The following is a 137979-nucleotide window of genomic DNA, read 5'->3' on the forward strand; positions in this document are numbered from 1 at the left end:
ATATAGTAATGGGAAATGGTTGTTGTGATTTTAACACAATGTGTGTATGGCAAAACATTTCCTCACATTAAAAAAAAAGATCAATTATATATTAGTAAAATAATTGGTATGGACTTGTCAAAAATTACATTGTATCTTGGATTATGCTGCTGTGTTTTTGTATAATAAATAATAAAACCAGAGAGAGCGAGAGAGAAAAAGAGAGAGAGAGAGAGAGAGAGAGAGAGAGAGGCTAGAGGAAGTAGGCCTAGTGTTCAACTGTTTCTTGTACATTGCATACAATGATTAGAACATTGCGTGACTTCCTTCACATTTTTTCCGAGATTCGAACTCGAGACGTTTGGGACAACAGTCTACCACACACCCACGCGACGAGTAACGAGATCAATAGAGGAGGCGTGGTTTTCTGTACGTTGGGGTTCTGTAGTATATGACAGTAATCATATGCCATGAATATTGAAAATACTGGGGTAATGTGGTTTGCATTGATTGTTAATATGTGTGGAGGAATAAATAACACAGGTCTAGGTTATGGGAGCGAATGTTCGAAGCTGATGTAGATTTTCTGCAGCTTAATTAAGTTAAGCTATGCATAATGAAATGTTACTTTACTCCTACTTCAGCCTTCAGATTTACTTACACATTCTTTGTCAAAAAAAAGTCAATATACAAGGCAGAATTTGTTTTATTTGGATTTTTCTCTTCTAGATGGTTCCATGCACCAGGCTATTAAGCCAACTCTGCCCAGGACTTATGGATTTGCATTCACTCGCTATCACTTGGGACCACGCAGCACACAAACAAACATGACAATCTGCCTAATACGTTATGCAATATGCTGACGTTTAAACACAATCCAGTTGACAATACAACACACAAATGTATTCATTTAAATTTTGTTTTTAATAAAAAAAATCAAACACAAAAAACACGAACAGTGGTTTGATAGTTCGGTTCTCTCTAACATACTTTACTTGTTATTTTGACGATAGCATTGTGAAAGTGCTGAATCTCTAGAAAAGAAAAAAAATTAAAACGATTAATTAACCTGATTAAAAATTCGCACTTTTCCCATTTCTCGACATTTTGTCGGTCAAGCCGCAGTGGTATTATGCGAAAGTGTGAAAACTTTCGGTCAAGCCGCAATGGTATTATGCAAATGTATAAACAAATTCTGGTTCATTTGTCGTCGATTCTATGGGGACCTATAATTAATGTGAGTCATTTGAAGTCATTTGAAGGTTTGTCAAACTGCTATGAACTTTTATATACTATCGCAAAAACGTACAACAGTTATTTTTTAACAAAGGTTGTCGAGCAAAACAGCTATAATATAGTTTTGCAGCAACCCTATTAATGCCAAGTTACCCCCGAACGATGTTATTAAATAAACTGTCTACACACCAATACTTTTATTAACCAAGAAAAACGTGTTTCTATTTTCTGTGAATTCAAAAGCTTAACTCTATAGTAATATTTATAATTCTTTTTTATAAAGAATATATGTATAAATTATTTTAAAAAATAAAAAAAATGTATTACTGATGTATTAAGCAAAACGTGTGTTCGCAACATTGCCAGTTTGCATAACATTTTTCACCACTTTCTTTACAACAGCTGTTTGATAGAGAAGACAAAAAAAACCATTAATATAGTTTATTTATATAATAAGATAGCAAATTGTTACTTACAAAAGCAACTTACTTTACTAGTTATAACAACTTCTGAATTTTGTTTACTATGATAAATAATTTCACTATCTTGAAAATTTCAAAAACTCAAGAAAACCCAACAATTTTTGTTAGTAAACCGTTCATTATATATATATATATATATATATATATATATATATATATATATATATATATATATATATATATATATATATATATATATATATATTATGATTTTATATATATATATATATATATATATATATATAATATTTAAATTAAATTTAACATATTACATAATTATATTATTTCAGCATTATTTGTTAGACTTTATTTACCTACCTTTCTGTTAGAACAATAAAATTGGAGAGACATACTAAAAGTAGCAGAACAACGACCTTCATTTTAAAAAGCTGCAATAAAACAATAATAAACAATAATTACTATTGCATAGAAAAATATATACGTAGTAATAAATTCAATATCACCCATACAAAAATGTATTATAAAGATTACTTACTGCGTACTATTGCTAACAAAACAAGGTGTTTAACTGATAAAAATTCCGTTGTATAGATACCGTTTATGCACATTTTATTAAAGGTGGGGGGATTTATATTGGCTGTTGATGTTAAAGAAACGGTCAGATATATTCAGCAACTAAATAAACGTAATATTGACAGGTCACACTTATGAGTATAGGCAGTATTTCTAGGTCGTGGGTTGAGGTGATTCTTCAAGGTCACCGAGTGTATGTGGTACTTCGAGGTCGGTGAGTGTAGGTAATCCTATAAGATAAGGGAGTGAATGTGGTACTTCTATGTCAATGCGTGTGTGAGATTCTTCAAGGTCAAATAGTGTAAGGGGCACTTGTAGTTAGGGATTGTATGTGACAGTACAATTACCGATTCGATTGATTTATCGATTATAGAAGCCAATCGTTCACATAGTGTATTGTACTTTGTGAAACGATGTGGACACCACGTTGCATTCTGAGATCATTTTTCTATGATATTATTTGTCCTAAGATATGTCGTCTGAAATCATCTGCCATGGAACAATTATACCGCACAATTATAGAGGATAATAAACTTAAACTAAAGGTTTTTATACATCAAGCCCTGTAGCGCCTGGGTTGTAATGTTAACAGAGCTGCAAAAACTTTTATTTAAGAAATATTGCATCAGTTTTAGAAAACAAAGTACAGGTTCGAAAATCGCATTGCTAAAATCATCTTATAATATAGCGTCACCTTACAGCAACGTACTAGTGCTTTAAACCAAACAAATGCAGTTCCAATTATCACGCGAGATAGCTAAATCAACGATTATGTCTGGGTTATCAAACCAGGCTGATTTCTATTAGCTGGTTCAAAAAAGCTCAGCCATAGATCCTGCTTAAAAAAATGCACTTGTAATGTCTATATTGTGTTGTTGATATGTAGCGTCAGGTTGTGTAAATGAGGTCTGTCAGGTAGTGTATATGGTACTCTCAGAGAGGGGGTGGTTTACTTCCAGCTTAGAGTGAGCTCATACCATGAGTGAGTGGAGGTCACACTACCAGTTAAGAGTGTAGGTGCTACATTGTGTGGGTGGTTGAGTTTATCTCAGTTAGTGTTTAAATGCTATGATGTTTCAGTGTAGGTAATACAGTTAAAAGTTGAACTGACTTTGCTGTTTGAGATGTGGGTGATATTCCCAATGTAAACTACTAGTTTATCTGCATCGTTTTGTAATAATTGATTTTTTAACAACCGATCTCCCATCAGCGGTCATAAATCAACTAGAAATAAATAAAACGGTTACAGGTATTTAGCGTCAACCTTGGTGATACCTGATATTAAGTAGGTCTTTGTCCCATAAAGAGATTAGGCGATTTTAATTATCTAAAGCTATTACATATTGCATTCATCACTAAATCCATTAAATTATGGCTAATCGCTAAAGCTATCTGATCAGGCGCTAATACATATGTATGCTAATTTGTCCACGACTTATGCAGATAATCAATCGTGCTAAAAATATGGGCTCGTCCAATGCAATGACCTAATATTGAATACGAGGAAATGCGTATTAACAGAGTATTAGTATGTTTCATTTATATATTGTTCTCAATAGTATTGCAGTGTACACCTAATGATGAGTTAAAATTCAGCTCTAATTTCGATCCAGTGTAAAGATGTCTATATCAGTACTCACTTGCTACACGTCACCCAATGTAAATTTACATTGAAAATGAAATGACTATGCCGATATTTTAACTGATTGTACAGATTTACAACTGAGATTTCACACATTCGCATAACACCATTGCGGTTCGACCGAAAGTTTTCACACATTCGCATAAAACCATTGCGGCTTGACCGAAAGTTTTAACACATTCGCATAATATCATTGCGGCTTGACCGAAAGTCTTCACACATTCGCATAATACCATTGTGGCTTGACCGAATGTCTTCACACATTCGCATAATACCATTGCGTCTTGACCGACACAACGTCGTGAAATGGGAAAAGTGCGAATTTTTAATCACCTTTATTAATCGTTTTAATTTTTTTTCTTATCTAGAGATTCCGCACGTTCACAATGCTATCGTCAAACTAACAAGTAAAGTATGTTAGAGAGAACCGAACTATCAAACCACTGTTTGTGTTTTTTGTGTTTGATTTTTTGATTAAAAACACAATTTAAATGAATACGTTTGTGTGTTGTATTGTCAACTGGACTGTGTTTAAACGTCAGCATATTGTATAACGTATTAGGCATATTGTTATGTTTGTTTGGGTGCTGCGCGGTCCCAAGTGATAGCAAATCATAAGTCCAGGGCAGTTTCGGCTTGCTAGGCTGGTGCATGGAACCATCTAGAAGAGAAAAATCCAAATAAAACAAATTCTGCCTAGCATATTGACTTTGATGGACAAAGAATGTGTAAGTAAATCTAAAGGCTGAAGTAGGAGTAACGGGTCGTAGAACAGTAACATTTCATTATGCATTTCTTAACTTAATTAAGCTGAAGAAAATCTACATCAGCTCCACACATTCCCTCCCATAACCTCGACATGTGTTATTTATTCCTCTACACATATGAAAAATCAAAGCAAACCACATCATCCCAGTATTTTCAATATTCATGGCATATACTACAGAAATATAGCGAGCCCAACGTACAGAAAACCACGCCTCCTGTATTGATCTCATTACTCCTCGCGTGGCTGGTTAGTAGACTGCTATCCCAAACGTCTTGAGTTCGAATCTCATAAAAAATGTGAAGGAAGTCACGCAATGCTCTAATCATTGTATGCAATGAACAAGAAACAGTTGAACACTACTTCCTCTAACCTCTGCATCTCTCTCTCTCTCTCTCTCTCTCTCTCTCTCTCTCTCTGATTTCATTGTTTATTATACAAAAACACAACAGCAAAATCCAAGATACAATGTAATTTTTGACAAGTCCATACCAATTATTTTACTAATATACAATTGATTATTTTTTTTTTAAATGTGAGGAAATGTATTGCCATACCCACATTGTGTTAAAATCACAACAACCATTTCCCATTACTATATACAAGCTCTATGTATTTCATTAAAAAATTAAATTAATTACACTCCCTATAACAACCACTTGCAAAAACAAACTATTTTATTCCCTACCATCTCATTTTATCTAAATCCTAATTACCTCATACAATTACTTAAAGGTGATTACACTCCCTCACACATGTGTATCACCAAACTATTTATATTCCTTACCATCATTAAAAATGTATATATAATCCCATGGGCATCTTATACACTACTGATTAGTATCACGAACACTCCAGATTTATAAGTATCACTTAACCACATTTTTATCACGTATCACAAACTACATGTTATAAATGTGCGTCACAATGCAGTAAGGTATACATTTAAGTTTAATTTAATACAGCATGTCATTTATTTTAAATTAGTTTAAAATAAATCAATAAAACTCATTAATATAGCTTTCCATTATTACACTATCATCTACTCTTTGTTTGATGATATCTCTAATAAAGTATTGAAGATTTCAGCTCCAATAATTTCCGAAGTTTTAACCTATGTCTATAACCTCTGTATTGCCAAGCATTATTACCCGACACATTTTAAGCATGCTAAGGTTATACCACTACACATAAAAGGTAACATCCAAGATGCTAATAACTACAGGCCAATTTCTATACTTTCTTCCCTCTCCAAGCCACTAGAAATACATATAAACAAATGCATGTCAAACTACCTAGAAAAGCTCAAGCTTTTCCATAGTAATCAGTCTGGGTTTAGAAAGTTTCATTCTTGTCACACTGCTCTGATTAAGATGAATGAAAACTGGCTTAAAAATATTAACAAAAATCTACTCTGTGGCTCGCTGTTCGTCGATTTTAGAAAAGCCTTTGATTCTATCGATCACACCATACTTCTTAAAAAAACTAATTCCATACAAATTCCACGACTCTACAGTTAGGTTACTTCACTCTTTTTATCTAACCGATCTCAACGCGTGTTTCACCTTAATACCATCTCTTCACAGAAATATGTCAATATAGGGGTTCCACAGGGCTCAATCTTAGGTCCTTTACTTTTTTCTTTATACATTAATGATCTTCCATTACACATTGACGCTGGTCAGTGCGAGATGTTCGCTGACCATACTTCTTTACATGTCTTTGCAGACAGTGCTGTGTCACTCAGTTACAAACTTCAAACGTGTGCCAATCAGCTTGCTACTTGGACATAATTTACCAAAATGAAACTTCAACCCGATAAAACCAAGTCAATGTTTATTACAACTCATCAGAAACGCCTTCGTCTTCCATCCAACGCATTACGCATTACTATAGACCAGTGGTTCCCAACCTTTTTCGAGTGGCGACCCCCTTTTATAAAAAGTAAGTGACCCGCGACCCCCATAAAATTAAAAGCCAAAATTAGTATGGACATTAATAAGGACTAAAATAAGATTTCCTATAAGACATTCAATATGAACTACTCTTGATAACTGTTTCAATACGATGAGTAAAATTGCATGCTATTTACTAAACATTCGCGGTTAAGTTATTGTTAACGCCAACCTATGTCATTATCAACATTAAATGTATTTCTTAATTTTGTTTTTGAAAATTGTTTTTGTGTTGAAAGTCGATTCTCGAAAATACGTTTGGGTATGAATGGTGAATACTACACCAAAATTATGTGTGTAGTTTTTCATCTTACGCGGAATCATTCTGCAAATCAAATAATTCATCTTGTAATTCATCGGGAATGCTGGCAACATCAAGGGAAGAAGGGAATGTGTCATTCTTCTTCTTTCTACTCAGATAAATGGGCCGCAGTTCGTTTTCAAGAGATTCAAGATGCCCAGAAATCGCTTCTTTCACAATTTTAATTATCTCACAATCAGTTTCATCTACCACACTGCAGAGTTTCTCAAATTTACATTTCCAAGATTTATTTTCTTCGCCAATTCTGCAGCTTTGATAAAAATGCCCCGAGACTATCATGGAAAGTGATAATATTCGTTCATTTTCCCTGAAGCTTCAAGTTAAGCTTATGTTCAGAGTTTCTTCCAGGCATCTCTTCGGGCCACCCCGAATTTTTTTTACCGCCCCCCCCCCCCCCCGAACGAAATGAAATTTATATAATTTATATAGAAAATCTATACTTTTAACAGTGTCCGCCCCCCCCCCCCCCGAAGAAAGTCTACCGCCCCCCCCCCCCCAAAAAAATTTCAAGTGCCCTCCCCCCCGGAGAAAAAGTCTGGAAGAAACACTGCTTATGTTGATGTTCGATTGTATCTCTCCAACCACTCTGGGTCGTTTTAAGTATACCAAAAGGTCTTGTTTCCTTTGCACTCCCAAGAACAATTTGATTTCAAATTTCTATTCAAAAACACGATTCACAACAATTCGTTTGACAGCCAGCGTACTGTAGTGTAGAAGATCAGAACCTCGTGATCTATATTGTCTTTGTTCAGTTTTTTAAAGGTTCCAGATTTAATATAATGTACGACTTTTACTAGAAATGGAGTCTTGATGGAGAGGGCATACTGGTGAATCATGCAGTGGTTAGGGAGCTTTATCTTTTATGTTTTCAGAAAGTCCAATTTTGACCTAAACATAGATAGTGCACCATCCGTACAAACCCGCACAGCCGTTTTTAACCCATTTTAGTCATCAAATTTAAAAAAAAAAACGTATTTATTTTCTCCACGCTATCTTCACAAAATAGCAACTCTTCTTTGCTATCATCTGAACACGAAGTCACGTCTGTCGATTTATCAAATTGAAAAGCAAACAATGGTGAACGCTTGATTTCATAAAAAATTTGTTGTTTAACATCTACGGACATGTCTGCTATAAGCTGCTGAATAGTATTATTAGACAGAGATATTTGTTGCACCTTTACTGCACTGGAATCCCCAAGAGTTAATTTAACCATCTTCAACATGCAGAGGTTGATGAGATTTTCTCCTACGGTGTTTTTTTTGTTTGGCACTTTCTATCGGGACTTCATTTGATGCTTGCCCTAATGCTGTGTTTCCTTGGTGAAAACTTCCTGTTCGATCAAGTCTCTGGCGTTTGCAACTATCTTCATGCCGACGAAAGAACTCCATATCTTTTTTGGTGTGTTCAGAATAACTTGTCTCAAATGACGTTTTAGTTTTGAAGATTTCATAAACTCGTGACTGAGAACAACTTTATATAGTACTCTTTGCTTCTTCTCTATTCCATTTCCAGTGATGTTGGTAAAGCCGAATTTTAGATATTCTTCTAAATATTTATGTTTTGTTTCTCATTAATAAGGTTTAATATACTAGTTGGCGACCCCCCAGAAAGCCCTTCGCGACCCCCAGGGGGGTCGCGACCCCCAGGTTGGGAACCCGTGCTATAGACAATACAAACACTGAACAGGTTGATAGTTACAAATGCCTAGGATTGTTTATAGATCACAACCTCACTTGGTCCGATCATATTCATTTTCTAAGAATGTCTTTATTAAAGACGACGTTTCAATTAGCAAGGATAAAGAACTTTCTCGACTATAGGAGCAGGCACGTTTTTTATGAAGCTTTTATTCAATCTAGGTTGGATTATGCTTCTATAGTGTGGAGCGGCAGCTTTATAACTAAGCAGCGTCCTCTTCTATCTGTACACAAAAGTGCTATAAAACTAAACGTTACATATCAGCAAATACTGCCTTTATTAGATTGTGGAATATCTGAATGTTTTTTTTTTAGCAAATACAACAAAATACAACAAATACAAATCTCATACATTTAATAAAATGTGTATAAACGTTGTTTATACCATGGCATGCGATCAGAACAATTTAGCTGGTTTTTTTAAAGCAATAATACATTTTATTTCTAAAATACTTATCACTGTCATATGTATATCAGTTTTTTTTTGTATACATTAGTTAAAAGTCAATGAATATTGTATTATATAGAAACCCAAATGTAATTAAAAAAATCATAATCATTCTCTATTTGTTTATTAATATTTTACATGTGTAATGCGAAATTTTAATTGACACAAAAATCGTTCGCGCCTGTTTGAAATGAAGACCGGATATTTGTTTGTTAAATTTAATTTAGCACATACGGAACAATTTAGCACACTGATAAATTCAAATAAATTAGAAAATCAAAACAAATGTCTGTTACACATTTTTATTTTGTACTGGATCTGCCTTTTTAAACTGGATATGTATTCTTTTAATTCATTTCCTGTAATAAAAACAGAGACATAATTATTATGATGAACATAATGATAGTACCAAGCAAACGCATTCATTTTTTATTATTAATAAATAAAATAAAAAAAAATAATAATAAAGAAGAGACGTATTTAAGACTTTTTTTAATAAAAAAAAAACAACAAGCAACACAACAAATGTATACATAAAAAAAGGTTAAACTTAAAAAAAACACATAAAAGCAATCTTAAAAAAATATTTTCTTGATCATACTTTTTTGTTCCCGGTACTGGCTTGCATAATAATGCGTGTTGTCGTTTTTCATCGCTGAAATTTATAGATAAATGGTTATTAGTCATATAGATTTAAATTTAAACACGTTTTTATGATAAGTTTATAATATATATCACGTTGCCTGTTTAGTCAGGGCACGTTTAGCTTTACTAGTCTAGCTGTCTATACTTAAGTCTTGTTAATGGAATATTTTAAGAGAGCCTAAGCGATAGACGGACAATGCGTCAATGATGACTTTTTGTTGTTATACAGATGATATCTCATATACTGTTTGAATAGGCTGAACTATTTAAATTAATTTCTCGACGGTTTAGATTTCTTTAATGTGCTGCCATTTTTTTTTCTTTTAGTAAATTGCCACTTTAAAATATAAACGATGTTTTAAGCAGATAATTTTATTTTCCTTTTGTGCAAGGATTGTTTTATTTTTGTAATAGTTTAGTTGCACTGTTGACACATAACAGAAAAATACAATCTCCAAAATAAAAAATGGCAGTTAAGTATTTTAATTTAATATATCATTTTAGTTTAAGTACATTTAATAATGAAAAAAAAATGTTATTTTAGTTTACGTAAATTTGTTAATAATAAAATAACCAACATTTCGCAAGTATAATCTTTGCAGCAATCGCTATCATGATCGCATGCGCCATTCCACGTTCTACAACAACTATTTTGAGAGAAGAAAAAATGAAGCGTGAATTATTTTAGTTGTATAATCTGTGTACAATTGGTCTTTGGATATATTGATTTTTGATTATACGTGATCCGTCAAGATGATAAAATCAAACTATATTTACATGTAAACATTTGATATTTTCTCACAATTATTACATCACGAGAATTTAGTATTTTTATATAAACGAATAGTATCAAAGTAAGGTACTTAAGGATTAAACTTTAAAAATTCTTTTTTTATGATTGTGTTAAAAATCATATTTCAAGAAGAAACTTAAAGATAACTTACCCTTCTGAAACAGCTACGAGACTCGCGAGACATACCAGAAGAACTAGTACTACAGGCTTCATTTTTATGAGCTGCAAGAAATATCATTTACTTTTTATACTTCTTACACAAAAACTAATAGTTCTATGCTTCTAAACGTGATATTTTTAATTCATAAAAACAATAATAATATACCATATACTCAAATAATTCTGTAAATACATGTAAATCTGTAAATACATGTATTACACATTTTAGTTTTCAATTATTTTCACATTGGTTATAAAAATTATATGAAAAAATATTAATTATCCAAAAGTAAAAACTAAAATGAAATCCAACTATACATTTCAAAGTTAAATTACTGCTTTCAAGAAAATGGTTTAAGACATATAGTTGTGATGTTTCTGTCCAGACACGCTTAATATTTATGTTAATCAAAACGTGGGGGATTCCTATTGGTTGGTGTAAAAAAGCTTAGTCATCAATAAAATTCAAATAAAGTACGTTTACATGTATGTATTTTCTATTTTGTATACGTGGCAACAAGCAATTTAGATGGTAATGACATTTAGGAGTGTAGAAACTACTTCGATTTAAAACTAGATGATAATACTTCTAATCAGTAGTGTAAGGAGCAAACCATATATCGGAAATGTTATACCGAAATGTACTTAACATGAATTTAAAAAAAAAATAGTTATTAGCTTAGCGCCCACGATGCGAAGGAGTGGTGGCAGCACGTGCTATGGATTAGGTTTAGGGTGGTCTTGATATTCTTTCATCACTTACCTTGTGTATGAGTCGCTTTGATGTGGATTTTAATATCCCTCTAGTGCAACGCGAGCGTGTCGAAGCATAAGAGAAACCTAAACCAGTGTCACAATGATTATCCGACGAAAGCTGAAAACTAACAAAAATGCAATGATTTAGAGACATTTACGAGCATTTAGATTTCCCTCTGTGCATTTTCTTAGTGAGATCAATCCTTATTAAACATATTCCAATTTTAAGAAACAAATAAAAAAATAAAATATTTAAGGCCTGGCATAATACAGTAAAAACTAAATTAGATATATTGATTGTGTAACCTAAAATCGAGTTACTCCAATCGACCTAACACACATTTAACAAATGATGTAAGTCTATGTATCGAATGTATTATCGAAGATGGTCTTGGAACCTAATAGAAACAAACAACAAATATCATTAAAGCTAAGGCTAAAAGCTTTTTATTATTATTGTATTATTATAGCCTAGATATTAAACCTATAATCAAGCTTGTCCGACTGACCAGCCATCTAATTTTAGGTTAAGCCTTGACCCGTGAACGACATATACATATATTTTAATAAGCGTCGCTGTACCTGCAGTTAAAATTCATCTTAAATGAATTTACATGCCATATTACATAAACTGCTGCTGAGGTTAAAGGTGTAGGCTAATAAAAATCAAGCTGTCACACTACTGTAATGTCTGATTTCTGCGCGCGCGTACATTTAGAATGTAGGTATTACGAGAATGTAAGTGTAACTTAAAGTATATCTCACTTTAATACATCCAGGGAGTAAAATAGATTTGTCCAGGAAATGATGTCTATTCGTAAGTGGGTGTAGGAGAGAGAAAAAGTGGGGCGGATTAAGCTTGGGCGGAGCCCCCGGGCTGAAACTTTTTCGGGGGCCCCTGATATATATATACACGTGCTCTGCCACGGTAAATCTTTCTTTAAATGTAGGCTACCAACTTGGGAGCTGAACAAAACAAACAAAAACACAAATTAAACACAACCACAATACAACCACAACCACAACACAACCACAACACAACCACAACACAACCACAACACAACCCCAACACAACCCCAACAGAACGACAACACAACCACATCACACCACAACACAACCACAACACAACCACAACACAACCATAACACACCCAAAAAACAACCACAACACATCCATAATCATAACACACCCACCACACAGCCAAAACACAACCACAACGCAACCACACACTACCACAACACAACCAGAACACAACCACAATACAACCACAACCACAACACAACCCCAACACAACCACAACACAACCACAACACAATCACATTACAACCACAACCACAAAGCAACCACAACACAACTACAACACAACCAGAACACAACCACAACACAACCACAACACAATCACAACACAACTACAACACAACCACAACACAATCACATTACAACCACAACCACAAAGCAACCACAAAGCAACCACAACACAACCACAACACAATCACAACACAACCACAACGGGAACAGGGCATTTCCCCCCTGTCAATTACCCCCGGATATTTCCCCCCCCGACATTAACCCCCAGAGTAATTACCCCCCTGTTAATTACCCCCCTGTCGATTACCCCCCGCCCAGTAGGACATTACCCCCCCCCCCCGGGACAGGGTTAGAGTTAGGGTTAGGGCTAGGGCTAGGTTTAGGGTTAGGTTTAGGGTTAGGTTTAGGGCTAGGGCTAGGGCTAGGGCTAGGGCTAGGGCTAGGGTAAGGGTTAGGGTTAGGGTTAGGGTTAGGTTTTAGGGTTAGGGTTAGGGCTAAGGTTAGGGGTATGGCTAGGGCTAGGGCTAGGGCTAGGGTTAGGGTTAGGGTTAGGGTTAGGGTTAGGGTTAGGGTTAGGGTTAGGGTTAGGGTTAGGGTTAGGGTTAGGTTTAGGGTTAAGGTTAAGGTTAAGGTTAAGGTTAGGGTTAGGGTTAGGGTTAGGTTTAGGGTTAGGGTTAGGGTTAGGGATAGGGTTAGGGTTAGGGTTAGGGTTAGGGTTAGCGTTAGGGTTAGTTTTAGGTTTTAGGGTTAGGGTTAGGGTTAGGGTTAGGGTTAGGGTTAGGGTTAGGGCTAGGTTTAGGGTTAGGGTTAGGGTTGTGTCTAGCTTTGGTTTTTGATTTTGTGTGAAGTTTTAGGCTAAGGTGGATGCTTAGGTTTTGGCCTTTTTCTTAAGGTTTGGATTAAAGTAGTATATATGTATAAAATTCTAGTTAGAGTTAGGATTTTAACTTGAGAGGGGGGGGGGGGGTAATTCTCCGGGGGGTAATTGACAGGGTGGAAATGGACAGGGGGGTAATTGCTCCGGGGGTAAATACGGGGGGGGGAATGTCCGGGGGGGGAAATATCCAGGGGGGTAATGTCCTGTAGCCACCACAACACACCACAACACAACAAAGAAGTCTATTTGCGCACTTATCTCACTCTCTCTGCCCTCAAAATATTTTCACGGTGTATGAAATCAATTTCTTCAGCGATATATGAAGAACTCGATGCGGCCTTTTGTTGAAAGAATATCTTGTGTGCTTTAAATGAATAAACTAAATTTTATTTGAACAAAGAAAATAAAAATAAAAGCATATTCTATCGTAGAAACACACTTTTAATTATGCAACCAGTAAAGTGTGTTTATGGTTGTGACAAGAACACATTAAAAATTGTGTCATCTTTCTTTTTACTTTCTCGTATATACGAAGTATAGAGCAAGTATTGTAATCGTGCAAAAAAAAAATCGAGATTTTTTACAAATCTCGACGTTTTACACCTCACTGATACGGAAAAACATAATTTTGCAATTGTCCGTATGTCTGTGTGTCTGTGTGTGTGTGTGTCTGTCTGTCTGTCTGTGTGTAAACACGATAACTTGAGTACCGTTACAGCTAGGTTGATGAAATTTCATATATAAGTATTTTATCAAAATCGTAGATACTGATCAACTTTTTAGCGATTTCCGATAACCGGAAGTGGTACTTTTCCTACTTTGAATTTTTCAAAAGCCTTTAACTTGAGTACTATTTCAGATAGATAAATGAAATTTCACATGTAAGTAAAAGATCTAATTCTCTACCTTCTGTTAAATTTTGAGTAATTTCCGTTGACCGGAAGTAGTAATTTACGCTACTTCCGATTTCTCTAAAAACTAATGTACATTTTTAAAGTACTAATAATATTGCGCACTATTATGCGCTTTTTTATTTGGCGTTCACTTGGTGTGCAATTAATTTGTCTACGAGATTTTATTCTATTTTTAAAACTTTAAGAATTTAAAATGGATTAAAAATCATGTCTATAGCCCGAGTTCCCATCCCCTGTTATTTTATATAAGAATATTCGAGAAAGTTTAGGGGAGATCACTCCCGGTTTATTTAGAATAAATAAACTTCCTGCATCCTGATTAAAAACTCCATCACACTTACTTCTAGATTAAGAAAACGACACGAAATAAAGGTAACTAAAGACTATAATGAAGTGTATGGGACGGCGTGGCCTAGGGGTAGAATGTTGAAAAAACACTTTTAATTATGTCACCGGAAAAGTGTTTATAGTTGTGGCAAGAACGCAATAAACAATGGCGTCATCTTCCTCTTTGAGAATATAAAAAAATGAACTATTACATTCAAATATGATTAGGATCTCTAGATTGGGACGTACGCTATGAAATGTATGCAATTTCTCGGCCAAAAGTAATACAAATTCTTTTGAAAATCAACAGAAATTCAATTGAACAGCCGGGTTTTTAAAGGAATCAATAAATTCTCTTAATCATTGTGTTCATTTAATATGGTATTGTGTTGACTAAAAATGTTTGTAATATGGTTTTTCTATTAGGTATTGGTAGACCATGTTTTTTTTTTATGTTTCGGATTTTTAGCTATTTATTTAATTCTTAGCTTTGTCACTAATACCTTTCAATGTGTAGTAAAGCACATTGCGTTTTGACCAATACATATTTTATACAATATTTTTTTTGAAACAAAAGTTTAAAATTAAAAATATATAGATCTTTAATTCACGTGTAACTGGTACCGACGGCTAGTTATTCTTTAAAAAGCCTAGATCTCGAAAACAGATAAACTCTACTTTATCTGCTATGTGTTGTTTTTTTTTTTCAGCACGATCGGGAAAGATGATGATAGTGCAGTTTGTAAGTTTAGAGTATAGAAGTTAATAAACTACTTAGGTGCCAGGGAACCAGGCTGTAGATTGCTGTAGCCAGAGGACCAAGTGCAGATCCAAAATGGTTTGTGAGTACACCCATCTTTGATGGGTGCAGCTACATGTGCGACAAAAACACTTGAAATTTCCAGACAATTCTCTGGTTCATTTAAAATTTGAACATCGATCTACTTAGTCACTCTATACTTAGTCAGTTATTTCTCAAACTGCTATTGAATGGTTCATTCGATTTTTTAGTAATGGAAAATCTTAGATTAAAATAAATGATAATGGTCTCGACATAATGTCTTTCAAGATTAAACGGCTTAGAATATATATATATATATATATATATATATATATATATATATATATATATATATATATATATATATATATATATATAACCTAAAAATAATGGATTATTCAAAATTGAATATATCTAATAGGTTATATTGAGCTATAGCTTTCGATCAGCAAAAAGTCCAACTAAAGAGAATGTTAATTAAAATATTCGGTGTAATTTATTTCTATTTTAAAATATATAATGAAATTGTATCATCATTCTCGATTTCGCTGTACTTAAAAAAAAGCAATTCCGTATATTTTTTTCGTAATAATTTGATCGTAGTATTTTTGAGTGTGTTTATGTTGAAAGGTGGCCGATGGGGTGTTGCAACACCAAACAATTATACACATGTGTTTAACCCTATGGATATGTGTCGCTAGGTTACACAACAATGTAGGTTCGGGTTAAAACGGGATCATGAGATTGCCTACCTTTCAATCATTACCCCAAGATCAATTACCCAACCTCGATGGTTTCAGCTAGAGCGATAAACATCAGTAGGACATTACATCGGACAATTACCCATATGGTAGGGAGATGGTAATGGTGATGGCAAACATACAACAATAAACATCTATATATATAATTCTCTTCTGGGAGCCGTTAGAAAACAAGCTGCAAGCGCCTCCTTGCAGTCCCCTCTCTTTCTCTCTATCACTATCACTACCACCCCCACCCCACCCCCACATTGTCTGGTGAGCTGTGTTCACTCTAAATATTTACAAATCCTCGAGCCGTATTGCCGGGTTTCTATTAGGGCAGACAATTTAGTTTCATTTTAAACTTACAGGAGCTAACTAAGAAATAACTAAGAGGAGGCTGCTTTCAAAGGGGGGGGGGGTTGTAGGGTCAGGGTTAGGGGAAAGGGGAGGGGGTTAGTGTTTTAAAGCAAATATTTTCAGTGGCAGCATTGGTACTGTCGAATTCACAAATTATGAATTACTGAAAAGTAGAAAATAAAACAACTAAATCGCGGCGTATGATATGCCGCGGGTCGGCTCGTACATTTAATTTAATCACAGTTGAAGGTAATCCATATAACGTTATTGAATCGGTTGTATCACCTGATTAATTGTCTACTTATATTTAGACTACATCTGCAAACAAAGTTTTAAGACGTGCAATCATATTTGTTATAGCTTTAGCGATTAGTCAGATATGTATTAGCTAAACTTTGCGGTCTTTGCTTGAATGCTGTTATTCTACTGTTATATTACTCTCTCAAAACGCGACCAATCACTGCACACTCTTACCGATATATAACACATTTAAAGCCATGTCTTTATACGTCCAAATATGTTTCAACCTATTAAACCTAATATGGTAATATTACCTAATGGATTTGATTAAGTTGCCAGGAAACCCAGGGGGCAGTATCACCCAAACATTTGAAAATTGACGAAAAAATTTGCCACAAAAAACTATTATACATACACACATAATTTTTTTACCATAAGGGGTCATCCATTTATGACGTCCACACATTTTTGGGATTTTGGACCCCCCCCCCCACCCCTGTCCACAAACGTCCACTTTTGACGGACCCCCCCGGTGGACGTCCACACTGACTATAAGTTTTTGTATAATCTTCTTCCACTATTACTCAAACTACTGCATTAAGTGTGTATATACTCTGAGTGTATATAATATTACAAATACCGGTACAAATATGTTTTATTGATCTTCGTGTCTAGATTTACAATAAAAAGTTGATATTTCAATTTGGAAGGATAAGCCTTTTCATACGAATCATTTAATTTAGCATATTTCGCGGTGTTTTGACTAGCCATTATTTCGCACACTTGTAGTCGCATTGACACTGTTATATTACTGAGTTCAACGTTGATGCTAGTGTGTATTAACCCCACGCCCCCTCCTTTCGCACACCTGAACAGGGAAAGCGTGCCCCCACTCCACCCCTCTCCCGTCTCACAACTGAACTGGGATGACCTCGCCTACCTAGAGAAGTGCAGGCTAGGGGCAATGCAGGTCGCCTGGTCTTTGACCTGGGATGCAAATGTAGGGAAACACGTAATTGGATCCTATTGTATTCGAGGTTAAGCCAGGGCATAGACCCAAGCTGGGTGGTGGGCCAGAGGGATAGGACAGTTGAACTTTAGCTTCGCTAGGAAATATTTTTCTTTCACACTACCAAAAATAATGTTAGATTTAATGTGTGGACGTCCACATTGGGCCAACCCCCCCTCCCCCTGTCCACACGCGTCCACAAAAGTCAATTTTTTTCGGACCCCCCCCCCCCCCCCGGGTGGACGTCATAAACGGATGACCCCTAATAGTAAATATCAAGGAGCTTTAAAACAGCACATAAAAGAAAGTTAACGTTTGATGCAAACATTTTTTAAAATAATTTTAACAACAAATTTTTACTCATTTTTGGCTGCGGTTTTCCAACATTTAGGCCCTTCTTGCTGAAAATACTCTAGGAGATGCATAACTGGGTAGCCTATATCCGGAACTAGAAGATATTCATTGTGACACATTTTGAAATTTTTAGAATTTTTCAAAGTCAGACTAAAATAATCAAAATAAGAAAAAGAATTTATCTCACATTAGAATGCTATGATTTTAGCTCCGAATGCAGACATTTACGCAAGGACAATTTATACCAAATTTTAAGTACTTTACTTATGGTTTTGGAAAATTGTTTACAAAAGAATTTAAAATGTAATTAAATATTAACAAAATAATTTTTTGAAAATGTGTTGCTATGCGTATACTCAACAATATATATACTGTATTATTGCATAAAAAAAGTTACTACTGCTGTAAAATGTTGACATAATGTGTATGTCGAATATTTATTTTTTGGTGAATGTTTTTGTTTCCCTCCCTTAGTCTGGACGATACTGCCCAGTCTCAGGAAACCCATTCTCTGTGACACCAAATGCAAAGGTGCGATTACTTTCAAAGCTATTTCAGCCCGTTGCACGTAGATTAAATGATATTATTGCATTAAATTTTGAGATAAACTTTTCTTGTTAGAATGTGGCTGTGACCCTCTTCACGATTGATTTTTTATATTAATGTGGTATTGTTATAGTTAAACAGTACATTTATTTATTTAATAGTGACTTTATGTTTTCTTATAGGCATGAAAATCATATATATTCTGTTTTGTTTCTGTCCATATTCATCAAAACAATTTCCGTCTCCCTCTCATTCTCCGTCCCCTATACTTAATGTTTGATTGTCAAAAATAGCTGCCCTGTTAAACAACATACATATTATGTAAGCACCATACTATCTGTCTGTCTATAAGTTGTCCATATCCGTGTCATAGACTAAATAGCTTTCATTTAGACGACAAATTTAGCAAAGTTTTGTCGACTTGTAATAAACCGGATAATTCTTTGTTAAATGTTATGTGTTTAGATTGTCCGCGTTTGAGACACATTGTTAAAAGACAGTAAAGTAAACATTAATATTTATTTACATCGATTAGATAGTTGAAGTTCAAACGTTTCTTGACATAATGTGGTCATCACTATGCCCAGCCGCCTTTAATTTCCCAACGTAAGATAGGTACCCATCAGGGCTGGGTGGATTGAAGGACGTGCTGTGATCGTAGGTCCGACAAGAGATTTAAACTTGAAATAATTTGACGCTCCTAGTTATTAAATCTTACACGTAGAACGTTTGCAAATTGGGAAAATCCTTAAAGTGTTATAAATAGTTATGCCCATTCTGTATTTAAGTGTTGCAATCTTTGTTAGCATTACATAAGCCTACCCTCTAAATTATAATCTACACACTTTTTAGTGTAGAAAACCCTGAATGTTAGAGAAAACTTTATCTTAAAAAGTTCTACACATACACTCTATATATCACCTATACTCTTTGATTAAGTGTACCACTAACCCAAATAAATAGCACGAGAAATAATCAACACTACAATCGTGTGTCAGCTTGCTGTGGAAAACAATTTAGCTCATGTTTAAAGTAATTTAATTACACCCTCCGTTTTTTTAGTCTAGGTCCGCTGGTCGGACAATAATCCAAATCCGATTAAAATAAGCAGCTCTGCTTATAATTGTGTTATAATGAGAAGGTAAAATGGTCCTATGATTGTTAGAATCACCACCACTCCTTGAGAAGGTCAAATGGTCCTATGATTGTTAGAATCACCACCACTCCTTGAGAAGGTCAAATGGTCCTATGATTGTTAGAATCACCACCACTCCTTGAGAAGGTCAAATGGTCCTATGATTGTTAGAATCACCACCACTCCTTGAGAAGGTCAAATGGTCCTATGATTGTTAGAATCACCACCACTCCTTGAGAAGGTCAAATGGTCCTATGATTGTTAGAATCACCACCACTCCTTCAGAGGGTGAAGCACACTGATGCAGCGTAGCACTAACCAGACTTTTCTTAAGTGTCGAAATTCGGCGTAGTTAACAGGATTGACCACTACGCGTACTTAAAACAACTAATATAAATCCCCTACATTAAATTATAGCATACACACTGTCAGAAACATAACATTACAACAATAGAAAGCAAAGTATTATTATAATGTGTGCTGATGTAACGGGGTTTGACAGTTCGGTAATACGTAAAGAGTGTAATAGATAATCCCATTTATAAAGTGCAGGTTGTACCAACAAGTCATGTACGCATAACGAAATATATATTTAAAAATATATCGTTCGGATATTTCTGTCCAGACACGCTTTATATTTATGTTAATCAAAACGCCGGCGATTTCTATTGGTTGGTGTAAACATGTCATCAAACCAATATTAAATAATGTTTACACGTATGTATAATCTATGTCGTATACGTGGCAACAAATAATGTCGGTGGTAATTAAATTTAGGAGTGTAGAAGCTACTTCAAGTTAAAACTTGAAGATAATATATATATACATATATATATATATATATATATATATATATATATATATATATATATATATATATATATATATATATATATATATATATATATATATATACATATATACATATATATATATATATATATATATATATATATATATATATACATATATATATATATATATATATATATATATATATATATATATATATATATATATATAATTTATTTGATACTACTGAAAATGTTTATGCATTATCAAACCTTTGAGAGGAGACATGTAGTGATGTATAATCTTTTTGTGTGGTTAGGAATATACAAGACCCCTCTGTCAATTTGACCCGTCGTCCTCCCTCTCTCAATATCCCCCTCCCCCGGAACAGTTTTCGTAACCGTAATACTATTTCTAACCCTTGCTCAAACGTTTTGATCTAGGATATTACCCGCCCCCTCCATTAATTCCCATCGAAATCCCCCCCCCCTACACACCCCAGAGCAAAAACCCAATTGTCAATTGCCCCCAGAGTGATATCCCTTCTTTTAGAAGCTCACGAAACCTGACCCTAAATCTAAACTGTTTATCATTTATGCATCATAGTTTAAAAGAAAATATGTTGTGTAGGCTATATAAGCTTCAACTAAAGTTACATTAAATCCATGGTGTTAACGTTTATAATGTGTTAGTGTGTATGTTACCGCATTCGAGAGTAGTGTTATTAGTCTTTCCGGGTTTTTCTTTACCTTGCCTAAATATTAATATTAATACTAAATGTTGATTACATTTTATAATTGTGTCTTATTATTGCGAATTCATGGCCTTACTTTCCTGACATCCAGCTAAACATGGAGATTCTCAGATTTATCTATTCAAAGATGTACCTCCAGCTGTCGTTTATGATTCGTTGGACAGCTCTTAGAAATCAATGTAACTACTTATAATAATCATTCCAGTAAGCAGTCCATGGAACTGCGTTTTATGACTTAATTCTCTATTGTTAAAACTACTCATGCTGCTTTATAAATCTACTTAAAGTTAGGTTTTTATGTTATGATTTAAACCCATTGTCAGTTTGCTAATATGTGACCTATCGTTTTATATCTTTTCGATTTTATATTCACCCTGTATGAATAAACTAGGAAGCTTGCTTGCCATGGATGAGATTTTCTTAAAGAATACTTGTGAAGAATCATGCTATAAAATATATCTTTACTTAATTTAAATGAATACAATACTATAACACAATGGCAAGGATTTCGGCTGGTCACAGCAATCGATGTTTTTTAGTTTGCCAGCCGAAAATTCTTTTGATATTTTAAATGTATATTGCTAGAAAATGTATTGCCTTTAATATATTTAATTACTTAGATGTGATTTCACATCTTTATACATATTCCAATGCAAAGTCCGGAAGAAAATAAACATTTTTATTTCAGTTCTATTTTGTTTGTTTTGGACCGTGTTTGCCACATTAAGCATAACCGTGATCAATTTTTAACACGTTGAAAAATTCAAATAATTTTGAAAAACAAAAAAAAAATGTCTATTGAAATTTGTTTATTTTATACTGGATGTCTTCTTTTGATTCATTTCTTCCTGTAGTGAAAACAGAGACATAATTAACATGATGAACATAATGGTACTACCAAGCAAATTCTTTCATTTAGTATTATTAATAAATACATATACATATATATACATATATACATATATATATATATATATATATATATATATATATATATATATATATATATATATATATATATATATATATATATATATATATATATATATATATATATATATATATATATTTATATTTATATTTATATTATATATATATATATATATATATATATATATATATATATATATATATATATATATATATATATAATTAACATTAAGGATATAGAAATTAATCAGCTGGTTACAAAACCTGTATTGCATTTTAAACTGATGAATATACGATATTTGTAGAAAAATAGATACGTCAAAACGGTTTCATTATTTTTAGCTCCTAATTTTACGTCTTTTTATTAAAGTTGATTTTAACTTCAATATTATTAATCGGATATTATGTGAAATTTGCAGTGATGAAGAGCGTTTTCTAAAACTATAAATATTGTATGCCTTTATGTTATCTATTGCAATAAAAAGAAGCGTATGCAGTTCTGAGTGTCCTAGCATGCAAGAAAATGTAACCAAGATAAATGCTTAAAAAACAACCTATCATGTACGAATCAAATAAAAATTAGAAAATACATGATTTAGTTTTTAAAAAAATATAATAATTAAATGCTTAATAAATAACTAAGAAAAAGAGCCCTGATCGCTCTAATATGTGTTGAATACCTTTACATGATATTAAGAAGCAACCTGTTTAATAAAAAAACCAATAAGCAACGAAAAAAATGTATACAGAAATAAAAAGAAAGTTTAAACTAAAAAAAAAAAACTCATAAAAGCAATCTTTTAAAAGAATGTTTTCTTGATCATACTTTTTGTATCCAGGTACTGGCTTGCATAATTTTTTGCCGCCTCTAGTGTTATCGCTGAAATTTAGAGATAAATGGTTAATGATCATATAGATTTACATTTAAAACAGGTTTTTACGTTAAGTTTAACATATATTTTCTATTGCCTGTTTAGGTATGGCACGTTTGGCTCTAATAGTCTAGCTGTCTGTAATTAAGTCTTGTTAATGGAATATTTTAAGAGAGCCTAATTGATAGACGGACAATGCGTCAATGATGACTTTTATTGTTATACAATTGATGCCTCATATGATGTTTGACTTGGCTGAACTATTTTCATTAATTTCTCGACGGTTTAGACATCTTAAATGCTCTGCCAATTATTTTTTTTATATTCTTTAAGTAAGTTGCCGCTTTTAAATATATGAGATGTTAAGAAGCTACTTTTTTTCCTTTTGTGCAAGGATTGTTTCATTTTTGTAAAAGTTTAGTTGCACTGATTACACATTACAAAAAAAAATACTCTAAGATCGATAAAGGCAGTTTAGAGTTTTAATTAGATATGCATTTTAAGTTTACGTAAATTTAATATTAAAAAAATATTATTATTTTATTGTACGTAAATTTGAGAATAATAAAAAACCAACACTTCGCAATTATAGTGTGCGCAGCAATCGCTCCCACTACTGCAATCACCATTCCACGTATGACAACAGCTGTTTTGATAAAAGAAAACATGAAGTGTGAAATGTTTTAGTTGTATAACCAGAATACAATACTTCTTTGGAAATATTTATGTTTGATTATACACGATTGTACCATCCGTTGCTGACATGATGATTTAATCAAGTTATTTTTACATGTAAATGTTTAATATTTTTCACAATTATTAAATCAAGAGAATAATTTTATATTTTTATGTAAACAAAATGCATCAAAATAAGGTACTTTGATATAACTTTGAAAATTTTGTTTTAAATGATTGTGTAAAATATCATGTATGAGATAACTTACCTTTCCGATACACTTACAAGACTCGCGAGACATACAAGAAGAATGAGAACTACAGTCTTCATTTCAATGAGCTGCAAGAAACTTAAAAAATAGTATTTACTTGTGACATTTTTTAAACAAATTCTAATAGTTCTTGATTTTTAACCTGATACTTTTTATTCCTAAAAACATATATCATATACCGAAATAATTTCACATTATCTCTAAAACTTTGAATACATTCATTACACATTTTAATTTTAAATTACTTTCACGTTATTTATAAAAATGATATGAAACCTAAACACGAATTATAGAAAAGTAATTGCTAAAATAAAATCAAACTATACATTTCAAAGTTAAAATACAGACTAGAGTTTAACTGCTTTCAAGAAAATCGTTTAAGATATATAGTTGGGATGTTCCTGTGCAGACACGCTTTATATTTATGTTAATCAAAACGTGGGGGATTTCTATTGGTTGGTGTAAACAAGCTTAGTCATCAATCAACATTCTATTTTTGTATACGTGGCAACAAAGAATGTAGGTGGGAATGAAATTTAGGAGCATAGATGCTACTTCCGAGATAAAACTTGAAAATAATACTACTAATCAATAGTGTTGGGAGTCAAACTTACTGAGCTGGTTTAATATCCGTATCACAATATTTATTGAATTTTCAGTTAAGAATTGTAATTGGGCGTGAGAAAGCTGGAAATGCAGACTAACATTGAACAAATATAAATATCCATGTGAATATTATGTCTTTATAGAGCAGACGATAAATACTGTTAGCACTTGTTTGCTTTCAGGGGTAAAAAGAAAAATAAAGAATTTCAAATCACTCTATGTAGGAAATATTAATAACATACATTAGCACGTATAAGCGGCGAAAAACAACCCGTCCGTCCTCTTAGGTGTCATCCTATATGAGGCACACAAAAAGTTGGATTTCCACAAGTGTCTATTTACAGAACGCCATACCTGGACTGTACACCCGATATTAACGTTCACAAAAAGCAAAGACCTATAAGTGTTTTTAAAAGTTTACATCTATGAGTGTCCACACCGGATTCGTGTCATTTATTTCTGTCTAGGCCTAATTTAGGCCTAAATGTCGGTTACATAATATCTATCTATATACTTATAAAACCGAAGTTTGTTTACATGTTTGAATATTTATTTGTTTGTTTTTTTTTGTTTGTCCGTTTCGTTACAGGAGAGAATCTGCACTATATGTAGAGCTGTACAATACGTAATTAGGTGGAGAACTATTATCTTTTTTTAACAAACTGTTCATCACAAATTAATTTAAAGACGTTAATTAATTAATTGATTTATTCAATAGTAGATTAACCCCATTAATCATGAACTTTCAGAGCAATGAGTTTACTTATAGTGACGTCACATGATTTATTTGCTTTTTACAAAAATAAACATATAAACTCTAATTCAACTTCCAAAATGGTTCTATAAGCCCTCATTCAAAAGTTTAAGGCATTTAAATATACGTCTGATAACGTTCCAACACTTATATCAATTTTCAACAGTCCTTTTCATTAAAGTTAAAGTATACAATACATTTCTCTAGATCTAGAATCTAAAGATCAGATGTCGAGGGAAAATAGAGATATAGAATTTAGGTAAAACCAAAATTAAAATTTAAAACCATTACAAAATCACAACAAATTATTGAGTTTCTTTATTAAACCATTTTAGTCCTTAAATATATGATATAAATCTTTGCTTTTTAGCTTCAAGAATCATCTTATTCAAGAATACAAGTGATTTATCTAAGACATTCTAGGAATCTAGGTCCTAGACATAGAATTTGATAGAACTACGAGAAAACTCGACTTAACCAAACCAGTCGTATAATCTAGATAACTCTATCTAGATATAGATAATAATGAGTTTATATACTAAACTATTTCAGACCTTCATTATTGTATGTAAATCTTTGTTTAGCTATGGAATTGGCTAATTTAAGATACAATTTTATTTGAAACGAGCCGACCCATGGCGTATCATACGCCGTTATATTAATTGTTTTATTTTCTACTTTTCAGTAATTCATAATTTGTGAATTCGACAGTACCAATGCTGCCACTGAAAATATTTGCTTTAAAACACTATCAGTAGGTCGTTAAGGACGATACTACCCCCACCCTCCTTTCACCCAACCCCTACCCTACACCCCCCCCCCCGCGAAAGCAGCCTCCGCTTAGTTACCTTAAAATCGTTCCAAACTAAATTATCTGCCCCTAATAGCCGTCACTAAACCTGGCTCTACGATTGTAAACATTTAGCGCGAACCAAAGCTCACCAGACCATGTAAGGGTGGGGTGGTAGGGAGCGCGCTTACGGCCTGTTTTCTAGCGTCTCCAAGAAGAGAAATATATAGATAATACTAGAACTAGGTCCTATTCGCGTTAATTAAGTTTATTAAGCAGACTCTAAATATTAATATAGAGCGCACAAAAAGTTCATTGACGCGAAGAGTCTAGATAGCTAAGGTGTTAGTGTAATAGACTTCCATGCTGGTGGCACGAGTTCTAGATTCATCATGTCAATATTAATTTTTTTTTGTTTCAATGTTTTAGATGTGAATTATAAAGTTGCCTATCTGAACTTGGCGTGATAGAGGGTAGGTGAAGTAGAGTTCACCTGTTTCTTTGTCCTCAGCATATGAAGTGAATAGTGTGGTCAGAGTCATGCTCGGCCAAAATCTGTGTTTTCAAATACAAAAACTTGTCTTAGTTGTTGGGGCCACTGGGCAGGTGAAGTTGAGCTGACCTATTTTTATGACCTCAGCATATGAAGAGATTGTTTTGTAGAGGGTAGGTGAAGTAGAGTTCACCTGTTTCTTTGTCCTCAGCATATGAAGTGGATAGTGTGGTCAGAGTCATGCTCGGCCAAAATCTGTGTTTTCAAATACAAAAACTTGTCTTAGTTGTTGGGGCCACTGGGCAGGTGAAGTTGAGCTGACCTATTTTTATGACCTCAGCATATGAAGAGATTGTTTTGTAGAGGGTAGGTGAAGTAGAGTTCACCTGTTTCTTTGTCCTCAGCATATGAAGTGGATAGTGTGGTCAGAGTCATGCTCGGCCAAAATCTGTGTTTTCAAATACAAAAACTTAGTTGTTGGGGCCACTGGGCAGGTGAAGTTGAGCTGACCTATTTTTATGACCTCAGCATATGAAGAGATTGTTTTGTCAGACCCATGTTCAGCTGAAATCGGTGTTCTTAAAAGACAAAAACGTCTGAGGTGTGACGTCTTTTTGATTGTGTGGTCTTGTTTTTTTTGACGATAAGTGACAGACACAGACGTGATGGTTTTTTTTTATGGATGACCCCTATACCCTTATTTATGCAAGGGATGACGGGTAGTCTAGTAGGGCCTGAATATATACCGGTGTGACCTACTTAGGTCTGGTAATGTTTATTTTTACATTTTTCTTTAATACCATATATGGTCTGTGGTGCAATGACCGGTTTTTTCCGCTGTCTTACTAAGAGAGTCTTAGACTCAGAAATTTTCCATCAAGATATGATTGATTGATTCAGACCAGATGACCACCCCACCCAATGGCCTTATGATTTGAAGGTGACCTTCCATGTGACCTAAGTCTATAAATAGACTGCGCACAGGCGTCTCTAGGCAGTTCATTGATCAGACGTCGTTGAGAGACATAAGCCCTGTGTGTTGCCGTTTAGTACTAAGTTGTTTAAGTAGCATACTCTTATATTCTTATATTACTTGTGGTTAAGTAATTCTTTATGCTTATAGCAGCGTTGTGTAAACTGTGGTGATTTTTCTGAAGTGTTAAAAGCTGTGATAGTGTATCATATTATTTTTCCCACGAATTGTAAGTTGGGTTTTGTTCATTCTGTAAATCTATTTTATTCCTGTATAAATCTAGTGTTCTGCCACGACTTTGTACACTCATTACAAGTTATATGCAGATTAAATGTATTGTTGGCATAAGTAGTTTCTCTAGTGTTTCCGCTAGACATCAATTACGAGTCCTAGCGAACTAGTGTGTTAACTTTCTTTTATTTAGGCTTGTCGCCATCTGTGCATAATCAGTTAAACGAATCCGGGAGCGTTCGCCATCTATCTGGCTGATAGTTTGGTGTCCGTTACACCGGAACTGTCGTATTTGCTTTTAGGCCTACATTGTTTATGCATATTTGCTTTTGTTGTAAACAATACATAGTTTGATTCATTGAATGTGATGTCCACATAGTCCTCCCCAGCTCCACCCATACACCGTCCCGCGCGTATCAACAAGTGTCTAAAGTTTTATTTTCATAAGTTGATGATTTCTTACATTCTTACGATAAATCTTAGACGCCAAGGAAATTACAAGCTAATTAATTAGCCTAATGGTTTGTGGCCTATTTTGATTTTTTTTTTAAATTAAAAGCTAAGAGTTTACAATAGTGGGTAGAACGCACGACATCTGACCTAAAATTCCTGACCTCTAACCCGATGCTCAGACCAGAGAACACCCAACACAGAAGGGTACATAGATCAATCTTATATTTTTTTAAAACTACTAAAGGAGGTTAGGCATAAATATAAAACAGATCAGAATGCCTCATTTGCTGAGAACAACTAATGATGTGAACTCTACCTAATATTCATTATGCTCAACAGGTCAGAATGTGCAACTAAAAATTAATCTAAGGAGTTTTAATCTAAATAACTAGATCTAGATATCGTTTGCATACAAAAATGAATATCCGAAACATCACTTCTAATAACAAAAATATACAGCATCTTTCATACCTTTCTTAGCGCGTAAGCAAAGACGGTCAGTCAGTTTTTTATTGATTGCTAAGGCTAGTCAACAATGTTGCTTGTCTGGATGCTTGAAAATGAGACCTAATTCAGAATGTATACCATACGCCTAACATTTTTATAATTTTAAAGTTTGATACCACCGCACAACATGATATGACGCTATCTAGTAAAATAGCTTTCAAGTGCTGTGCATTTTTCAAAAGACGTCAATCATAGATTCATGTGTCAGAATACGACCGCTGTTAGTGATTACAAGCTTTTATTTAACTCACTTCCTCTGTCGTCGCTCTGTCGTCAGTCTAGATCGAAACGCAGGAGTGAAAATTCGGAAACTTCTACTTGACCGATACGATTCACATTTGACACGTGGGTCAAGACATGAAGACAATGCAATCTGAAATTAAATTTGACTTAATTAATTTTTTATGAATTAATTAAAATTTGGACCGAATTAGTAGGCATGTCTAGCCAACCACATCACACGCGTCATCACGTTCAATAGCTGCGCCATCACGCTACTTTCAATAGCTGCGCCATCACGTTCAGTAGGCGCGCAATGGTTTTTAGTCATGTAACTCTATTGTAAATAAAACATGTAAAGTACTGAAAAAAAAAATCATAAAAAACGTTTTAATAACAAGCTTTTATGTAATAATGCACTAAGAAGTAGAAAATAAATTATAGACTACTATTTAAATAACTAGAAAGAAAAGCGTGGGTGTCTTCCTAAACATTAGTGTAGGTATCCAATAGATACTAAAGTGACCCACGCTTTTCTTTATAGTTATTTAAATAGTAGTCTATAATTTATTTTCTACTTTTTAGTGCATTGTTACATAAAAGCTTGTTATTAAAACGTTTTTTATGAATTTTTTTTACTCTAAAATTAACCCATTTTATTGTCATAAGCGAACGCTGTCCGGGCTACTTATTTTGCGAGCGTCGGCTTTATTTAAACAATGTATAGGTAGGTCCAGGTAGGAGATGATGATAGCTGATATTTATAGTAAAGTTTCTGCTCGAGTTTTGATATTTTGAACACAAATTGAAATAAGTTTGTAATTCAAATATTAAACATTGGCTTTTATAGTAAAAAAAAAGTCCCTACAATTTCACTTTAAAGGTAAATTTACTATGATCGAAAAAGGAAATTAGGGGGCCCCTAAAAATCGGGCCCCTATGTGCAGCCCCCCCCCCCCCCTTAATCCGCCACTGGGAGCCGGGTGTTTTCCCGAAAGACACTTTCTCGAATGCGACAAATGCCCCAATAGAAACATTGCCCAAATGCGACAAACGCCCGAATGGACACCTGCGTTAGAAGATTGTTTTTCTGAGGTGTAATTATATTATAAGTACGGGGCATAAAATGTGAGCTATCAGCTACTCCTTGATAAATAATATATAAATAATATTTCATTCTTACTTTATCACGTTATTTGTAAAATATGGCAATTCAATCAATGTATAAGCACATAAAGCAGTATATAAAGCAATGAGGGCTTATAGAACCATTTTGGAAGTTGATTTAGAGTTTATATGTTTATTGACCTCGTGTGTTTGTAAATATGTCCAGCTGACTTTATTTTCCCCAACATATGTCAAGTACCCATCAGAACTTGGTGGACTAAAGCACGTACTGCAATCACCCGTCTGAAACTTTATTTAAACATTAAAAAAATGTGACGCCTCTAGTTAATACATCTTACATGTAAATGATTGAAAAATAAGAAAATCCTTAAAATTCTACAAATAGTTAAGCCAATCATGTCTACAAGATTAAAATAACTGCCAGTATTACATAAGACTACCTCTTAAATATCATCTACACTCTTTTAAAGTATATGCTCAACTTTCCTCTTACAAAATACTAGACATACACTTTTTATCTTATCTACACTCTTTAATCAGGTCTACCTCTTACCCTATTAAATAACACGAGCAATAAACAAGACTTTACAATCGTGCGTCAGCTTGTTCTGATATAAAATATTTGTTTTTAGCTCAAGTTTACAGTAATGTGTATATACCCTCAGTTTTTTTAGCCTAGGTCGGAGCGTAAAATGGTAGTTTTTAAAACAAATTAATAATATTTTAAGATTTTTGATATTTTTAAAATACAAAAACATACAGAAACCATTTCGAAATATTCTAATAAATGTTAATTTAACAAAATTTAACAGAAATCGATATAATTATATTGAACAGGTTCGGCCATTTAGCTTTCATAACATTACTAGTTCTTCAGTCTCATCTACAACTAAAAACGTTAGGTCCAGAGCATGATATCAGTTCATTAACAGCTAAGCCATACTTTAATCAGCACTCAAATGTGTAAGAGATTTAGCTAAATCTAGATAGTTAAAACTTACCAATTTAGGTTGTTTTGTATAACGCACTGCAGGGCGTTACCGACGACTATAATACATTAATCATACTGTTTAATTTAACTACATTCATACAACTTATTCCTGCCACCAAACTCTCCAATACGCCGACAATTGTTCCACACTGCCAGCAATGTAGCATATCATATTTATAAATACCACACGGGGGTCGGCTTGGTCGAGTCGGTAAAGCTCATGGTTGCTAAACCGAAAAGTCTCGAGTTCGAACCCTCGGGCAGATGAGGCTCGTTAGCTGGGGACAGCCACTCTTCTAGGAGAGATAACTCCAAAATTAAACAACTGCTGCCTTGTAGTTTGTTCTTGGTTGGACAAAGGCTATGGAAGCAAATCCAAAAAGAAAAGCAGGCTGAAATCGGAGTCAATGGCCTCAATGGCGCAAAACCAGTTGACACGTAACACTTAATTGTGCTGGAGGCGTGGTCGAGTCGGCAAAAAGCTCATGGTTGATAAATTCGAACAAAGTCTCGAGTTCAAACCCACTGGCAGATAAATCTCGATCACCTTCAACACCAATAATTAAGAACGAAGAAGAAGAAGAAGAAATACCACACAATTATTCATAAAATGGAATGCCTAATATAGTACCTAAAGTAACCTACAGGTTTTGATAAAACCAGCAAGACCATTTTCTCAAATGACCAAATTCATGTGATAGAAAACTCAATTTTGCGGTATTTTCAAGTCTGCGGGACTGGTTAGAGGTGGGGGGGGGGGGAGAAAGAGGGGTTAGAAGGGTTTTTGGAGGGGGTTTAGGATTCGTGAAGAAATATTTTTTTATAAAAAATAAAGCGGGAGTGTAAGCCCCTAAATTTTCTCGATTACTATAATTTTTTTCTAAAAATAAAACAGAATTGCGTTAAAATAAATTGTGCACCATAATATCTTTAAGCTACAATATGTTTATGGAATCTTATATTTTCTTTTCTAGAGTAGCACTGGCAGCTGAGTGCCAACCTATAAATGATATCACTAAATGAGCATATCGACTAAAAGCCGCTGCATTATTAAAACTCTGTTTATGTTATTTTAATTTTAGTTGAAAAATAATTTGTTTAGTTGAAAAATAAACTAATGACAATGCTTTTTTTGTTTTGTATGTTTATTATTCTCAGTTCGTCATTGTTTTGCTCCGTGATGTATTAAGCGATTGCTAAATTCACAGCCGGGAACGGGGAAAATAGTGATGTATGATTGAGGCCATATGTTTCACGATAAGCAGAGAGGATTAAGTCAAGTCAATTGTTATACTGGACGGGATTTCCAGGAACACAATTAAGTACTACGTGTCAACATGCTATGCGCTGTATAGTCCGCCATGTCCATGTTCAGCCATCTTTAAAAAAAAATGCTTTCAAAACATTGATTATCACCGTAGAAAAAAAAAACACAACAAGAATGCCGTTTTTTTTTTTATTTTAAGGCTTTCTCTCCCAGGTGGTTGTAGTTCCTGTCTATCAGACCATATCTTCCAAGTCGTTTCACCTCGCGTCTAATCTATTTAGAAACCTTCAGTTTACTCACCCGATCACGACGACTCCTATACATAATCAATATCGTATTTCTGTACAGGATGAGCCGAGCCGTTTTAATAACATGACTATTTTCTTCTAATTAAATGTCAATGCAGCTGCAAAAAGTTAGATTTAAGAAGTGTAATCAGATGACTAATAGATTTAGCGATTCCCTATATATGTGATAAGATTAGCTCTAATGAGTAATGGCTTTAGCGTTATTTAGATACGCATATAACATCATGATTAAATACACAAAAACTTACTTCACAAACTCCACTTACAATAACGTTCCCACTTGCTACTATCAACCTCTGTTACTTCAATTGTTTTTGTTTGTTACAAAGTCCCTTACCTAACGCTCTTAGCAATAGTATACAATCTGTACGGCATGATACGGCATGATTATAATATAGTCGAATCTTCCAATTATATAATACCTAATTTAGTTCATAATTTAACCTACTTCCTTTTGATCAAGATAAAAACACGATTTTTTAATGACTCTGTCTTTGCATTGTTAGGCTATATTTTAAGTCTCATAAGCAAAATATAACTCGCATGCTCGTTGCTAATAACTGGTTCGAAAAATTCACTGCATTGTGGGAAGGGAAAATAAACTGTTAGCCATATAATCCACAGACATTTAATTCTTTGAAATGTTTTATCCAATTCTTTTGTAAAAACATTAGTCTAAAATATTCATTCACCTCAACTCTGGCTTATTTTAATATTCTCATAAATTGTTTACATTTGTTATTACTTTTGATTAATTATTTAGAACATATATTGTATTTTTTAGATGTAGTACATCCGGTTTGCCGGTTAGGAATTACATCGATTCGATCAAAAATATCACGTAAATGTTATGTTTATTTTCAACCTCGACTTCAAGCAACCTCATTTCAAGCTTAACATTAATCTTAACTTTAACCTTAACTCAACCGTTACGGGAAACTGAACATTAACCAGATCGGTTTTTAAACCAGCACTAAATCGTGAAACTACAAACCTCGTGTAGCCTATCTAGTAACTACACCGTATCGTATCACTTCAATTATTTTTAGATTGCCACTACACCCCTCGCCTAGACTTCGTCCTTCATTTAATCTAAACCCTTAATACCTACACTCAGTGTAGAAATATCAACTACACTCAATGTTTGTATATCATTAGACCTGGGAGATGCAAACGTGCAACAGCTTGCTGTTTTGTAAAATTACCAATTCAATTTTAGCTCATGCGATTTAGTGCACAGTGATTTTACAAAAACTGTCGGACAAAGTTTATTTGTACCCAACACATCGATTCGAATAAATTTTTTTTGGAAATTAGGTAATTACGTTTTGTTAAAATGTGTTTATTAGACATTGTTTATGCATATGTGCCTAGATAAATGATATTAATAAGAAAATTAATATTTTTATTTGACTACAATTTAAAAAAAATATATTTAGTGTTTTTTCTTTAATTTGTTGTATTGTTGTAAATGCAGTATATAGAATGATACAAAACAAAAAACCTAAGTTGAAACTATGTGTGTAAGAATAAGATACATAGATATTGCTTTTGTTTTCTCCAGCTGTTTACAATGAAAATAACAGTTGTTCTAGTCTTGATGTGTCTCACAAAGCTCTTTGTAGTATCGGAAAGGCGAGTGAACAAAAATGTATTTAACACATAATCCTGAAAAAAAATCACATTTAAATTTAAAAGAGATACATTTTTTTTAAACCAATAAATATTTACATTTTAAAAGTTGTATTTTTTAAATGTGTAGGTGATTTAACAACCTTTAGAAGTAACCTAGACAAAACATAATCTGTTTTATTGTTTTACCATTAAAAAATAATGTACCACTTTACGCAACGTCGGTCGCGAATTTTAAAACCCTTAGTATATACTAAATACATTTCAAATCTCACTTAAGTTGTTTTTTTCCAACAACTAGCTGTTGTGGTGGCACTAATCATGAATGCTTGCAACCAGGGTATTGCTGCATTGACCATTACTGCTTGGTGTCAAGGTACAAGTCATTACATTTAATTGATTACTTTTTGAATACGATCTTTAAGAAATAATGTCTGTTAAACCTTATCTGAATATACTATATAAGAATATAAAATTATTAAGCTAGATAATGGTGTAAACGACTTGGCTGAAAGTCAGTTATGTATTAGCTATATACTTCAGGAAAATGTGTAATTGGCTTTTAGTCTAACGAGAGTAGCAATAGGTTTATATTGCAATTAGCTAAGTAATAGGTTTATAGTATATTCGACTATTTCCGATTTACAAAAAATGTGAGGTTAAAGATAAAAAACATAATGGTAAAATAGTTGTAGGATGTAAATTATATGATAAATCAATAAGACGTTTAGGTAGAGGTACTTAACAACAAGGAGGACGGATTGGTCTAGCGGTAGAGAGTTGGACTGCTAACTCGTAAGTCTCGAGTTCAAATCCGGGTTCAAGTTTAGTAGACCGTCCCAGCTCTGATGGGTACCTAACTCACGTTAGGGAAAGTAAAGGCGGCTGGCCTCATTTCTGACCACACTATCTCTTCATATGCCGAGGTCACAGAAACAGGTGAAATCTACTTTACTTGCCCCATAGACCGTCAGGTTTGAAAGGGTCACTTTTACTTAATCACAAAATACGTTTTTGATTTTTAAGTTGCCATTATAATAAATCCAGTATTTTAATATAATCAAAAATCTATTTTTTTATTTGTAATTTGCAGTAAAAAAGATGCTTCGCCTACTTGCCAAAAACGATTTCCATGGTTACATGTAGGATATTTTAAATCTTCGATTAAAAAAACCCCTAACCTAACACACTACATCCCACACCAACACCATACCCTGTATTCAATCCCTAACTTCTCCCTTGTGCAACACATCTCCCCACACATATTTACCACACAACAGAACGTCTACGTGTACATTAGTTTCATTAGTTTAAAAAATTGATACCACACTTTACATTTGAAGTCAGCCTGAACCTTAAACTCAACCCAAACATAAATACATATAAACTTAACACAGTCTGAACAAAAAAATCAACCTAAACATAAATCCCTATAAACACATCACTGCAGTAGCTTTTACTTGGACCTCTATGCGGAACTTACCGCCATTAAAATTGTCCACCTATAGCTTCACTTATCTGCACTAGAACATTCCTCTTCGACCGTTAGCTTCACTCTCCTGACTTACGTTTTTAACTTGGAGCGTTAACTTCACTCTCCTGTTTTCCCTTGGACCGTTAACTTCACTCTCCTGACTGTTTTACCTTGGACCGTTAACTTCACTCTCCTGTTTTCCCTTGGACCATTAACTTCACTATCCTGACTGTTTTCCCTTGGACCGTTAACTTCACTCTCCTGACTGTTTTACCTTAGACCGTTAACTTCGCTAACCTGACTGTGGTCAAACCCCCTATGGTCAAAGCCCCTATGGTCAAAGCCCCGCTGTGGTAATTTAAATTTAAAACACATCATTGTATTTTAAATTTTACTATAATTACTTTTGAATATTGATATACATGTAACAAAAAATGTACAAATTAAAGCGTCAAAAATAAATGAATATATATTAAAAAAAGGTATATCAGGTTTAAAAATCCATAACTATCCGTGTTGTTTGATAAATAGCACAAGTAAATGATAGTTTCTACTTTGATCAGCTCATAAAAATGAAAACTGTAGTTCTTATTCTTCTGGTATGTCTTGCATGTCTAGTAGTTGTATCAGAAACGTAAATTATCTTATATTTTCTTCTTTTCTTTGGTTTTCTTTTTCATTATTAAATTTACGTAAAATAAAAATAAAATATTTTAAAATAAATGGCATAATAGGCTTCTTTGATCATCGAGAAGCGATTTTTTTGTAATAATTTGTTAACAATGTGAAAAAAACTGTTACAAAACTAAAACGATTCACAGCTCAACGGGAAAATAAAAATAACTTCATTGCATCTTTTTAATTTTTAAAATAGCAATTAGCTTTCAAAATTAAAGGACAACATGTCAGTACATTAAAGAAGTCAAATTTTTAAGCTACTGATTAAGTTGGTGATTCATACCCTAAGCACAGTTTGTGTAAATAAATTACTGTGAATAGATCAGTCAAGTCCAAGACGATATGAAATAGCAGCTGAATAAAAAAAGAAACTCAATAGTTCATCTTTGACGCGTCGTTCATCTGTCCATTAGACTCCCTTAAAACTGTTCAGTAAACATGATTTTAGTACAGACAGTTAGACTAGTAATGCCTGTATATAAAAAACGCAGAATGAAATATGTTTTGGTCAATCCTAAAACACTTTTTAAAAATTAATTCTAGATCACAATTAACTTTTCTTATATCTCGCTCCCACTCTCTCTTTCTCTTTTCCTCTCTCTCTCTCTCTCTCTCTCTCTAATTTCCATCATCGAGGCTTAAGTGCAGAGAGCTAGAATAGTAAATCCAGACGTGTCCGTATCTGAATAACATAGAATGAAATAAATTTAACTTAATCGTAAAATGTGTTTCTTAAGTAAAATAGACATGGTTTTTCACCTATTAATCCATCTCTTTTAGCGTGAATAAGAGAGGCAACAAAAAAGTATGCAAGAATTTACCTGGTGAAAGGTATGATACAGAAAAGTATTAATTTAACAATTCGTTTTCTTGAATTATGTTCTTTTTTTTATAATACTTTGATTGATGTACATCTTCCTTGTTTTTTTATGCATAAACATGTAACTGCCTGAAATCAAGTGTAGATAGTCAATACTTAAAAGATCGGCCCGCACTATTATTTTTAATTATATACGAACTAGTTAATTATTACATATATTTTTAAAAATCATGTATTCATCCAAAATCAAACAACTACTGCCTCGTAGTTTTTTCATGGTTGGACATGGGCTATGGGAGCGAATCCAAAATTTAAAAGCAGGCTAAAATCGGAGTCAATGCCTTCAATGGCGCATAACCAGTTGACACGTAAACTTAATTGTGTTGGAGGTGATTCCTTCCAACACTAAAATCAAGAACGAAGAAGAAGAAGATACTAAATGAAAGGATTTGCATGTTAGTCTCATTGTTTTCATCATGTTAATTATGTCTCGATTTTCATATCAGGTAAATGAATGATAAGAAGACATCCAGTTCAAAATAAAAAAATTTAATAGACAATATTTTGTATTTCTAAGTTATTTGATTGTCTTGTTCGCGGTTGTGCTAAATGCGGCAAACACGGTCCTAAATTGAACACAAAATTACTGGCAGAAAATTTTTACTTTCCTCCGATCTCTGCAGTGGAATACATTAAGTATATGAAATGGCATCTAATTCACTAGATATATTAAGCCGTTCAATTTTCTAGCAATTTACTTTTTAGAATTTAAAATGAATATTTGGCCAACAAAATAAAATTACTTGCTTTGCCCAGCTGACATCCTTGTCTTTGTGATAAGGATCGTACTCATTACAATCAAGACTTTTGTTCAATTAAAATATCATTTATAGGAAGTATGCATACCAAGTATTCTCTAAGAAGATCTCAACCATGACAACTAAGCTTGTTTGCTCATACAGTGTAAAAGCTGGTAGATAGAATGTCTGCCATAACGATTAAAGTATCAAAACTAATAAAAGTTGCTAAAATTATGAATAAGTCTTAAATACATACGAGCAAAACTAATGCATGCTATTACCAGTTTGCACGTTCAACACACAAGCTGAATGTGTCAACAAGCATATAAATAGAATGAACAAAGAAGTAATTTAAAAATCCTAACTAGCTGTAAGATACAATATATTTAATTATGAACCCTACTTTTTCTAGCTCTCCCTCTCTATCTACACCTCTCTATCTTACTCTCTGTATCTCTCTCATTTTCTCCTTTCCTATATCTTTTTTTCATAGATATTAAAAACTGCTCCTCATCTATCATATCATTTATAGTTTTCGATGATGCAAACAAAACATTTTAGTAATATAAAATCGTTGACATATAAAACGTATCGTCACAGAAACAAGTGATCTCCACCTCACTTGCCCCGTAGACCGTCAGATTTGAAAGGGAACTTTACTTATTAATTTCCAATAGCACAACAAAATTTGTTCTATTGTAAATATTCCCTGACAATATTACTTCTCCTTACCTTGGTATCACATATATGCTTGGTTACCTAAACCCTATCAATTTCTCGTCATTTATATAACGTAACAAAACCTCGTAGTTAAAAGCGAGTGGTACTGATAGCTGTAAACTCTGTATCACTTACACTTCTGACCTAGGAGTACCACCTACACTCCTGCCCTAGGAGTACCACCTACACTCCTGACCTAGGAGTACCACCTACACTCCTGACCTAGGAGTACCACCTACACTCCTGACCTAGGAGTACCACCTACACTCCTGACCTAGGAGTACCACCTACACTCCTGACCTAGGAGTACCACCTACACTCCTAACCTAGGAGTACCACCTACACTCCTGACCTAGGAGTACCACCTACACTCCTGACCTAGGAGTACCACCTACACTCCTGACCTATGAGTACCACCTACACGCCATGACTTTAAAGTACAATATTCACTTCTTGACATTAAAGACATTAAAGTACAACTCACTAACTTTGAAATAGCATCTACACTCACTGACCTTGAAATATTGCATATACTCCCTAACCTTGAAGTACATCCTACTTTACCTGACCTTGAAGTAACACTTACATTTAATAACATTAACTACTGCGTACGCTGATATTGAAGTACCACCTACACTCGCTGACCTAGAATTACCACCTACATTTGCAGATATAAAATGCTATCAGTTATACTTCACATATGTGAAAATGTATCGATCTTTAAGCTTTTTGGTTTTTAACTATATATAATGATCGATAGCCAATTTAAAATGTCTAATTTATAAAACTTACACATAAATGATGCATATACATAACATGTGATCAATAGCACTCCATCAGATTTCTGTAAAAAATAGTAAACGGGTAAAATTTCTGTATTGTTGTTTTGTGATCTGTATTATCGAACTTATTAGGCTATTTATATCAGACATGTATATCCTATGTTTTCTATTGATAGTAAATTAAATATATATATATAGCTCTAAAAACTAAGTGGGGATTTTGTGTGTGTTCCTCACAGCTATTATATCAGGTACTTGCAGGTGAGTTGCAGAAAAAAACGTTTTTAATCGTCCTTATAAACTATAAACTGTAACTCGTTAGGAAACAATTATTTCTCTAACGTTTTTTTATGGTCCATCCGCATATGTTTTTCACTAAAATAATGGCTGAAAATTGTCGATATTTATGACACCGGCGAAAATCTTTACAACGGATTATAAACGACACATTTTTGTGTGTGTTAATGTAAAGGTTTTACAAGCGATGTAAATACGAGATGGATCGCTGATAAGAATTCACGTAATACTTGACCCAAACCACACAGACGTTTTATTCACGGTTGAATGAATGTTTATAATTATGGTACATCGGATCCTCACTGGGGAGGGGGTGGGCAATACGTGCGGACGTGTTGGAGTGTGGTTAGACTCAAGTACTATACACAGGTTTGGGTGGTACGCTATTATAAAGAGTCACAGACATGTTCAAGTTAAAATTTAAGTGGTGATATTCAATGTGTTGAAAAATGTGGTGTATTTGAGAGTTAATATATAGTAGTCATTAACGCATTTCCTTTTCATACATTATTTCTGCTTATATAAAAACCTACCTGAAACTTAAAACTAAATTCAATATATATTTTATTAGTCAAATGCTTTTTCCACATAAAAGAAGACGTCATTAATTGTCTCATGTAAGCGGAACCGTACGGTTTCATTTTCCATCCTTCGTTTTAAGTTTACTCAACTATGCATTGTTAAAAGACTGAAGCATCTCACATGCATTCAGCATTATACCACCCACAACATACCGTGTGTAGGCCTTACATTAAGTTAGCACGAATAAGAATTCATATTTATGTATCATAACCCACTAATTTTGATTCTACGCAATTGTTTTTAATTAAAAATTGAATTCAAGCTATCTCAATTAAAAAAGTGTAGTTGTAAAGATTTGATTCAGAAATCTGAATATTTTATCAGATTTTAAAATATCTTTTGCGAACAATGTTATAGAGTGTTATTTATCGGCGGCTATTTACTATTTTTGTTTAAAGTTGATAGCTATTAACAAAATTAATTAAATGAATTAATTAAAAACCATGCAACATGTTTTCACTATGTGGTATGTATCCTTAAAATATAATAATACACTATTTAAATAACTATAAAGAAAAGCTTGAGCCACTAAATTAATTATTTTATATATTTTCCTATATTTTGGAAGAGACCCTCGCTTTCTTTATAGTTATTTAAATATTAGTATATTATTAGATTCTATACATTTAAAGAAATACCTTTTCTTCTCTTTTTAGTGCATGTTGACATAAAACGCTTTTTAAAAGTCCTTTTTATTTTTTAATTTTTTAATACAATAGATTTTCTTAACTAAAAACAATGGCGCAACTAATGAACATGATATTGCGCGTATACTAGTGTGGAATAGTAGTAGCAGGAAACCCTACTAATTTCAAAAAATTAATTAGTGATATCAATTAAGTAAAAGTTGATGTCAGATAGCATTATCTTCAAGTCTTGACTTATGTGCTGACTTAGAAACCAATTGGTCAGTTAAAAATGCTCGAAATTCCCCTTGCCCTTTTTGATCTATGAAGACATAACGATATGTTGAGGAAGAAAGTTATAAAAAACTTGCAAAAAATGCATATAAAACGTTGTAATAATTGTTTTTTGTATTAATGCAATAAAAAGTTTAAAAAATGATTTTCTTTAAATATATAATATTACACTATATCAGGGGTCTCCAAACTTTTCAGTAGGAGGGCCGTATTAACTATCAAATTTCAGTTCGGGGGCCAGTTTCTTCCAGGCATGTCTTTGATTTTTCTGGGCAAATTTCCCCAGCCATCACCAACAAACGTTTTTTCCTAGGACAAAAATATCTCCGCGGGCCGGATGAGAGGACCTCGCGGGCCGCATCCGGCCCGCGGGCCGTAGTTTGGAGACCCCTGCACTATATAATTATAAAAAAGAGCGTGGGTCACTATATTATCTATTTAATACCTTTTTTTAATATTTAGTTATTTAAATGGTGTTAAGCATTTTAAAAAACTGTTTATCAGTTTGACTCTTAAAGTTAGTATATTTTTTTTAACAAAATGATATATTGGTGAATGGCTGATAATGTGTTGGATAACTTTTTAGCATCACACGCTATTGCAGTTTCTGAGCCTAGCATTATGTAACGCTCTTTAATTTATCGTAAAATATATAGTAAATATAAATTCATATACACGTTATCATTTACATTTGAACATGACTATAATTGGCTAAACACAACCTAGATGATAACGACAATTAGTTTACATTATATTTTGAAAAAGCAAACAAATGTTAATGAATAAATACAAATTAATTACTATTTATTTATTATTAGCTTTAAGCACAATACATTTGTGAGTGTGAAAATTCTTTGGTTTTTGCAGCTGCTTAAAATGAAGATCTTTGTTCTGCTACTTGTTGTGAGTCTCTCAAATTTTATTGACGTAACTAACAGGTATGTAAAATAAACCCTTCAAAGAAAAATGCTAAAATTAAAATAATTCGTTAAAAATGACTTTACAGAATAGATTAGTAAAATAAATAACTTCTTGAACTAAAATAGAAAAAAAAATTAGAATGTTTATATTTTTGAAATTTTTTAAATTGTTAGAAAAAAAATTTGTACTCGCCAAGATAACTTACGTTTTTCGACATAGCATGAACAAAATAAATGTGGCTGATCTTTTAAAACACAGTTACTCCAGTTACCCATTTTTTCTTATGGTATAACTAAATTATTTCATGCTAAATGTGTTAAACAGCTGCTGTAAAACATCAAATTTTGCTTGCTTTGGAAATTGGGAATGTTGTGAAGGCTTTCACTGCGTACATCATGGGTAGGCTAATAATTTGTTTATTGTTGTTGTTATTGTTTTTATTAAAAACAGAGTGTTTTTTTTTAATAAACGATTATCCCTCATTACAGATCATGATATCTCATATTAAATTTCAGAGAGCCACCAATAAAAACGTTTGTCTTGTTTTGAATAACGTCTCATTAAATAAATAAAAACTTTCGAGTGTGCAAAAGTATAAAAGACAACAAAATAAGTACTATTTATTACATTTGATAGTAAAAAAAATAATTCCATTCATCGGATTGAATATATTTTCAAATAAGCGTCTCATTATTAAGCTCAATATAAATCATTATGCTGATGTCCTTTACTGAAACCCTAAAAACAGAAATGAAAATTGAATAGTTATTGTGAATGTAGTGCAGTCTATTATAAGGCAGCCTGCATAAACCTCTGGGGCATAGATAGTTGGTTATTATCTGGAGGGGATGGGGGGGGGGCATACATAAATTTCAGAGAGCCACACATAAAAATGTTTACCTTGATTTGATTAACGTCTAATTAAATACATTAAAGCTTGTAAGTGTGCAAAAGTTAAAAAAAACAACAACATGTGTACCGTTTGTCACATTCGATAGTAAAAGTATAATTCAATAATCGTATTGATTATATTTTCAAATAAGCATTTTATTAAGCTCAATATAATCCATTATGATGATTTTATTTATTGACACCCTAATCACAGAAATGTAAATTAAATAGTTGTTGTAAATCTAGTGCAGTCTAGTAGAAGGTATCCTGTATAAACCTCTGGGGCATAAATAGGCGGTTAATATCTGGAGGGGGGGGGCATATGTCGAGGGGATTTATGTCCAGATGGTAATTGTCCTAAAACCAAAATAAACATGGACCTCAGAATGCACATTTTCTTTGGCGGAGACCGGTTCCTTAGGAAATTCTGTCATCTTTTAAGTATATTATATTAAATGTGTACCGTGAATTCTGACCTAATTCAATTTAAAAAATTCATTCCAACTAATCGAATATATGCCACTTAAGAAACATCAACTGTGTTGTTTCCAGCGGGATGCTATTAGTGCACACACGAGTGTTGTGAGAAATATAAATAATTTTAAACACATTATTCGTAAAAATAGAAGCTCGTAGTGTTAGATGAGAGCCATAGTTGTAATACAATAAAAGATTGCACGTTTGAAATAGCCGTAGTCACCACAAAATTAAGAATATTATTTGACGAATTTAGCGTTAAATCAGGCATGAACGTTTTGTGTCAAAATAGATTCATATTTTTAGTGCAGCTGTCATATGTGGAGAACCTTTAGTGTGAGGATTGGAAACTAATCAATAGAATGTAAAATAAAAACTAAAATCCAATAGGCTAAAGATACAACGAAGTTTTGGTAAAACTCGAAATTGACCAAGGGTGAAAAAACAAAGAAAACACGGGTATATAGAGGAGTTAACCCTTTGAGCCCGCCAGGCCGGTAAACCGGCTTCAACATTAGGCATATATGTCCGAAAAGCCGGTTTTCCGGCCCGATGATCTATCGTCATATTCCTAGCGGCCGGTGTACCGTTAATTAAATATAATTAGCGGAAGACTGACTAAAACTACGCATATGTCTTTTGGGTGCGGGATTATGATTTTAAAAATTGATTTTTAGGAAAAGTGAAAGTGTTTACATTTCGTAGCAATGCCGCGGAAACGAAAAGCTGAGCTACAGCCGTCGACTTCATCACATAAAGTTGGCGCAAAAGATGAAGCAAAAGACCGAAATATCAACAAAAGAAGTAGAATGACTGCATCTCAGGCAATACAACTACTTCTTGATTCTGATGAAGAAGATAATATTCCTGGTCTATATTGTGATGATAGTGAAGTTGAATTTGAGACTGAACACAGTGACATTGAAATTGACAGTGACAATGAAACTGTTCAAGTACGTTCTGATGCACGTGGTGTCAATTACAAAGACTTGCCGAAACGAAAAAAAAAATTTACTGGTGCAAAAAATGCGAATTTTTCTTTGCATCTGGTCCGGCAGTGATGAATGTTTTGAAAGTTATCACACAAAAGTGGACTTTTGGTGTTGAACTAGTATGGCCAGGTATCAATAAAAACAAAACAACTACTAAATGTAAATTGGTTTCTTCTATGTTCTATCAAAACAATAATTATGTGTTCGTTTTATATACATTGTTCTGTTCAAACATTGTTATAAAAATTCGCAGTTTTAGAATTTTGCTGCATTGTTGTTTGATCCTGAGTCTGGATACCAAATAAGGCTTGATTATCTCAAACGGTTCAATTGTTATAGGCAAAGTTAGAAGCAGATAAGTGAAAATCGGTTTGGGCCTGGGAGCTCAGGAAATAGGAGAAATTAGGTCAGGGAGGCCAGGGCTCAAAGGGTTAAATTAGCAACTGGTGTACGATAACACAAAATTACGCACGTTATTTAATGGGTTTAACTTACAATATGTATAAGTAATCGTAAATGTTAATAGCTTTAAGTTACAATATGTTTACGCAATCTTATATATGATTGGCTTTAAGTTAAAATATGTTTAAGTAATCGTACATGTTAATAGCTTTAAGTTACCATATGTTCATGTAATCTTATATTTTTTTTCTAGAATAGCACTGGCAGCTGAGTGCCACCCTTTAAATGAGAACACCGGCTAAATGACGCTTCAATATTTAAGTAAAGTTATTTTGAGTTCAGCTTCAAAATAAATTAATGCCAATGCTTTTTTGTGTTTGTATGTTTATTATTCTCTGTTCTTCATTGTTTTGCTCCGGGATGTATTAAGCGATTGCTAAATTTACAGCCGGGAACGGGGAAAATGGAGATGTATGATTGAGGCCATATGTTTCACGATAAACAGAGAGGATTGAGTAAAGTCAATTGTTATACTGGACGGAATTTCTTGGAACACAAGTATTACGTGTAAACATGTTATGTGCTATGTTGACTGTCATGTCCATATTCAGCCATTTTAAAAAAAAATGCTTTCAAAACATTGATTGTCCACCGTAGAAAAAAACACAACAAGAATGCCGTTTTGTGACTTTAAACTTTCTCTCCAATCTGGTTGTTGTTCCTAGGTATCATACAATATCTTCCAAATTGTATTTCCCATTTAGCAACCTTCAGTTTACTCACCCCTAATCACTGCGACTCCTAAATATAATCAATTTCGTATTTTTGTACAGGGTAAGCCAAGCCGCTTTAATAACGTGATTATTTTTATCACACGATTATTAGATTTAGCGGTTCCCCATATATGTGATTAGATTAGCTCTACTGAGTAATGGCTTTAGCGTTATCAAGATACGCATATAACATCTTGAGTTGAATACACAAAAAATTACTTCACAAACTCCACTTATCATAACGTTCCCACGTGCGACTATCAACATCTGCTACCTCAGTTTTTTTTGTTCCACAGTCACTTACCTAACGCTCTTAGCAATAGTGTACATTTGGTACGGCATAATTATAATATATTTAAATATTATTATTATATAATACCTAATATTGCACCTAATTTAAACTTAACGTTAACAACTCATATATAACTCAAATGCTCTTGCTAATAACTGATTAAAAGTATAGACGGCGTGGCGGGGAGGGAAATAAACCATTAGCCAAAAAATCAACCTACTTCCTTTTGATCAAGATAAAAACACGATTTTTTAATGACTCTGCCTTTGCAATGTTAGGCGATATTTTAAGTCTTATAAGCAAAATATAAATCGTATGCTCGTTGCTAATAACTGGTTCAAAAAATTGACTGCATTGTTGGGAGGGAAAATGAACCGTTAACCATATAATCCACAGACATATAATTCTTTGAAATGTTTTATCCAATGCTTTTGAAAAACATTGGCCTAGAATACGTCATCTCAACTCTGGCTTCTTTTAATACTCTCATAATTCTTGTAAAATAGTTTACATTTGTTATTGCTATTGATTAATTTTTTCGAACTTTTGTTTTATTTTTTAGATGTAGTACATCCGGTTTGCCGGTTAGGAATTACATCGATTCGATAAAAAAATATCACGTGAATGTTATGTTTATCCTCATCCTCGACCTCAAGCAACCTCATTTCAAGCTTAACATTAATCTTAACTCTAACCATAACTAACCGTTACGGGAAACTGAACATTAACCAGATCGGTTTTTAAACCAGCACTGAATCGTGAAACTACAAACCTCGTGTAGCTTGTCTACTAACTACACCGTATCGTATCACTTCAATTATTTTTAGATCGCCACTACACCCCTTGCCTAGACTTCGTCCTTCATTTAATATAAATCCTTAATACCTACATTCAGTGTAAAAATATCAACTACACTCAATGTTTGTATACCTTTAGACCTGCGTGGTCATGACGGCGGAAGGGATGCAAATCCCCCGCTTAGGATCCAGGAGCGACCTGAGTGGCCTAAGTGGTCCAGTGGTTAGGATTTCGACGCGCCACTGTGTATGACCCTCTAAACGAACCCGGTACGTTCGCCAGCTCTGCGACTGTTAGAGTGGTGATCGTAATAAGCTTTACAGGTTTGCTCATACAGGGTGAATTCTGGTAGATTGAATGTCTGCCGTAGCCATGAAGGTATCGAATCAGATAAAAGTTGCAGAAATTATGTTTAAATCTGTAATACATATGAGCAAAACTAATCAATGCTATTAACAGTAAGGACGTTAGGCGAACAAAAAAAGTTCCATTTGTCAACGTGCAATGAAATAGAGAATACATATAGAACGGATAAAAATTAAAAACTAGATATACGGCACATTTAATGATGAGCCCTAGTTCTTCTGGCCTCTATCTTTCTATCTCTACCTCACTCGCCATTTATTTAATTTTTTTTCTTTCTCTTTTCGCTAATTCTGTTTCCTTGTTCATTAAATATCTATAACGCTTCTTACAATGCTTTTATATAATGCAAAAGTGTGAAGTAACACCATCTGACCCCCCCCCCCCCACGTCCCCATCACACACCGTCACAAAATTATTGATCCTCCCCCATCCTCCTACGAGTGTGACGTCATTTATAGTCGACCTCTTAGTCTCACATACATGCTACAGCCTTCTTAGAAATACAACCTATCTACACGAGAAAAATGGCCCGTTGAGGAAGGATACAACGGGCGCTAGGTTGATAGTCCTGTCTGTTTTATCTAAACTAAAACCAATTCCCCCCCCCCCCCCCCCCACACACACACCCCAAAACATGTCTACCGTCCCATTCAGCGAAATATAATTATTTACTTTTTTCAGTGTCCGCCCCCTCCCAGAAACATCTACCCCCGCCCCCGAAAATTTCAAGTACCCCCACCCCTCTCCGGGGAGGAAAAAGTCTGAAAGAAACACTGGTCGCATTTGTAGATCATACAAACTAAAGGAAGAACCTGGGCGGGGCTTCGCCCCTACCGGAAGAGATGCATGAAAAAAACTGCACGCTAAACACTTTTTAGAATAGAAAAAGTTCCCCCCTCCGGGGAGGAAAAAGTCTGAAAGAAACACTGGTCTCGCGCTTAGCCATTACCCGAAGAATTGCATGAAAGAAATTCTGCACGTAAACTACTTTTTAGATTAGACACATGAATTATGCTGTAATTTTATTATAGAGTATCAATGACGACATTTCTTTTGAGTTGGGGGGGGGGGTAGGCTTAGACGTTCTTACGCGTTCTTATTTTCTACTATATGCTCCAATGTGACGTCATATTTCGTTTCCGTCTTACTCTGAAAGTTTTTACTTTGCTTGTGTTTTCTCTAGAGCGTTCTTGTCAGATACATAGACACATACATACACAGACAGCGAAACTATTATTATTAATAGCACGTGTCATAATATATGTGGTGACACAACGGGATTATTTATAGTTGAAGCTTATTTAAATTAAGTATTTTCTTTAAAAAGTATGATGCATGATTGACAATCTATAGATATATATATATATATATATATATATATATATATATATATATATATATATATATATATATATATATATATATATATATATATGTATGTAAACAATATATGTATGTATACAACTCTCACATTCGGTCTCTGTTAGTACAACCTACATTCTGTAAATGTATCAACTACTTATACACTACTTATCATCAAGTATCACCGAATTGTCGAACCATCGCATCATATTAGCACCCATTATCATAATAGTTTGTATTCTAGTGTTGTGATGTCATGTTTCAGACAACTGGTATGCAATAATTTAACGTAGGCAATTTCTATTGGTTGTTGTAAACTCGCGTATTGAAAAATCAAGTTAACCACATCGAATGTTAAAACTTGAGTAAAGTTTAGTTAGTGATAAGTTTCAGTAGGCTGGGTAGGTGATATACAACGACAGTGAGTGTGGGGGGGGGGGGTTCTAACTATCATGTGAGTATATGACCTTATTACATGACACCATTATAAGCAGAGCCGCTTAATTTAATCTTAACATGCGATGTCCGAGCAGCAGATTTAAGCTGGTCATGGTCATGGTCATGGCCACCAAGAGTGTAGACAAAGTGAAATGTAAAAGCACGCAAATGGCTCTAAATAATTTCTATTTTTTGAAGTTTGGTTCCATAATTTATTTATGGATTAATCATTTGAGATTCGAGCTAGAAAAAATCACCCCTTAATTAGTGTGACACACTTTCAGATTAACACTTTGAGATTAAGTGACTCACGGGTTTTCTCTTGTGCTCACGCCAAACTCTCGTCATGCTTCATGTCCACATCTATTGAACGCAAACACAAGAGACATGCTGAAGGAATATTCTTTCCAATCAAACACTATTCTTAGGACGTGCTAATGCTGCCCACGCAGTGCATCGCAGACGCTCTGCTTGTAGATTATTAAATAATTATCATTAAAAAAGTTTAATAAAACCCACGTTTTCTGAATGAACTAAAAAGTAGAAAATAAATGCTATACATCACAAAAATGCAAGCGATCACTCTACTATAAGCGATGAAAAACGTTGGGCGCCGAAGTAATTGTTTTTTATCGGTCATTGTTAATATAAGATGTAAAAGTTATATTACTATTGATTAGATAATACTATTGATTTATATTAGGGAGCTTGTAGAGAGTCAACAGTATTAGAAACTGTAAGAAAATCACGGCACCCCACGTTTTTCATCGCTTATAGTAGAGTGATCGCTTGCATTATTGTGATGTATAGCATTTATTTTCTACTTTTTAGTTCAATCAGAAAACGTGAGATTTTTAAAACTTTTTTAATGATAATTATTTTCTACTTTTTAGTCTTTGTCTGTTTGTTTGCATTCAAATCTTGCTATCGATTTGATCTTCTCGCATTCACTTTTTTTTGGGTAAACGAAGACAACTTGTAAAAAATACGTGCCTTTTCCAATCGACGTTTCTTCTGTGTTAGATTTGCATAGGTTTGTACACAAACACCGCGTGACCACTACTCAGTAAGCCTGAAGAGGGAAAGTACCGATCCTTGTTTTTATCAAATTACAATTTTTTTTGTACAGGGGGGTAATATTACAGGGGGGTAATTGTCCTAAATCCAAACTAAACGTGGACCTCAGAACGCACATTTTCTTTGGCGGAGACTGGTTCCTAAAGAAACACTGTCATCTTTCAAGTATATTACATTAAATTTGCAACTAGAAGTCTGACCTACTTCAATTTAAAAAATTCCTTTACAACAAAGCGAATATATTCAACTGCGTTGTTTCCAGCGGGATGCTATTAGCGCACACACGAGTGTTGTGAGAAATATACATCATTTTAAACACATTATTCGTATATAGACGCTCGTTGTGTTAGATGAGAGCCATAGTTGTAATACAATAAAAGATTGCACGGTTAAATTAGACGTAATCACCACAAAATTAAGAATATTATTTGATGAATTTAGCGTTAAATCAGGCATGAACGATTTTTGTCAATATAGATTCATATTTTTAGTGCAGCTGTGATATATGGATAACCTTTAGTGTGAGTATTGGAAACTAATCAATAGAATGTAAAATAAAAACTAAAATCCAATAGGCTAAAGATACAATGAAGTTATGGTAAAACACGAAATCGATCATGGGTGAAAAAACAAAGAAAACACGAGTACATAGAGGCGTTAAGCTAGCAACAGGTGAACGACAACACGAAATTACGCACGTTATTTAATGGCTTTAACTTACAATATGAATAAGTAATCGAATATGTTAATAGCTTTAAATTATAATGTGTTTGTGTAATCGTATATGTTAATAGCTTTAAGTTACAGTATGATTACGCAATCTTATATATGATTGTCTTTAAGTTAAAATATGTTTAAGTAATCGTGTATGTTAATAGCTTTAAGTTACAATATGTTCATGTAATCTTATTTTTTTTTCTGATGAAGCACTGGATGCTAAGTGCCACCCTTTAAAGGAGCACAAGCACATCGGCTAATAGACGTTGCAATATATATGCCCCTGTTAAGTTTCTTTGAGTTTAGTTTCAAAATAAACTAATGCCAATGCTTTTTTGTGTTTGTATGTTTATTATTCTCTGTTCTTCATTGTTTTGCTCCCGGTTGTATTAAGCGATTGCTAAATTCACAGCCGGGAAAATGGAGATGTATGATTGAGGCCATATGTTTCACGATAAGCAGAGAGGATTAAGTCAAGTCAATTGTTATACTGGATGGAATTTCTAGGAACACAATAAAGTATTACGTGTAAACATGTTATGCGCTGTCATGTCCATATTCAGCAATCTTTAAAAAATTGCGTTCAAAATATTTATTGTCCTCCGTAGAAAAAAACACAAAAAGAACAAAAAGAATGCAGTTTTGTGACTTTGAAGCTTTCTCTCTCAGCTGGTTTTTGTTCCTGGCTATCTTACCATATCTTCCAAATTGTCTTTTCCATTAAGCAAACGTCAGTTTACTCAGCTAATCACGGCGACTCCTAAAAAGGTCAATATACTATTTTCGAACAGGGTGGGCCGAGCCGCTTTAATAACGTGATTATTTTTTTTTTTCTAATTGAAGGTCAATGCAGCTGCAAAAAGTTAGATTTAAGAAGTGTAATCAGATGACTAATAGATTTAGCGATTCCCTATATATGTGATAGGATTAGCTCTAATGAGTAATGGCTTTAGCGTTATTTAGATACGCATATAACATCATGAGTTAAATACACAAAAACTTACTTCACAAACTCCACTTACCATAACGTTCCCACTTGCTACTATCAACCTCTGTTACTTCAATTGTTTTTGTTTGTTACAAAGTCCCTTACCTAACGCTCTTAGCAATAGTATACAATCTGTACGGCATGATACGGCATGCTTAAAATATAGTCGAATCTTCCATTTATAGAATACCTAATTTAGTTCATAATTTAACCTACTTCGTTTTGATCAAGATAAAAACACGATTTTTAATGACTCTGTCTTTGCATTGTTAGGCGATATTTTAAGGCTTATAAGCAAAATATAACTCGCATGCTCGTTGCTAATAGCTGGTTCAAAAAGTTGTGGGGAGGGAAAATAAACCGTTAGCCATATAATCCACAGACATTTAATTCTTTGAAATGTTTTATCCAATTCTTTTGTAAAAACATTAGTCTAAAATACTCATTCACCTCAACTCTGGCTTATTTTTATATTCTCATAAATTGTTTACATTTGTTATTACTTTTGATTAATTATTTAGAACATATATTGTATTTTTTAGATGTAGTACATCCGGTTTGCCGGTTAGGAATTACATCGATTCGATAAAAAAATATCACGTGAATGTTATGTTTATCCTCATCCTCGACCTCAAGCAACCTCATTTCAAGCTTAACATTAATCTTAACTCTAACCTTAACTTAACCGTTACGGGAAACTGAACATTAACCAGATCGGTTTTTAAACCAGCACTGAATCGTGAACCTACAAACTTCGTGTAGCTTGTCTACTAACTACACCGTATCGTATCACTTCAATTATTTTTAGATTGCCACTACACCCCTCGCCTAGACTTCGTCATTCATTTAATTTAAACACTTAATACCTACACTCAGTGTAGAAATATCAACTACACTCAATGTTTGTATATTAGACCTGGGAGATGCAAACGTGCAACAGCTTGCGGTTCTGTAAAATTATCTATTCCATTTTAGCGTATCATTTAATAAAACTTGAGATTTACAGCACGGTAGTTTTACAAAAACTGTCGGACTAAGTTTGTTTTAACCTAACGCATCGATTTGAATCATTTATTTTCCTAAATTAGGTAAATTCGTTTTGTCCAATTTTGTTTATAGACTTTATTTATTAATTTAGATAAATGATATTAATAATAAGAAAATTAATAAAAAAAATTAAGAACACTTTAAAAAATAATATTTAGTGTTTTTTTCTTTTAAATTTATTTTATTGTTGTAAATGCAGTGTATAAAATGAAACAAAAACACTAAGTTGAAATTTTGTGTGAAAGGATAAGAGAAATTGATATTGCTTTTGTTTTCTGCAGCTGTTTATAATGAAGATAGCAGTTCTTCTCGTCGTGATGTGTCTTACAAAACTCTTTGGAGTATCGGACAGGCGAGTGAATTTAAATGTATTTAACGCATAATCCTGAAAATAAACACATTTGAATTTAACACAGAAACGTCTTTGAAAACTGGTTTATAAAAAAGTAAAATGCATTTTTAAAGTTTAAAAAAAATGTTTATGTGATTCAACAACTTTTAGAAGTAACCTAGATCGAAAATGATCTATTGGATTGTTTTACCATTGAAAAATAGTGTACCACTTTTTTAACGTCGGTCGCGATTTATAAAATCGTTAGGGAAAGTATACTAAATACATTTCAAATCTGACTGAAGTTGCTTTCTTTCCAACAACCAGCTGTTGTAGTTCCACCAACCAAAAATGCATCCTTCCATCGGACTGCTGCGTTGACCATGTCTGCTTGGGGTCAAGGTACAAGTCATTACATTTAATTAATTACTTATTGTATACCATCTTTTTGAAATGATGTCTGTTAAATCTGATCTGTCTTATATTGTATAAGAATATTGATTAAAGCTAGCTAATGGTGTAAACGATTTGGCTGAACATCAGTTATGTATTAGCTATATGCTTCAGTATAATGTATAATTGGCTTTGAGAAGCAATGGGTTTATATTGCAATTAGCTAAGTAATAGGTTCATAGTATATTCGGCCATTTCGATTTATACAACTTGTGAGGTTGAAGTCAAACAAATGTTATGATAAAATGGAAGTAGGATGTAAGTTACAAGATAAATCAATAAGACGTTGAGGTAGAGGTACTATCTTAACAACAGAAATACCTCTTAGATTTTTTATCTGCCATTCTATTAAATCCAGTATATTAATTTAATCAATGATTCGTATTTTTTTCATTCACAGTAAATTTGGTGGTACTTGCAATAAACTATCAGGATCAGTAATGTAGGATATTTTAAATCTTCGATTTTTTTTTTTTGCGCTAAGTTACTAGGCCTACACTATTTATAATTAAAACTAGGCATGCTGCCCAGCTTCGCTTAGGCTTTCGAAAACATTGAGAATTTGAATGCTTAATTAATTCGCCCGAGGGTCGGTCTACGACCTCAAGAGTTATGAAGAGGTTCCTCCGTGGACATTTTTTTTCGATTTATAGCTCATATAAGGTACCGGTCAGTCGAGGTCAGTTTTGACCCCCTCATCGTAGACTTTTCGGCCAACCGGCCCCCGTGTTCTGTCGCCCCAAGGCAAGATCCTGCCAAATTTGAAGCGCCTGCGGCGCCTGGAAGTGCCTTATCGGACACCCGACAATCTAGATCTAGATCTAGAATCCTAATTGAATTTTTTTTTTAAGTTTAGTCCGAGCAAAATAAAAATACATTAACCAAGTTGACTTGGTGGGTCTCGAACCCGCACCACCTGCGTGGTTTTTAGTACACTAACATCTCCGCTATTTAGGCACCTTATAAAATACAGAGAATGAAAGACGTATTTTAAAATCTTAACTTACGCGAATATGCCTATTCTTTCAAATTAATTTTTTTATCCCAAATTAGCCAGTTCCAAACAAAGATTTTGTATAAATAAATGTTATGAGTTTAGGCCGGAAAAATTGTATTGTATACATTTCATAGTGTACGTAGATCTAAATCAAATTTGAATGAAATAGTTCATTTCTTTTTTATTATAAACACGGCAGATGACGTCATTAGTAAGCAATACTGTCGTCACAGTTTTATGCGTTCTTTTACACATCTATTAATGCTTTTCCGGTTGCATAAATAATGCTGTTTCTCTACATTCGAATACGCCTTTATTTTATATTTTTCTTCTTTAAATAAAATTGTGGTTATACATTTAAAACATCTAACATATTATTTTCAACAAAAGTCCGTATAAAGTTCTTCATATATCGCTGCCGTTTCTGACGTGATGTCCGGCGAAAATTTTTTGCGGACAGAGAGAGAGAGAGATGTGCGAACGTGGCCCATTATAGTATTAGATAGTTGTATTTTCTAGATATTTGTACGCGTATACAACACTTTATAACTTACTACGTATTCCAACAATTAAGCTGTAGACAATCTTACACAAATATGTTTCTCATACCGCACCCTGGCCAAGTAACATCTCGTTTCTCGTACCGAACCCCTTACTTCACATATCAAATACCGCAACCCTACCCGAGAAATCTAACACGTAACATATCTCTACCACACCCTCACCTATAGACCACATCAACCGACACCAATAGTCAGCCTCAAATCTGGGACCCTAACATCCCCGACCCATACTTTAACCCTATCCCGATTTCTTTACTCCTTGCCTAAAAAAACACACCCCTAACCTAACACGCTACATCCTACACCTACACCGAGCCCTGCATTGAAACCTTAACTTCTCCTTCAATATGCAACACATCTCCCCACACATTTAGCTCACAAAAGCACGTCTACGTCCACATCTGTTTCATGTGTTTGAAAAATTGTTACCACACTTTACATTTGAAGTCAGCCTGAACATGCAACTCAACCCAAACATAAATACATATAAACTTAACACAGTCTGAACACAAAAATCAACCTAAACATAAATCCCTATAAACTCATCACTGCACCTCTTTTACTTGGACCTGTATGTTGAACTCACCTCCACTAAAGTTTTCCACACTGACCGATAGCTTCACTTATCCGCACTAAAACTTTCCTCTTGGACCGTTAGCTTAACTCACCTGACTGTTTTCCCTATGACCGTTGACTTTACTCACCTTTTTACCTTGGACTCTTAACTTGACTCCACTCCACTAATTACTTTTGTTTTCCCGCTAAAAACAATAGCACTACAATAGCAAAAAATAAACCGTGAGTGATCTCCCCTAAACTTGCTCAAATATTCTAATATAACACCACGGGTGATGGCAACTCGGGACGTAGACAATATTTTAAATCCATTTTTAATTACTTAAACTTTTTATAATAGAATAGAATCTCGTAAAAAAGAATGGCACAACCAATTGAACGCCAAATAAAATGTGCATAATAGTGCGGGATATTATTAGTACTTTATAAATTCACATGCGTTATTTTGAGAAATCGGAAATAGCGTAAATTACTACTTCCGCTTGACGGAAATTACTCAAATGTTGACTGAAGGCAGAGAATTAGAACTTTTACTTACATGTGAAGTTTCAATTATCTATCTGAAATAGTACTCAAGTTATAGGGTTTTTAAACATTAAAAGTAGAAAAAGCTCCACTTCCGGTTATCGGAAATCGCCCAAAAGATGATACGGAACTACGAGTTTGATAAAATACTTGTATGTTAAATTTCATCAACCTAGCCGTAACGGTACTCAAGTTATCGTGTTTACACATACACACAGACACACAGACACATACAGACATACTGACAAGATTGCAAAACTATGTTTTTCCGTCTTAGGGAGCCCTAAAACTTCGAGATTTGCAAAAATGTCGATTTTTTTTTGCACGATTACAAGACTTTTTCTATGCTTCGTATATACGAGAAAGTAAAAATAAGCATACATTCTCTTGTTATGAGAAGACAATATCAATTAAAAGAACATATTACTCATACCCTAGTCACAGATTCCAAAAAAAAACCACTAGGAGGAGATGGAAGTTGTTAACTACCCCCTCCCCCCCAGCTCAAAACGAGTTTCAGGGGTAATAGATTTCGGGCAGTATTTTTAATTTACTATTTTTGTGTTAATCTCCGCATATTTAAAAAAAAATAATGTATTTTTTATATTATTTTTACAGTGATAAGAATCATTAAAATCAACTTCGAGCAAAAATAATAAAAAGATGACACAAAACTTTCAGTTGTATAAGCGTTTTATTGACTTTACTTTCTCTGTCGTGATTTTGTCTTTTGTGCTTTTGTCTGTTTATCGTCCATCTTGGATAGAAACTAACGAGTTAAATTTCAACAATGTTTACCGGACCTATTTCTTACAGTGGGACCGAGTGGTCTAGCGGTACAAAGCTTGACTGCTAACCCGTAAGTCTCGAGTTCGAGTCCGGGTTCAAGTCAATAAACAGGTACACCCAAATCTGGTGGGTACCCAACTCACATTAGGGAAAGTAAAGGCCGAGAAGTCACAGAAACAAGTGAACTCTACTTCACTTGCCCTATAAAAATTAACTTTATTTTACTCAGATTTCTTTCAACCTAGGAACGTGTCTTGATTCGATAACAATGGGATGTGACTTAATTAAAGGCTATTTTTTTAAAATAATTAATGTATATAAATGTATATTTCCTGTATAACATATTCATTATATAGCCCTAGTATAAGTGTACTGCTTCTGTTCATTTCGCGTTTAGTTATTTTTACTCAAGCAGTTTTATTGCATTAAAATTGTTAAGTTTTTTTGAAAAAAAGATGTAATTGAAAACGTTTAAATAACATGCTTTAAAAGTTATGCTCTAAAAAGGAAAAAAAATATTTTTCTAATTTAATAAATAATAATGAATCAATGTTTAAAAGCTATTTTAACTAAAGCTTTTATATTTATATTAACTGTATATTATTCTCAATCGCAAATGGAAAATTTATTCTTGCAACAGAAAATAAATATCTTGTAGCTTAATAAGTAACATGCCACTTTATGCACATTTTATCGCATTTACGCGGTAGTTTAACACTGTTAGGTGTTCTTGCAATCAAAAGTTACAATCTCGTGAAAATAACATTTATGATTGAAACTACAATATATCAGAGAGCTTTTCTTTTTAAAACTATGTAGTTTTTATTAATATTTTAAAACATGTTCATTTTTTTAAATCGTAAAGTTTCTTGTAAATATAATAATGATATAATATAGTCTAGTATTTCAGGACAGTGGTACATACTTGTTTCTTTCTGATGACTTATAGAAGTGTAGATGCGAGTTTTTGTGCTTAGTTTTTTTTTTATTTAAATATGGATTCCAAGCGTTTCATATAGAAATTGTACAAAGCGTTTCAAAAAGACCAATAGTGTCACTCTTTTAAATGTGTGCATGTTTCTTGTCTCTATGTCTCTCGTGAATGTATCACTATTATCATTTTGGTGTCGACAGATTTGAGACGACAGCTTTGATATAATTTTGGTTAGGTGTCTACTTGATACAGCGATGTATACAGATCATTGAGATACAAAAATAAAGATAAATATATGGGGTAATTCTTATAGTAAAACAGATTCTAGTATTGTATGACGAGTAAGAAAAAACTTAGAAATACGGGACCACATGTAGTGTTAGCTATTTATTGTCAGAAACAACCAGTGGAACTGTTAAGCTTTGGTCATGGTCCATTCGGTCCAGTAGAAGACTCAGCACACAGGTCAGTCTCCTAATGTATGAGCTAGACGGTGACCAGAAAGATGCGCAGCGGAAAAAAAGCGCAAACAGAAAAGAGCGCAAACAGAAAAAGCACAAACAGAAAAGAGCTTAAACGAAATAAAAGCGCGCACAGAATTTTGCGCACATATTCGATGTGAAGCGTCAGAAAAATAAATGTAATAACATTATAATGAGCACCATCTCCATTCTTGAGATGTACATCTTTAAACAGAAAGTGTATCCTAGTGTGAATTGCAGCATCTAGGTATGTGATGTGCAACATTAGTGATGTGATGTGTAACATTAAGGATGGGATATGGAGCATTTAGGGATGTGATATGGGGCGTTTATGGATGTGATGTGCAACATTAGGGTTGTGATACGGGGCATTTATGGATGTGATGTGTAACATTTAGGAATGTGATGTGTACTCGTTAATAGTGTAAGTGCACCACTAAATAATGTAAAATGTACACCGTAATGATCTGTGTGCACTACTTATCGATGAGATGGGAACCAATTAACTATGTGCAATATTTAATCTACTTATGTTATTATATTTAAATGATGTTATTACAGCAATTCGGATAACGCTTGGTATTAACTCCTCTGATAATGTTCACGTAGAGCCCACTCTAGTATCACATGCACTAATGTTAAGTATTATTTAGTCTAAAAAATATGCGTATGTATATCGATCGTGTAGCAGCTTGATGTAAATTACCTAATTATCTATATCTGATGACTCTCTATAAGTATTACCTGAACTATATGTAAGTATTACCTGAACTATATGTAAGTATTACCTGAACTATATGTAAGTAGTACCTGAGCTATATATAAGTATTACCTGAACTATATGTAAGTATTACCTTAACCATCTATAATCTTCACCTACACTCTGTGAAGCTGATGATTACCTACAAGCCCAGTTAATACTTATAACAACACGCACGTGATGAAGTCATGCCAATTTAAACCATACACTTAGTCGAGATTAAGTGGTACTCAATCCAATTTATTTTAAGCTGATTGTTATACCAATGGTTGGATATTGCTGGATAACGCTGACTCATAGCCTAGATAAATAAATGCGAGTTAGCAAACCTAACTTTAAAAAGGGGTTAATACTATTATATGCTATTATATATCTAAACTAGAATAGATAACATCTTAGAAAGTTTAGATAGATCTTTAATTTTATTTTAAGGGATATCATTAACTAATGTAAAATTTGATGTTTATATTGTCTTTTTACAGGCAACATTAGGTTAAGGAACTATTTAATGTTGACATTTTCTTAATACTGTTAAATTACTATAACTAACTACAACTGTCCAGCCTCATTTGTAAGAAAAACATTTTAGTTTTCATCAGTTGATTGAAATGAAGGTCGCAGCTCTCCTTGTTCTGGTTTGTCTTGCTAACTTCTACAGCTCATCAAACGGGTGAGTACACTTGAAGGGTTTCAACACACACGTCTGAATTTAAAAGTAAAATTCACATTTAACATAAAAACATAATAGATGCGATACATTTGATTGTTTTTAGTTTAATGTAACATTAACATTAACATTGCTTAATAATACATAAAACTGTTAAATGCAAAGAAACTTGCATATATATATATATATATATATATATATATATATATATATATATATATATATATATATATATATATATGTATTTATGTATTTGTATATATGAATATGTATATATATATATGCTTGTATATATATGCTTATATACATATATAAGTAGTATATTAGGTCCCTTTTGGGTAGTATTTGCCTGGGGGTGGGGGATGTGGAGCAGGAGCAGAAGCAAAGATTATTTAGGAAAATACTCGGGATGCGGAGGGGGATGCGCAGGCGCCGCAGGAACAACGAGATATAGTAAAATACTCCCCCAACTAGGGGAGCAGGATGGGGAGGTTTAAATTTAAAATTTAAAATTGCAAAATTAAAATTAAAAAAAAAAATTAAATTAAATTTATTAAAATCAAACAAATAATCAAATTACGTAACTAGTTAATAAAAATTTACAAAACAAAATAAATGAAAAATCAAATTTAAATTAAAAAATAATAATTAAACTAATTAAAAAATAAACAAAGTCATTAAATTAAAATTACAAAATTAAAAATTTAAAAATTAAAATTTAAAAAAATAATTAAACTAATTAAAAACAAAGTAATTAATTAAAAATCTCATTAAAATTACGTAAGTAGATCACCACTGGTGATTACGTAACTAGGTCACCGATGGTGATAACGTCACAAGGTCACCGGTGGTGACCCACTGACCTACTCTCCCACCTGCTGAGTATTTTACTATATCTCGTTGTTCCTGCGCCACCACCAACCTTCCCATCCTGCTCCCTCAGGTGGGGGAGTATTTTCCTATATCTCGTTGTTCCTGCGGTTCCTCCGCCTCCCCCACCTTCCCCCAGATGGTGGAGTATTTTACTATATCTCGTTCCTGCGGCCACCACCACCACCCGAGTATTTTCCTATATCTCGTTGTTCCTGCGGCGCCTGCGCATCCCCCTCCGCATCCCGAGTAATTTCCTAAATAACCTTTGCTCCTGCTCCTGCTCCACATCCCCCACCCCCAGGCAAATAATACCCAAAAGGGACCTAATATACTACTTATATATATATATATATATATATATATATATATATATATATATATATATATATATATATATATATATATATATATATATATATATAATATATATATATATATATATATATATATATATATATATATATATATATATATATATATATATATATATATATATATATATATATATATATATATATATTAGCAAAGTGCTTTACTTTTAGTGTAAAAAATCATCGCTCATCTTGTTTTCATCATACAATTTTAATATTACATGACGTGATAACCATGAAATTTATCCAACAGTTGCTGCCAACGGACAGGTGAACCATGCATGGTCCAAGTTGACTGTTGTGGCGATAACAATTGCGAATTGTAATTATTTAGTTTTTTTTAAGGGTTTCAGGAAATATAATATATGTAAAAATGTTATGGTGTCCCAAATACCTTTCGGGGTTTGAAATAAGGTAAACCCACGACAATAGAAAAAAACCTATTACTTAGTGTTTGTAAATTATTGCGTTTAATATGAAAACAATATTGCCTTTAAACTTTTTTCTCTGGGGGAGGGGGTGCTCTTAATATTTTCGGGGGGGGGGGGAACATTAAAATATATTTGTTTCTATATAAAATATTGTTCATGGTGTGGGGGCGATAGACTTTTTTCGGGGATGGGAGTGTGCGGGAGGGGGGGGGGGGAGGCGGAGCAAAGTCTGTATGTAAAAGAAGTTAAAAATTCGAAATAAAATGTTTTGATAAGGTCATTCTAGGACTCGAATGGTTGTATCGCACAGTGTACTAAACTAAAGAGAACCCTCATTTTAATATTATTGTAGTAACTCTGTTACAATATCTATATATATAATTCTCTTCTGGGATCAGTTAGAAAACGAGCTGCAAGCGCCTCCTTGCAGTCCCCTCTCTTTCTCTCTATCACTATCACTACCACCCCCACCCCACCCCAACATTGTCTGGTGAGCGGCGTTCACTCTAAATTTTTACAAAGCTAAATGTTTACAAATCGTAGAGCCGTACAGCCGGGTTTCTATTAGGGGCAGATAATTTAGTTCGATTTTAAACTTTTTTAAGGTAACTAAGAAATAACTAAGAGGAGGCTGCTTTCACGGGGGGGGGGGGTGTAGGGTCGGGGTTAGGGGAAAGGGGAAAGGGGGGGGGGGGGTTAGTGTTTTAAAGCAAATATTTTCAGTGGCAGCATTGGTACTGTCGAATTTACAAATTATGAATTACTGAAAAGTAGAAAATAAAACAACTAAATAGCGGTGTATGATACGCTGCGGGTCGGCTGGTATAAGATAATTGAAAAAGTTCAATAGTTTGGATGCCATGACTTGTTTCGACTTCAGTCTCCCTGTCGTGTCAATCACTACACACATCTGACACATTGACATGTGTTTGCCATTGCTTTCTTGCATTTCATTGTCAAGTAGGTTTACCTATGTTTAGATATATAATAGATTTATTGTGCAGTCATATATATATATATATATATATATATATATATATATATATATATAGGTTCAGCCATACGTTTATTAATGTAAACGTTGTCTCTATATATATTCATTTAGCTGTAGTCATGTGTGCAGTTACGTATGCAGTTGTCTTTGAGTGATGTAATCAGATAAACTATAATGGTAGTGCAACTATTTATGTATGCAGTTGTCTTTAAGTGCGGTATCAGATACACCATAATGGTAGAGCAACTATTTTATTGGCACACGCTATCTCAAATTATATCCTAAAATGTATTTATTCAGATATTTTTCTTCCTAGAATGGGCCGTTTTGAAGGTACCTGTGATCACATGTACACCATAGTTCGAGGGTATGAGCGTTTTTTTTCGTCGTATATGTTTTTGTTTTCTCGAAATTCTTTGTCTAAATTTTACATGTTTAATAAGACTATGTATTCGCTGATCGTTACTATAACTGTTGTTTAAGACACACTTTAAAAAAATCTCATAATAGTTCATGTGAAGCTCGAAAGAGAAATGAAGTAGAAAAACATTTTTTTTTTTAAATGGCACTTATTAATTCAATCGGCTGAGATTTGATGTTGATTATTATTTTCCTTTAGGATCATTCTATTTATATATTTTATTTTATTTTAAAAATTAATTTCTTTTCAGATGAAAGACAACTGCCAAGATGTTCTAAATATATGATACTAACAACAGTTGCGTCATGTCGTTTTTATGTTACTTTATTTGATGTAATCTTTTTCTCACTGGAGAATTATATAAGAATATTAGGTACTACTAGAATACCCGTCATCCGTTGGATAACTGTGGGTTTCGGGGGTCATCCATCAAAAAACATCACGTCTGTCACTCAGAGGCATAGCGACCCTTCCCGGCGCCCGGGGACAAAGTTTTCGATTTGAACCCCCCCCTCAAACTTTTGATGTGCACCCCCCCCACTCAAACTTTCGATTTGAACCCCCCTCAACCTATCAATTTATTTTTCCAAACCATTTTGGCGCCCCAACATATGCCCCCCCCCCCCCCCCTTCCCCCTCCCCACCCCCCGCCTCCCCTTCCCCCCCCCCCACCCCCCGCCTCCCCTCCCCACCCCCTGCCTCCCCTCCCCTACCGTCCCCCCCCCCCCCTCCTCGGTACGCTACTGCAGTGTCACTTATCGTCACAAAAAACAGACCCCACATTCAAATATATGTTTTTTATCTTTTAAAAACACCGAAAACACCGATTTCGGACTATCCCTTCATAAACTGACGTCACAGGTGACCTACTCAACTCTACTTCACCTGCCCAGTGTCCTGCCAAGTCTCAGACAACATGTTTTTATCGTTTAAAAAACAATTCCAGCCGAGCATGTATCTGACCACACTATCCTTTCATATGCTTAGGACAAAGAAACAGATGAACTCTACTTCACCTGCCCTGTATCTTGCCAAGTTCAGATAGGCAACGTTATCATTCACATCTAAAAAAAAAAAATTGAAAAAAAAAATTTCATTGACATATTGGTCTAGAACCCGTGCCTCCTGCATGAGAGCTGACTACGCTACCATTTTAGCTATTTACTCGTGACGTCACAAGTGAATTTTTATACTATACTATGTGTCTCCTTATGCAACTTGATTTACGCGTATAGATTCTAGATCTAGATCTAAAAATAAGTCTAGTAGTACTAACTTTCAAATTAAATTTTATCTTAAATAAGCCAAACAAAGATTTATATAAAATAATTAAGGCCTGAAATAGATTCTAGATGTAGAATTTACATTAAGTCTAGATCCAGAATTTACATTGAATCTAGTGACCTACATCTAGGCTAGATCTAGATCTAGGCTAGATTCATAAATTTCCTTCGATAGCTGATCTTTAGATCTAGAGAAATTTATCGTAAAACTAAATGAAAAAGACAGTTGAAAATTGATATAAGTGTTGGAACGTAATAAATACAGCAAACGGACGTATTGTTTAAGTTATAGCCGGCAGAAAATTAGCTTTGTAACGCGTTAAACTTTTGAATGGGCCACAAAGTCTATGATGAAGTCCGCCATTTTTATCGTACCAAAAAGTTAACATATCAAGGGACGTCACTATCCCCACAAAGTTTATTCAAAGTATTAACATTTTTTAAAAAATACGGTTAATTTAACTATGAATAAATCAATAAATTAATTAACGTCTTTAAATAAATTTGTGATTAACAGTCTGTCTGCATTAAAAAATTATTCTCTACCTACATACTATTTTACAGCTATCCAGATTGAGTCGAACATATCACAATAGTTGATCAGGCAAACAAACAAACAAACAAAAAAACAAACAAAAAAATAAATATTCAAACATGTAAACAAACTTGACTTTTAGTAGTATATAGATACTAACACAACAGAAATATTTAACGTTAAACATTGGCATTACACATTAGCTTGATGGACATAATGCATAGCAATATGCTAAAAGGCTTTTCAATTGATTTGAAATGTGTGTTTGATTTATTCGTTGTTTCTCAAACCTAGATAATAGTTGTGATATAAAAAACAGCATTTCTTTTTTACAAAATAAGTTGCTTAAGGAAACTTACTTAAGTGCTTATGTCGTTGCTGAGACCACCTAGCTCTAATTAGTACCTGACAAACATTTGGCGGGAGGGCAATGTGCTAATCACAGTATCCCTTCATAGTCCGTGTTTGTGAAAAAAAGCTGAACTCTACTCCATCTGCTCTACGCCAAGCGCTTGAGTTGAACCCCCAGGAAAAAGGGAAGAGAGGGCGTACAAGACAGACCTGGAGTTGGAGTCTTATCAAAGAACTGAAGCCAACAGGGATGTCTTGGGAGACGGCAACATTAATAGCCGGGGAGTGTAATAAATGGAAGGAAATGGTGGAGGCCCTATGTTCCAAAGAGGATTAAGTCAAAATTAAGTCAAAACACCATCTGCCCCGTAACTATAATTTTAGAAATAAGTAAACATTCATCGTGTATAAGGTCAGGTTGGGGTTATTGTGTATTGACAGACACAATGCAGGCGAACTTGAGCCACTTTGTTCCCATGTTTGATCACAAGATGTCTGCAGCACTTTTCTCATTGGCAATTCTACAAAATAATGTTTAATAAAAACGCTTTGCAGCTAAAACAAATCAATAGTTAGCTTAACAATACAACAAACAACGTAAACACACAAAAATACATTGACGTAATAGAAAACAATACAAGTAAACCAATAAGTAAACAAACACAAACGAAACATCGCAACAAAATAACATCGTCAAAATATAAAGTGTATTTCTTATATGAACCATAATTGTTAAAAGACCCACTAGGATCTGTACAGAAAATCCTTAGCTCTAATATTGTAATCAACATGTAATACCAATGCTTACATTTACATTATGTGTTAATATGCAACTTTAAGTAATCTTTAAAAACTATTACAAAAATATATATGCACAGTTGATTAAAAACGTTTAAATATTACTTCAGTTGAAACAGTAAAATCCAGGGAAAAAAGCATGCATTAAGTACCTACATAGATGTTTACCAATACTTTTTGCCATGTTGCTTGTTTTTTATTTATAGCGAGTTTAAGGAACATTAGGTGATAAAAATAGTTACTGAAAGATTAAACGTGATGCACGCGGTTACCTGTGTGTGTGTGTATGCGTGTGTGTGTCTGAGTTTGTGTCCGTGTGTATGTGTGTGCGTGTGTCTGTGTTTCCGTGTGTGTCAGTGTGTGTGTTTGTGTGCATATGTCAGTGTGTATACATCATCACTACCTCAAGCTTTATGTTCTAACAAGCTAACTACTCACCTTGAGAAAAATGCTTTTTAAGGGAGACTGGGAGTCAATTATTAAAAGTTTGAAAGTCGTTATTTAGTTTTGAATATTCAAAAGTATCGTGGGAATATGAGATTAAAATAAACGAGAAGTCTAAAGTATTTGATCGTTCCTTCTTGAAACAAAGTCTATTTTGTTTTTAATTATTCAATAAAACCCACATGACCGTATTAAAGGAAAACAAAATATGTTCAAAACCATTTGAAAACGAACTGTGACTTTGTGTATTGTATAATGCCAATGAAAAATTAACAAACGAAAATAGTGCACTTCATATACTGAACGTGTAAAGGATCCGAACCTACCAATCCACGCCTCGCCTTCCATGCGTCAAGTCTGACAAGTAAACACTGCAGCTAAGCAGCTCTACAAAAATAAAGCATTCTTTGCTGAGCATTATCACAGCTTGTACATGGGATATTTCTGTGCCTGTGTCTACCCACTTGGTTGTTGAAATATTACGTTCGGTTTGTATTGCTACCAGAGAAGTTAAAAGATTTAGTTGATGTAAACTTTCAAGTTATTATCACATGAAGGAAAAGATTTAGTTGATGTAAACTATCAAGTCATTATTACATGAAGAAATAGTAAGTCACAGACACAAGGGAGAGTATTCTGTACAAGCCTGCAACTCAATGATATTAAATGGTTATGGTTTTTGAAAGTAGCTCATCTATATATATTATTCTCTTCTGGGAGACGCTAGAAAACAAGCTGTAAGCGCGCCTTGCAGTCCCCTCTCTTCCTTACTAGGCATAAATCACCCTCCCCCACCCACACATGGTCTGGTGAGCTGTGGTTCACGCTAAATGTTTATAGACATAGAGCCGGGTTTAGTGACTCCTATTAGGGGCAGATAATTTAGTTTGAAAATATTTTAAACTTAGGGGAGGTAATTAAGAGGAGGCTGCTTACACGGGGGTGGGGGTAGGGAGGGTAGGGGTTGGGGGAAATGAGGGTGGGCGGGGGGTTATCTTCCTTAACGACCAACTGATAGTGTTTTAAAGCAAATATCATCAGTGGCAGCATTGGTACCGTCGAATTCACAAATTATGAATTACTGGAAAGTAGAAAAAAAAACAACTAAATAGCGGCGTATGATACGCCGTGGGTCGGCTCGTTACTTATAAAGAACACACACTAAAGTAATGCAGTCAAGTTTTTACAGCACATTATATTAGTCTATTATGGTATTTGTGTTAGCGACGTAATATTATAATATTTTGTTTCTGATTTATCCAATATATATATTTCAAGGTATCAGTTGTGTAATAAAATAGTTACAATTTTAGAAAAGGGTGGAGTTCAGTGTTGTCTTCTACTTGACCGAATGGACCATGAGCAAAGTTTGACAGTTCTACTGGCTGTGGGTGACAGTTAATACTTCGGGCTACTGGTCATCACATTCATTGTAATCTGCTGTGTTACATTCTTAAAATAAATCAACGTAACGTTTTTAACAAACGTCTTTTTACTTCCTGCTTTTTACCATAAATACCCAACTGACAAGAGAGAACGATTACACTAAACAGACCCACCATATCAAGTAGAACTGTAGTCCAGATTTACCTCATTATCTTGAACTGATCCGTCCACCTACTGACAAAACTTCATAAATTATGTTTTGTACTGTGAAACACGTGTGTCAACAATGTGTCAAGACACCTGAGTTCAAACGTACACTGCTAGGGTTGTGTTACTTGAATGGCGAATTCTACTGCATACCAGTGTGTGCATTCCGCAAGAATGTACTCATACTAAGCTTGTTTCCAACACATAAATTGTTCAAGTAACTCTAAGTAATGGAACTACATATATTGTATTGTTTTATCTTATCCGTCAGTGTGATGCCAATGACCACAGGCAAGTTTTTTTTAAATTTAGGTTAACTCAAGAATTTAAAACAAAAAATGTTTATGTAATTCTTGCACATTTTAACTAATTCTTGCTCTAATTTATTGAAATCATTTATTTTTCATTTCATTTAAAACAACTTTGAAAATAAATACATTTCCTCATTTCAAGTAAATTGTTGAGAAAAGTGTATCTTTACAATGTCAGCGCTGACTCTTTGTTGGTTATTAGCGTGTCAAATTGGCTGGTTCGGCTCCAGATGTCAGTTTAAATGTCGCTGTGTCATCAACCAATGTGATGTTGACGGAAAGTGTACAGGAGGCTCTACGTGCGTTAGGGGCTGGTTTGGTCATCTATGTCAATATCGTGAGTACATCATTTTAGCGAACTTTTTTAATAACAGTTTTATATAAAACACTCTTAGTGGGTGATCCATACTACATTGGGCAATGTACATTTAAAATTCTGTTTCCAGAAGATTTAGCACAATTAACTGCAACAACTTCCCACGCCACCATAACAGATGGAGACGATACCACATGTTCGAGTATTTCAACTTTTAGCCTGACATGGACAATTGCTTACCAAGTCACGTGGTTTAGAATAGTCACGCAAAAGTCAAGTAAGTCCATTTCTATTCCGGACAGTCTAAATTTTGCAACATTACATTATAATATATTATATATAAAATGTTTGGATGAAATCAACGGGGAGTTTTCTACCCTGTTATTGCGTTTGCACAACCCAAACAGTTGGATCAATCTACCCAGAGAGGCGGATCACTCTACCCAGAGAGGCGGATCACTCTACCCAGAGAGGTGGATCACACTACCCAGAGAGGTGGATCACTCTACCCAGAGAGGTGGATCACTCTACCCAGAGAGGTGGATCACTCTACCCAGAGAGGTGGATCACTCTACCCAGAGAGGTGTATCACACTACCCAGAGAGGTGGATCACTCTACCCAGAGAGGTGGATCACTCTACCCAGAGAGGTGGATCACTCTACCCAGAGAGGTGGATCACTCTAACCAGAGAGGCGGATCACTCTACCCAGAGAGGTGGATCACTCTACCCAGAGAGGTGGATCACTCTACCCAGAGAGGTGGATCACTCTACCCAGAGAGGTGGATCACTCTACCCAGAGAGGTGGATCACTCTACCCAGAGAGGCGGATCACTCTACCCAGAGAGGTGGATCACTCTACCCAGAGAGGTGGATCACTCTACCCAGAGAGGCGGATCACTCTACCCAGAGAGGTGGATCACTCTACCCAGAGAGGTGGATCACTCTACCCAGAGAGGCGGATCACTCTACCCAGAGAGGTGGATCACTCTACCCAGAGAGGTGGATCACTCTACCCAGAGAGGTGGATCACTCTACCCAGAGAGGTGGATCACTCTACCCAGAGAGGTGGATCACTCTACCCAGAGAGGTGGATCACACTACCCAGAGAGGTGGATCACACTACCCAGAGAGGCGTATCATCCGACCCAACATAGAAAAGCGGTTCGCTCAAACCAGACTGATGGATTACTTAACCCAACCAAGTTGTGGATCACAATAAAACCTTGAATATTTCTAATGCATTTCTAATTTTTGCAAACGTATCAAATGTGTTGGTTGTACAAAAAAACTAACTTTAAATTCACCCTTCCCCAGATTCATTACAGAACGTTCAACTGACTCTAAATGAAATAATTACCCCAACTATTCATCTGATCAAAGTAACTAACAGAGTCACTGACATTCTCTGTCAGACAGATGTCACTGCCACACATGTGAGCCTACACTTAGGACCAACGCTAGAAGTTTGTTCGGTTTCGTGAGTGGAGGTAATAATTGTTTTTTTTATTTCAATTTTATTTTACAATTTGCTTCCTAAAATATCATTTCCGTTCGAAATGTTGACTTGACTTAGTCCTCTTTGCTCCTTATGGAACATAGGGCCTCCACCATTTCCTTCCATTTCATCCGATCCCCTGCTATTAGTTTCGCTGTTTCCAAAGACATCCCTGATGGCTTCAGTTCTTTGAAAAGACTCCGCCGTCTGTCTTTGGCGCCCTCTCTTTTGCTTTCCGTGGGGGTTCCACTCAAGCGCTTGGCGTGTAACATTTGGGTGAGCCTTTCGCAAAGTGTGTCCCACCCAGCGCCACTTCCTCCTTCTTGTTTGCACTGTCATAGCCTCCTGTCTTGCGTGTACGAAATGTTTATAAAATAAATACTATTATAACAAATTAAAAAAAAAATATGCATTCCACATTTAATTCGAATAACTTTTATTAATATTGTGCATTTTATTATAATCATTGCATTTTTATTTTATTTGCTGTTTGTTTAACTTACGATCAAATATAAAACAACTGTTTAACATGAGGTGATCGATCTTAAAAAGTTAATTTTTAATGTCTATTTATTTTACAATGCAAATATCACAAGACAGTATATTCTAATAGTAACCTAAATGATATTTTGTAGTTCACCATGTTTCAAAAGTTTTAGGCGTTTTTTAAATACATATTAGAAGCAAACATACATGGCTTGGTTACAAAGTAATATCATATTTTAGGTTAGGAAGAAAAATTTTCAAGTATCGTACTAAATGATTATACAGGTAGAAACGTTGCTCTAAAAGAAAACACCAGCCAATCAAATGATTATACTGAAGCTGGTTTTGTGTACAGTTCATCTCTGGCTGTGGATGGTAACACTAATGGGAACATTCTACAGCATACATGTTCACATACAGCAGTGCACCAGCCAGGCTTATGGAGAGTTGCATTTTTAATTGCAAAGCGTGTCAACAGATATATCCTTTACAACAGAGGTAAAGGTTCATATTTCAATATTTGATCACATATTATCATTTCTATTTCGCATGTTATCTGACATAAGGTCATTATTCTAGGGCAGGGATCGGCAACCTGCGGCTCGCTCTTTTGATGTCTCGATGCGGCTCTTCAACTTCATGCACAAATATTGATAAATATTTTATTTTTAAAACTCGTAAAAGTATTAGTCTGCAACCGTCGGTAATGGACAATATAATAATAAATCGTCAATCCGATTACACTACCACTAGGCGCCGCGTACGGCCCTAGCTCGGTTTAATCATTTAATGTCGTGTGCCGCATTGTCAATATTGTAGGGTGCTCATTAAAACTAAAGTAGGCGCTTAGTGCTCGCAGGAAAGATCTGAGCGCCAAATCGCAGCTTGCAGAGACTCCCGCCAGAGGATGTGCCTGATTCGATTTAGTGAACGACTATAGCAACCCATTTTATCCATAGCATAACGCGCTGTTTAAATAGAACATAGTCGCCATGGTGCTCACGGTTAAGCCCGGGGCGCCAAATCGCCCCCTGCCGGTGCGCCGCAGGGCGCGCCTGATTCGATTAAGTAAACGATTATTGCTGCCCATCTTGTCTTTAGTGTAAAGCCTTTTTTAAACGAGCAAGCCGACATAGTGCTCGCAGGTGAGCCCTTGCCGCTTCAGGTCGCGCAATCGATGGGGCATCTGCGGTTGCGCTTGTTGCAGTTTTACTGCTGAATATAATAGTACACCTTACCCGCTATGTAGGACGCCCAATTAAAAGATGCTAACAAAGCCGCTATGGAAATCTGGGCTCCAAAGATAAAAATGTACTCTTCCTGGCGCCGCTTATTTTTTTGCAGAACTCTTCTCTGGAGTATTCTCATCTACTCTCCAATGTTTCATGACAATAACATGAACGGTGTCGAACCGACTATTATTTTTTTAATCGTGCGGCGTCAAAACGGCAAATGACAAAACAGCTTCGTCAAAACGACCCGACAAATCGGCCCCGACATAAGAGCCATGTCAAATTGACCCGTCAAAAGGGCCAGCGACTTATGGACCCCCATTTTTCGGGAGCCTATATGTCGCAAGTCAATATAATGGGAGCCCATTTGACAAGAGCCAATAAGTCGGGGCGCTTTTGACGGGGCTATTTTGACTGGGTCGTTTTGTCAGGGCTCGATTTGACGGGGTCATATTAACGGGGCCGTTTTGAAGGGGCCGATTTGTCCCGGGCCGTTTTGACAGGGCATCTTTTTTAATATACAGTATATAGAGAATAATCGCACCCTCCCGGGGCGCCACCCTTGTAAAATTAAAAAAATATGTTTCGCAGATACCTCCCAAGGAGTAATCTGAAGAACTTTCCAAAGTTTCATGGCGATCGGATTAAAGGTGTAGTAATGCTATATATATATATATATATATATATATATATATATATATATATATATATATATATATATATATATATATTTATATATATATATATATATATATATATATATGTATATATATATACTAAATCCTAATTAATGAAATACAAACGTGAGTGGCTCTTTAAAATCCTGGAAATTTTGTAAATTGTAACTTTTGGCTCTTTCGTCTCAAAAGGTTGCCGACGCCTGTTCTAGGGCTATTAGAATTAAAATTCATCAGAAACGTTGAAGCTTAAAATTACTAAGCACAAGCGATTCATTGAGTATGTATGCGAATGGCTATTTTAACCTGCATAAAACCTTCATATCATAGATACTGAAGAATATGTACTAATACAGAGAAGGGCTGTTGGAAGAAAGGGTACATGTCTCTTAAACTAGTATATCTTCTATCTTATTCTTCTATATATATAACTAGGGTACCCGTCCACCGCGCGTTGCCGCTGGGATAGAATATAGTCTGACGAAATATATTAGAAGGATTTCACCAATGCGTTACCAATCATATGTTTTTAGACGCGTGACCTTGTTTTCTAAAACTGTGTTATTTAAATGTAAACAAAACGACACACACACAGACAGACAGACAGACAGACACACACACACATACATTGCTTTTTATATATAGAGAAAAGCAATGTGTGTGTCTGTCTATTTGTCTTTTATACATTACTACACCTATCATTACATCGCCGTGAAATTTTGGGAAGTTGTTGAGAATGTACCCGTGGAGGTTTTGGATAAAGAAAAAAATTCAAATTATAAGGGGTGGCGCCCCGACAGGGCGCGATTTGTTTTTCTCTATATACGGTATATAAAAATAAAAGTCGATTTTATTCTGTCACCATTCATCCGATCGCCATCGAACTTTAGTGGCTTTATTAGAACATTTTAGGCAAGGGTTCTGTAAAAACATTATTTTTAATTTCGCAAGGGCGGCGCCACGGGAGGGTGCGATTTTTCTCTATATACGGTATATAAAAATAATAAAAGTGAATTGCGGTGACACCGTTCACACGATCGCCATGAAATTTTGGGGAAATATTGAGAATATTCCTGGAGAGGGTTCTGCGCTAAAAACATTTTCATATTCTCAGGGGTGGCGTCCCGGCAGGGAGCGATTTGTTTTATCTCTATATATGATATATAAACATAAAGGTCGCTTACGGTCTCACAACGTTTATCCGATAGCCATCAAACTTCAGGGATTTGATTAGAACACACCAGGAAAGTGTTCTGAAAAAAACGACACACACACAGACAGACAGACAGACAGACACACACACACATACATTGCTTTTTATATATAGAGAAAAGCAATGTGTGTGTCTGTCTATTTGTCTTTTATACATTACTACACCTATCATTACATCGCCGTGAAATTTTGGGAAGTTGTTGAGAATGTACCCGTGGAGGTTTTGGATAAAGAAAAAAATTCAAATTATAAGGGGTGGCGCCCCGACAGGGCGCGATTTGTTTTTCTCTATATACGGTATATAAAAATAAAAGTCGATTTTATTCTGTCACCATTCATCCGATCGCCATCGAACTTTAGTGGCTTTATTAGAACATTTTAGGCAAGGGTTCTGTAAAAACATTATTTTTAATTTCGCAAGGGCGGCGCCACGGGAGGGTGCGATTTTTCTCTATATACGGTATATAAAAATAATAAAAGTGAATTGCGGTGACACCGTTCACACGATCGCCATGAAATTTTGGGGAAATATTGAGAATATTCCTGGAGAGGGTTCTGCGCTAAAAACATTTTCATATTCTCAGGGGTGGCGTCCCGGCAGGGAGCGATTTGTTTTATCTCTATATATGATATATAAACATAAAGGTCGCTTACGGTCTCACAACGTTTATCCGATAGCCATCAAACTTCAGGGATTTGATTAGAACACACCAGGAAAGTGTTCTGAAAAAAATTTTTTTCGCAAGGGTGGCGCCAATGGAGGGTGCGATTTTCTCTATATACTGTTTATAAAAATAAACTTCTATTGCGGTTTCACGGCGTTATTCCGATCGCCATCAAACTGTGGGGAGTTGGTTAAAACACTCATGGGAAGGTTTCTGTAAAAAAATCTTTTTTTGTTTTAATTTCGCAAGGGCGGCGCCACAGAATGGTGGGATTTTTCTCTATATACGGTTTATAAAAATAAAAGACGATTGCGGTTCGAAACAGTTTATCTCGTTGCCATAAAACTTTAGGAAATTGATGAATACTTCCGAGAAAGATTCTGGGGTGGGAGGGGGTAATAGGGGTGGGTGGGTGGTGGGGAAGGGGGGATTTAATTTTGCATGGGCAGCCCCCCCCCACCCCCCGGCAGAATGCGATTTGGCGCCCTGGTCTTTCCGAAAGCCGCTATGGTGTGATAGACAGTGGATAGGATGGGGCGTTACAAACACTTACTAAATTGAATCAGGCGTGTCCTCTGGCGCCCTGTCTGTTTCGGCCCCCAAAGGCTCAAATGGGCCGCTGAGGGCCGTGTAATACGTAATGCAATTAGCATCTATTTTTAGATAATTCAATCAGAAACTGAGATCGAGCATCTAAGAATAGACCATTAGTAACAGTCACACTGATGTTTAAAACACGTCAAATAATTTTTTACGTGTTAAATAACAAATCCTGTTCATTTATATCACTTAAGCGAATGACGCAATCTGCATCATTGTTAACAGGAAGCTATTAGGCACGAGGGCGCCTGTTAGTTTTAAGGAGCCAGGGGTGGTACGCCGCGCCTATGCGGTAGTGTAATCGGGGGGGGGGGGCTCCTGAGAGCGCCCTTCTACTTCTCTGACACATGGGCAGTCACCGAAGTGTGTTATACCTCATTATTTCGGTGAGTGATTAATGTATACTCAAGGTTTTCATGTGGTAGTGTAGATAAAGCCGTGTCCCGATATTTATAATCCAAGCGCAGGCATAGTTTACATTTAAATATCTCACTTTTAGAAAACAAGGTCACGAGTCTAATAATATAGGATTTGTAACGCATTGATGAAACCCTTCTTATATATTCCGTCGGACTTTCTTCTATTCCCGCAGCTACGTGCGGGGACGGGTACGCTAGTATCTATATATATAATTCTCTTCTGGGATCAGTTAGAAAACAAGCTGCAAGCGCGCCTTTGCAGTCCCCTCTCTTCCTCTCTATCACTATCACTACCCACCCCCACCCCACCCCCACATAATCTGGGGAGCGGTGTTCACTCTGTTTACATTTTACAATCATAGAGACGGGTTTGGTGACGGCTATTAGGGGCAGATAATTTAGTTTAAAACGATTTTAAACTTGGAGGAGGTAACTAAGAGGAGGCTGCTTTCACGTGTGGGGGGGGGGGTAGTGTTTTTAAGCAAATATTTTCAATGGAAGCATTGGTACTGTCGAATTCACAAATTATAAATTACTGAAAAGTAGGAAAAAAACAACTAAATAGCGGCGTATGATACGCAGCGGGTCGGCTCGTATTTTTATAAAGTGTCATATATTTTTTAGAAGCAGCTGTTTACTTGAAATAAATTAACTCAAACACTTGCATATTGTTTATTTACATTTCAGACACAAACCGTGAACGACTAAAAGGATTCGTAGTGAACAGTTACAACTACGCTGCGTCAAAACTGTTTGAGTACAGGGATACAAGTTCTAACGACAATGTACCAATTTACACAATTACATCAAGCTCACATGGTTCGGTGTCTTATGTGAATATATCTATAGGAGGCATTCTAACTCTATGTGAGGTTGAGATATACGGTGGTGAGTATAAACTGAAACTGTATAGAGAAACATTGTGTAAATAGAGCTTCATCATTCAGGCATCATGTTTTTTATGAGTTTATAGGTAAAACGTAACGTTTATTTCTCCAGACAACGTGTGTCACGTAAAAAATTACGGCCTAGATTGTGTCAACACCTGCAACTGTAACGACCCAACTGAGACATGTTTTGTAGCTACAGGCGGATGTCGGTCTGGTTGTGCTGCTGGATATCAAGGGGATGGGTGTTGGAAGCGTATGTGTACTGTTCAAAAATTATAATGAAGCATTGATAAGCTATGCGCCGTTGATAAAAAGTATACTGTACATCGTCGCAGTCATTCGCGGCGACGGCTTTGGTACTTTAACCACATGTGCTTTGCCTAAAGGTGTCCGGTCAAAAACCCCCTGGACATAAACCCCCTGGACATAAACCCCCCGACATAAACCCCCTGGACAAAAACCCCCCGCGACATAAACCCCCTGGACGAAAACCCCCCGCGACATAAACCCCCTGGACAACCCCCCCCCCGCGATATAAACCCCCCCAGATAATAACCCCCGGACTGAGGTTTATATAAAGAAAAAATAACGATGATGTGAACCAAGAATTTTTTTTTATGACTAAGAAAACAGTTTCTACCTAAAAAAATGCTTTTCGAAATAAAGGAGTGACCTTAGTTGTATTTGATCAAAGATCGGGCACCGACAACACCTTAGATATAGGTCATCCATATGTGGGAGCCGCGTGGATCAAAGCAACACATTCTTAACAATTCAAAAGATGTGAGGGATTCACCGGCGGAAGCTTGGTTCATATCCACCTTGGCATACAGAACCATGGTATAAATATTAAATCAAATTTATTTCTCGACAAATCGTATATTTTCTGAAATGGAGTTCGTTCAATCCAATAAAGGAAATTTAAAGGTGATTTTTGAAGGCTATGTTTATGTCAAGCAAAATGATCTGGCGAACGGCGTTGTGTCATTTGAGTGTTCCAAAAGACGCAACAAGGCAGAATGAAAAGCAAAAATAAAGATTCATGGTGAACAGCTTGTTGGACGATGTAATGAACATTCGAATGGACTAGATACATCTCAACTGGAAGTGTGTAAAGTAGTGCAGCAGATGAAACAACTGGCAGAAGAAACGGAAGCAACACCCCAGCAGATCATCACTCAGTCCATTTCTACGATTACTGAAGATGCCAAGGCCAAGCTGCCCTCGATTCCACAGTTACAATCTCGTGAAAATAACATTTATGATTGAAACTACAATATATCAGAGAGCTTTTCTTTTTAAAACTATGTACCTTTTATTCATATTTTAAAGACATGTTATTTTTTTTAAATCGTAAAGTTTCTTGTAAATATAATAATGATATAATATAGTCTAGTATTTCAGGACAGTGGTACATACTTGTTTCTTTCTGATGACTTATAGAAGTGTAGATGCGAGTTTTTGTGCTTAGTTTTTTGGATTTAAATATGGATTCCAAACGTTCATATAGAAATTGTACAAAGCGTTTCAAAAAGACCAATAGTGTCACTCTTTTAAATGTGTGCATGTTTCTTGTCTCTATGTCTCTCGTGAATTTATCACTATTATCATTTTGGTGTCGACAGATTTGAGACGACAGCTTTGATATAATTTTGGTTAGGTGTCTACTTGATACAGCGATGTATACAGATCATTGAGATACAAAATAAATCTAAATATATATAAATATATATAAATATATATATATATATATATATATATATATATATATATATATATATATATATATATATATATATATATATATATCGTAAAACAGTTTCTAGTATTGTATGAAGAGTAAGAAAAAAACTTAGAAATACGGGATAAAATGTAGTGTTAGCTATTTATTGTAAGACACAACCAGTGGAACTGTTTAGCTTTGGTCCTGGTCCATTCGGTCCAGTAGAAGACTCAGCACACAGGTCAGTCTCCTAATGTATGAGCTAGACGGTGACCAGAAAGATGCGCAGCGGAAAAAAGCGCAAACAGAAAAGAGCGCAAACAGAAAAAGCGCAAACAGAAAAAAGCGCAAAAAGAAATAAAAGCGCACACAGAAATTTGCGCACATATTCGATGTGAGGCGTCAGAAAAATAAATGTAATAACATTATAATGAGCACCATCTTCATTCTTGAGATGTACATCTTTAAACAAAAAGTGTATCCTGGTGTGAATTGCAGCATTTAGTTATGTGATGTGCAACATTAGGGATGTGATGTGTAACATTAAGGATGGGATATGGAGCATTTAGGGATGTGATGTGCAACGTTAGGGATGTGATATGGGGCGTTTAGGGATGTGATGTGCAACATTAGGGTTGTGATACGGGGCATTTAGGGATGTGATGTGTAACATTTAGGGATGTGATGTGCAACATTTAGGGATGTTATGTGCAACATTAGGGATGTGATATGGGGCGTTTAGGGATGTGATGTGTAACATTTAGGGATGTGATGTGCAACATTAGCGATGTGATATGGGGCATTTAAGGATGTGATGTGGAACATCTAGGGATGTGATGTGCAATATTATGAGATGTGTTGTGCTACAACATTTAGGGATGTGATGTGTAACCTTTAGGGATGTGATGTGCAACATTAGGGATGTGATATGGGGCATTTAAGGATGTGATGTGGAACATTTAGGGATGTGATGTGTACAATTTAGGGATGTGATGTGCAATATTATGAAATGTGTTGTGCTACAACATTTAGGGATGTGATGTGTAACATTTTAGGGATGTGATGTGTAATATTTAGGAATGTGAGGTGTAATATTTAGGAATGTGATGTGGACCATTTAGGGATGTGATGTCACAATATTTAGGGATGTGATGTGCAACCTTTGGGATGTGTTGTGCTACAACATTTAGGAATGTGATGTGTACTCGTTAATAGTGTAAGTGCACTACTAAATAATGTAAAATGTACACCGTAATGATCTGTGTGCATTACTTATCGATGAGATGTGAACCAATTAACTATGTGCAATATTTAATCTACTTATGTTATTATATTTAAATGATGTTATTACAGCAATTCGGATAACGCTTGGTATTAACTTCTCTGATAATGTTCACGTAGAGCCCACGCTAGTATCACATGCACTAATGTTAAGTATTATTTAGTCTAAAAAACATGCGTATGTATATCGATCGTGTAGCAGCTTGATGTAAATTACCTAATTATCTATATCTGATGACTCTCTGTAAGTATTACCTGAACTATATGTAAGTTTTACCTTAATCATCTATAATCTTCACCTACACTCTGTGAAGCTGATGATTACCTACACGCCCAGTTAATACTTATAACAACACGCACGTGATGAAGTAATGTCAATTTAAACCATACACTTAGCGGAGATTAAGTACTCAATCCAATTTATTTTAAGCTGATTGTTATACCAATGGTTGGATATTGCTAGATAACGCTGACTCATAGCCTAGATAAATGCGAGTTAGCAAACCTAACTTTAAAAAGGGGTTAATACTATTATATGCTATTATATATCTCAACTAGAATAGATAACATCTTAGTTGGTTTAGATAGATCTTTAAATTATTTTTAAGGGATATAATCAACTAATGCAAAATTTGATGTTTATATTGTCTTTTTACGGGAAACATTAGGTTAAGGAACAAATTGATGTTAACATTTTTTGAATACTGTTAAATTACTTTTAGTAACTACAACTGTTCATCCTCATTTGTAGGAGATAAAATTGGAAATTATTTTATGTTAGTTTTCATCATCTGATTGAAATGAAGGTCGCAGCTCTCCTTGTTCTGGTGTGTCTTGCTAACTTCTACAGATTATCAGAGTGGTGAGTACACTTGAACTGTTTCAACACACAAGTCTAAAATGAAAAGTCAAATTCACATTTAACGTAAAAACATAATAGATGCGATACATTTGATTGTTTTAAGTTTAATTTAACATTAACGGTGCTTAATAATCCATACAACTGTTAAATTCAAAGAAACTTGCAAATATATATATATATATATATATATATATATATATATATATATATATATATATATATATATATATATATATATATATATATATATATATATATACATATATATATATATATATATATATATATACATACATATATATATATATGTATTTATGTATTTGTATATGTGTATATGTATATATATGCTTATATATACATATATATATATATATATATATATATATATATATATATATATATATATATATATATATATATATATATATATAAAAGCAAAATGCTTTACTTTTATTGTAAAAATCATCGCTCGTCTATTTTAATCATATAATTTTAATATTACCTGACGTGATAACCTATGCAATTTATCCAACAGTTGCTGCCAACAGCAAGGTCAACCATGCATGGTCCGATTTGACTGTTGTGGCGATAACAATTGCGAATTGTAATTATTTTGTTTTTAAAGGGTTTCAGGAAATATTATATATGTAACTATGTTATGGTGTCCCAAATACCTTTCGAGGTTTGAAATAAGGTAAACCCGTGTCAATAGAAAAAAAAAACTATTACTTAGTGTATGTAAATTATTGCGTTTAATATGAAAACAATATTGCTTCCAAACTTTTTTCTCCGGTGTGTGGATGGGGGGGGGGGGGCTTGATATTTTGGGGGAGGGGGGCGGACAACATTAAAAAAATATATTTTCTGTATAAAATTCCTTTCATAATGTGGGGGCAAAAGACTTATTTCGGGGAGTGGAGTGTGAAGGGGGTGGGGGGCGGAGCAAAGTCTGTATGTAAACGAAGTTAAAAACTCGAAATAAAATGTTTTGATATGGTCATTCTAGGACTCTCGAAGAGTTGTATCGCACAGTGTTGTAAAGTAAATAGAACCCTCATTTTAATATTATTATAGTGTCTCTGTTAAAATATATAAGAGAATTGAAATAGGTCAATAGTTTGGATGCCATGACTTATTTCGACTTCAGTCTCCCTTTCGTGTCAATCACTACACACATCTGACACATCGACATGTGTTCGCCATTGCTGTCTTGCATTTCATTATTGTAACATGTAATACGAATCCATTAGCTCTAGTGTATAGTCAAGTAGGTTTACCTATATTCAGATATATAATAGATTTATTGTTCAGTAATATTCATATAAGTGCAGCCATACGTTTATTAATGTAAACGCTGTCTCTATATGTATTCGTTTAGCTGTAGTCATAATATGTGCAGTTACGTATGCAGTTGTCTTTGAGTGATGAAATCAGATAAACTATAATGTTAGTGCAACTATTTATGTATGCAGTAGTCTTTTAGTGATGTAATCAGATACACTGTAATGGTAGTGCATCTATTTATGTATGTAGTAGTCTTTTTAGTGAGTTAATCAGATACAGACTATCTCAAATTATATCCTAAAATGTATTTATACAGATATTTTTCTTCCTAGCATGGGCCGTTTTGAAGGTTACTGTGATCACATGTACACCATAGTTCGAGGGTATGAGCGTATTTTTTCATCGTTTAAGTTTTTGTTTTTTGCGAAATTCTTTGTCTAAATTTTACATGTTTAATAAGTCTATGTTTTCGCTGATCGTTACTATAACTTTTGTTTAAGAGACACTTTTAAAAATCTCACAATAGTTCATGTGAAGCTCAAAAGAGAAATTAAGTAGAAAAACATGTTGTTTTTTTTAAATGTCACTTCTTAATTCAATCGGCTGAGATTTTTATGTTGATTAATATTTTCCTTTAGGATCATTCTATTTATATATTTTATTTTATTTTTAAAAATTAATTTCTTTTCAGATGAAAGACGACTGCCAAGATGTTCTAAATATATGATACTAACAACAGTTGCGTCATGTCGTTTTTATGTTATTTTATTTGATGTAATCTTTTTCTAACTGGAGAAGTATATAAAAATATTAGGTACTATACTAACACAACAGAAATATTTAACGTTAAACATTGGCATTACACATTAGCTTGATGGACAAACTGCATAGCAATATGCTAAAAGGCTTTTCAATTGATTTGAAATGTGTGTTTGATTTATTTGTTGTTTCTCAAACGTAAATAATAGGTGTGATTAAAAAAAAAACAGCATTTCTGTTTTACAAAATAAGTTGCTTAATGAAACTTACTTAAGTGCTTATGTCGTTGCTGAGACCACCTAGCTCTAATTAGTACCTGACAACATTTGGCGGGTGGGCAGTGTGTTGATCACAGTATCCCTTCATAGTCCATGGTTGTGAAAAAAAGCTGAACTCTACTCCATCTGCTCTACGCCAAGCGCTTGAGTTGAACCCCCAGGAAAAAGGGAAGAGAGGGCGCACAAGACAGACCTGGAGTTGGAGTCTTATCAAAGAACTGAAGCCAACAGGGATGTCTTGGGAGAAGGCAACATTAATAGCCGGGGAGCGGAATAAATGGAAGGAAATGGTGGAGGCCCTATGTTCCATAAGGAGCAAAGAGGACAAAGTCAAAATTAAGTCAAAACCCCATCTGCCCCGTGCATTGTATGTTTATAATGGTAAATATAATTTTAGAAATAGGTAAACATTCATCGTGTATAAGGTCAGGTTGGGGTTATTGTGTTTAATGACACAATGCAGGCGAACTTGAGCCACTTTGTTCCCGTGTTTGATCACAAGATGTCTGCAGCACTTTTCTCATTGGCAATTCTACCTAATAATGTTTAAAAAAACGTTTTGCAGTTAAAACAAATTAATAGTGAGCTTAACAATACAACAAACAACGTAAACACACAAAATACATTGACGGTTTAGAAAACAATACAAGTAAACCAACAAGTAAACAAACGCAAACGAAACATCGGAACAAAATAACATCATCAAAACATAAAGTGTATTTCTTATATGAATCAAAATTGTTAAAAGACCCACTAGGATCGGTACGGAAAATCGTTAGCTCTAATATGGTAATCAAAATGTAATACCAATAGTTTACATTATGTGTTAATATGCAACTAATTGTACGTTTCTTTAAGTAATCTTTAAAAACTATTGCAAAAATGTATATGCACAGTTGATTAAAACGTTTGAATATTTCTTCAGTTGAAACAGTAAAATCTAGGAAAAAAGCATACATTTAGTATCTACATAGATGTTTACTAATACTTTTTGCCATGTTACTTGTTGTTTAATTTTATTTATAGCGAGTATAAGGAACATTAGGTGATAAAAATAGTTATTGAAAGATTAAACGTGATGCACGCGGTTACCTGTGTGTGTGTGTGTGTGTGCGTGGGTGTCTGAGTTTGTGTCCGCGTGTATGTGTATATGTGTGTGCGTGTGTCTGTGTTTCCGTGTGTGTCTCTGTTTGTGTCTGTCTGCATGTGCCAGTGTGTATACAACATCACTACCTCAAGTCCTAGGTTCTAACAAGCTAACTACTCACCTTGAGAGAAATGCTTTTTAATGAAGACTGGGGGTCCATTACTAAAAGTTTGAAAGTCATTAATCATTTTTGAATATTCAAAAGTATCATTTGAATATGAGATTAAAATAAACGAGAAATTATTTGATCGTTCCTTCTTGAAACAAAGTCTATTTTGATTTTAATTATTCAATAAAACCCACATAACCGTATTAAAGGAAAACAAAATATTTTCAATACCATTTGAAAACGAACTGTGACTTTGTGTATAATCCCAATGAAAAATTAACAAACGAAAATAGTGCACTTCATATACTGAACATGTAGAGGGATCCGAACCTACCAATCCACGCCTCGCCTTCCATGCGTCAAGTCTGACATGTAAACACTGCAGCTAAGCAGCTCTACAAAAAAAAACATTCTTGGCTGAGCACTATCACAGCTTGTACATGGGATATTTCTGTGCCTGTGTCTACCCACTTGGTTGTTGAAATATCACGTTCGGTTTATATTGCTACCAGAGAAGTTAAAAGATTTAGTTGATGTAAACTATCAAGTCATTATTACATGAAGAAAAAGCAAGTCACAGACACAAGGGAGAGTATTCTGTGCATGCATGCAACTCAATGATATTAAATGGTTATGGTTTTTGAAAGTAGGTTATCTATATATATAAAAAGCAATGTATGTGTGTGTGTCTGTGTGTCTGTGTGTCTGTGTGTGTGTCATTTATGCATTACCACACCTCTTATCACATCGCCGTTGAACTTTGGGAAGTTGTTAAGAATATTCCTGGGGAGGTTTCTGCGGAAAAAAATAATTCAAATTCGCAGGGTGGCGCCCCAGCAGGGCGCGATTTGTTTTTTCTCTATATACGGTATATAAAAAATAAGAGTCGATTGCAGATTCACACTGTTCATCCAATCGCCGTCAAACTTTGGGGAGTTGATTAGAGCAATTCAGGGAAGGGTTCTGTGAAAAATCATTTTTAATTTCACAAGGGCGGCGCCACGGGAGTGTGCGATTTTCCTCTATATACGGTATATAAAAATAATAAAAGTGAATTGCAGTGACACCGTTCACACGATCGCAATGAAACTTTGGGAAGATGTTGAGAATATTCCTGGAGAGGTTTCTGCGCTAAAAACATTTTTAAATTCGCAGGGGTGGCGCCCCGGCAGGGCGCGACTTGTTTTTTCTCTATATACGGTTTATAAAAATAAAAGTTTTTTTCGGTTTCACAACGTTCTTCCGTGTACCATGAAACTTAGGGGGAGACAGGGGCGTAGCGAGGACGGGGGCGGGGGGCGGATCGCACCGGGTGACACTATTTAGGGGGGGTGACACCAAGGCAAAAAATAGCAAAATATATAGAGAAAAACTAAAGGGGGGGGGTGCAAATCGAAAGTTTGAGGGGGGGGGGGTTGCAAATCGAAAATTTGAAAGTTTGTCCCCGGGAAGGGTCGCTACGCCTCTGGGGGGGGGGGGGGTGACACCATTAAGTGCCGCACCGGGTGACACCCGACCTCACTACGCCACTTGGGGAGATGATTAGATCACTCAATGGTTCTGCCCTACCATTGAGTGATCTCGGGAGAGCTATTTTTTTCTCTATACACGGTATATAAAACATAAAACTCGGATGCGGTTCATTCGAGTGCCATGAAACTTTAAGGAGTAGACGAATATAATCCCGAGAATATTTCTGCGAAAAAGAAAACTAAAGTTTCTTATGGGCGGCGCCATGTAGGGTACAATTTTCGTCAATACAAGGTTTGGCGCCCAAAGTTTTAGAGCGACTATGTTGGCACTTGGCATCCGTTAATCGAGCGTCCTGCATAGCGAGTAAGGGGTACTACTAGATCTATATTCAGCGGTAAAACTACAACAGGCTTCTAAAAATAATTTTGTAACGCGAGGAAATCCTGTAACGTTTCGTCACCTTGCGAAAGATGAAAAAATAACTTTTTGAATATGACGAGCCTACTGTAGAATTTTGTCACTTTGTGAATGATGCAATAAGCATCTATTATTAGACGATCCTGTCAGAAATTGAGATCGAGCATCTAATAGACCATTAGTAACGCTAGCATATTGCTGCAGTCACACTGATGTTTAAAACACGTCAAATAATTTTTTTACGTGTTAAAGAAAAAAATCCTCTGGGTTACCCTATGAGCACGATGGCGCCTGTTAGTTTTAAGAAGCCAGTTGCCGTACGCTGCGCCTATGCGGTAGTGTAATCGGGGGGGGGGGGGGGGGGGGTCCTGAGAGTGCCCCTCTACGTCCCTGACACATGGGTGGTCACCGAAGTGTGTTCTACCTCAATATTTCGGTGAGTGATTAATGTACACTCAAGGTTTTCATGCGGTAGTGTAGGAAAACCCGTGTCCCGATAATTATTATCCAAGCGCAGGCATTGTTTACATTTAAATAACACGGTTTTAGAAAAAAAGGTCACGCGTCTAAGAACATATGATTGGTAATGCATTGGTGATATCCTTCTAATATATTTCGTCAGACTTTCTTCTACCCCCGCGGCAACGCGCGGGGGACGGGTACGCTAGTTAATTATAAAGAACACACACTAAAATAATGCAATTATCTTTTTACAGCATATTATATTAGTCTATTATGGTATTTGCGTTAGCAACATAATATTATAACGTTTTTTTGTTTCTTATTTATCCTAGATATATTTCAAGGTATCAGTTGTGTAATAAAATAGTTGGCGATGTATAATTCTATAAAAGGGCGGAGTTCAGTGTTGTCTTCTACTTGACCGAACGGACCGTGAGCAAAGATTAACAGTTCCACTGGTTGTAGGTGACAGTAAATACATTGGCTACTGGTCATCACATTCATTGTAATCTGGTGTGTTCGATTCTTAAAGTAAGCCAACGAATCCGTTTTAACAAATGTCTTTTTACTTCCTGATTTCTACTATAAATACCCAACTGACAAGAGAGAAAGATAAACTATACAGACCCACCATATCAAGTAGAACTATAGTACGGATTTACCCTTATGTGTCCACCATTTGATAAAACTTCATAAATTATGTTTTGTTCAGTGACTTCCGGTTGAATCACGTGTGTCAACAATGTATCGAGACACCTGAGTTCAAACGTACACATCTAGGGTTGTGTTATTTGCATGGCGTTTTGCACTATATAGCATTGTGTGTACTTCCTTAAGAATTTAGACATAATTGTTATGTTTCAAACACATACATTGTTCTAGTAAATCTACGTAATGGAACAACATATATTGTATTTTTTTATCTTCTCCATCAGCGTGATTTCAGTGACTACAGGTAAGCTACGTACATTTCTGTTAACTAACATCAATAATAAAAAAAATGGGTATTGTGAGTCTTTTACTTAAACTTATTCTTCCTCTATATATAATCTCTTCGCTGAATATATTGAAATAGTTTATTAAAATACATTTTTTTTTATTTGCACGTACATTGTTGAGGAAAAAATGTATTATAGCAATGTGAGAGCTATTTAACATGTTTTAGCATGTCAAACTGGCTGGTTCGGCTCTAGCTGTCAGTACAAATGTCACTGTACCAACAACCAATGTGATGTTGACGGAAAGTGTACAGGAGGGTCTACGTGTGTCAGGGGATGGTTTGGTCCTCTATGTCAATATCGTGAGTACATAATTTTAACAAAGTTAAGTTTTATTATACAACACTCTTAGTTATTAGGTGGGTGCTCCAAACTGCAATAGTCAATGTGCATTATAAATTCTGTTTCCAGAGGATTTAGCACCATTAAATGCAACAACATCCCAAGCCACCCTAACAGATGGAGACGACAACACATGTTCGAGTGTTTCAACTTTTAACCTGACTTGGACAATTAGTTACCAGGTCACGTGGTTCCGAATAGTCGTGCAACAGTCAAGTAAGTCAAGTTATATGTGCTTTCTGACTTTAGCATCATTACATTATGAAATATTTATAGAAACGTTTTCTATCCGGCTCTCGGGTTTGCACTACCCCCGACAGTTTGCACTACCCCCGACAGTTTGCACTACCCCCGACAGTTTGCACTACCCCCGACAGTTAAATCACTCTACCCAGATAGTTTGATCACTCTACCCAAACAGTTGGATCACTCTACCCAGACAGTTGGATCACTCTACCCAGACAGTTGGATCACTCTACCCAAACAGTTGGATCACTCTACCCAGACAGTTGGATCACTCTACCCAAACAATTGGATCACTCTACCCAGAGAGTTGGATCACTCTACCCAAACAGTTGGATCACTCTACCCAAACAGTTGGATCACTCTACCCAAACTGTTGGATCATCCGACTCAACCAAGAAAAGTTGTTCACTCAAACCAGACTGAAGGATAACTTAACACAACCAAGTCGTGGGTCTCAAGAAATCGTCGTTATTTGAAATGCATTTCTAATTTTGCAAACGTTTTAAATGTATTGGTTGTACAAAAAAAACTAACTTTAAAATCACCCTCCCTCAGATTCATTACAGAACATTCAACTGACTTTAAATGAAACAGTCACCCCAACTACACATTTGACGTTGATCAAAGTTACTGACAAAGTGACTGACATCCTCTGTGAGACAAATCTCCTTGCCACACATGTGAGCCTACACTTCGGGTCAAGGCAAGAAGTTTGTTCTGTTTACGTGAGTGGAGGTATTGTTTGTTTAGTTCATTTTTATTGTACAATATGCTTGCTAAAATATCATTTCGGTGCAAAATAATAATTAAGGAAATTTCATTATAAAAAAAAATTAAAAATGCATTCCACATTTATATTGAATCACTGTTATTTACATTGTGCATTTTATAACAATCATTGTATTTTTATTTATATGCTCTTTGTTTCACTTAAAATCAAATTTAAAACTGACAACTGTTTAACATGCGTTCATAGAACCTAAAAAGTTGATTCATAATTTCTATTTATTTTACACTGCAAATATTATAAGATAGTATACTCTAATAGTAACCTTCATGATAATATGTAGTTCACCTTGTTTTCAAATGTTTTAGGCGGTTTTTTTTTAATATATATTAGAAGCAAACATACATGGGTAGGTTAAAAAGTAATATATTATTTTAGGTTAGAAAGAAATTTTCAAATATCATACTAACTGATTATACAGGTAGAAATGTTGCTCTAAAAGAAAACACCAGTTAATCAAGTGATTATACTGTAGAAGCTTTCGTGTGCTACTCAAATCAGGCTGTGGATGGTAACACCAGTGGGGACCTTTATGACAACACGTGTACGCATACAGCAGAAAAGCAGCCAGGCTCATGGAGAGTTACATTTTCAATTACAAAAAGTGTCAATAGATATATGCTTTATAACAGAGGTAATGTTTCATACCTCAATGTTTGATTACATATTAGCATTGATACTTTACATGCATATTGTGTATAAGCTTAACTAAATATTCAGACAAAATAACAATATATTATAATAAAATATGAACGTTTAAAAAAGTTGGTTTAAAAACTCCTATCGTTTTAATCCTGTGGAAATTGGAGTACAATACAATGTATTCTTATTTGTTGTTACTTTTTAAAGTTATTTTTTATAATAGTGGTGGAACTAGAAGATATAAGATGATGTGTCATCTTCGTTATGCATAATTGTTGGCTTTAGAGTGGTAGTGCTTGAGGTTGAAGATAAAAAAAATTCATAAAAAACGTTTTAATAACAAGCTTTTATGTAACAATGCACTAAAAAGTAGAAAATAAATTATAGACTACTATTTAAATAACTATCAAGAAAAGCGTGGGTCACTTTAGTATCTATTGGATACCTTTACTAATGTTAAGGAAGACACCCACGCTTATCTTTATAGTTATTTAAATAGTAGTCTATAATTTATTTTCTACTTTTTAGTGCATTGTTACATAAAAGCTTGTTATTAAAACGTTTTTTATGAATTTTTTTTTCAGTACTTTACATGTTTTATTTACAATAGAGTTACATGACTAAAAACCATTGCGCGCCTACTGAACATCACGTTCAGTAGGCGCGCAATGATTTTTGAACGCAGCCATTGAAGCTATTGAAGGTGATGACGCGTGTGGTGTGGTTGGCTAGACATGCCTACTAATTCGGTCCAAATTTTAATTAATTAATAAAAAATTAATTAGGCATCCAATTAAGTCAAATTTAGTTTCAGATTGCATTGTCTTCATGTCTTGACCCACGTGCCAACTGTGAATCGTATCGGTCAAGTAGAACTGTCCGAATTTTCACTCCTGCGTTTCCGTCTAGACTGACGACTGACGACAGACTGACGAGGAAGTGAGTTAAATAAAAGCTTGTAAAAAAATTCATAAAAAACGTTTTAATAACAAGCTTTTATGTAATGATGCACTAAAAAGTAGAAAATAAATTATAGACTACTATTTAAATAACTATAAAGAAAAGCGTGGGTCACTTTAGTATCTATTGGATACCTTTACTAATGTTAAGGAAGACACCCACGCTTTTCTTTATAGTTATTTAAATAGTAGTCTATAATTTATTTTCTACTTTTTAGTGCATCATTACATAAAAGCTTGTTATTAAAACGTTTTTTATGAATTTTTTTTTCAGTACTTTACATGTTTTATTTACAATAGAGTTACATGACTAAAAACCATTGCGCGCCTACCGAATATCACGTTCAGTAGGCGCGCAATGGTTTTTGAACGCAGCCATTACGTGGTCGTGATGGCGCAGCTATTGATGACGCGTGTGGTGTGGTTGGCTAGACATGCCTACTAATTCGGTCCAAATTTTAATTAATTCATAAAAAATCAATTAGGCATCCAATTAAGTCAAATTTAGTTTCAGATTGCATTGTCTTCATGTCTTGACCCACGTGCCAACTGTGAATCGTGTCGGTCAAGTAGAACTGTCCGAATTTTCACTCCTGCGTTTCCGTCTAGACAGACTGTCGACAGACTGACGACAGAGGAAGTGAGTTAAATAAAAGCTTGTAAAAATGACAATATTGATCGCGTGTAGGCATACTCATGTCGTTAACATCAGCCCCCTTTTCTGTACAACAAATCATCATATGCGATTTCAAAAGACCCGCCAGATAAGAGGTCATTATTAGTCTATAGCTAAAAATGAAAATTGAACTAGTTTATTTTGATTCATCAGAAAATTGACACTCTAAATTACAAAGTTCACGTGGTTCATTGATTATGTATACAAATAGCTATTTTAACCTATATAAAAAGGTCGTATTATAGGTATTCAAGATTATGTTCTATAATAGAGAAGGGCTGATAAAAAAAAAACATACTGTCTTTTAAATCAGTATTCTTACAAAGTGCTATTTATAGAAACAGCTCTTCGCAGTCATTTTATTCAAAATCTTGCATATTGCTTATTTACATTTCAGGCATATTCCGTGAACGACTAAAAGGATTCATGTTGAACAGTTACAACTACGCTGGGTCAAAACTTTTTGAGTACAGGGATATAAGTTCAAGCTCCAATGTACCAATCTACACGATAACAACAAGCTCGCATGGTCCGGTGTCTTATGTTAATATATCTGTAGGAGATATTCTTACACTTTGTGAAGTAGAGATATACGGTGGTAAGTGTAAGCTGAAAGTTCATAGCGACAATGTTTGTAAATAGAAATTTTAAACAGATTGATAGACTTTTTAATAAACTTTTATTTCATCAGATAACGGGTGCAATGTAAAAAATTACGGCCTAGAATGTGCCAAGACCTGCAACTGTAACGACCCAACTGAGACATGTTTTGTAGCTACAGGTGGATGTCAGTCTGGTTGTGCTGCTGGATATCAAGGGGAGGGGTGCTCACAACGTATGTGTACTGTTCTAAAATTAAAAAGAAGCATTGCTAAGCTACACTACATTGATAAAACGTATAATGTAAATCGACTCAGTTATACTCGGGTAATTTTTTAGGTACTTTGACCACATTTGTTTTGTCCATATGTGGTTTGTCCACATGTAGTTTTTATAATAATAACACATATCGTTATTTAAGTGTTATTATTGTTTGATAAATTAAAGCTGTCGGTCCACTTGAATATAGATATCTCATATTAAACAAATCAATCAAAACAAAATACAAATAAATGCAAATTAATTGTATTTTTAGTTGATAAAACGACCGATATGCAAGCAATAAGGAAAGGCCAAATTGTGGGTCGAGTAGTAGGATAACATTCTACACTGTGTGAAGTTGTCCATTACAAGTGTTCGCTCGTGCATTACTATCGCTTATGATCACAAGTTTCAATTATTAATGGCTACTGATACACGTGTGTTCGAAGTATGTCACCTCCTTGTCGACATTGTTTACTGCAAACGTCATAGCCATTTTAAACTTTGGTATTATGAGACAAGGGGCTAGATAGCTAACATCGATACCTTTATTGCTATTAGTTTCATATTCTTCGTACATTCGTTTTGAGTGGTCTAGATTACATGTATTTAAAAGTATTATATTATCAGATTATTAAATCTAGCCGCAAATATTTAAAAATGGATTAAGTTGATTAAAAAAAACAAGTACATATCCCGATTGTACTGGAGTCGCCATCTACAAAGTGTTATTTAAGAATATTTGAGAACGTTTAGGCCAGGGGTCGGCAACTTTTTGAGACCAAAGAGCCAAAAGTTACAATTCATAAAATGTTCCAGTTTTTAAAGAGCCACCAACACTTTTTAACAATTTAGGATTTGGTGTATATATATATATATATATATATATATATATATATATATATATATATATATATATATATATATATATATATATATAACCGAGCTAGGGGTCGTACGCAGCGCCCCTGCAGTAGTGTAATGAGGTTCACTAGAGCGCCACATTCCGGCCTCGACAAATAGGCGGTGAGTGATTAACGAAGATAGTATGGTGAGTGGGTGAGTGATTAGCTTACACTCAAAGCTTTCATATAGCACGCCATGGTGGTAGGCGGTAGTGTAGGTAACCAGTGCCGCGATAAATATGATCCAAACACAGGCATTGTTTAAACTTAAATAACTCAGCTTTAGAAAACAAGAAAGTACATTGAAATAGGGAGTAACTAAATATTCTAATAGAATAGCGAGTGTTTTATTGTTTATATTTATTATTATATCGTTCATCTCCGAGTGTTGAAAACTAATACTTTTATGAGTTTTAAAAATAAAATAAAATAATTATTAATTATTGTGCATCGAGCTGAAGAGCCGCATCTTGACACTAAAATAGCCGCATGCGGCTCGCGAGCCGCAGGTTGCCGACCCCTGGTTTAGGCGATCACTCAATATTTATTTCTATTATTGTGTTTATATTTAAGCTTGCGGTGAACACAATTATGGGTCTAACTGCGATAACGAATGCTCAAAAAATTGCACAAATGGCGTATGTAACAGTACACATGGTTACTGCAAACAATGTATTGTTGGACTTCAAGGACTTTTTTGTAATCAGCGTGAGTATGGGTCAACTAGTCATGATTTTATTAGTTCTAAAATAGATGATTTGATTCGTTATTTTCAAAAGTTAAATCAATCAATTTTTGTCAACAGAATGTAACGTTACATATTACGGACAAAACTGTACACAAAAATGTAGCACCAACTGTTTCAATCAACTTTGTGACAACGTCATCGGTTTTTGTCACACATGCATACCTGGAAAACAAGGTGTATTTTGTGATAGAGGTTTGTCACATTTTACCTATACCCACTCTATAAGACCTTTTACCTACTAATTATTATAATTCATAAAAAGCTAAAGAAATCATGTAATTGTATTCCTTTACCATCAACTATATTGGTCGATTTTAAGGCTGATACACAGTATCGTGTAATTTAGGTGTTTTTATTGTGTTTATTGTGTGTATTGCTTCACATCCCACCAGAATGTAACGAGTCGTATTTTGGAACCAACTGCTCACATAAATGTAGTCCCAACTGTCTAGACAGTCTGTGTGACAATGCGAATGGTGCTTGTAAAAGTTGTGTTGATGGCAGACAGGGCACATTTTGTGAAGAAAGTAAGTGGTATAAACCTATAAGTAGAATGTTTTAAGTGTTTTCGTTTTTGTGACTATTAAATTAGTTTATTAGTATATTATGTAAGTAATATAGATACATGTTGAAGTAACATCGCGTTCTAGAAATTCGCAATGGCATGTGCATTTTTATGTTTGGTCAAAATTGAATAGTATAACTAAATGTTTTATTATTTTACTTTTGACTTTAAATACATGTAAATTTAAAAAATAAAAACATTTGAAATTTAGTTTAAAATGTATAAAAATATATGTCAGCCACAGGACAAACTCACCATTTCTAGTTCGTGCCCCATACACACACAGCAGATGAGGTCGGGTTCATATGTTTAAATTACATCGGCACACATTGGGGTAGTTTGGTAAGAACTATGACCAGTCGCCTTGATTCACTAACATGCGTCAGGTACCCATCAGAGTGGGATGGACTCAAGGACTTTGCCGTAATTTCAACCCCAGACTTTCCAGTATTTCTACAGCATCAAAACTCAGTTCAGCAGCAATGTAAGACAGTAGCATGTACTCATACTATGTAACATTTGTGAGGTAACATAAAAAAAAGATTTCAATATCCAACAGACTGTAATGCAACATATTATGGAGTGCACTGTGCAAGTAAATGTAGCACCAACTGCACAGATAAGTTATGTAACAACGTTAATGGTTCTTGTCTCAACTGCATCGCTGGAAAGCAAGGGGAATTTTGTGATACAGGTATGGGGTATTTACATCCGATATTCACACAGCAAAGATGAAATAAACAAACAATCTTGTTAACAAGAGATTTTTAAAAAAATTAATCTATTAACTTGATTAAGAATTGTTATTTAGTTTGTGAAATATTCCGAAATATATTGTATTAAAGGAAGAGATGACATTGAACATATTTGTATTATTGGTGTGAATGCACGTTTAGCCTAAATGCATTGGTAAATAAACTGCTCACTCTTTAGGCACCTAAAAGTTTGGATTCCCATGAAAATTAAAATCTTGAACATGTATATTTTAAAGCGGTGACAGGACAAATGCTAGCAGACAAAATATCTCAGACAAAATATCTCACAGTAAAATTTTAAAAGTATGTTCGATGATATTAGTTTATTTGAACTTTTTTTTAAATTAACTTTCAATATAGTTTTGGTTTACTTTTTTACGCATAATAATTGTAAATAAAATGAATTTGTTAAACTTAACAAACCATCAAAAGATTTATTAAACTCTGTAGTAGCATTTGATTTGAAAAAGTAAAAATTATTACAAAGTTACTACTTTAGCCTGAAAGGTCTAATAAATGACAATGTATAAAACAATTAAGGTAACGGTATCTATACAACATTAATGTTGAAAACACGCGAAATATTTTTACAAGCTTTTATTTAACTCACTTCCTCGTCAGTCTGTCATCAGTCTAGATCGAAACGCCGGAGTGAAAATTCGGACACTTGTACTTGACCGATTCGGTTAACACATGGCAATGGTTTTTAGTCATGAAGGCCCCTACTAAAAAAAAATTCATAAAAAACGTTTTAATAACAAGCTTTTATGTAATAATGCACTAAAAAGTAGAAAATAAATTATACACTACTATTTAAATAACTATAAAGAAAAGCGCGGGTGTCTTCCTTAACATTAGTAAAGGTATCCAATAGATACTAAAGTGAACCACGCTTTTCTTTATAGTTATTTAAATAGTAGTGTATAATTTATTTTCTACTTTTTAGTGCATTATTACATAAAAGCATGTTATTAAAACGTTTTTACAAGCTTTTATTTAACTCAGTTCCTCTGTCGTCAGTCGACAGTCTGTCGTCAGTCTAGATCGAAACGTAGGAGTGAAAATTCGGACAGTTCTACTTGACCGATACGATTCACAGTTGGCACGTGGGTCAAGACATGAAGACAATGCAATCTGAAACTAAATTTGACTTAATTGGATGCCTAACTAATTTTTTATGAATTAATTAAAATTTGGACCGAATTAGTAGGCATGTCAATCCAACCACACCATACGCGTCATCCCTTTCAATAGCTGCGCCATCAGGTTTAATAGCTGCGCCATCACGTTCAGTAGGCGCGCAATGGTTTTTAGTCATGTAACACTATTGTAAATAAAACATGTAAAGTACTGAAAAAAAATTCATATAAAACGTTTTAATAACAAGCTTTTATGTAATGATGCACTAAAAAGTAGAAAATAAATTATACACTACTATTTAAATTACTATAAAGAAAAGCGTGGGTCACTTTAGTACTTTAGTACCTATTGGATACTTTTACTAATATTTGAGAAGAGACCCACGCTTTTCTTTATAGTAATTTAAATAGTAGTGTATAATTTATTTTCTACTTTTTGGTGCATCATTACATAAAAGCTTGTTATTAAAACGTTTTTTATGAATTTTTTTTTAAGATTTTTTTTACAAGCTTTTATTTAACTCACTTCCTCTGTCTGTCTGTCGTCAGTCTAGATCGAAACGCCGGAGCGAAAATTCGGACACTTCTAACTGACAGATACGGTTCGTAATTGCTATGTGGGTCAAGACATAAAGACAATGCAATTTGAAATTAAATTTGACCTAATTGGATGCCGCCTAATTCATTTTTTATAAATTAATTAAAATTTTGACCAAATTAGTAGGCACTTCTATCCAACCACACCACACGCGTCATCACGTTCAATAGCACGTCATCTTGTTCAATAGGCGCGCAATGGTTTTAGTCATGAAACTCTATTGGAGGCTCCCACTAAACAAAATTTTATAAAAAACGTTTTAATAACCAAGCTTTTATGTACTAACTAGGCATACTGCCTAGCTTCGCTTAGGTTTTTTTTAAAAAATTGAGGAATTGAATGATTAATTAATAGGTGATTGGCTGCTATGTTAAATGCTTAGGGCCTAAATGTATACAGTGTAGTAATTTCATGTCACGCAGATATTGATGGAATATTCGCAAACTTATTACTTGCACGGTTATTAGAACTGCAAGGGATATCTTAATAGTATCAATCGAATATTATAATAAATTACTTTCGCAATTAATTTTTACAATTTCAGTACAATGCAAAACTTAATTTGTAACAAAATATTTATTTAAAACAATGCTATACTTTTTTATTTTTGTTTTTTTCTTAAAAAGAGTATACAAAATATTTAAAAATTATTACATTAAAAAGTTACCTCCCCTGTTCATAGACCAAATGACCAAATCTTTTATAATGAGAATTTCACTCGCGGTCATTTTTAGCCCTCTTAGAGGGCTATAAGTCTGACCAACAGTTTTTCCATACGGCGTAGTCATCTTTAGAGGTGTAGGCCTATACAAAAAATTAGCCAGATTTAAAGAGGGTAAGTGTCATAAAATCCGTTTTCAAAGTACCCTCTGTTTTTTCCATAAAATACAAAGATAGTATAGGGAAATACGACTGGTAAGTTTTGACCGATTTCCCGAATTTTCCCGGACATGGCGAGTTTTTTGTGACACCCCAAGGCGTTCTCCTACCATCTCACAAAATTTCAAGGGGGTCGTCAGAGGAAAAATGTTTTCGTAATAGAGCTCATATAAAGAGAATTTCACTCGCGGTCACTTTTTAGCCCTCGTCGAGGGCTTTGAGTGAAACCGACAGTTTTCCCTAAAGGACAAGCTATTTACCTAAGAGCATGCAAAAAATTAGCCAGATGTAAAGACGGTAGGTGCCCTAAAATCCGTTTTGAAATCACCCTCTGTTTTTCCCATGAAATACAAAGATTATATAGGGAAATACGACTGGTCAGTTTTGACCCATTTAACAAATTTTCCCGGACATGGCGAATTTTTTGCGACATCCCACGGCGTTCTCCTACCACCTCACAAAATTTCAAGGGGGTAGTTGGAGGAAATTTTTTTTCGTAATATAGCCCATATAAGGCGCCGGTCAGTCGAGGTCAGTTTTGATCCCCTATCCGTAGACTTTTCGGCCAACCGTCACCGGCCCTCGTGTTATATCGCCCCAAGGCACCATCGTGCTAAATTTGACGCGCCTGCGGCGCCGGGAAGTACCCTATCGGGCACCTGGCCACTTTGCTTTATATATATAGATGCACTAAAAAGTAGAAAATAAATTATAGACTACTATTTAAATAACTATAAAGAAAAGCGTGGGTCTCTTCCTAAAAATTAGTAAAGGTATCAAATAGGTACTAAAGTGACCCACGCTTTTCTTTATAGTTATTTAAATAGTAGTGTATAATTTATTATCTACTTTTTAGTGCATTAGTACATACAAGCTTGGTTATTAAAACGTTTTTTATGATTTTTTTTTTCAAAATTGTGAATATGTCTTCAGGCTCGTAATGAAAAGCTATTGTTTTTATTGCATCATCAACACAAACAAAATGTTTACGTTTCTTTGCTGGCAGGTACATCGTCATTATCACACCTCTCCAACACAATGTGATCATGTATTGTGTGAACTCTTGCTCGACATGTTATAACTTCACATTTCTAAATCTCTTTGCCTGCTGCTCCACTTCTGGCTTTTATAAACATAACTTCACCAGAAACTAATGTCCTACAACCTTTCTGCTAGGTAACGAATGAGGCGATAGCTGAGTAAGCACCTCCTATACTGATTTGTTTGCATGCACACCACGGCAAACTTCTCCCTGCGATGACCGCTGTCCTTTAAATACGCATTTGTCACCTGATCACTAAGGTGTGACCGACGCATAACTATTGACTTTAGATGTTAGTTGTATTGTTTATGGAGGGCGGATGTCCTTCCCTAAAGGCATGTCTCTGCCAACACGGTGGGTGGCCACTTTGACACGAAGCTGTGTCTTTATTGTTATTGCATCCTCTTTGATCTAGTTTCGTCCACCTGACATGGTAGGATTGTCTCATGTTTGGCAAGCCTACCTGCGCTGTCTTTCGAAAAAAATTATTAAATCTTCGTATACTATATTACTGATACTAACTTTAAAATGTTTACAGCAATATGACAAATTTATTCGGCAAACATTTCTTACAATTATTATATAGGCCTATAAACAATATTAAACGTAATAAACAAAACCATATGACAGTCAATTTAAAAAAATCGGATAACTAAATATCATCCAATACACTATTAAAATGTTGCACTATTAAATGTGTGCTGCCCCACACGCTAGCTTGTAGCTGCCCCACACGCTAGCTTATAGCTGCCCCACATGCTAGCTTATAGCTGCCCCACATGCTAGCTTATAGCTACCCCACGTGCTAGCTTATAGCTGCCCCACATGCTAGCTTGTAGCTACCCCAATATGCTAGCTTGTAGCTGCCTCACATGCTAGCATGACTGACTAAAAAAAAATGTTTCCACTAGACTGCGATGCAGGCCATTATGGTCACAGATGTTTAAACAAATGCTCTTCACTGTGTCTTGATTCAAAATGTGACGCTGTTAGTGGACACTGTTTCAGATGTGAAGATAATGCTACTGGGAAATTTTGTGAAAAAGGTAAATATGCATATTTAACATGTAAGACGATAAGTTGCGGTTTATTGTAAAGCCTAAAGTAAAAGATTTAGTTAATTGATTAAAGCATATTTCATTTTATGTTTGGGGTCGTCCATAAATGACGTCACACTCTTAGGGGGGCGAGGGTCCGTAATTTTGTGACGGTGTGTGATGAGGGGGAGGGTGGGGGGTCATTATAAAAAAGCATTGTTAGAAAATGAGTTTTAGTGGTTATTTCGCGATTTAGAAAACGATTTTAATAAATAGTAATAGGAATTGATCAAAATACTCTATGTTTACAGAATTCTGACAAGATTTTAGAAAAAATATCGATGTTTTAAGAAAAATTCAACAGCAATTATTTTTTTTTGGGGGGGGGGGATTGTAGGCTGAGGTTTAACGTCATTTTAGGGGGGGTCTGGCTTTCTATGACGACGTGTGACGGAGGGAAGGGGGAGGTAAAAATCGTCCAAAAATCGTCATTTATGGATGACCCCTTTGTTTTAAAACCTTTGAAATATAGTCTCTGTATATAAATATGATATAAACAGGTCTCCAAATATCACAAAATGAACTACATCTTCAACGTATAGCAGACACACGGTGTTCTTTAAAATATATATTTTGTTTTAATAATGAATAAGCCATTACCAACAGTATCATAGTAGTGCACATAACCTTGTAGCTACTCTCACAATTATTGTTGTGTTGTTGTAGTGCAATAATGCAACACATATTTATTTGCTTTTTCTTTTTATTAACACACAAATACAAAAATACACATATTATAATAAATAAGTTAATTTGGTTTATTTAAATGTATTTACATCTTTTTTCAAATTTTCAGAAAATGTCAATGGATACAACGATGGATATAACGATGGATACAACAAAGGATTAGGACACGGTGTGGGTATCGGCATTGGCGTCATGTGTATCATTGTTCTGATCGTTATGGCTGTTGCTTGTGTTATCCGCAGATACAAAGGAAATAAAAGTGAAGAAAGTAAAAAAAGAAACGACATATATGACCAGCCTGTCGAATTACAACATACAAATTCATCAGCTAGTTCAATTACAGAACCAGGTAATTGATTAAAAGTTTGTTTTTGTGTATAATGACTATTTTAAAGAATATCAGCTTTGTTGCATATTTTTACGAAGTAAACTACAGATATTTCTATTTACTATATAAATATGTTTTTAACGAAGTACATATAATTAAACATTAATTAAAAGAGTACGTAATATAGTATTTTGAACTTTCAGAAAAACGAACAATGTATAACAATACCGATGATCCAAAGGATGGAACTAATAAAGAAAACAACAGCAAAGATTCTACGTATAATACATTAAATGATGAGTACAATGATGTATCAAGATATATGTCATTTTCATCTACATAAGTCGAACATACTTGGGTCCACTACAATTTAGTTAATTACTTCTACTACCACACATGGTTGTAAATATATTACTTAAAGATTTAAGGAAAGTTTATTTTGCCGTGAAATGTGTTTTGTTTAAGATTCGTTGTTCATGATAATATGATTTGTCCTTGAGATCATTTGTTCTTGATAACATTAGATGATATTTTGAGACATTTGTTCTGAGATAAATTGTCATGTTAGGTAAAAACCTCAAATAATTGCCATTGTTGATAATTGTTTTCCAGCCTGTAATTGTATGCTTGTAACTACAAACGTGCTGGCATGTACATCTATAGTTATTGTAGCGTCGTTTGAGCTTTCGTTTTCATGATGCTATATTACTCTATTTAACAATATTATTTGACAACAAATATCAATATATCAATAATGTAAAATAGCTCAATCACAAGAATCTTCTTGAACTCAAGTCTGATAATATGATTTTATGTTTGTGAAAATATCTTGTGTACTGTAAATAGCATTGTCTGTAAACATTATAAAGAAAACGTTTATAAATTTTCTGCATATTTTATTGTGTAATGAATAAATCAATTAAGAAACAACCTTGCACGTTTATTTAATCTTCTACTTTGCTGAAACTAAACTTGTCATTTACGCCGTGTCATTTATCAGACTATAGGTCATGATGTTAAGTGTTTGCTTTCAATACATAACAAGTACCAATAGAATATGCTTACCAACACACCAACTCGTAATTTCACTTCCTGATTTATATTATAAATACCCAAGTGATAAGAGAGAAATCATACACTATGTAGACCCAGTGTTACGGGTCAGTTGTAGGTTAGATTAGAATAGGATAGAATGATCTAGAATTAGGGGAGAGTGCGTGAGTTGAGTTTACCCTAGAATATTGTTAACCCCGCTGTGTTTGTGTATTGTTATCCCAAATTCGAATGCGGTATAAAAGCTGGAGTGAATGATTGTCAGGGGTTAGTTGCTAGCGATTAGGACGAGGGCTACTTTTGAATATATATTTTTTTTGACGGAATAAAAGTAGTGAACATAATCACAAAGAGTTGTTTTGTCCGAGACTAACCCGGAACGTAACAACTGGTGGCCAGTATTAAACAAGTAAAGATAGCGCAATCACTAGGCACCACCAACCTACTCTACTGTGTGAGGGCACCACCAACCTACTGTGAATGGGCACCACCAACCTACTGTGAGGGCACCACCAACCTACTGTGAGGGCACCACCAACCTACTGTGTGGGCACCACCAACCTACTGTGAGGGCACCACCAACCTACTGTGAGGGCACCACCAACCTACTGTTTGAGGGCACCACCAACCTACTATACTGTGGGAGGGTACCACAAACCTACTGTGTGTGGGCACCACCAACCTGCTGTGTGAGGGCACCACCAACCCATTTGTGTTAGGGCACTACCAACCTTCTCTACTGTGAGGGCACCACCAGCCTACTGTGAGGGCACCACCAACCTACTGTGAGGGCACCACCATCCTACTGTGAGGGCACCACCAACCTACTGTTTGAGGGCACCACCAACCTACTGTTTGAGGGCACCACCAACCTACTGTGAGGGCACCACCAACCTACTGTGTGTGGGCACCACCAACCTGCTGTGTGAGGGCACTACCAACCCATTTGTGTGAGGGCACCACCAACCTACTGCGTGAGGGCACTACCAACCTACTGCGTGAGGGCACCACCAACCTACTGTGTGTGAGGGCACCACCAACCTACTGTGTGAGGGCACCACCAACCTACTGCGTGAGGGCACCACCAACCTACTGTGTGTGAGGGTACCACAAACCTACTGTGTGAGGGCACCACCAACCTACTGTGTGGGCACCACCAACCTACTGTGTGAGGGCACCACCAACCTACTGTGAGGGCACCAGCAACCTACTGTGTGTGGGCACCACCAACCTGCTGTGTGAGGGCACTACCAACCCATTTGTGTGAGGGCACCACCAACCTACTGTGTGAGGGCACTACCAACCCATTTGTGTGAGGGCACAACCAACCTACTGTGTGAGGGCACTACCAACCCATTTGTGTGAGGGCACCACCAACCTACTGTGTGAGGGCATCACCAACCTACTGTGTGAGGGCACTACCAACCCATTTGTGTGAGGGCACCACCAACCTACTGTGTGAGGGCACAAACAGGCCATAGTTATACACCACCAACAACTACCTATTGTTCTTCACCACCATCCTGGGACTTTACCAGAACAGAAAGTCACCATCACTGGACTATACCATCCTGGGACTTTACCAGAACAGAAAGTCACCATCACTGGACTATACCATCCTGGGACTTTACCGGAACAGAAATTCGCCATCAGGACGTTACCAGCACAGAACCTTGCGATCACAGGACTTTTTTTTCGGCCATTACAGGATTTACCATTGTTTTCGAAGGGCTAAAGTAGGGGAAGGGACTACTACAACAGATTTGTACTTATTGAGGTAAGTGTTTTTGCGTTAGTCTTTGGCACGGTACCCGCAACCGGGATTACCCTTTGCCTAACATTGTATTGGGTATTACAATTTTGGCATCCAATCCTAAGTGGATATGGTGAGATGGCTAGCGAAGGCTTAACACTAGAGCATTTTACAGCGTTAGGGCAGGGGTCGGCAACCTTTTGAGACGGAAGAGCCAAAAGTTACAATTTTCAAAATTACCCAGTTTTTAAAGAGCCACAAACATTTTTATGTCAATAGTATGATCTGTGTTAAAGATTATATATATATATATATATATATATATATATATATATATATATATATATATATATATATATATATATATATATATATATATACAATTTTAAATAAATAGCTTTAAATGTATGAAATAATCTCATTTGTTTCTGTGTTGAAAGGGTCTACTATAAACGTCAGAGTGCTTGAATTTGTTTTAGAATTGCTCAAATCTCTCAGTGAAAACACCCTTCATTTTGTTTATAGTAATACTAAAGTGATTCATGTTAATAGTAGCATTGGTTTCATCACGATATTTTTTTTCTTCAGATTTTTTGTAATTAAGTAATTTACCGCTCTCCATGTCTTTAACAAAAAAAAAAGTATTTTTTTTTCGAAACAAACCACTTCTTCAATCAAGGCATAGGCTGGGTTTTTTCCTTTTAGTTTTACATTTAGCTCGTTCAGTTTCTTTATGATCTCCACCATGAAGTTGAACAGGAAGTACATTAAAATATGGCGTAACTAAATATTCTAATAGAATAGCGAGTGCTTATTGTTTATGTTTATTATTTTATCGTTCATTACCCAGTGTTGCAGAACAATTTTTTTATGAGTTTTAAAAATAAAATAAAATAATTGTAAATATTTGAGCATAAAGCTGAAGAGCCGCAACTTGACATCAAAAGAGCCGCATGCGGCTCGCGAGCCGCAGGTTGCCGACCCCTGCGTTAGGGGAAAGATGTAAACTAGAGGGAAGGGAGTTGTTTGAATGGGCCGAGTATAAATTGTTAGAGGCGGAGGCTAAGGCTAGGCAGCAGGCTGAAAGGGACGAGAGGGCTGCAGACAGGGTGCTAACTAGGTCTAAAATCGAATCAGAAGAAAGACTAAAATTGAAGGAGCTGGAAATAGCAAGGAAGAAAGACATAAAGAGCAGGGGTAGGGCACAGACCCCCAAGAATTTAGCTGACAGGAATGAGAAACAGTAGGGACCAAACAGATATGGAGGTGGTGGTTGACATTTTTGAAAGGGAAGCCCGAGAAATAGGTTTAGAAGATACGTTTTGGTGCCACGAGTTTAGAAAAGTTCTGCTAGATATAGGCTGGGAATCGTGGTTATCAGAATTGGGAGCCGAAGAGAATTATGGGAAGCTGAAAAGGGTCCTAGGACCTTTGACCACAGGTGCTTTGACCATAGGGGCTTTGACCATAGGGGGTTTGACCACAGCGAAGCTTTGACCATAGGGGGTTTGACCATAGGGGGTTTGACCACAGCGGGCCTTTGACCATAGCGGTGCTTTGACCATAGGGGGTTTGATCATAGGGGGTTTGACCATAGGGGGTTTGACCACAGGTGTTTTCTTAGCAGAGGGTCTTTGATCACAGGTGGTCTATCAACGGGTGTTTGATCACAAGCGCTGTGTTCGGCTTTGATCATAGGTGTGATACATTTAACACGATTTTATACTTGTTTCCTGAGAGTACGTTAATAGAAATTAACATGTATTTAAAAAAGCCAAGAACTATATTTTAGTCTCCACATAAAGGCTGGTGCTAGACCTCATAGATTTATTTTAAATATAAATGAAACACAAATAATGCGACATATAACAAGTTTCACAAATAAATATTGTAGAAGTACTTGAAAATACATAGCATATATAAAGGATAAAAAATGATACAAAACTTGCCAACAATATAGTCAAAGATGTAATACATAAAATGGTTAACTAAATGACAGATGTGCTATAGTACGCAAATATGTCAGTACATCTGTTTGACCATATTATTACATCATGTCGAAATTTAAAATATAATTTAGCAACTTTTAAAATAAATCCCCCAATATATGGACAGCACCGGACAAAACACCTGAGATCAAAGACCCTATGTGGACAAAGCACTTATGATCAAAGCCGGACACAGCGCTTGTGATCAAAGACCCGTTGATAGACCACCTGTGATCAAAGACCCTCTGCTGAGAAAACACCTATGGTCAAACCCCCTATGATCAAACATCCTGTGGTCAAAGCACCGCTATGGTCAAAGGCCCGCTGTGGTCAAACCCCCTATGGTCAAAGCCCCTATGGTCAAAGCTCCGCTGTGGTCAAACCCCCTATGGTCAAACCCCCTATGGTCAAAGCACATGTGGTCAAAGGTCCGCGCACCCTGAAAAGGGAGGTCCTAAAACACTTTGGTCTGACGGGGCAAGGATACAGTGAGAAGTTTAATAGCGCCCAACAATCAGAACATGATAGAGCAGGGAGTTACATTAGGAGGGTGCGACACTACTTGAGAAGATGGGTCGAAGCTAGCAAGTGTGACAAAACATTTGACGGACTGTTTGACCTACTCTTAAAAGACAAAATAGTGAGAACAGTCGGACAAGACGTAAGACAGCACGTCCTCGGGCAAAACCCGAGGACAATAACAGACGTAGAAAATGCTTGTGACAACTACTTTGACATCTACCCAGACAGAAAATTAAAACCGATCGACGTGGCAGAGGACACATTTGTTGCCACAATGGCACTTACATCAGGCTCTAGGAATCCCTTTAGAGAGGACAGGGACAAGCGAACCCTAAGACCTAGAGCTAAGAGCCCCATTAGAGAGGTATGGTGCACAAGAAATGAAGTCACCCTTCAACAGGAGCGAAGAAGACAAAGCCCGGTTCAACCTAGGCCGAGTAGTAATAATAGTCCTAGAAGACGCCCAATCAAATGCTTTAACTGTGGGGCTGAGGGGCACATAGCGGCGGGGTGCCGGTCCAATCGTATACAAATTGGACATGAGTACAGAGGGAGAAGGGTAGGCTTCAGGGACACTCAAGATATATGACTAGTCCCAGAGTTTAGCGGGGAGTGCGGCGACTGTGGACCATGCCTAAGTCAAGTAAAGGGCGCTGTCCCTGTAGGGAACATAGGAGCTAATCAGAGTTTCATAAGCGACAGAGGGTCACTTCCTATAGTTGCAGGAAAACTGGATGGGAGGACGGTGAACGTCCTACGGGATACGTGCTCTGTAGTCGTAGCTTGTAGAAAAGCTCTAGTCTCAAGAAATAGATGGACAAAAGAATGGATAACCATAAAGACTGCGGATGGAGATAAGAAAAGAGTACCAGGAGCTGTAGTCAACATAGAAACACCATACCTTACGGGAGAGTTCTTTGCCGTCCTTTTAGATGATCCACCAGCTAAACGTATAATAGGGAATGTAGCAGCTGCGAAACTACCGAGGGAAGATTCGCTAACATTAGCGGCGGTAAAAACCAGAGGACAACTTAGAGCAGGGGGCAACCAGAGAAATGAGCCGGGGCATAAGATTCTAGACCAAATAACGACACCGAAAGATTTTAAAACGCAACAGAGCGAAGACAAAAAATTGGCTAGGTTGTGGAAGCTCGCGGAAAAGGGCAAGCAATGTCAAACAATAGATGGGTTATTATATAAGATCATAAAACATAGCAAAACAGAAGATCAGATTAGACTAGCAATCCCAAGGGGACTTAGGCCCACCATCATGAATCTAGGACACGACACACCTATGGCGGAGCACATGGGTGTAGCGAGAACGAAAGCCAGAATTCTGTCACAATTTAGCTGGCCAGGGGCATGGGAGGATCTCAAACGTTACTGCGAAAGTTGTGATGTCTGCCAGAAAAGCAAAAAAAGAATGTTGGTGGCAAGGCGCCTCTGGGTAGAACTGAGGTAGTGGGACAACTGTTTGAGAAACTCGCCATAGATATTTTGGGATCACTAACTCAAACGAAAAAAAAGAACAGATTCATACTCACAGCCTTAGACATATGTACACGGTGGCCAGAAGCCGTACCGCTGAAAAGTGTAACGGCCGCAGAGATTCAAGATGCGCTACTCTACATCTTCACAAGGATGGGATTCCCGGAAGTCATACTCTCAGATAACGGGACCCAGTTCACGTCGGAAATTTTCTGCACCGTGTCTAAAATGTTGGGGATTAAAATCGTTTACGCTTCTGCATATCACGCCATGGCCAACGGGGCGGTAGAACGATGGAATGGAAATGCTAAAGAAAGTCGCTATAGACAAGGATGACGATTGGGACGTGTTCATCCCAGCAGCACTTTTCGCCTACAGAGAAGTTCCAAACGAAAGCACTGGTTACCCGCCATTCGAACTTATGTTCGGCAGGAAAGTGAGGGGCCCGATGAGCATCCTAAACGATATCCTCACAGGAGAAGTGAGGGAATATAAGACAAGAGCTGCATATGACTACCTGCTGGACCTTAAACAGCAGTTGCAAACGGCATGCAGGTACGCAACCAGCAAATCAGAAGATGGGAAAGATAAAGCAAAGAGCTACTATGATAGATTAGCCACAACCAAAGATATATAAGTGGGGGATCATGTGCTGATATTGAAGCCCCAACTATTGAACAAACTAGAGCTAAGGTAGGCAGGACCTTACGAAGTCTTAAAAAAATCGGACGTTGCAAACCTGTTATCATAAGCTCAAACTATGTATTGGAACATAGGAAGTTACACTATATTAGCATTTGTTGAATGGTTTTACGCGTCTATTATTTAAGAATCTATCTGTAAGACGTCCAACGTAATTTGAAGTACTTATCAATTATACATAATACTGTAATGCGTTTCAAAGTATACCTTAACCCTTTATTTACGGAATTATGTTCTGAATGAAATTTTTTCTTAAACAATGTGTTATCATATTGCGTTTGGCACATTTAAAGCATATGTCAAAGGAAATTTTTTTTCATAAATTTTTAAGGGCCCAAACATGTATTGGTACTTATAAGTACCGTCAGGAATGTAGGACATTTTTTCCAAAAATTAAAAAAATTACAAAACAGGAAAAAACGATACAACTTATTAAATAATAACATGGCAATCATTATAACAATCATTTTTTGTAATTTCCACACATAAACACAGCACAAAAGTATATTTTGAGTACGATTTTTACTGGATTTTTTATCGGAACACATCTTAGACCTCAAACAGAGCTAAAGGTGCCGACATGTCATGCTCCCTCATTCCTCATTCCTAAGACATTCTTGTCTGTCGTCTTTCTGGTGTGGCAACAGTTGCCGGACTGAACCTGCTTTTGCCTGAGGGTTCCAATAGACATTATAATGAGCCGCATAAACAAATATTTTGAAAACGAAATCCTAGTCATTCAGTACACTACTACTAGTAATACTAGTATAATTGTAGCCTACTAGAAAGTTATGACAAGTCTACACTACAGTGTAAAGTTCATAAATAGAAGTGAGCTCAATGTGTTTTGAATAGCGTAGTGGCCTACTGTTTTGTGTTTACTGATTCAAAATTACAAAACGATCTATGCTACATGCAGATGTATGGACTATTACTACTCTACATGTATACATTACGTACACGCCAGCTATTGTATGCAAGACAGTTTTTTTGCAACAAATATAACTTACAAATCTTACTTCTAGAACTAGACTTTGGTATACAAATAACGTATACTAAACCTAGTAAACGAGCCTGCAACTGCCACCTCTATTCTTGTTATTCTTTTACTACTAGAAATCTGCAATTAATTACAATATTTCTGAAGAAAACCCTATGCTAACCTTCTTATAAATGCATAAATATATATTTTTAAGTACATTTCGATAATTAATTATCAAAATAATATTTATGACACTCCACATCGAAAATCAGCAATTTCCAAGAAATCCTAAAAAAATGTCCGTGTGCCCTGACGGTACTTATAAGTCCACTTGTAAACATCGATCTATTACAAAGACAATTTGATAAAAATTGTATAACTAGAAGTTATATGCATTTGCCTGACTATTTAAGATGCCAATAAAAAATATTCGGTGTTGAAAATGTGAAGAATAAGGTAAAACAAAGGGAAATCAGGAACACATGTGAGATATGCACAGAACAATTGTGAACTACCGATACAGGTAGAGATTGAAAATGGCGCCACACCAGTAATTTTCAAAAAACATCGTTCCCTCCACCTACCTGTGACTCAAGGGAGATAATACTATCAATTACATCAATAATTTTTAAAATTCTTCTTAAATTAAAAATAATACAGGCGCTTAATTAAAGTGGTACTTATAAGTACCGTCAGTAGATAAAGGGTTAAAATAATCTACTACCTTCACACCATACTTCATCGGCTGAGGTCAATAACTTTACTTCATCTACCCCATGGATCATTAAGTCCGAAAAAGGGACCTTCAATAATTGTTTACAATATAATATTTTAAAATACATGCTTTGACTCGAAATTGACTGTATCAAATAACTAATACGGTTGTGGTCGTTTCATCATTTTTTTATAAATAGGTGAGAGTATATTGGCATATGCTGTATGCTTAATCTTTTACTTTGCTGAAATTAAACTTGTCATTTACGCCGTCATATTTGTCTAACTATAGGTCATGATTTTAAGTTTTTAGTTTCGATACATAAGATATACCAAGATAACATGCTTAACAACACACAAACTCGTAATTTCACTTCCTGATTTATATCATAAATACCCAAGTGATAAGAGAGTCATATTACTCTATATAGAACCAGCATACAATAAGAACTGTAGTCCACATTTACTACGTTATCTACCGTCAAAGTGGCCACGCTATGATAAAATGGGATAGACCATATTTCATTTGGTGGCTATCTGCTATGTCGCTTTTGTAAACAATCATTTTTGTCTTGAGGGACTAACTGCAGAGAGGCAATAAATACAACTGGGATAGGTTACTCGAACAGCGTATGTGTAACTTAAGCTACTGTGCGCTTACGCCTCACAATAGAATATATAGATACAGTCTTGTTTACAACACATCTACTTAATGACACTACAGATATTGCTTTGTTTCATCTTCATTATCAGTGAAGTACCAGTGGATACAGGTATGCGACTTAATTTTTTGACGGACCTAAGAATGTAAGAAAAAGTGAAAATTATTCCAAACATGTTAAAGTGAATCTTGAACATTGATATAATTATTTTAGTAGATTGATGCAATAAAGCATTTATAGAAATACGTTTTTCCCATCTAATTTAAAACAACTCATTTGCAAAATTTATTATAATATATTTTTCAATAGCACTTAATATGATTAGTAAAAATAATATCCCTGCAACATGAGATCTGACTATTTGTAGTTAGTTTAGCATCATGTAGCGCTGGCTGGTTCGGCTCTAGCTGTCAGTACAAATGTCACTGTGTCAACAACCAATGTGATGTTGACGGAAAGTGTACAGGAGGGTCTACATGTGTTAGGGGATGGTTTGGTCCTCTATGTCAATATCGTGAGTATGCCTACATCATTTCAGCGAATTTTACTGTTTTATAAACAATAATCTATCATATTTAAATGGGTAATACATACTACATTGGCCAATTACATGATACGTTCTGTTTCCAGAGGATTTAGCACGATTGAATGCAACTACATTACACGCCACCCTAACAGATGGAGACGATGCCACATGTTCGAGTGTTTTAACATTTAGCCTGACTTGGCTAATAAATTACCAGGTTACGTGGTTCAGAATAGTCACACAACAGTCAAGTAAGTCAAGCGCTACGCAGTGCATTCTGACATTAGCATCATGACATTATAATATATTTATATCTTTACCGTTTGGATTAGTCACGTGTTTTCTACCCGATTCTTGGGTTTGCACTACCCAGACAGTTGGATCACTCTACCCCGACAGTTGGATCACTCTACTCAGACAGTTGGATCATAAGAGATCATAATTATTTGATATTGTATTTCTAATTTTTGCAAATGGTTCAGATTTGTTTGTGCTACAAAAATCTAACGCTAAAACACCCTCCTTCAGATTCATTACAGAACATGCAACTGATTCTAAATAAAACAATCATCCCAACTACACATCTGATTAAAGTTACTGACAGAGTCACTGACATCCTCTGTCAGACAGAAATCCTTGCCACAGATGTAAGCCTAAACTTCGGATCAACGGTAGCACTTTGTTCTGTTTACATTAGTGGAGGTAATACTTGTTTGGTTATTTTATTTTGTTTTACAACTTAATTGTTAAAATATCGTTTTTGTAAAAAGTATTTTTAAAAGAAATAACACGAAAAACGTGCATTTCACATTTATATCGAAGAATGTTATTTTTTATTGTAGATTTTATTGTAGTCATTGCATTTTCATTCTACGCACGATGCTTTGAACTCATATGTTGTTGGTTGTTTGTTTCACTTAAATAAAACAAAACGCTTACAATAGTTTCATTAGTTCATCGAACTTAAAAATATTATCTGTAATTTCTTTTCGTTTTATACTGCAAATACTATACGATATGATATTCTAATATTAACTTAAATGCTACTCTGTAGTTTATTTTATTTTAAAATGTTTTAGATGTTTTAAGTGTTTAATACATGCTGAAAGATAAAAAAATGTGTCTATGTTACAAAGTAATATCTTATTTGGATAAGTAAGAAAATTAATCAAGTGTTGTACTAAATTATTTTACAGGTAGAAACGTTGCTCTAAAACAAAACACCAGCCAGTCAAGTGATTATACTGAAGCTGGTGTAGTGCGCTACTCATTTATGGCTGTGGATGGAAACACAAGTGGGAACTTTTCACACATCACGTGTACACATACAGCAGAACACCAGCCAGGCTCATGGAGAGTTATATTTTCAAGTACAAAAAGTGTCAACAGATACCTGCTTTATAACAAAAGTAATATTTCATAATTAAATTTTTGATTACATATTTGATCTTTCACAATAAACATCATATAGTGTTTAAGCTTAACTACATATGCAGTGATAAATACCCTCTATATATTAATTAACATATTAAACACATTAATCCATTTGACAAGTCCTTTTTTTCGGTGAAACAAAGCATCACATGCTACTTCTTATACACCTACATTATAGGAGGTCGTTAACATATAGCTATCAGGGAAAATTCCAATAGTAAATTTTAATTCATCTGCAACATAAACAGTTTAAATTACTAAACATAATTGAGTATGTATGCGAATAACAATTTCAACCTAAATAATGTGCTAAAACAGAAGAGCTTATGAACGAAAGGGTACACTTTCTTTTAAATTAGTATTTTACAAAGTGTAAGCTATTTTAGAAACAGGTTTTCACTTGAATTAAATTTTTACTCTAAACCTGCACATTGTTTATTTAAATTTCAGACACAGAGCGTCAACGACTAAAAGGATTCGTGCTGAACAGTTACAACAACGCTGGGACAAAACTTTTTGAGTACAGGGATACGAGTTCTAACGACAATGTACCAATCTACACAATATCGTCAAGCTCGCATGGTCCGGTGTCATACGTAAATATATCTGTAAGAGATATTCTAACTCTATGTGAGGTCGAGATATACGGAGGTGAGTAATAACTTCATAGCGACATTGTTTGTAAATATACATTTTATACAGATTGATATACTTTTTATGCGTTTATAGGCAGAAAGCAACGTTTATTTCTGCAGATAACGTGTGCAACACAAGAAATTACGGCCTAGAATGTACCAAGACCTGCAACTGTAACGACCCAACTGAGACATGTTTTGTAGCTACAGGTGGATGTCGGTCTGGTTGTGCTGCTGGATATCAAGGGGAGGGGTGCATACAGCGTATGTGTACTCATTTTAAAAATATTTAAAAATGGAGCCACAAGCACTTTTTCCGTATGTGGTGTGTTCCTATATAGTTTATTATAATAATAATAAAGATGGTTATTTCGTGTTATTATGGTTTTACAAATTAAGGTAATGGGTACACACGAAAATACTTATTTAAAAAAAAAATCTAGATATAATACAATTAGGGTCTAAAGAATTGTGTTTTTCGTTAACAAAACGATAGTAAGAAAACGCCACATTGTGGTGCGAGTAGTAGGAAAGATTGTGCATTGTGTGCTTTTGTCCTATACAAATGGTCGCTCGTACATTATTAACGCATGTGATCTCAAATTTTCAATTTCAATTATTAACGGCTACTGACAAATGTGTTTGAATTATATCACCTCAATGTCGATGTTGTTAACTGTAAACTTCATAACAATCTTAGATTGGTACATAAGACAAGCAGGCTCGACAGAAATAAGCGATATTTATATTGTTATTAGTTTCATATTCTTCGTGGATTTGTCTTGAGTGGTCTTGATTATATGTATTTACAAGTATTATGCTATTAGATTATTATAAATTGCCGCAAATATTTAAACATATATTTTTAAAAAAGCATATATATATATATATATATATATATATATATATATATATATATATATATATATATATATATATATATATATATATATATATATATATATATATTTCCCGATTGTGCTGAAGTTGCCATCCACATTTGTGTTATCTTGGAATATTTGAGAAAGTTTATTGGAGATCACGCCGGCTTTATTTCATTTTTTTTGTTTATATTAAAACTTGTGGTGAACATTATTACTGGACTAACTGCGACAAAAAGTGCTCTAAAAATTGCACAAATGCCGTCTGTAACAATACAACTGGTTACTGTCAGCTATGTAGTGTGGGACTTTATGGGCATTTTTGTAATTTCGGTAAGTATGGGTAAAATAGGATTGGATCATTTCATTAGTGACTTTTACTAAAACAACTTTCTGTGAATATCAATTCAACTTTATCAACAGTTTGTGACGCTATATCTTACGGACATAACTGTGAAAAAAAATGTAGCACGAACTGTTTACATGGATCTTGCGACGTTGTCAACGGATATTGTCCGAGCTGTTTACCTGGAAAACAAGGTGTATTTTGTGATATAGGTTTGTCACATTTTACCTATACCCACTGTATAAGACCCATTATCTAACAATTATAACAACTCATAAAAAGTTCAAGAAATCGTGATGTGGCATGCAATTGTATTCCTTTAATACCGACTATATTGGTCTATTTAGGTAATTCTGTAACGGCACATTGTTACGTTCTGCGTTGGTTTCAGATAAATGACAACTCTTCGTGACTACGTTCGTTACTTTTATTCCGTCTCAAATACATTCAAGCGTAGCCCTCGTCCTAATCGCTAGCAACTCACCCCTGACAATCATTCACTCCCGCTTTTATACCGCATTCGACATTGGGATAACACTACATAAACACACCGGGGTAACAATATTCTAGGGTGAACTCAACTCACATACGCACTCTCCCCAAAGTTCGAGACTATTCTACCCTATTCTAACCTGACCTCAGCTGCCCCGTAACACTACCCCCCACCTAAGTATTTGTAGTAATAACTACAAATACTGACTAAAAAATCATATCTAATTAAAAAAACAACAACACAAAGGCTATCATTCCCATACACTAGCACACAAGTTAAAAATATACATTCCAAAAAATGTATATGACAGATTGTATATACAATGGAATACATAATGAAAATATACAGAACTGTTACCGACATGGAATCTATATATATATATATATAATTCTCTTCTGGGAGCCGTTAGAAAACAAGCTGCAAGCGCCTCCTTGCAGTCCCCTCTCTTTCTCTCTATCACTATCACTACCACCCCCACCCACCCCCACATTGTCTGGTGAGCTGTGGTCACTCTAAATGTTTACAAAGCTAAATGTTTACAAATCGTAGAGCCGTAGAGCCGGGTTTCTATTAGGGGCACGAATTTAGTTCGATTTTAAACTTACAGGAGGTAACTAAGAAATAACTAAGAGGAGGCTGCTTTAACGGGGGGGGGGGGGGGGGTGTAGGGTCGGGGTAAGGGGAAAGGGGGGGGGGGGGGTTAGTGTTTTAAAGCAAATATTTTCAGTGGCAGCATTGGTACTGTGGAATTCACAAATTATGAATTACTGAAAAGTAGAAAATAAAACAACTAAATAGCGGCGTATGATACGCTGCGGGTCGGCTCGTATACATTAATCAGCCTCTTTTAAAAAATACATCATTGAATTTAACCAAACATACAGACTACTTCAATTTCGAGCTAGCACATTACATTCGTGTAAGTAACAAACAAAAAAAATCATACACACCCAGTTGCATCGTACCAAATCTAGAAACTTTCCAAACCAAAATTGTTGAGTCTACCCAATGCGCTCTGTGGCTACACTGGTTTATGACTCCTACCCATATCTCAACCATTCTATATCACAAAAATTTGAGTCTACCCTTTGCGCTCTCTGGCTACAATGGTTTAAATTACTATTTACATCTCAGACTCCCGATCTAAAATTTCTTGACAAAAAATCAGCTAGAAGATTATCCCTCCCCGTGATGTGTTCTATAGTAAATTTATATTCCTGTAGCAGTAAGGACCAGCGTGTCAGTCTGGCATTATTGAACCTACAGTTGTTAAGGTATTTTAGCCACGCTTTCCGTCTGCAGTACGAAGCTAGCGTTGTATAAATACAACGCTAGTTTGCCTGTGGGCCAGACAATTGCTATTCACTCTCTTTCTATAGTAGAGTACCGAGTCTCTCTCGGTTGGAGTTTTCTACTGATGTATTTTACTGGTCTTAGGACCCCATTTCTCATTTGCATCAAGGCTGCCCCGATACCTCGTGACGAGGCGTCGGTCCTGAGGATAAATTGCTCATTAATATTAGGTAAAATAAGAAATGGTTCTGACTTCAAGTGTTTCTGGACCATTCTTAAAGCACGGTTACATTTATCCGACCACACGACCTTTTCAGGTTTACCCTTTGCTAACAAATCTGTCAGTATCGCGTTGGCCTCGCTGAATTCTGTTATAAATTTAGCATAATACCCTATAAGACCCACTAATGATCTTACCTCTTTCTTTGTGGTGGGTATTGCTACGTTTAAGATTTTGTTTACCTTGTTTTTTTCTGGTGACAGCAGCCCCCTCCCCACTATGTGCCCTAGGAAATTAATTTTTTCAAACCCTAGCTCTAATTTGGCAGGTCTTACTGTCAGGCCCGCGTCTTTCAATCTATTGAACACCGCCTTTATTGCCATAAGGTGTTCCTCCCATGTCTCGCTGTAGATACAGATGTCATCAAAAAAAGACACCACATTTTCCAAGTCTTTTAATACGACTCGCATTAATCTGGCGAATGTGGCGGGTGCCGTGCATAGGCCAAAGGGCAGGTAATTAAACTGAAATAGGCCCCAGGGTGTGACAAATGCGGTGAGTTTTTTGCTGTCATTTTGCATGGGGATCTGCCAATACCCTTTTGTGAGGTCGAGTTTAGAAAAATATTTTGCTCTATTTAATTTAGCGAACAGCTCATCTGTATCTGGGATGGGTTCCGCGTCGTAGACTGTGACTGTGTTAAGTCTCTTATAGTCTTCACAGAACCTTGTCTACCCATCTTTATTCTTAACTAGTACTACAGGTGCACTGAAGTCGGAGTCGGACCTCTCTATTATCCCCAGTCTCTCCATTTCGTCCATCTCTTACTTCATAAGCTCTCTTCGGGCGTATGGTATGCAGTAGGGTTTCGTTCTTATTGCTCTGGTGTTGGTCAATTTTTTTTTTATGTTCTAGCAAATTTGTTTTTCCAGGTAAGTTGCTAATAACAGCTGTGTACTCTTGGATAATTTTGTTTAGGTCCGTCCACTGTGTTTTTGTCAGGGTGTCTCCTATTTTGATATCACTTAACTTAGTTTCCTCCAGTATGTCGGGAGTTTTTATTGTGTCCAATGGGATACCCTGTTCCAAGTCCTCCTCATCTGTTAGTGATACTTGGTTTTCTTCTCCTGCCTTCACCACTCCTGACACTGCCGCTAACATGGGGTGCCCCTTGCTGTCGTCTGGTTTTTGTCTGTGATGGTACAGCATCATACGATTTACATGGACCACCTTAGTGCTGTCCCCTATTTTAATAACATAGTCCAAGTCTCCGATTTTTTTAAAACTTCGTAAGGTCCCGCCCAGAGTTTCTTTCAGGCGAAGCCACCCCGAAAAAATTCTACCGCCCTACCCCCTCCCCCCGAAAGAAATGAAATTTATGGAATATATATATTGAAAATATATACTTTTAACAGTGTCCGCCCCCCCCTCCCGAAGAAAGTCTACTGCCCCCCCCCCCCCCCGAAAATTTGTAGTGTCCCCCCGGAGAAAAAAGTCTGGAAGAAACACTGGTCCCGCCCACCTTAGCTCTAGTTTGTTCAATAGTATCGTGTTATTTCCTTGTGTTTAGTGTGTATATTTTTTCGCCCCCTACCAGACTGTAACGCCACTGACTATGGAACCAACTGCTCACATAGATGTAGTCCCAACTGTCTAGACAGTCTGTGTAACAATGTGAATGGTGCTTGTAAAAGTTGTGTTGATGGAAGACAGCTATAACAAAAACCGTTGACGTTGTCGCAAATGTAAACAGTTGGTGCTACATTTCGTATATACGAGCAAGTAAAAATGTAGCACCAACTGTTTACATAAACTTTGTGACAACGTCAACGGTTTTTGTCATAGCTGTATACCTGAAAAACAAGGTTTATTTTGTGACAGAGGCTTGTCACATTTTACCTATACCCACCCTCTAAGACCTTTTACTTATCAATTTTTACAAATCATAAATAGTTAAAGAAATCGTCGTATGTAATAGCGTTCCTTTACCATCAACTATATTGGTTTATGTCGATAAACCTGTAACAGTTTATATACAGTATCGTGTAATATAGTTATGCTAATAGTGTTTATTGTCTGTATTGCTTCGCCCCTCTCACCACCAGACTGTAACCCCACGTACTTCGGAACCAACTGCACGCAGAGATGTAGTCCCAACTGTACTAACAGTCTGTGTGACAATGTGAATGGTGCTTGTAAAAGTTGTGTTGATGGAAAGCAAGGGCCATTTTGTGAAGAAAGTAAGCGGTTTTTCTTTAAACTATTCTATAAGTACATGAATATATAATGCAATTACTATGTTTAAATTTTTTTTTAAAATCATCATTGCTTTAGCATATATTTTTTTGCTTCATATAAAACAAAAATACAGAATGTAACGCTACGTACTATGGAACTAACTGCTCACAGAGATGTAGTTCCAACTGTCTAGACAGTCTGTGTGACAATGTGAATGGTGCTTGTAAAAGTTGTGTTGATGGCAGACAGGGGACGTTTTGTGAACAAAGTAAGCGGTAAAATTGAAGAAATTTTAAAGTGTGTTCCTTTAAGTAATAAATCAGTAACTTGTTACTGCCAGCAATGTAATGTTGGACTTCAAAGACATTGTTGTAATCAGCGTAAGTATGGATAAAATAGTAATGATATTATTAGTTTATAAATATATGATTTGCTTAGCTTATTTTACTAAATTTATTTAATGAAATCAATTTTTTAACAGAATATATCCTTACATATTACTTACAAAACTACAAATATATGCAACACTAACTGGTTTTTTAATATTTGAGACAACGTCAATGGCTTTTGTCACAACTGTATACCTTGAAAGCCAGGTGTATTGTGTGATAGAGTTATCTCACATTTAACCTATACCCACTAAATAAGACCTTTTACGAATCAATTTTTAACAATTTATAAAAACTTCCTTTACCATCAACTATATTGGTATATTTAGGTTATTCAGTAAAGTTTCTTATATAGTATCGTGCAATTTTGTTGTGTTTATTGTGTGTATTGCTTCGCCCCCTCCCCCCCCCCCCCACTCCCACACCAGACTGTAACGAGACGTACTATGGAACCAACTGCTCACATAGATGTAGTCCCAACTGTCTAGACAGTCTGTGTAACAATGTGAATGGTGCTTGTAAAAGTTGTGTTGATGGAAGACAGCTATAACAAAAACCGTTGACGTTGTCGCAAATGTAAACAGTTGGTGCTACATTTCGTATATACGAGCAAGTAAAAATGTAGCACCAACTGTTTACATAAACTTTGTGACAACGTCAACGGTTTTTGTCATAGCTGTATACCTGAAAAACAAGGTTTATTTTGTGACAGAGGCTTGTCACATTTTACCTATACCCACCCTCTAAGACCTTTTACTTATCAATTTTTACAAATCATAAATAGTTAAAGAAATCGTCGTATGTAATAGCGTTCCTTTACCATCAACTATATTGGTTTATGTCGATAAACCTGTAACAGTTTATATACAGTATCGTGTAATATAGTTATGCTAATAGTGTTTATTGTCTGTATTGCTTCGCCCCTCTCACCACCAGACTGTAACCCCACGTACTTCGGAACCAACTGCACGCAGAGATGTAGTCCCAACTGTACTAACAGTCTGTGTGACAATGTGAATGGTGCTTGTAAAAGTTGTGTTGATGGAAAGCAAGGGCCATTTTGTGAAGAAAGTAAGCGGTTTTTCTTTAAACTATTCTATAAGTACATGAATATATAATGCAATTACTATGTTTAAATTTTTTTTTTAAATCATCATTGCTTTAGCATATATTTTTTTGCTTCATATAAAACAAAAATACAGAATGTAACGCTACGTACTATGGAACTAACTGCTCACAGAGATGTAGTTCCAACTGTCTAGACAGTCTGTGTGACAATGTGAATGGTGCTTGTAAAAGTTGTGTTGATGGCAGACAGGGGACGTTTTGTGAACAAAGTAAGCGGTAAAATTGAAGAAATTTTAAAGTGTGTTCCTTTAAGTAATAAATCAGTAACTTGTTACTGCCAGCAATGTAATGTTGGACTTCAAAGACATTGTTGTAATCAGCGTAAGTATGGATAAAATAGTAATGATATTATTAGTTTATAAATATATGATTTGCTTAGCTTATTTTACTAAATTTATTTAATGAAATCAATTTTTTAACAGAATATATCCTTACATATTACTTACAAAACTACAAATATATGCAACACTAACTGGTTTTTTAATATTTGAGACAACGTCAATGGCTTTTGTCACAACTGTATACCTTGAAAGCCAGGTGTATTGTGTGATAGAGTTATCTCACATTTAACCTATACCCACTAAATAAGACCTTTTACGAATCAATTTTTAACAATTTATAAATACTTCCTTTACCATCAACTATATTGGTATATTTAGGTTATTCAGTAAAGTTTCTTATATAGTATCGTGCAATTTTGTTGTGTTTATTGTGTGTATTGCTTCGCCCCCTCCCCCCCCCCCACTCCCACACCAGACTGTAACGAGACGTACTATGGAACTAACTGCTCACAGAAATGTAGTTCCAACTGTCTAGATAGTCTGTGTGACAATGTGAATGGTGCTTGTAAAAGTTGTGTTGATGGAATACAGGGGACGTTTTGTGAACAAAGTAAGTGGTATAGGTCTATATGTAGTATTATGTTCGGTGAACAGTGAATTGTACAACTAAATATTACATTATTTTACTATTGAATTCAAACGATGAAAATTAAAATGTATAGAGATATATGTCTGCTACGGAATGAAATAATTTCTCGTTCGCGCTCCACACACGTGGGGCAGATGAGATAGAGTTCATATGTTTGAATTACCTCGGCACACAAAGCGATAGTTTGTTTCACTAGCATGAGTCAGGTACCTATAAGAGCTGGGTGGACTCAAGGAAGTCTTACAGGCTTAACCCAACTTTAGACTTTCGGGTAAGTAGTCTATCGCACAAGTATTGCTACAACATCAAAACTCAGCATAATAGCAGAGTAAGACAGTAACATATACTAATACTATGAAGCATTCTGAATTAACATTAAAAACGGTTCAAATATCCAACAGATTGTAACGCAACATATTATGGAGTGCATTGTGCAAGTAAATGTAGCACCAACTGCACCGATCAATTTTGTAACAACTTTAACGGTTCTTGTCTCAACTGCATCGAAGGAAAGCAAGGGGAATTTTGTAATACAGGTATGGGATATTTACATAAGAAATTCACTTGTATAGTTAAAAAAAGCAAACCATAAGGTGAACATGCTTACTACAATAACCAAATTTTAGACTCCAAGTTTTATTTCATAGCTGCCCCACATGCTAGCTTTTAGCTGCCACACATGCTAGCTTGTAGCTGCCCCACACTCTAGCTTGTAGCTGCCCCACACTCTAGCTTGTAGCTGCCCCACACTCTAGCTTGTAGCTGCCCCACACTCTAGCTTGTAGCTGCCCCACACTCTAGCTTGTAGCTGCCCCACACTCTAGCTTGTAGCTGCCCACATGCTAGCTTGTAGCTGCCCCACACTAGCTTGTAGCTGCCCCACACTCTAGCTTGTAGCTGCCCCACACTCTAGCTTGTAGCTGCCCCACACTCTAGCTTGTAGCTGCCCCACACTCTAGCTTGTAGCTGCCCCACACTCCAGCTTGTAGCTGCCCCACACTCCAGCTTGTAGCTGCCTCACACTAGCTTGTAGCTGCCCCACACTCTAGCTTGTAGCTGCCCCACACGCTAGCTTGTAGCTGCCTTACACTCTAGCTTGTAGCTGTCCCACATGCTAGCTTGTAGCTGCCCCACACTCTAGCTTGTAGCTGCCCAACACTCTAGCTTGTAGCTGCCCACATGCTAGCTTGTAGCTGCCCAACACTCTAGCTTGTAGCTGTCCCACATGCTAGCTTGTAGCTGCCCCACACTCTAGCTTGTAGCTGCCCAACACTCTAGCTTGTTGCTGCCCACATGCTAGCTTGTAGCTGCCCCACATGCTAGCTTGTAGCTGCCCCACACTCTAGCTTGTAGCTGTCCCACATGCTAGCTTGTAGCTGCACCACATGCTACCACATGCTAGCTTGTAGCTGCCCCACACTCTAGCTTGTAGCTGGCCCACATGCTAGCTTGTAGCTGCCCCACACTCTAGCTTGTAGCTGCCCACATGCTAGCGTGTAGATGCCCAACATGCTAGCTTGTAGCTGCCCAACATGCTAGCGTGTAGCTGCCCAACATGTTAGCTTGTAGCTGCCCCACATTCTAGCTTGTCGCTGCCCCACATGCTAGCTTGTAGGTTCCCACAGTCTAGCTTGTAGCTGCCCACATTCTAGCTTGTAGCTGCCCCACACTCTAGCTTGTAGCTGCCCCACACTCTAGCTTGTAGCTGCCCCACACTCTAGCTTGTAGCTGCCCCACACACGCTAGCCTGTAGCTACCCCACACTCCAGCTTGTAGCTGCCCCACACACGCTAGCCTTTAGCTACCCCCAAATGCTAGCTTGTAGCTGCCTCACATGCTAGCTTGTAGCTGCCCACATGCTAGCTTGTAGCCGCCCACATGCTAGCTTGTAGCTGCCCACATGCTAGCTTGTAGCTGCCTCATGCTAGCTTGTAGCTGCCCCACACTCTAGCTTGTAGCTGCCTCACACTAGCTTGTAGCTGCCCCACACTCTAGCTTGTAGCTGCCCCACACTCTAGCTTGTAGCTGCCCCACACTCCAGCTTGTAGCTGCCCCACACTCTAGGTTGTAGCTGCCTCACACTAGCTTGTAGCTGCCCCACACTCTAGCTTGTAGCTGTCCACATGCTAGCTTGTAGCTGCCCCACACTCTAGCTTGTAGCTGCCCAACACTCTAGCTTGTTGCTGCCCACATGCTAGCTTGTAGCTGTCCCACATGCAAGCTTGTAGCTGCCCCACACTCTAGCTTGTAGCTGGCCCACATGCTAGCTTGTAGCTGCCCTACACTCTAGCTTGTAGCTGCCCCACATGAATGCTTGTAGCTGCCTCACATGCTAGCTTGTAGCTGCCCACATGCTAGCTTGTAGCTGCCCCACACTCTAGCTTGTAGCTGTCCCACATGCTAGCTTGTAGCTGCCCCACACTCTAGCTTGTAGCTGGCCCACATGCTAGCTTGTAGCTGCCCCACACTCTAGCTTGTAGCTGCCCCACATGCTAGCGTGTAGATGCCCAACATGCTAGCTTGTAGCTGCCCAACATGCTAGCGTGTAGCTGCCCAACATGTTAGCTTGTAGCTGCCCCACATTCTAGCTTGTCGCTGCCCCACATGCTAGCTTGTAGGTTCGCACAATCTAGCTTGTAGCTGCCCACAATCTAGCTTGTAGCTGCTCCACACTCTAGCTTGTAGCTGCCCCACACTCTAGCTTGTAGCTGCCCCACACTCTAGCTTGTAGCTGCCCCACACTCTAGCTTGTAGCTGCCCCACACACGCTAGCCTTTAGCTACCCCCAAATGCTAGCTTGTAGCTGCCTCACATGCTAGCTTGTAGCTGCCCACATGCTAGCTTGTAGCCGCCCACATGCTAGCTTGTAGCTGCCCACATGCTAGCTTGTAGCTGCCCACATGCTAGCTTGTAGCTGCCCCACACTCTAGCTTGTAGCTGCCCCACATGCCAGCTTGTAGTGGCCCCACATGCTAGCTTTTAGCTGCCCCACACGCTAGCTTGTAGCTGCCCCACACGCTAGCTTGTAGCTGCCTACATGCTAGCTTGTAGCTGTCCCACATGCTAGCTTGTAGCTGCCCCACACGCTAGCTTGTAGCTGCCCCACACGCTAGCTTGTAGCTGCCCCACATGCCAGCTTGTAGTGGCCCCACATGCTAGCTTGTAGCTGCCCCACATGCTAGCTTGTAGCTGCCCCACACTCTAGCTTGTAGCTGCCCCACATGCTAGCCTGTAGCTGCCCCACACGCTAGCTTGTAGCTGCCCCACATGCTAGCTTGTAGCTGCCCCACATGCTAGCTTGTAGCTGCCCCACACGCTAGCTTGTAGCTGCCCCACACGCTAGCTTGTAGCTGCCCCACATGCTAGCCTGTAGCTGCCCCACACGCTAGCTTGTAGCTGCCCCACACTCTAGCTTGTAGCTGTCCCACATGCTAGCTTGTAGCTGCCCCACACGCTAGCTTGTAGTTGCCCCACACTCTAGCTTGTAGCTGTCCCACATGCTAGCTTGTAGCTGCCCCACACGCTAGCTTGTAGCTGCCCCACATGCTAGCTTGTAGCTGCCCCACATGCTAGCTTGTAGCTGCCCCACACGCTAGCTTGTAGCTGCCCCACATGCCAGCTTGTAGTGGCCCCACATGCTAGCTTGTAGCTGCCCCACACGCTAGCTTGTAGCTGCCCCACATGCCAGCTTGTAGTGGCCCCACACGCTAGCTTGTAGCTGCCCCACATGCCAGCTTGTAGTGGCCCCACATGCTAGCTTGTAGCTGCCCCACACGCTAGCTTGTAGCTGCCCCACATGCCAGCTTGTAGTGGCCCCACTTGCTAGCATGACTGACTAAAAAAAACTTTTTCCACTAGACTGCGATGCAGGCCATTATGGTCCCAGCTGTTTAAACAAATGCTCTTCACTGTGTCTTGATTCAAAATGTGACGCTGTTAATGGACACTGTTTCAGATGTAAAGATAATTCTTCTGGGAAATTTTGTGAAAAAGGTAAACATACACATTTAATAACTTAGACAATATGCTGAGGCTTATTGTAAAGTCTAACTTAAATGATTTAGTTCATTGATTAAAATAATATTTTTTGTTATATATATATATGTGTTATAAAACTTTGAACTGAAATGTAAGTATATAATATGATATATATATATATATATATATATATATATATATATATATATATATATATATATATATATATATATATATATATATATATATATATATATATATATATATATATATATATATATATATATATATATATATATATATATATATATATATATATATATATATATATATATATATATATATATATATATATATATTTAAAATCGTCACACAATGAACTACATCTTCAGCGTATAGCAGGCTCCCGATGTTCTTTAAGATATTGTTTTTAAATAAAGAATAAGCCATTACCAACATCATTCCTGTAGTGCATATAACCGTATAGCTACTCTCATAGTTTTTTAGTGCAATAATGCAATACATAATTATTTTATTTTGTTTTTAAACACACACATACAAATATATATATATATATATATATATATATATATATATATATATATATATATAATATAAGTTAATTTGGTTTATTTACATTACGTCAAATTTTCAGAAAATGTCAATGGATACAACAATGGATACATTAAAGGATTAGGACACGGTGTGGGTATTGGCATTGGCGGCATGTGTATCATCGTTCTGATCGTCACGGCTGTTGCTTGTGTTATCCGCAGATATAAAGGAGATAAAAGTGAAGAAAGTAAAAATAGAAACGATGTATATGACCAGCCTGTCGAATTACAACATACACATTTATCAGCTAATTCAATTACAGAGCCAGGTAATTGATCAAACATAGTGTTTCTATATAATGACTATTTCAAATTGACTTAAATGATACCAACTGTGTTGCATATTTTTAGAAAGAAACTACAGCTTTGATCTATTTACTATACGCATGATTATATTTATACGTTATATGAGCAAGTAACGTTGAGTTTTGAAATTACAGAACAACGAACAATCTATAACAACATCGACGATCTTATGGCCGGAACAAATACAGAAAACAAAAGCCAAGATTCTACGTATAATACATTAAATGATGAGTACAATGATGTATCAAGATATATGTCATTTTCATCTACCTAAGTCGAACATACTTGAGTCCACTACAATTTAATTAATTACTTGTACTATCACACATGGTTGTAAATATATGACTTAAAGATTTAAGGAATGTTATTTGGCCGTGAAATGTGTTTTGTTTAAGATATGTTGTTCATGAAAATATGATTTGTCTGTGAGATCATTTGTTCATTATAGCATTAAAAGATAATTTGAGATATTTTTGTTTGAGATAATTTGTCATGTTAGGTAAAAACCTCATGTAATTGCCATTACTGATAATTGTTTTTCAGCCTGTCATTTTTAACACGTTTTTATTAACTCAGCTTCGCGTGTGTTTGTTGTTAAAATTGACATCGAAAATTAGCCCACTTCTGATTGCTCTATAGATCTGAAATTTGGCATGCAGGTTACTTTCGCCTAACAATTTCAGATGCAATCATAAAAACTAGCAATTAGAGACCGTAATTAGCTTAATTTAATTACGCCCAAAGGACCATAAAATTGAGGACATGATTTCTAAAGATACCGACAAGACTGGAGGCTTGTTGACACAGTTACTTCGGCCCCAATCGATGTGAGCGCGCTGGCCGTGATCGTATAGTGGTTAGTACTTCGCGTTGTGGCCGCGACAACCCAGGTTCGAATCCTGGTCGCTCAAGATTTTTTTAGTCCGTGTATTTATAAACACTTAGTCAATTCATACTTAATCAAGTCATTAGATAAAGTAGAAAATAAACTGTATAAAAAACTTTTTTAAAAAACACGTTTTTCATGTGTAGCAACGGACTAAAAAGGAGAAAATAAAATACTTAAAAAAAACTTTTTAAAAAACCACGTTTTTCTTGTGGACTAAAAAGTAGAAAATAACTATTTACATACATTTGATGACAAAAAACGTGGGTCGGGCAGATGGGTCGGGAAATTTGATGGTGAACGTACCCACGTTTTTTGTCATCAAATGTATGTAAATAGTTATTTTCTACTTTTTAGTCCACAAGAAAAACGTGGTTTTTTAAAAAGTTTTTTTTAAGTATTTTATTATGCTTGTAACTATAAACGTGCTGGCATGTAATACTATTGTTATTGTAGTGTCGTTTGAGTTTTTGTTTTCATGATGCTATATCATATATATGGGACGGAGTGGTCTAGCGGTAGAGAGCTGGACTGCCAACTCGTAAGTCTCGAGTTCGAATCCGGGTTCAAGTCAGTAGGCCGTCCCTGAGTCCACCCAACTCTGATGGGTACCTAACTTAAGTTAGGGAAAGTAAAGGCGGCTGGGCATAGTGCTGACCACACTATCTCTTCATATGCCGAGGTCACAGAAACAAGTGAACTCTACTTCACTTGCCCCATAGACCGTCATGTTTGAAAGGGAAACTTTACTTTTATATCAGGGGTCGGCAACCTGCGGCTCGCGAGCCGCATGCGGCTCTTTTGGTGTCAAGATGCGGCTCTTTAGTAACATGCACAAATAATAATAATTATATTATTTCATTTTCAAAACTCATAAAAATATTATACTGTAATAAAAAACAACTTTAAACAGGATAAACACTTATCAGCGAACAATGAGAGTAGGTGAGGTAGAAAGTATATGGACAGCTGACAGCCGCTTGGACACCAGACCCAGCCCCACAATCGTGCTTTAGCCATCCCCGTTGCAAACAACTCCTTGATTGCCACTGCCCAAGTGCCAACTTTTTTCGAATATCGTTAAATGGGGAATGTTATTTTATTCAAAATGCATTCCTCTACCTGTCAGTATGCATTAAATTGACCTGAGTGACGTAGTATTTTAGTAATTAACTTCCTATGTTTAAGCCGGGTACTGGACTTTGGGGTACGAGTGGGGTGGAAGTTAAGCCCATTGAGAACCGAAGGACAGAAACGACATATACATTAATCAAACCGATACCCAAGCCAGTTAGTCGGAGTTTGCCGTGTTGAGCAGAGTTTCTTCCAGGCATCTCTTCTGGGGGGGCACCGCCCCCCCCCCCTAAGAAAATCTACCCCCCCCCCCCCGAACGAAATGGAATTTATGTAGGAAATATTTAATTTTGACAGTGTCCAGTCACCCCCCTCCCCCCCCCCCCCCCCCGAAAATTTCAAGTGCACCCCCGGAGAAAAAAGTCTGGAAGAAACACTGGTGTTGAGCGCTGACAAGCTAATGGGAGACACCACCTGGGCCAGTGGTGTCAGTAAAGACAGAAAAATAAGTTATTGGCTCCTAAAGTGGATTGGGATAGTCGTATAGTTATATTATAGTTATATTTTTTGATTACTAATTTTGTCACAGCAGAGCTAGCTAAATTAGCTTTAGTGCAAAACATTTGGATGTTTTTATAGGAATCAATATTAGTTCATATTTGACGCTACTTATTCCAAATACAAAATCAAATTTATTTACCTATCCTTATCAAATACCAAAATATTGGGAAAAAAATAATGTTAGTGGCTCTTTAAAAACTGGAAAATTGTGTAAATTGTAATTTTTGGCTCTTCCGCCTCAAAAGGTTGCCGAACCCTGTGCTATAGAGTCCTTTCATATGACGTCACGTCCGTTCGTGATACCTACGCCCGCCGCCACAGTGGTGTACATCAGACGTAAACACAATCAGCTGTTCGCCAGCGCTGGACGTGTTCACCAGCGTTGGACGCGTTCACTGTATGTAAAGAGCCGCACCCGCGGAAAAGGAAAAATACGTTAAAAACTTGAACTCTTAGGAATTGAAGATCCTTATACTGTTATTGACAGTTTCGTATAAATAAATATGTGGCCGAAATTTCTAAATAAAAATACTGTTAGTAATACTGTTTGCGTTTAGAGTTAAAGTAGCCGAATCTGATCAAATGCAGTTTTCGATACTTTGTTTCAGGTAAGGACAGTAAAATAATAAACTCCATTTTAATTATAAAAGATAACTATTAATAAAACAAATATGCTCGACCTTCACAAATACAAATAGTAAAAGACAAAGTCAAAAGTAATAATAAGAATAATACGATCTAATAGTAGGCCTAATACCTGGCTCCGCTGGGTAGACATAGAATCTAGAATCTACTTCTTTACTTAAATTTAATTACTTTAGATCTACATTCGATTCAAAATACACCCATAATAAATCAAAAGTAGTCATAATAGGCCTAATAAAGCATTTAATTGTCTCTAAGATCTAAAATCTCGCTCTATTATCTAATCATTTTTTTAGCAAACGAAATTTTCTGAATTTCTAGTATGACTAGACTTAGATCTAGAATCTGCTACTTAAATTAAATTGTAAAAACTTTATACAAGCATGTAGTTGATATTATTGTAGTAGAAGGCTTTAATAAATTACTAAGGCCTACCTACTTTGTTGTCTTTTTACAGCAATATGTATCTGATACTGGACTGAGTTTAATTAAATTCAAATTCATATCTAGTAATTGGTCTACTAAGTTTTTGTAGCCTAGTAGTACAATCTAGATCATACCAGCCAACAACAAATAACCACATTATTATTATTTGGTTAATGATTAGGCTAATTTTTTTAAAAAAATCCACTGTTTATAAAAGAAAAAAATCAAGCTAGAAACATTATAAGTGAGATGGTTTAGAATAATAACAATGGACCCAGTCTACAATTGATACAATTGCAGGTCTACATAGGGCCTACAGTCTAGTAGTTTACAGTAGGCACCTAGTGTGTAGCTAGTATACTAGTGTGTAGCTGTCCAGAGTTAAGATTCTTAATGCCTTAATGCTTTCCCCTGATAAGCCATGTGTGCTATAAATGACATAACATGACACCGAGGTGAGAAGTGTTGAGGGGAGAGCAGTGGGACTTTCCCCTTTGTTCTCCCTGCTGGGCCCTGAGGGTCAAAATTATATAAGAAATACTATCTCTGTGGGGCTGGGTATCACGGAGGTGAGACATTTTCAGGGGAGGGCAGGGCAGACTCCTCTTAGGTTTTATTGTGGGCTAGATACAGGTGGGGGCAGCCATCATGAGGGTTGAACGTCAGTATTAATGTGTCTGATTACTTCCCTGCTGGATTATAAGGGTCTTAAATTGTATAACATGCTACCCAGATTGGTTATTACCCATGGATTATATTAGCCGTTGTAGTGTGGGTTTTGTAGGAGTTAAGTGGTCTCACGTTTGCTACAGTAGATAACCTATAATATATTACTGCATTTGATCAGCTTCGTCTACTTAAACTCTAAACGCAAACGGTATTACTAACAGTATTTTTATTTAGAAATTTCGGCCACATATTTATATTATCCACAAAACTGTCAATAACTGTATAAGGATCTTCAATTCCTAAGAGTTCAAGTTTTTTAACATATTTTTCCTTTTCCGCGGGCGCGATTCTTTACATACGGTGAACACGTTCAGCGCTGGTGAACACGTCCAGCGCTGGCGAACAGCTGATTGTGTTTACGTCTGATGTACACCACTGTGGCGGCGGGCGTAGGTATCACGTGATTTAGGTCACGTGTTTGCAAGGACTCTATATTACTCTATTTAACAATATTATGTCAATAATGTAAAATAGCTCAATCACAAGAATTTTCGTAACTCAAGTCTAATTATATGATTTGTGTACTGTAAATATCATTGACTGTAAACATTGTATAGACAAAGTGTATGAAGTTTCTCCATGTTTTATTGTGTAATGAATAAATCAATTAAGAAACAATTTGATGGTGTGAGAGAGGTCACTTTCTACAGTGTGATGACATATCCCACCTCATATATAGATGCTGTTAAGGAGCGAATGGCTACAGCCATACCACTTCACCTGACTATGTTTTGGAGAGCTATCTTGAGCGTAAGTACGCACTGCAGCCCATACTTCTTCCATTTTTCTTCTTGAACATTGCTTAGGTCCACCTGCTTTTTCCACAAGGGGTTCCAATCCAACGCTTGCTTAGCAATGTTGACATCCTGTCTCACAAGGGCATGCCCGACCCATCCGGATATGCGGGATTTACTATCCCTGTGTATAGACTGTCGTTTTGTAATTTGCCATATTTCGTTGCTGGTCATTTTGTTTGACCATCGGTTAAATTTTAAAAGTTAAGTTTCTCTTTCAAACCTGACGGTCTATGGGGCAAGCGAAGTAGAGTTCACTTGTTTCTGTGACCTCGGCATATGAAGAGATAAATTAAATTTACTTAGCCCAATAATGAATAGCACAGCTCTGCCACCTTAGAGCAATATAAGAATCTTCAACACAAATATTTAGGCAGTGTTTTTTTATAACTCGTTGACTTCCTGGGCTGCACAGACAAATAACAACATGGTAGATTCTTTAACAAACACGTGTCTACTCAAGTCCTTAAGTTAAGTCACACCTGGCTTACCTTAAGCTTTTGTTTGGTTAATAATGGTTCTTTATTTGATTATCTGTGTGTGTGTGCGTGTGTGTGTAACATTATTTCGACCCACTTGTATTATAACGATTTATATCGGACAAAAATTACAAATCCTGACGTTTTACATCTACCCGAGTCGGAAAATATCGTTTTGAAGTTTTATCTGAATGTGGTTGTGTGTGTGTGTGCGTGTGTGTGTGTGTGTCAGTTTATCAGTCTGTCTATGAACATTATAACTTTAGTACCATTACAGACATGTTGACAAAAAGTTATGTATAGGTATTATACCTACAAAGTTAAACAAACACTATTTTAAAAATAAATGAAACTTTCTTTTTGTTTTATTAAAGAAAGCCATTTTATAACTATTTTTATTTTATTTTCCACGCATTAAAACGCATTTTACTATACATTTTTAAAATTGTTTGCTTTATATCTTCGTCTTCTCCGCCATCCATCTTGATCACACGTCCATACTTCTTCTGTCCCAAGTCCGAAAATTGAAAGAAAAACTAAGTTACAGAAACTCTAAATACATCCTGTTGGATGCAACCAACGTCTGAAGAAACACCGAATTAATTGGTGTTGTGATCGACCTTGTAAACCTGTTATCATAAGGTCAAACAATGTACAGGCACACCGGAGGGTACCCTATATTAGCAGTTGTTGAATGGTTTTACTCGTGTATTGTTTATGAATGTATCTTTAGAAGCCAAACGTACTTAAAAGTACTTATCACATGATACTGTAATGCGTTTCAAAGTATACATTAAAATCCTATACTACCTGGACACCATTCTTCATCAGTTGAGATCAATAGCTCTACTCCTTGGATCGTCAGGTTAGAAAACGGGCCCTTTGTTCACTGTGTTAACAATAAATATTTCAAATACGTGCTTTGCTTTGAAATTCATTGAATATCAAAAACCTAATAAGGTAGTGGTCGTTTTATAATTTTTCATAAATAGGTGAGGATATATCGACCTTGCACGTTTATTTAATCTTCTACTTTGCTGAAACTAAACTTGTCATTTACGCCGTGTCATTTATCATACTATATGTCATGATGTTAAGTTTTTGCTTTCAATACATAACAAGTACCAATAGAATATGCTTACCAACACACCAACTCGTAATTTCACTTCCTGATTTATATTATAAATACCCAAGTGATAAGAGAGAAATCATACACTATGTAGACCCAGTGTTACGGGTCAGTTGTAGGTTAGATTAGAATAGGATAGAATGATCTAGAATTAGGGGAGAGTGCGTGAGTTGAGTTTACCCTAGAATATCGTTAACTCCGCTGTGTTTGTGTATTGTTATCCCAAGTTCGAATGCGGTATAAAAGCTGGGGTGAATGATTGTCAGGGGTCAGTTGCTGGCGATTAGGGCTACTTTTGAATATATATTTTTTTGACGGAATAAAAGTAGTGAACATAATCACGAAGAGTTGTTTTGTCAGAGACTAACCCGGAACGTAACAACTGGTGGCCAGTATTAAACAAGTAAAGATAGCGCAATCACTAGGCACCACCAACCTACTCTACTGTGTGAGGGCACCACCAACCTACTGTGAATGGGCACCACCAACCTACTGTTTGAGGGCACCACCAACCTACTGTGAGGGCACCACCAACCTACTGTGTGAGGGCACAACCAACCTACTGTGTGTGGGCACCAATCTATTCTACTGTGTGAGGGCACCACCAACCTACTGTGTCAAGGCACCACCAACCTACTGTTAATGGGCACCACCAACCTACTGTTTGAGGGCACCACCAACCTACTGTGAGGGCACCACCAACCTACTGTGAGGGCACCACCAACCTACTGTTTGAGGGCACCACCAACCTACTCTACTGTGTGAGGGCACCACCAAACTACTGGGTGTGGGCACAACCAACCTACTGTCTGAGGACACCAATCTATTCTACTGTGGGAGGGCACAACCAACCTACTTTCTGAGGGCAGCAATCTATTCGACTGTGTGAGGGCACAACCAACCTACTGTCTGAGGGCACCAATCTATTCTACTGTGGGAGGGTACCACCAACCTACTCTACTGTGTGAGGGCACCACCAACCTACTGTGAGGGCACCACCAACCTACTGTGTGGGGGCACCACCAATCTACTGTGGGAGGGTACCACCAACCTACTGTGAGGGCACCACCAACCTACTGTGAGGGCACCACCAACCTACTGTGTGAGGGCACCACCAACCTACTGTGAGGGCACCACCAACCTACTGTGTGAGGGCACCACCAATCTACTGTGGGAGGGTACCACCAACCTACTGTGAGGGCACCACCAACCTACTGTGTGGGGGCACCACCAATCTACTGTGGGAGGGTACCACCAACCTACTCTACTGTGTGAGGGCACCACCAACCTACTGTGAGGGCACCACCAACCTACTGTGTGAGGGCACCACCAATCTACTGTGGGAGGGTACCACCAACCTACTCTACTGTGTGAGGGCACCACCAACCTACTGTGTGTGAGGGTACCACAAACCTACTGTGTGAGGGCACCACCAACCTACTGTGTGGGCACCACCAACCTACTGTGTGAGGGCACCACCAACCTACTGTGAGGGCACCACCAACCTACTGTGTGAGGGCACCACCAATCTACTGTGGGAGGGTACCACCAACCTACTCTACTGTGTGAGGGCACCACCAACCTACTGTGTGTGGGCTCAACCAACCTACTGTGTGAAGGCACCACCAACCCATTTGTGTGAGGGCACCACCAACCCATTTGTGTGAGGGCACCACCAACCTACTGTTTGAGGGCACCACCAACCCATTTGTGTGAGGGCACTACCAACCCATTTGTGTGAGGGCACCACCAACCCACCTGTGTGAGGGCACAAACAGGCCATAGTTATACACCACCACCAACTACCTATTGTTCTTCACCACCATCCTGGGACTTTGCCAGAACAGAAAATCACCATCACTGGACAATACCATCCTTGGACTTTACCAGAACAGAAAGTCACCATCACTGGACTATACCATCCTGAGACCTTACCGGAACAGAAATTCGCCATCAGGACGTTACCAGCACAGAACCTTGCGATCACAGGACTTTTTTTTCGGCCACTACAGGATTTACCATTGTTTTCGAAGGGCTAAAGTAGGGGAAGGGACTACTACAACAGATTTGTACTTATTGAGGTAAGTGTTTTTGCGTTAGTCTTTGGCACGGTACCCGCAACCGGGATTACACTTTGCCTAACATTGTATTGGGTATTGCAATTTTGGCATCCAATCCTAAGTGGATAAGGTGAGATGGCTAGCGAAGGCTTAACACTAGAGCATTTTACAGCGTTAGGGGAAAGATGTAAACTAGAGGGAAAGGAGCTGTTGGAAGGGGCCGAGTGTAAATTGTTAGAGGCGGAGTCTAAGGCTAGGCAGCAGGTTGAAAGAGACGAGAGGGCTGCAGACAGGGTGCTAACTAGGTCTAAAATCGAATCAGAAGAAAGACTAAAATTGAAGGAGCTGGAAATAGCAAGGGAGAAAGACATAAAGAGCAGGGTTAGGGCACAGACCCCAAGAATTAAGCTGACAGGAAAGAGAAACAGTAGGGACCAAACAGATATGGAGGTGGTGGTTGACATTTTTGAAAGGGAAGCCCGAGAAATAGGTTTAGAAGATACGTTTTGGTGCCACGAGTTTAGAAAAGTTCTGCTAGATATAGGCTGCGAATCGTGGTTATCAGAATTGGGAGCCGAAGAGAATTATGGGAAGCTGAAAATGGAGGTCCTAAAACACTTTGGTCTGACGGAGCAAGGATACAGTGAGAAGTTTAATAGCGCCCAACAATCAGAACATGATAGAGCAGGGAGTTACATTAGGAGGGTGCGACACTACTTGAGAAGATGGGTCGAAGCTAGCAAGTGTGACAAAACATTTGACGGACTATTTGACCTACTCTTAAAAGACAAAAATAGTGAGAACAGTCGGACAAGACGTAAGACAGCACGTCCTCAGGCAAAACCCGAAGACAATAACAGACGTAGAAAATGCTTGTGACAACTACTTTGACATCTACCCAGACAGAAAATTAAAACCGATCGACGTGGCAGAGGACACATTTGTTGCCACAATGGCACTTACATGAGGCTCTAGGAATCCCTTTAGAGAGGACAGGGACAAGCGAACCCTAAGACCTAGAGCTAAGAGCCCCATTAGAGAGGTATGGTGCACAAGAAATGAAGTCACCCTTCAACAGGATCGAAGAAGACAAAGCCCGGTCCAACCTAGGCCGAGTAGTAATAATAGTCCTAGAAGAAGCCCAATCGCATGCTTTAACTGTGGGGCTGAGGGGCACATAGCGGCGGGCTGCTCGTCCAATCGTAGACAAATTGGACATGAGTACAGAGGGAGAAGGGTAGGCTTCAGGGACATTCAAGATATATGACTAGTCCCAGAGTTCAGCGGGGAGTGCGGCGACTGTGGACAATGCCTAAGTCAAGTAAAGGGCGCTGTCCCTGTAGGGAACATAGGAGCTAATCGGAGATTCATAAGCGACAGAGGGTCACTTCCTATAGTTGCAGGAAAACTGGATGGGAGGACGGTGACCGTCCTACGGGATACGGGCTCTGTAGTCGTAGCTTGTAGAAAAGCTTTAGTCTCAAGAAATAGATGGACAAAAAAATGGATAACCATAAAGACTGCGGATGGAGATAAGAAAAGAGTACCAGGAGCTGTAGTCAACATAGAAACACCATACCTTACGGGAGAGTTCTTTGCCGTCCTTTTAGATGATCCACCAGCTAAACGTATAATAGGGAATGTAGCAGCTGCGAAACTACCGAGGGAAGATTCGCTAACATTAGCCGCGGTAAAAACCAGAGGACAACTTAGAGCAGGGGGCAACCAGAGAAATGAGCCGGGGCATAAGATTCTAGACCAAATAACGACACCGAAAGATTTTAAAACGCAACAGAGCGAAGACAAAAAATTGGCTAGGTGGTGGAAGCTCGCGGAAAAGGGCAAGCAATGTCAAACAATAGATGGGTTATTATATAAGATCATAAAACATAGCAAAACAGAAGATCAGATTAGACTAGCAATCCCAAGGGGACTTAGGCCCACCATCATGAATCTAGGACACGACACACCTATGGCGGAGCACATGGGTGTAGCGAGAACGAAAGCCAGAATTCTGTCACAATTTAGCTGGCCAGGGGCATGGGAGGATCTCAAACGTTACTGCGAAAGTTGTGATGTCTGCCAGAAAAGCAAAAAGAATGTTGGTGGCAAGGCGCCTCTGGGTAGAACTGAGGTAGTGGGACAACTGTTTGAGAAACTCGCCATAGATATTGTGGGATCACTAACTCAAACGAAAAAAAAGAACAGATTCATACTCACAGCCGTAGACATATGTACACGGTGGCCAGAAGCCGTACCGCTGAAAAGTGAAACGGCCGCAGAGATTCAAGATGCGCTACTCTCCATCTTCACAAGGATGGGATTCCCGGAAGTCATACTCTCAGATAACGGGACCCAGTTCACGTCGGAAATTTTCTGTACCGTGTCTAAAATGTTGGGGATTAAAATCGTTTACGCTTCTGCATATCACGCCATGGCCAACGGGGCGGTAGAACGATGGAATGGAAATGCTAAAGAAAGTAGCTATAGACAAGGATGATGATTGGGACGTGTTCATCCCAGCAGCACTTTTCGCCTACAGAGAAGTTCCAAACGAAAGCACTGGTTACCCGCCATTCGAACTTATGTTCGGCAGGAAAGTGAGGGGCCCGATGAGCATCCTAAAGGATATCCTCACAGGAGAAGTGAGGGAATATAAGACAAGAGCTGTATATGACTACCTGCTGGACCTTAAACAGCAGTTGCAAACGGCATGCAGGTACGCATCCAGCAAATCAGAAGATGGGAAAGATAAAGCAAAGAGCTACTATGATAGATTAGCCACAACCAAAGATATATAAGTAGGGGATCATGTGCTGATATTGAAGCCCCAACTATTGAACAAACTAGAGCTAAGGTGGGCAGGACCTTACGAAGTCTCAAAAAAATCGGACGTTGCAAACCTGTTATCATAAGCTCAAACTATGTATTGGAACATAGGAAGTTACACTATATTAGCATTTGTTGAATGGTTTTACGCGTCTATTATTTAAGAATCTATCTGTAAGACGTCCAACGTAATTTGAAGTACTTATCAATTATACATAATACTGTAATGCGTTTCAAAGTATACCTTAAAATAATCTACTACCTTCACACCATACTTCATCGGCTGAGGTCAATAACT

The 137979-nt window shown here is 36.0% G+C and overlaps 2 protein-coding genes and 8 long non-coding RNA genes across 15 annotated transcripts; 7 read left to right on the forward strand and 3 right to left on the reverse strand.

The window, feature by feature from the left end:
* Positions 1–879: 879 nt before the first annotated feature.
* On the reverse strand, positions 880–2291 carry LOC131953955 (uncharacterized). Its single transcript, XR_009388721.1, has 4 exons — positions 2194–2291; positions 2016–2086; positions 1543–1617; positions 880–1013 (listed from the first exon to the last, which is right to left on the reverse strand). It is a non-coding gene; the product is annotated as an uncharacterized LOC131953955 (long non-coding RNA).
* Positions 2292–9350: 7059 nt separating this feature from the next.
* On the reverse strand, positions 9351–11072 carry LOC131953945 (uncharacterized). The gene is made up of 5 exons (XR_009388707.1): positions 10980–11072; positions 10654–10724; positions 10288–10356; positions 9666–9719; positions 9351–9423 (listed from the first exon to the last, which is right to left on the reverse strand). It is a non-coding gene; the product is annotated as an uncharacterized LOC131953945 (long non-coding RNA).
* Positions 11073–22219: 11147 nt separating this feature from the next.
* On the reverse strand, positions 22220–24756 carry LOC131953946 (uncharacterized). Of its 5 annotated transcripts, none has more exons than XR_009388711.1 (5): positions 24648–24756; positions 24301–24381; positions 23934–24002; positions 23311–23364; positions 22220–22402 (listed from the first exon to the last, which is right to left on the reverse strand). It is a non-coding gene; the product is annotated as an uncharacterized LOC131953946 (long non-coding RNA). The 5 variants fall into 5 exon arrangements; XR_009388712.1 differs by having other exon boundaries at positions 24301–24371; positions 24630–24755; XR_009388710.1 differs by having other exon boundaries at positions 24630–24735.
* A 10194-nt stretch (positions 24757–34950) lies between these two features.
* Positions 34951–38187, forward strand: LOC131953954 (uncharacterized). Its single transcript, XR_009388720.1, has 4 exons — positions 34951–35031; positions 35749–35797; positions 37588–37638; positions 38134–38187. It is a non-coding gene; the product is annotated as an uncharacterized LOC131953954 (long non-coding RNA).
* Positions 38188–39997: 1810 nt separating this feature from the next.
* LOC131953949 (uncharacterized) lies at positions 39998–45778 on the forward strand. Its single transcript, XR_009388716.1, has 4 exons — positions 39998–40190; positions 42596–42666; positions 42974–43048; positions 45665–45778. It is a non-coding gene; the product is annotated as an uncharacterized LOC131953949 (long non-coding RNA).
* An 8144-nt stretch (positions 45779–53922) lies between these two features.
* Positions 53923–57234, forward strand: LOC131953957 (uncharacterized). The gene is made up of 3 exons (XR_009388723.1): positions 53923–54002; positions 54454–54495; positions 57153–57234. It is a non-coding gene; the product is annotated as an uncharacterized LOC131953957 (long non-coding RNA).
* Positions 57235–59971: 2737 nt separating this feature from the next.
* On the forward strand, positions 59972–63812 carry LOC131953950 (uncharacterized). The gene is made up of 5 exons (XR_009388717.1): positions 59972–60024; positions 60162–60349; positions 61844–61912; positions 63332–63382; positions 63687–63812. It is a non-coding gene; the product is annotated as an uncharacterized LOC131953950 (long non-coding RNA).
* A 16433-nt stretch (positions 63813–80245) lies between these two features.
* Positions 80246–82632, forward strand: LOC131953956 (uncharacterized). Its single transcript, XR_009388722.1, has 4 exons — positions 80246–80611; positions 81147–81215; positions 82228–82278; positions 82587–82632. It is a non-coding gene; the product is annotated as an uncharacterized LOC131953956 (long non-coding RNA).
* Positions 82633–94620: 11988 nt separating this feature from the next.
* LOC131953961 (uncharacterized) lies at positions 94621–101161 on the forward strand. Its single transcript, XM_059317411.1, has 5 exons — positions 94621–94753; positions 94829–94963; positions 99594–99728; positions 100576–100815; positions 100998–101161. Exons 1-5 carry the CDS (start codon positions 94621–94623, stop codon positions 101135–101137), a joined length of 783 nt encoding a protein of 260 aa, XP_059173394.1. The 3' UTR covers positions 101138–101161.
* Positions 101162–110578: 9417 nt separating this feature from the next.
* Positions 110579–126470, forward strand: LOC131953937 (multiple epidermal growth factor-like domains protein 6). 2 transcript variants are annotated; one of them, XM_059317399.1, is made up of 17 exons: positions 110579–110769; positions 111026–111172; positions 111289–111435; positions 111713–111886; positions 112381–112593; positions 113069–113269; positions 113374–113517; positions 114558–114692; positions 118592–118726; positions 118858–118992; positions 120050–120184; positions 120316–120450; positions 120998–121132; positions 121573–121707; positions 125030–125164; positions 125805–126032; positions 126204–126470. In XM_059317399.1, the coding sequence occupies exons 1-17, from the start codon at positions 110709–110711 to the stop codon at positions 126341–126343; spliced, it is 2535 nt and encodes an 844-aa protein (XP_059173382.1). In that variant the 5' UTR covers positions 110579–110708; the 3' UTR covers positions 126344–126470. The 2 variants fall into 2 exon arrangements, with proteins under 2 accessions (XP_059173382.1, XP_059173383.1); XM_059317400.1 differs by lacking the exon at positions 120998–121132.
* Positions 126471–137979: the final 11509 nt, after the last annotated feature.

The sequence above is a fragment of the Physella acuta genome, unplaced genomic scaffold, assembly GCF_028476545.2.
Source record: "Physella acuta isolate Inbredline_101_S28 unplaced genomic scaffold, ASM2847654v3 ptg000966l, whole genome shotgun sequence".
NCBI classification, from domain to species: domain Eukaryota; kingdom Metazoa; phylum Mollusca; class Gastropoda; family Physidae; genus Physella; species Physella acuta.

Excerpts from the sequence above, each read along its gene's own strand:
- LOC131953961 (XM_059317411.1), top strand. The coding sequence starts at position 94,621 with ATGACCAGTCGCCTTGATTCACTAACATGCGTCAGGTACCCATCAGAG. Across the intron at positions 94,964-99,593 it reads AGGGGAATTTTGTGATACAG|ACTGCGATGCAGGCCATTAT; the intron begins GTATGGGGTATT and ends TGTTTCCACTAG. Across the intron at positions 100,816-100,997 it reads TAGTTCAATTACAGAACCAG|AAAAACGAACAATGTATAAC; the intron begins GTAATTGATTAA and ends TTGAACTTTCAG.
- LOC131953937 (XM_059317399.1), top strand. The coding sequence starts at position 110,709 with ATGACACTACAGATATTGCTTTGTTTCATCTTCATTATCAGTGAAGTA. Across the intron at positions 120,185-120,315 it reads AGGGCCATTTTGTGAAGAAA|AATGTAACGCTACGTACTAT; the intron begins GTAAGCGGTTTT and ends ACAAAAATACAG. Across the intron at positions 120,451-120,997 it reads GGGGACGTTTTGTGAACAAA|ACTGTAACGAGACGTACTAT; the intron begins GTAAGCGGTAAA and ends CTCCCACACCAG.